General features: G+C 44.6%; 2 protein-coding genes across 8 annotated transcripts; one reads left to right on the plus strand and one right to left on the minus strand.

Annotated features, from left to right (window-relative positions):
* The first annotated feature begins 5,514 nt into the window (after positions 1 to 5,514).
* LOC125429632 (caskin-2-like) lies at positions 5,515 to 11,520 on the plus strand. Its single transcript, XM_048490911.1, has 3 exons — positions 5,515 to 7,703; positions 9,568 to 9,898; positions 10,222 to 11,520. Exons 1-3 carry the CDS (start codon positions 5,552 to 5,554, stop codon positions 10,316 to 10,318), a joined length of 2,580 nt encoding a protein of 859 aa, XP_048346868.1. The 5' UTR covers positions 5,515 to 5,551; the 3' UTR covers positions 10,319 to 11,520.
* A 6,179-nt stretch (positions 11,521 to 17,699) lies between these two features.
* TMEM94 (transmembrane protein 94) lies at positions 17,700 to 104,465 on the minus strand. 7 transcript variants are annotated; one of them, XM_048490839.1, is made up of 33 exons: positions 104,283 to 104,465; positions 99,986 to 100,228; positions 97,539 to 97,670; positions 68,765 to 68,884; positions 67,416 to 67,543; positions 65,424 to 65,560; positions 65,048 to 65,250; positions 59,211 to 59,362; positions 58,484 to 58,586; positions 57,294 to 57,380; positions 56,076 to 56,192; positions 54,503 to 54,559; positions 51,663 to 51,767; positions 50,649 to 50,813; positions 48,759 to 48,971; positions 47,216 to 47,537; positions 45,894 to 46,067; positions 42,416 to 42,518; positions 41,101 to 41,318; positions 38,646 to 38,827; positions 36,850 to 36,988; positions 35,098 to 35,213; positions 34,380 to 34,479; positions 34,133 to 34,241; positions 31,429 to 31,618; positions 30,094 to 30,171; positions 29,062 to 29,147; positions 26,967 to 27,048; positions 25,068 to 25,222; positions 23,880 to 23,974; positions 21,569 to 21,662; positions 20,686 to 20,856; positions 17,700 to 18,207 (listed from the first exon to the last, which is right to left on the minus strand). In XM_048490839.1, exons 3-33 carry the CDS (start codon positions 97,560 to 97,562, stop codon positions 18,135 to 18,137), a joined length of 4,098 nt encoding a protein of 1,365 aa, XP_048346796.1. In that variant the 5' UTR covers positions 97,563 to 97,670; positions 99,986 to 100,228; positions 104,283 to 104,465; the 3' UTR covers positions 17,700 to 18,134. The 7 variants fall into 7 exon arrangements, with proteins under 7 accessions (XP_048346796.1, XP_048346795.1, XP_048346793.1 ...); XM_048490838.1 differs by lacking the exon at positions 99,986 to 100,228; XM_048490836.1 differs by lacking the exons at positions 99,986 to 100,228; positions 104,283 to 104,465 and adding an exon at positions 75,445 to 75,535 and having other exon boundaries at positions 97,539 to 97,662.
* Positions 104,466 to 104,888: the final 423 nt, after the last annotated feature.

The following is a 104,888-nucleotide window of genomic DNA, read 5'->3' on the forward strand; positions in this document are numbered from 1 at the left end:
CCCCAGACCTCAGGACTAACCTTGCTGTGCACAGACCAATGCCTGACCCATCCCTCCAGATTCTTCCTCTGTCCAACACCTTCAGTATTGCCTTCTATGGCACCCTCTTCCAAGGGCATGAACCAGAGCCTTGCATTCCTTTCTTCATCTCTGCTGTTCAATCACTTCCATCTTCAGATTCCTATCACACCACTTCCATGTAACAACCAGGAGAAAACCTGTCCCTCGCTGCTGATGGCTACTGGGTCAGTCAGTGCCTTTGGCTGACTCCCTTTCAGGAATGCTCCCATTTATAGAGTACAGTGCTCAGAAAAGTGTAGCGCTAGGATATTTTGCTTACGCCTCTCAGTAACTTACCCGCTGCCAGGGAAAAGCCCACGGACCAGATGGTTGGCATTTTTGCTCCACAGACAGGGGATGGCAGGAGCCCAGAGGTTATGAATATAGCAATTGTATTCGTCTGACATTCCCTTCACCTTGCCCACCTCCTCTGAACTCTTTATTTTCTTCATAGCATGAAGTGTCTCCCTTAAGGAGGAGGAGCTCTTCTATATTTCTAAACCACACATGCAAGCTTTACTTAGCCTGTTTAGATCTCGGCTCCTTCATGATGAAACCAATGTAATTCTGTTTTCCCAAAATAATAATGGAGTGTTTCATTTGAGACTTCAGTGGCAAAAATAACAGGGAATCAATATAAGGAGTGAACATTTATGAGATGGGATCACAAGTTTTTGCTAGTTTTAACTAGGGCTGAGACAAATTGTTCCTTTTTTATATTTACACTGAAAGCCTATTCAAAGGGACATGGTATACAATCGTAATTTATAGCCCAGCTTTCTATTTACAACAGTCTTTTAAATGACTTTCCAGATGATGTTAGTACATCTTGCAGCATTTACAAAACAAACCACAAAAGGCCTGGGTGCACAGCTGGGAGAGAAGGAACAAACTGTTCATGCTTCCACAGTTGATTCAGCAGCCACTGAACTCTTCTTGGCTATCAATGCCTCTCATGCCATATCATGACATTCTAAGCACCAATCAGCTAACAAAAATGACCTGCCATTAGATATGCAGATGAAGAAAAAGCAGGTTATGGCACAACTACCCTCGTGTCAAAATAGGTCAGTGCCATGTCACACCACTTAATGGTAAATACACCTGAACAAACATCATGGCTGTGGCAAAAACAAAGGCCAAAAATAGGCCCACATTTTCAATGTCGGTGTAAGTGAATTTGAAAACAGCTTGGCTCTAATTTTAACATGTCCGCTTTACCGAGGTATCTAATGAAACCTGACAACGAGGATCTACTCTACAATATAATATGCGTCACAATAACAAACTATCCCTCATCCAAATGGCCTGCTTCCAGGAGACCAAAATGGGCACAAGGTTAAAATAGTGCCATAGCAGGCAAGACAAGGGATGGACTGAAAATACGATGTTCATTCATCACTCCTGTCCCCACTGATGAATTTCCAGTCTTAAATTCAGCTTGGCTAGAACAATTCCTCTTCTTATTTATCATATTTTATCCCCTCCTTCTTGGAAAGTACTTAGGATGACATCCATGCTTCCCCACTCCTCCATTTCAGCTTCTCAACAACCTGTGAGACAGAGTATGCACGCCATCAGAGAGTGACCCACTACTAAACCAACCTCGAATCTATTCCATAATCCACTGCTCCCTGCAAAGAATGAGGATAGGAACTTGTTGAACCCGCAATCCGAAACACAGTTACTAGGGAGTAATTCTTGGTGCATTACAATATCCTTTCACATACTCTTTCCCCAATAGTCTTACAAAAGAATGAAGCTCCAGATGTGCAAGTCCAACAAATAAGAATGGATAGATGAGACCAAAAGAAGAAGAAGAAGAGTTTGGATTTATACCCCACCTTTCTCTCCTGTAAGGAGACTCAAGGTGGCTTACAAAGTCCTTTCCCTTCTTCTCCCCACAACAGACACTTTGAGTAGGTGGGGCTGAGAGTGTTCCGAAGAACTGTGACAAGCCCAAGGTCACCCAGCAGGGATGTAGGAGTACAGAAACACATCTGGTTCACCAGATAAGCCTCTGCCACTCAGGTGCGGGAGTGGGGAATCAAACCCAGTTCTCCAGATTAGAATCCACCTGCTCTCAACCATTAACACCACACTGGCTCTCAAAAGAGCAAGAGCTGATAGAAATGGAGCAGATGTGGGTGACAAAATAGGAGAGATGGGAAGTAGGTGAAAGTTCATGTGGGAGCAAAATAACTGCTGGAAACTGAATAAGGCTGAGTTGGTTGTACAAATGCCTTCAAGTTGCAGTTGACGTATGGTGACACTGTAGGGTTTCCAAGGCAAGAGGCCTTCAGAAGTAGTTTGCTTTTGCCTTCATCTACATAGCGACTCCGGAATTCCTGGTGGCCTCCCAATCAAATAGATCCTACTCAGCTTCCCAGATCTGACAAGATTGGGCTAGCCTGGGCCATCCAGGTCAGGGCCGAATTAGATAAGATGACAGAAATCATTAAACAGAGACTCAGCATGTTGAAAGCTAAAAACAAACCCTTCATGTTCTTCTAGGCAGTCTATGCCTGATTCCTAGCTGCAAAGAGAAGCTAGTCATCACCAATAACACTCTATTTAGGAAGTTCTCAGCTGGACTAGAGTGACCTTTGGTCTGATCCACTCAGCAAGGGAACTTTATAACCACAGCCAGTGAAATAAGCAAGACAGATGAAGACACATCTGTACTTGGCTTATTTAGGAAGTCAGAACTCATTCAATGCCTCCAGCCCCTGCAGGCCATCTACATCATGGGCAAAGACAGCAGCCAGGTAGTCATTCCCCAAATCCTAGCAACAGAGATTGAGTTGAGGTGAAGAGCATCACAGAGTGATAAAGGAAGGCCAGAGGCCTCTGCAGGTTACGCCATCTGCATCAGATGCCTGACAGCCCTCCTCCTCATTGGCTATTATGAAGTTTCAGCAAGATTTTCCCAGGCTCACTATTGTGAATTTGGTGTGATTTGCATTCAGATTTTTTCCACTTCTTTGGCGCTCAGCTCCTGTCTTGCTCTGCTCCTGTCGCCCGGATGATTCTGCCAGAAATAAAGGAGGTATTGCATTGAAGGGAAGCCACACAACCCCCACAGGAAAAACAAGGAAGACCGAATGAGAGGTGGGCTCATTGACATATGCAAATGTAAGCTCAGGGGAAAAAAATCCGTGGTTTTCCTTGGGGCTAATCAAAATGTTTAGTAAATAGGTATATCAATGCAAAGCCGTTTTCAAGAAACTGATTGCAACGCATGCGTGACAAACTTAGCTGACATTGTCATCCTGGCAGAGCAGAAACTAGGGAGGTCTAAATGGAATCAGAATAATTAGGTCTCTTAAGGACTTTTTCATCTTCAAAGTGTCTGCATTCATTCATGCACCAGGGTCTCAACTGGGTAAAACTGGCATGTCCTTTCTCATTGGTTCTGCTTCCCAAGTGGCAAAGGAGACACTCCATTCCCTCCCTCCCCCCACGACACAACCAGCACAGCTAAGACAACAAGGTTTATTCCATGCCGTGGAACCTTATACTAAAAGTTAAGTATGCCTTATTTGCAGAAACAGTCATCTTGCACAAAAAACACCCTGATCCTAACAGTCACTTTGTCAGCAAATAAATGCATAGAGCAGGCTGAACGGATTGTGTGAAGGCAAGGGAAAAAGTTTTGTCCGCTTAATTTATGCTTGTTACACAGCATTCAAAAGCAAAGGAGCCCTGCCAAAGAAAAGGGAGGCTTCCAGGAGAAGGGACTTTGCTGGAGATCTATTTCTTGTGCAAGGAGCGCAGCTGCTGCAGCCTCTGTATTGAGCTTGGGACCATCAATGGGCAGTCAGGAAGGGACTCAGGAGTATGGATACAGTGGGCACTATTTCAGTTACTGTATTCTGCCGGGGAGGCTGCAGAACATACACACGACTTGCCACTTTTCTTCTTAGTCTCAGACATGCAGAAATTCCACAGGTGCAGGGTTTAGAGCAGGGGTAGGGAACCTGCGGCTCTCCAGATGTTCAGGAACTACAATTCCCATCAGCCTCTGTCAGCATGGCCAATTGGCCATGCTGGTAGGGGCTGATGGGAATTGTAGTTCCTGAACATCTGGAGAGCCGCAGGTTCCCTACCCCTGCCCAAGTCCTTTTAGGAGACTACATTGCAATTGCAGCACTTCCATATTAAGTCCTTTATTCTAGAGCACACGCCAAAGAGGCAATTGTTTTAGTATGCTATAACAATGCTCCTGGGCACCCAAAGGACTAACAAATATTTTGTGCCCTATGTTTTCAAGGACCAGATTCAACTAGCATTCCAACCGTGTTGTAGGAAATGTGAGTTCCTATACAAACTTCTCAGGGATTCGAGTGCGAAAGTATCAGATGTCCAGGAGAGGTCACCATTGCCCCTTATCCACACAGTGCACAGATGCAAGGGAGTGAAGTACACTTAGCTTGTGCAAGACAATATATCAGTCCCAAAGGTCTCACCAGCATCCAGCACAATCTGAGTGAGCCCTCAGGGCTTGTTCCATAGCTGTTTGTAACAGATGCAGGATCTGAATCAAATGGATGGATGCAGGAAGGATAAGCCGGAACTATGAGCGATGACTTGAAGAAAGGCAGATGCTTTTGTATGCATGGTCATTCCCACTAGTCATGGGGTACTGGGCACATTTTACATCAGTCTCTGCCAGGCTGCTGCAATACAAGCTCCTACCTCTCTTCCTGTTGGGTTGTGAATATAGAAAGTAGCATTCAGACCTGCCCATCAGAAGACCGTGTGCTCAATGTTCTTTGCCCAAGGGCAGATATGTTTTCTCATTAGCATTAAGATGCACAGACTGCAATTCTGTGCACATTTGAGTAAGCTCTATTGAGTTCAACAGGATTTATTTCAAAGTAGACCTGCTTAGGATTGCTTCCTTTTGTAGACATTGCCCTTTCAACTTTACAAGCTTCTTCATAAAAACCTACATTTCAATTCCATATCCTTGCAAACGTTGCTCTGGTTATAGAATTTAAGGTTCTGGATAATGAGGTATGAGCCTGTGCCTCCTAGTGGCCTGTTCTTTCATTCCCTGGCAGATTATTGCCTATATAGCAAAAACAGTTCAAGTTCCTTTAGTTTAGGGCATATGCAGTGGTGGGATTCAGCCAGTTCGCACCAGTTTGGTAGAACCAGTACCTAATTTTTTGTTGAGTTCGGAGAACCGGTTGTTAAAAGTGGTTTTTAGAGCCTCGGAGCAGGTAAATAGGCAGTGGGAGGGGCATGCGGCGGGGGTCGCATGGTGGGAGAGGGACCAGTTATTAAATTATTAGAATCCCACCACTGGGAATATGGGATAGCCTGGACTTAGGCTCCACCTCTGATGTACTGGTCTAAGGCTGAGACAGTGCCGTCCCCAGCTATAACAGAGAATTGAAGGTTATGGAACGTGAAACAGTTGTCCATTCATGTGAGTTTATTTTTTGCTTCTCTTTTGCCCCCTACAGGCCACCAAAAGAAGATCATGCTGGCGGTCAAGAAATTGACCGATCTCCGCAAGAGCATGAATCAGGTTGATGTCAACACTCTGAGGCGGAAGATCCCTGGCACTTTAGATATTGTTACCATTGAGTCTGTTGATAATGGGGAAGGCCACTCTCCCCACACCCCTAAGATGACCACTTTCCAGGACAGCGAGCTGAGCTATGAGCTCCAGACAGCCATGTCCAACAGCTGCCAGGAGACGCTGACAATCAAGAACACTCAGGGCATATCCCGGAGCCAAGAGAGCATTGGCGTGCGCTCCCGGGGGTCAGGGCACTCACAGGAGAACATGTTGTCCAAAAGTGCCACCTCAAGCCGTTCTCAGGAGAGCTTGGGCAGTGGCGAAAGCAGCAGTGGCAGCAGTGGTGGGTCCTCTTCCACCCAACCCCGCCTCATAGACAACTCCACTAACTCTCAGGGGCGACCCAACCCAGAAAGCTATGGGGCAGTTGTTCCACAGCTCAACTGCCCAGATGAAGTCAATAGCTATTCCAATGGTTGTGTGGGAAGTCCCTTGAGGGAGAGAAATCTGCCAGAGGGGATGGATCAGTACCAGAGACCCGGTGCTCTGAAAGGGGATTTCCCTCCCCATATGGTTCCAACAGAGCCACCAAATCCACTCTTAGCCACATCTCCCTGCACATCACCCCACGCAGCCAACAAGGTATCTGCCCCGTATGTCTTCATGTATCCCCATGTGTCAATGAAGACCCAGCAACCTCATTCACCTTCTGTTCTTGAGCAGGCAAAGAGTCCAGATCATGTCTGTGCTCAGAAGACCACCTTGCAATCAACAGCTCAGAAAGCTTTCTCCTATCTCCATTCCCACTGTGGTGGCACAGAGCCACCTCGTGTCCCTCCAAAACCCGATGCTTCCAGAGAGCCGCAGAATGGTGAGGGGTTGAAGCACAAGAAACGTTCACATAGCTTGAACCGCTATGCATTGAGCGATGGGGAACCTGAGGAAGAGGAACCACCCACTAGTTCGGTGAGCTCTTATGCTACCTTGAGCAGGCGATCCAGACGGAGCCAGGGGTCACGGCTGCATCCACCGTCAGATGCCAAGGTCTCACGCAGCCAGTCCTTCGCCATCCGTGCAAAAAGAAAAGGGCCTCCACCCCCTCCTCCTAAACGCCTCAGCTCTGTCTCTAGTGCACAGGCTGTTGACGGTGAGTGTGAACAAGGCTTAGAACCACAGAAAGGGTCGTCACCTTCCCAAGGCAGAGAAGATCATTTTCAGGATGCAGACTCTTCTTTAAGAAGTGCATCAGCCGTACTTGAGGGACCCACAGCTGAAGAGAGCCCAAGTAAATCTCTTCAGTCGCCAAACCCCATGGATTTTGATGAAGGGGTAGTAGGCCTACACAATTCCATTGAAGGCGACCCCAGCTGCCCTGAAGCTGCTATTGGCAGAAACCAGCTCTTTGACAGCACCATTTCCCGGAAACGAACGTTTAGCGAGCCTGCAGTCACAGTGACGGAAGCTTTGCAGCAGAACCATGAAGACGTCCAATCAGATAGCGAGGAGGAGGCCCGGGTGGGGAAAGACGGCCAAGCCAAGTCTCCCTGCTCTTCCCAAAACAGCTCCAGTGAGTGCATTCCCTTTGCAGAAGAAGGCAATCTGACCATCAAGCAGCGACCAAAGCCTGTTGGGCCGCTAAAGATGGATGCCACGATGCCAGATTCTGATTCCACCCAAGCTCAGTCTAGTGGGAAAGAACAAGGAGACCCAGCACAAGAGACCCCAGTACCGGAGTTCAACCTCACCGAATCGGACACAGTGAAACGCAGGCCCAGGTGCAAAGAGAGGGAATCGCTCCAGAACGTGCTGAAGGCTTTTGGGGTCGATGCCCCCAGTTCAGCCACAACCGCTCCAGCCCCACAGTATGCCCAGGCTCAGACAGTTAGCATCAGTGGACCATCCTTGCTTGTGACCGAACTGCAGTCCACCGCAGATGCTTTTGACAACAACAGCATGGAATTGCAGATTGCTGAAATAGAGAAAAGCATCCTTTCTCTGGAAAGGGGGATCAAAAAGCCCCCCGTCTCTTTGAAACCAACCAGCCCCGTGCCGCTGCAAGTGGAGAGACAGGGGAGATCGACCCACCTGAGAGCACCAGCCACGGGGACAGGTATGCAGTATTCAGTGATGTAACGTATCCTCTTGCCTGTTTGCCTCGGGAAGCCGGCCATTGGCGTGGAGTGGGTAGATATACAGAAACATGTGACCTCCAGGGCAGGGTTGCTGTCAGAGGGCTTTTTGTAAGAGACTGAAACATTTAAAGAAAGGCAGCATTCTCTCCACCCCCTGAAAGACACTTTAGTGACATTACAGCTAACTTTCTGCTGGGAGCACAGGCGTATCTTGGAAAAATGTAGCCCAGTGCAAAATCTGAGTTTTCCACATCCCACACCCCCACCCCGGTATGGGCGGCCGCCTCCCCAACCAATGTTTTTTTGCACCATGTCTTGATGTCAGTGTATGGATCTGGGGGGAAGAAAGGGGGGTTGATTTTCCATCCCCCATGTGACTAAATGGCCGCAACCCAGGGACATTTGACCCCATATGTCCCCCTAGGTGGTATGCCCCTGGCTGAGAGAAACAAGCAACCTAGTATTATTCCAGCTTCCTCTAGTTGCTCACTGAAAGATGGAAGAGGACTGGAGTTAAACCACATTATTCTTCCCAGTTGGGGAAAAGAGAGCTGAAGGCATTGGAAGGGGAAGGCGGGACCAATTTGGCAGGCAGTGAAGGAAAGCAGGGAGGGCTTTTGTGTCACCAAGGCTGCTCTAGTAACCATCTGCAAGGGGCCCAGAGAGACTCAACAGTTTTCATCCCTTTACAAGAGGTAAAGCAGAGAGCAGACGGCAGTGGTTGAACAATTGTTTTCCCTGCAGTGGATGAGCAGTAAGATCCACCCCATTCACAAAAGCTGGCAAATATCCTAGGCCAGTGGATTCACTGGAACATTTCTGCAGATGGAAGGGTTTTTGTTTGCAGTCCATGACTATTGGCTCCCGCTATCCTGCAGCAGCTCAAATACTCCCAAAGGACTGTTCTGGGGATGGGGGGGAGCTGCTGTCCCTTTGGGGACATTTGGGGCAGCAGTAGGAAGAAGACAGTCATTCTCCAGATGGAAATCCTTCCATCTACAGAAATACTTCCTTGGATCCAGGCACCTGGGGCTCCCAGCAAGAATAGGCCATTGAAGCCTTTATCAAGGTAGCTCTGACACTGTTTGCACAATGATTGCATGGAAGGGTTAACAAGGTGGCTCTCCAAGGTTTAATAACCTGCACCAGGGGATGTATTCATCATAACCATCACTAAGTCGCTGAGGAAGAGAGGAAGAATTGCAATCGGAGCTTAAAGGAGAAGGCCAAAATACACAGATTCAGGTGATGAGAGGTACAGGGAGTAAAGATATATTCAGGATTCACAATGAGTTGCATGTCATATGCAGTGCAAGGAAAGGCAAAATCGAGGCCAACAGGCTGTCCTCAGCCACTCGTGGCCCCTTGGTTAATTTTGCCAAAAGGACTGCAATCCTAGATTAGGATCTGTTATCCCAGTTGAGACTGTTGAATGTTCTCTTGATGCAGGAGGAAAAAGGGACCCATTTTGACCCTTCCCTCAAATGCTAAGCTGGGGGTCAGGGTACCCGTTTAGGAGATGAGTCACACAGAAGGGAAGGGAAACAGGCAAGATTTTTGTTCATTAATACATTGTTATCCTGACTTCTCTTTCACTGTACAACAGCAACATAAGGCAGTTTACAACACAAGTAAGAAAGCCCCTGATCACTTTTGCACCAGCGGAAAAGCTGAGAGGATCAAACCTAATGCAGACATCATGCTTGTGGGGTTGTGACGTTTCTGTGGGAGTGCAGAATAACTCTGAGAAAGCGATAGCAGAGAAGCCTGCAGTTGGATTGCATACTGGGCACGTGTGCTAGGTTGCTGTAGCTTCACCGCCTGTTGGTTTTTATTTTTCAGATGCCTCAGCCAAGCATACATCCATTGCCTCTACCAAGCTGGTATTTTCAGGGCCGAAAACTATTTACCAACAAGTCCTACAGAACTCCCGCAACACTGTTGCCCCCTGGGCAGCCACTGAAATGGTGTCAGAAGTGACAGGACCCTATCCTATGAAACTGGGGCTAGGTGGCAAGCCAGCCTTGAATTTTGGGGTGCCCCTTCCAACAAGGCCTTTGAATGCATCTCCAGACATGACTCAGGTTCATCAAAGACTGGAACAAACCAGCTCGTCCTTGGTGTCTACTCTTGAGGTCGCTGAAAAGAAGTTCACAGCAGAAGATGCAGACAGGTAAGTTTGAGCTTGGTGGGAAGGGGGAAGCAAGTAAGGGGTCTGTACCCTCAGCAAACCTCGTGTTTGTTCCCGGGGTCAAATATTCGAATACATAGGGACCCTGCTTTTACACATGTAATTCTGGATGCCTGGGGAGAAGCCATATTTCCAAATCCATGCCCACCATTTGTGTATTTGGACTATGTGTATACTATGACGTTCATGGTGGAGTAGAGACTACATGGTGGGAAGTAGTTCTCAGCTAAATATGGGAACCTGACTGGCACAGTCAGAGTCCCTGCAGCATAACTGACTGTGTTTCCTGCCTTTGCTCCTTCCAGACACTATGGCACAGCACACTCTACCAAGAACATCCTGGAAGACATCAGCAACATGTTTGATGATCTAGCCGAGCAGCTGGATGCCATGTTGGACTGAGGGAAAGCTCCTCGGCTGGGCTGCAGGTTCTTCCTGTCACCATGCTGACCAATGGACAGCTTTGAGCAGACGGCCCTGCGACGACTTCTGATCTCTGTTGCCTGCACTTTGCCATCTTGGTCCCTTCACAGCTCCCATGGTGGAAAGAGAGGAACAGTGTCTTGTCTAGGCCAAGTGCAGGCAATCACTGACAGTCTGGGACCCACGCCTCTGGGACAGGGCTGAAGCAAGATGGGTCAAGAGCACTTGCTGCATTCAAACTTCCTTTCATCCACAAGAACCCTTTCCAGGCCCGACAATTTCATTGCTCTGAACTGTCACAAAGGAGCTGACTGAAGGGCTGCTACATGGACTCGCTGCTAAGGAAAGGTTGATGCCAGAGAGCATTCATGGAGCCTTTGGCCTCTTCCCAGTGCAATACCCCAAACATCTTTGCTTCCCCTGTACAGCCCATTTCCGTTCGTCATTTACAGGTTGCCAATAATCTGTCACCTTGGGTGGTGACCACTGCAGGGGGACCAGGCACTCAATGTGGAGGACCCCGGCCCTCAGTTGCCAAAGTGGAGCGAGATTGGTAACCTGGCACTTCGCAGAGCAAGGCAATCCTTGCTGCTTATTTTCAGCACATCACTAGGAGAAGGACCGTGAAATCCGGGCAGATCGAAATCCTCCCCCGTAGCTCCCCCTTTTCCTCTCCTTTGAAAAGCAGCTGGCCAGTTTCAAAGCTTTCAGAGGAGCAAATGGGGCTCAGCATTTCAATAACAAGCTTTTCAAGGGGACTGAAAGCTGCTTTACCTTCTTTCCCAAATACCTTGGACTTGTTCATCACCTACGGAGTGAGAGGTCTTCCTCTCCCCCGCCCCCTTTATGTAGTATCTGGAAGGGAAATCGTGATTAGTGTCAGAGTGTATATAGCACCCTCTCGTGGCAAAGATCGTAAAGGGATGCCCTATCGTTCCAAATCACTCTCCATTGCAGCCATATAGATGAAAAGTGATATTTCCCCAGCTGCAATTGTTCTTCTTCATTATCCTTTGTCCTACAGAAAACCTATAAGACAGCAAAAAGAGACTCCACCTTTTCAGCAGTGGCGTAGTGGTTAAGAGCAGGTGTACTCTAATCTGGAGGAACCGGGTTTGATTCCCCGCTCTGCTGCTTGAGCTGTGGAAGCTTATCTGGAGAATTCAGATCAGCCTGTACACTCCAACACACGCCAGCTGGGTGACCTTGGGCTAGTCACAGCTCTTCGGAGCACTCTCAGCCCCACCTACCTCCCAGGGTGTTTGTTGTGAGGGGGGAAGGGCAAGGAGATTGTAAGCACAGGAGAGAAAGGGGGGGGGGGATATAAATCCAACTCTTCTTCATAAAGTGGGCACTGGCAGAGTTTGAGCAACAGACACAGCTGTCTCCGAAGATCTTTACTCTTCAGCAAGAGGCTGAGTAACCTTGTCCATAGTGAGCTAACACCCCCCCTTTACTGCTTTCAAAATGGGGTGCAGTGGACAGTCCCCGAGGCAGCTATATCACTAACCACTTTCTTCATGTTGTTCTGCATTGAAGAGGAAGCTCTTGTGCATCTGTTTGCCATATCTGTAAATAAGCCCAAATGGTGCCAAGCTGCCGTAACAGGACCAAGCAAGAGCAGGGGAAACAAAACTGCATTATTGCTTCTTGTGTGCCATGTGCTGGGAATGGAAGTGAAAATACAAAGGAACAATGTTTTAGAATGGAAAAGGAAAATGAGTGTGGCAGGGTGTAGCCCAGTCCTGGGCCAATAGTGGAGGCAGGCAAGGCAAGTCGAGCATTTACAATCAGAGCACCAGGATCCTGGTATCATTGGGTTTCTGCAGGATTTAAAAAACCAAAGCTTTCAGTGGATCATGGATTGGAGGTTGCCAAAACTGGCATTAGTCTGGGAAGAGACTAAATTCTGATGGGAAACAGTAAAAGCAATAAGGCCTGGTTGCGTTTTGGACTTACAGGAGTGCCTACTAACACAGCTTTGGGGCAGACCGTGTTGCTCTCTTTTTTTCACTCTCTTTGTATCCATAGCCTCAAGTGGATTTGTCATATTCTGGGCTGATCTAGCTAGAGCCAGGAAGATAATTTTTAAAACATCGCTGCAACCAGTGGCACTTTATAAAAAGGTTCAAAGAAGCCTTTTTTGAAAGAAAAAAAAGAGGTTTTGAATTTCATACTCCCTTCTTTGGGAGAAGTCCATTTATTTTCACTGTCAATAAAACTGTAAATTTTTTTTAAAAAAAGAAATGTATATATTTTTAAAGTGTGTTTTGTTATATATTTACTAACCAGAGTTCTGTTGTACTTTAGGGTCTGGGATGGAATCGTATTACTGTCTGCGCCACTTGGTTGCAGTAAAATGCAGTTCTTGTTATCACTAATGAGGGAAATCCAGACTATTTTTGTTGTTCCAGAGAATGCTTATTTTTTAAGAACTCTTTACGGTAAAAGATATTGTATGCTGTGTAAATTATGTATGGATGCAAAGGTGTATAACTAACCTTGATCGTGTCTGCAAACATCAGAGAGGCAAGTTTGAACCAACTGGCCCATTGGTTTTAATCATGAGTTCTTGTATTCCACTAACATCAATTGCAACTTAATGGTATTAAAGACTGGGGAGTATTTTCCCCTTTCTGATGCTCGCACTTGGCTTGCTTTAGCCTCCTTTTTTCCACCAATTCCAGTATAAGATGTGCATGTTTCTTAAATGAACACAGCTGTTAAGATCTGAAAAGTTGCTTTTTGGAAACCACTAAGAGTCTGTTTTCACTGTACAGGCTGTGTTTGGGTATGGCAACAGCAGTATAAAGTACATAAGCATCTAATCAAATGTGAAGTGTCTGCATGTATAAAAGCCGAGGTGGGAAACTGTCAGCCCGCACTTCTTGGTACATTTCAGTAATGCTTGATAACAACTGTGTGTGCACAATGAAATTCAGCCCTAACCATCCAGCCAAGCCATGTGAGGTAGTGCTATAACACCTCGTCATCACAAACAAGTTTGACAGTCCACATAGCTTATTTTATCCCCCCCCCCCACTTCCCACCCCCCATTAGTCTCACCATTCAGAAGGAAGAAAAAGCAAGAATCAGAAAGATATTTGCCAGGAGCTATTTTGCAGAAGAAAGGAAGCTGACCCACACTGCGATATTAGCCAATGTTGCAATGTTGGGAGGAGAGCAACAAATAATAAAGCAGCTACCAAGACAGAGCCAGTATAGTGACTATGAGGGTCCTCTTGGAAGTCCCGAGTTAAAAACTTTGTTTATACCAGCCCCACCCACGTTCTCTCAAGAAGCCAATTATGCAAACACTGCCTTATATGCATTTAGTGCAAGTGAGCTATGCAGTTACATCCATGTCCAAGGAGAAAACAAAGGGCCACACCAACTGGAGCAAGGAGACAAAGAATAACCCAAAAGGGTTATTAACATAATGTAATAAAATAGTCTTTCCACAGCACCAGTGTTTTCCCATCATCTCTTCACAGCCATGTCTATGCAGACTCCTTCCCAGAGACAGAGAGACCAAGACCCTTCAAAGTGTACAGTATCAAAGACAATTTGTTTATTGCCATTCTTATCTGTTGCTTTGTGTTACTTTTTATACAATTTACAAGTTTTAATACAAATCTATTTCTTTACATACATCCAAAAAGATTTTCTTTAAAATATAAAATATACACCATTTAAAAACAGTTTGATGGAGGAAATTCATTCCGAAAGGCGTGCCCATGCTATTCTGAAGCCCTGGCGAGACATGGGGGGGCGGGGGGGGGGGGCGGGGAGTGAGGCAATCAGAGACAACCATGAGAAGGGCTCCACTACTCATGTTTCAACTCCAACAGAGTACAATCAAGAGGGAGCAGGAAATGTGCACAATGTGCAGAGAGGAAAAAAACGCTTCTAGAGCAAGGCAATGGTCTGATGCAGTTGCTTTTCTCGTCAGTTGTTGCCTTTTAAATCACCCAAGAAAACTGCTTTGGCAAAGAGCCAGAGGCATTTAGGACTCTCAATTTAGTTCAGGAAGAGGAAAGGCAAGGGGTGGGTGCTAAAATGTAGCAACAAAAATAAACATCTTCCTCTCAAATTAGTTCAGCTTCCAAATAAGAAGTCCCCTACCCCTGCCCCGTTAAATCTGGCTGAAGATTCAAGGCCCAGATTGGGTGCAAATGAAGCACCCAGCCTTCAGATGTGTGTCCTGGACAATCGAACCTTCTACCATTGGGAGAGGACTGTAGCACATGCGAGAGTAGATGGGTGAACCAGAATCAACTCTCTGAAGCTCACTGCCTGAGAGGTCCCTCTATATTTCACTGTAAGATAGACCTTTAGCTTCATACTGGGAACAGCAACTTTACAAAAAGTGACAAGGGGACTGTTCTTAAACAATTTCCAAATGATAACTTGTTTAAAAATCAAAAGCTACTGCAGATTCCCAGCCAGTGTACACAACAAAACTTTGCAGAACTTCCCATGTGCTGTTGACTTGAAGGTACCTAATGCTGGAAGATTTTAAAAAACGAACGTCAGTTACCAAATATCCCCATTCTCCGTCCTTAACAAAATTCAGCACAACTCTACATGTTCCCCCTCATCTGGATTTTATCTGGAATTTAAAAGCCATTTGCACACTGAAAAGGTGTATGGCTCAGATTTAAGCACAGTTAAATAGAAATGTTGTATTTCTTGCTTGTTTAGAGTTTAGCATTTTTGGTAACTATGGGCCAGTGCTTTTAAGCATATTTAGCATCTGAGGTAAATAGGATTGTCTGGGCCAAAACTCCAGAAAGTGGAGCAAAACTCCCTGGGAGCTATGAATACTTGAAGCCAGCATACAGTATTGCAAAATATGCACATTATACTTTCCAAGTCAGACTGTGGGTCTGGCTGAGCAAGAGACTGTTCCTAGACAACGCAACGTGGAAAACAAATGTTGGCCAGCAGAGGTAGCTCTGGTTTTATCCTGCCAAAAAAGAACATCCAGTATTTATTCACCATGCCTGATATTTAGCAGGTGAGGCAGATAATGCATTTAGGAGGATGTGATTTCTCATCAATCCTGGGCAGACACCCCAACAACTGACTCTCTGTCTTTAGGGAACAAATCTTAGATTCTGACCAACCTGCCTTGAAAAGAGATGCTTCCAAAACAGCAGGTTACAATAACATTCAGCTGAGCAGCTTCACCTACTGGGCTTTATAAGTTCTAGGCCCAGTATAAGCTGTGAGCCCTAAGACAGGGGCCTCCAACCTGTGGCCAATTGGCAGAGCTGATGGGAATCATAAGTCCATGAACATCTGGAAGGTCATAGGTTGGAGGCCCCTGCCCTAAGAGCTCTTGCCCTGCAGAACTGAGGGAACACAGAGAAGTTTATACACAGATTAGGATGGACTATTTGCCCTGGCACTGATGGCATCCACTAGAGCTACAGAAGAGAAGCAGAAGAGCTATGACTGATCTTCTGTCCCTTGTAACTTTTACAAGCAGCTGGTAGGGGGGGAATCTGGATCAAACCCATGGCAACAAGACAAGTGTGGTAGATTTTACATCTCTCCACAGTACTTTTTTTTCTAGAAGGTGCTATTTGTTCCACCACCTTCATGGAGCCAATTTACACAAGGAAATGGGAATACATAATGGAGAGATCCCTCTCATCCAGGATTGTGTTCCCAAACTGAACTGAACCACCACCACCCTGCAAGTAATGGCTATTATCTACAGGAGTTTAGAGACTGGGAATGTAAGAATGGGAGGTGAACCAACGTCTTGATTAGTTTGCCCCCCTCCCATTTCCAGTCTGAACCAAGAGTTCAGACCATTACGTTTCATAACATGATGGAAACAAACCTGCAGAACCAGACTGCATTTGGCTTCGCTTGTACCTTGCATCTGAAAACCCCACAACTGCTGCGATCTTTTTAGCAAGTGGACTGGTAGCAATTCCAATCGCTGCTAGAATACCCCACCAGTGCCAACAGACACCAGGAAAGCCAAAAACAGACTCAGAACATTTCAGTTTCTCCAATGTCTCGCCATAAAGGCCCTCCTGATGAACTGGCTTTAGTGGCATTGGGGTCATAGGGCACCTGGGTTGGTGAGTCAAGGGATGAAACCTGCTGAGCAACCATTAAGGAGGATGCCAAAAAAGGGCGGGGGGAGAGAATGACAGCTTCCTAAAAGGCAACTTCATTGCAAGCAATCAGCGGAGGAAGGACAGGAAAGGATGCTGGCTAGCTAAAAGCATGCATACAAACACTCACAGTATGTTTTCAAATGCTGGCAACAGTTCACCTGATTGGAACAGTGGGAGAACCTGCTTGCTGAAGGAGGCACATCAGCTCAAGAAGCATGTTCAAGAAGCAACTCAAGACAAGATGACAGATGTCTGGCCGCATCTGCCATTCCCCATTCAAAGCTACCAGGAAAAGGGCAGTTTGTAAACACACTCCTTTTCCTACAGAAGTAAATCACAGCCAGTCCAGACACAGGTGCTGCTTGTGGAACAGCCTTCCAGGTTCATACAAGCCCATGAGTTCTCATCTCCTCCAATTCCCTAGGCTCTCACATGGTTTGACTCAGAGCATCACAATCACAATATAAAATGTTTGGCTTTCATCAGGGGAAATAAAAAAAAAAAAGACCCTGCAGTGTTTGGTGTCAAAAGACAGAAACCCAGTGCTGAATAACATTAAACTGCCTAACAGGACATGATCCAGGCTGAGAAGACCACACAATTTATTCTGTTCCATAAAGGATGCTCTCGCAGTGAGAGTGTTGAAGTTGCCCTTTTAACTCTGCATTATAGGCCTGTATCTTAGAGGAACTCTACAGGGCAGCCTGTCTGCACAACCAGTTTTCATCTCTTAGCAAATCTCCTCCAAACGCTTCTTCCAGGCATGTTGTAACCCCACTCATCTTCCGCCAGAGGGCAGCCTCATCATTGCGAAGAGGAATCTTTTGTGACTACCAGGGAGGGAACACAGACTGGAAAGCAGCTTCTTCTACTCTCCCCCCACCCCATATCCCCAGGAAAGGAGCCACACTTCCTAGAACCATCAGAGATATCATGTGCCAACATGATCCCAACAAAGAGGTCAGGGAAGGAAGGAAGGAAGGAAGGAAGGAAGGAAGGAAGGAAGGAAGGAAGGAAGGAAGGAAGGAAGGAAGGAAGGAAGGAAGGAAGGAAGGAAGGAAGGAAGGAAGGAAGGAAGGAAGGAAGGAAGGAAGGAAGGAAGGAAGGAAGGAAGGAAGGAAGGAAAGAAAGAAGGAAGGAAGGAAGGAAGGAAGGAAGAAGGAAGGAAGGAAGAAGGAAGGAAGGAAGGAAGAAGGAAGGAAGGAAGGAAGAAGGAAGGAAGGAAGGAAGGAAGGAAGGAAGGAAGGAAGGAAGGAAGGAAGGAAGGAAGGAAGGAAGGAAGGAAGGAAGGAAGGAAGGAAGGAAGGAAGGAAGGAAGGAAGGGGAAACAATGTAGAAGCCAGTACTGTTACCAAAAAAACCCATATCAAATAGGAATTCCTTGCATATAGCCATCTGGGATCCCAAAGAACGCCAAAGGAAGTGGTACTAAAATAAATAAAAGGAATAGCAGCTGGCCATCTATACTGATACTTTGCCCAGGACTCCTGCTACAGGTATCCATTTCCCAAGGGCTTATCTCTACTTATTCTGCACTTGCCAGAAGAGTTCAGATGTGAGGCTGTTCTCTCTCTCCCTCGGCAAAGTGTCAAGACGGTGTGGGAAAAGAACATGCATCCCACTGCCCCGCACACAGTGCCTCTGACTGGTGGGGTTTAGAATGGAGAATTCATGCCCAGCTTGGTTTCAAACTGCAGTTTCTGCCTCTTCTGGTAACGGACTCGAACCCTGGAGAGACAGGAAGGAAGGACCGTTAGGTAAAGGAAGAAGCAAGAGAAGGAGAAATTTATAGCAGCCTTGCTTGATCAGACCAAGATCTAGTCCAGGATCCTGTTTTCTGTAGGGGTCAACCTGAAATCCCATGTGATGGGATTTACATGGAGAAATATAAATAAAAATCGAAATATAAATAAACAAAATAATGGTTGACAGGGTTCCCTAAAACAAAAACGTTGCCAGTCCTCGTTGAGTGTATTCTGGGATGCAATCACAGTTCACACACATGGAGAGATGGCAAGGCATAATAATCCAGGCCGATGCCACAAGTGAACTGAACTCATGATTTTAAAGCATACCACAGAATCCTCGGCAACTCTCTGATGTTCCATAGCAGATACATTTATGGGGATTCTCTGAAGAAGGAAAGCGTAAAGAACTCTCTGCTAGTTCAACAGCGACTCCTCACAACCCCACTGCATACTGCAGAATTTGGCAAGACATTTGGCCTCCGGAATGCCTCAGCTTTAAAAACAGAAACCTTCCAGCCACTATGGCCATAGATGAATGTGTACAGATGAGATCTGCCTTGCGGGGAAGTGCCAGCTGCCACACGATGAAGCATCACTTTGTTGCAACCTTGGCTTTCTCCTAAGCTCTCATTTCCTGCCTCCTAAGAATGCCTCTTCCCCTTTTTCTCATCTACTACCCTAGTTTTTGCCAAAATATGTTTTACTCTTGTAAAACAAAAATTATACTTAACCTCTGGTTCAGATTATTGGGATAGCTTTTCACAAAGGAGAGGATTTGGGGCTCCTGGCACAACAGATTTGCACTTTGTATATTTTGGAACACAGTGCCCTGTGCTGGTTTGGCTATTGCTGACACTAAGATACCAGATATTTGCTTTGTTGTGGAAAACAACAGGGAACTGAAACTGTTGTCTCTACAAACTTGCACACAGGAGGACACTTTTAATAAGAGTCAGCTTTCCTGAATGCCTTTTTTGGTTTACTGAAAAGAAAAACCTCTCTCCTATTTTCCCATGGGATTCCATAACTCTGCAACCCTCGATACTTTCATCAATATTTGACACCTGCCAAAGCTGGGAGGAAGGGGAAAAATATGTCTTTGGCTGCAGGATAAGAAGCCTTTGTTTTGTCATGGGCCTGGCCTCCTCCTCAACATTTAGAAATGCCCTCGACACTTCTTCCACATTGCAAGTCTCCTTTGGAATAAATATATTCTAATTCTGAAGTATCAAAACCCATAGTTTAGACAAAATAAATCATATGGATTATTTTAATTTACAGAACCCTGGCTTGAATCATTTTGATGCAGAAATAAGGCAGCCATGTATCATATTTCCCCTACCTATGACTACTATGCTAAAGCCTGCCTAGGAAAGAGACCTGGATGTCCTGACCTGGATGGCTCAGGCTAATTTCATCAGCTCTTGGAAATTAACAGGGGTGAGTACTGGGATGGGAGACCACCAAGGCAGTCCAGGATTGCTACCCAAAAGCAGACACTGACAAACTACTTCTGTTCATCTCTTGCCTCGGAAACCCTACAGAGTCACCGTAAGTGGGCTACAACTTGACAGTATTTTTCCCCACCCCCAGGGAGGGGACATTGTATATCGATCCGCTACAACAGTTGAGAATGGTAGCTCCATGTCCAAGGCAAATTTGGACCAGCAAGTGCTGAGTACCAATAAGAAGGGGGATAGCTTCTGAATCTGTGACAATCCTGACTCTGCTTGATTGACCCAGCTATTGAGATCTTGCAGTGCCTGAACACCACCTGAAGTGCTTGTAAAGCAGTTTGTCTTGGGTGTATTTCCTTGTCTTTCACGTGATAGGCAAAAGGTGAAGGGAAGGCACCAAGGAAACTATTCAATTACACTCTGGTTCTTCCCATAAATATAAGTTGCTTGTTCAATTCAGTGGCTCAATAGGAGACAGATGGCCAGAGAGCCTGGTCTTTGATTATTTGAAATATTCTAATAAAAGACTCACAGAACAGGTGAGTCAGTCTTGAGCCCTGCTTGACCTGAAAAGCAAAGGTAGGCATCTATCCAAAAAAACCTCCGTCTCACATTTTTTATTCTATGTTCACTTTTTCACTTGAAAGAAACACTTATTAATGTGTTCTGTTAGCCTTTGGGTGGGTCCAAAAGGGCACCTCTTCTTCACAGTCATATTCTTCCCCTAGTAGTGTACATGATCTAACCATGAGTGCTCCAGCATGGGCCACTCAAACAGTACACAATGGGCCACTCACACAATACACAACACTCCAACTTGCAGACAGCAAAGGCTTGCTGCTCCAGAAGAAAGGCCAATATGGAACTCTCTTGCTCATAAAATATGATTTTACTTTCCTATAACTTGTGCTCATGAAGTAACTTCTATGCAGGCACACACTAGGAGTAATATAAAGTTATATCAAGGGCAAGCAAGACTTACTGCCCACTGATGTTCTTACCTGATTTCATGGAGTTTGACAGTCTCATTGATGATCACAACAAGAATGAGGGAGAGCAAACCCAGCAGCCAGGAGGCCATGGGGATGTCATCCATTTTGTAGGCCATAGGAGATTCAAGGTTGACCCAGAGATTCAGGTCCAGGAGGGTCTGGACAACCTGGCCCAGCAACCTGCCACACACAGAAAGCAAGACTTAGACTTGGGAATGGCTTGGCTTCTCACAGGAAGACATCCACAACTTCTGTTCCAGGACCCTTCCCTCACTGGTCATCCTCTTCCCATCAGAAACTAAAGACAAATTTGCCAGAGTGGGGATGGATGACCTAAGGCTGTAAGCTTGTGGGCACAAATGGGCAGAATCCCCAAGGTGACAACTTCCTGGTTGCAAAATCAAACACTTTACAGCTGAATATCAAAGTCAAAGAGATATATGGCAAGTTCTGAGGAAAAGAGGCATCTGAAGCCACAGGGAGACAGGTACAGAAGGCTAAAGAATGACTATAGACAGAAATAAGGACCCGCGTGGTGTAGTGGTCAACTCAGCCATCCATCCATTTCTTGGTCAGTAAATGAGTACCTAGCTCATAGCTAGGGAGTAAAGAATAGCCGGGGAAAGCAATGGCAGACTACCCCACAAGAACGGCTTGCCTATGAAATCACTGCTTGCAGTTGTACTCCAGGGTCAGACATGACTAAAGGGGAAACTTTACTTTATTTTTACTTTATAGACAGAAACGCCTGGAAGCAAAATGGGCAATGGGATAAAAAAAGAATGAAGGGAGAATGAAAAAAATCCTGTACCGTATGGAGAAAGGAAATGGGGTGGCAAGAATGAAGAGATGCAGCACCAGCTCTCCTGAAGAACCAGAAGGCCATACTCACACAACCACCACTGTTAGGGTCCACCAGATGTTCGTGAAAGGGCTTTTCTTCCACAGTGGCTTGGTCCGATGGACATGGGTGACAGATATAAACACTGTGAAGGAAAAATAATTACTGTGCTTTTGTCTGCAGTTCTCTATAAGGGGCTTTTTATGCCACTGTGTAGAGCAGGGGTAGGGAACCTGCGGCTCTCCAGATGTTCAGGAACTACAATTCCCATCAGCCCCTACCAGCATGGCCAATTGGTGTAGAGAGAATGGTGACTCTTGAATCTCAATGCCCAAAACAATAGATGTCAGTATTGTCGTACTGTCCCTTCTACTCAAAAGCCCAGAACTGCTTTACAAACCCAGGCACTGCCACTGGTGTTCAAGCCTAACAGCCTCTTGCAACACCACAGAAATCACAGCATTCAAATATTTGTGCTGTTTTCCACACACTTAACCTTGAAAACACTACTGAGACAAATCAGGTACCCTACTTTACTTTTCTTGTAGAATTCAGAGAACAGTGGCTCTAAAACGTTTTTCTCCTAGGATACTATCACCTGTGCAGTAGTAAACAATGTTCCAAAAGCAAAGCCACTTACTAATAACAGTTTACTTGCTATTTAAAAAGTGCTTGGATAGATCACTCTTCAAATCTATGCATTTTTGCCACCTGAGATATTTTTAATTAAGAAAACAGTGACTGGGGAAGCTGTTTTAAAAATGTTTTGGAAAGAAACAATTCTTCATGACAACCACAACACACACAAAAATTGTAGGACATTTTTACTGCTAGATACCTAGGAGATTTGGTTTGGGATGGAAATATACCGTCTATGCCAGGGGTAGGCAATTATTTTTTTTCATGGGGCCGCATAAGAAACAGAAAATATTGTGGAGGGCCGGGCCAAAAGGCAGGGGGGCGAGGCGCTTTTGAAAGCCCCGCAGAAGCCGGCAGCCAAGGCAACCAGCTTCTGCAGGGCTTTCAAAGACGCCTCGCTCCCCAGCACGGTAAGGGGGGCCAGTCAGGGTCATCCAGCGGGCCGGATGTGGCCCGCGGGCCATATAATGCCCAGGTCTGGTCTATGCAGTATGTGTCGCTCTTTCAGAGGACAGACTGAATATTAAACTGACAGGTTAGTTTGGTCTGTATCTCCCTGGAACAGGTCCATGATTAGTTTCTATTACTACACAGACAAACAATTAAAGGAGGCATGTTGTTTTACAGATGCCCTGAGGAATTAAATTTACAAGGCAATTAATAGTCATTAGTGTATTTAACTGCAGCGCTCTTGCACAAGACTCATGTATATTAATTGAACTGAAACAGGAGGACTTCCTAGCAAGTTCAGTTTACAGAACGTAGCCAGAATGTGACTGGAAGGGGCTATCGATAGCCACAAGGGCCCAATCTCACATAAAATCTGATCCACCAAGTGGCAGAAGATATGCAGGGGTAACACCTGAAGTCATAGAATCTCCTTTGTTGCAAAAGGGGACAGTGTAAGTGGCATAAGTCATCATGAAGGACTGGCGAAGAGAACACGGTAGTTTCCATGACTGGCATATTTTACAATGCCGGACAGGTAAAACAATATGCTGGACAGGTAAAATAATGCATCACATTGGTCATTCTCCCTTGTGGCAAGCTTTGCCTGTCAAAAATATCTGTGTTAAGGGTCAAGTTTCATTTGGTACTGGAGCTCCCTGAATGCATGGTGCTGCAGGAAACAACGGGATTTCCAGTCAGGGAAAAGCCAAGAATATCTCTCCCTGTGCACCGTGGCCTTGATCCATATGGGAAACACCTTGCGACTAATTTCAAAGCAGATTAGATGTTTGGAACATCAGTCATGAGCACACTGAGTATGGGGCAGGGGGCCAATCCTAACTATTTAAAAGTTTTATGTATATCAGTGTTTCAGTCTCCCACTCAAAGTCCCTCTCACCCCAAAGCTCCCAAAGGCACCTGGTGGGCCACTGCGAGTAGCAGAGAGCTGGACTAGATGGACTTTGGTCTGATCCAGCTGGCTTGTTCTTATGTTCTTATGTTCTTACCCCGTCCCTCTATATAACCAGTATCTCATTTTTAATCCCACCCTTCCACCAAGGAGTTCAGTGTGGTTCATTCCGCTCCATTTTATGCTCACAACAACCATGTGAGGAAGGTCAGGCAGAAAAAGAATTGGTTCAGTCTTAACCAGAAAGCTTCCCGGTTGACACTCTCCTGCGTCTAAGTCAAGCACTCAAACTGCTCTACCACACCATCTACTGTGAGGAGTTCTTGCCCAACAAATGAGAAATAAAGAACAGAAGTCACTTACCAGTATGTAAGACAATCATACCGGCAGTGAGTTTCTGCGACAGAAGAAGAATGTTGGAAAATGATCCAAACCAATCAGGAGCTCCTTCCTCATGACTGGGAGGGGAAAAAGCACAGGACATTCCACTGGGCTAGTTCAAAAAACACAGGATGATCCCTATCTGGACAGTGAATATAAAAGGAACTAGTGAGCTTTTAGCAAGCTTTTGAGGGCTTTAGAATTCTGGAAAAGGACTTTTTTGCGGTGGTGAAATGGAAGCTTATACATTTCACTACCATTTATTTATTTAGAAGCTTTAGATCCTGCCTTTCAGCTCCACCAGGGCCCCTGAGGTAGCTATAAATGAAACAGGCAACACTGTATAATCTCCACCACCCACCCCATGGGAATGGAGAGAGGTGGCTGTATGCCATTAGTGACTTCATCCAATAGATGCCCACAATAGCTACACAAAATTATTGCAGCAATTTTTTAAGGGTCTGTAGTCTTTATTGCTGAAGAAAGGTTCAGATTCTCCTAAAAGATTAGAAACCTTCAGGGACATCAACTAGACCTTTGTCAATCCCCCAGGGTGTGTTTTAATGGCAGCTACCAGGGGCAGAGTGAGGAGGAAGTGCGCCTGGTGCGCGCGTGCGCCACACACCCCTCCAGCCCCTGGAATGCCCCACCCCTGGAAAACCCCACCCTGCCCCCAGGATGCCTTCACAGGGGCGCCCGCCCAGTGTGTCGTGCATCCACCCACCCAGCCCCCTTGACGCTACGCCTCTGGCAGCTACTACCTATTTTTAACCGATTTATGAATTTTATTGCAAGCCACCTTGAATATTTATTTTTCCATGACTGGCGGTGGAGACTTCTACAGATACAATTGCCAAAAAGACAAATAAATTGGTTCTAAATCAAATCAAACCTGAACCTAGGAGATAAAGTGACTAAACTAAGGCTATAGTTCTTTGTTCACATTTTGAGAAGAGAAGAGTCGCTGGAAAAAACAACGATGCTCGGAAAAGTTGGAGGCAGCAGTATCTTTGTTTAAATTGTACATTTTATGCATGTTCACTATGCAAGTCATTTCCAAGTGTTGGAGAAAATGAGGGTAAAAATACTTAAATAATAAAATGTGAATGTTTATTTAAATCACAGCACTTAGGAACTCTGGCAAAGAAGTAGACCACGACTGTTTCCTACCTGTTCAGCATGACTGAGGTGCAGCTTGTGACATTGAAGGCAGAAGAGTTGAAGTTTGCACAGTAGTCTTGCAGCATGTAGCCAAAGCAAGCCAAGCAGGAACAGATGGTGAGGCTGAATTTCAGCAGAAAGCAGAATAGGAAGTAGTGCTGGGTCTAGGAACATTACCAAGAATATGACAGTTATTTATATAATTGGAGGGAACAACTTTGCCCCCATAGCACTTGCCCAGGGCCCCCACATGCAACTGTTCTAGCAAAGTTGGCTGCATACATACATGCAGCACTATCAGATAAAAGAAGTAGGCTCTTTCAGGCCTGACTCATAGGCCCAAACTAGAGGTCAAGAGACATGCAGCTCCTGCTGACTCACATCTCTAACCCCAAAGTCTCCAGGCTGTCCGTTTAGAATCTTCACATCAGTCCTGAGAGGGAACAGCTTCTGCCAGCATGGCTCACTTTCTATCATGGCATAAGCTATTTCACCTGGGAAAATGTCTGAGAGCAGCAAAGCCCTACCTCAGGATAGTCGTTTTTACCTCAGACATATCCTCTTACCCCAGACACATCCTCTATTTCACCTGGGAAAGTATCTGAGAGTAGCAAAGCCCTACCTCAGGACAGTCGTTTTTACCTCAGACACATCCTCTCTCCCAGACAGCTAGACCAGTTTAAGGGACAGTATGTATTTTCCCTCACCCAGAGCTTGCTCTGTTTTTTTAAGCCTCCAGAGAATGAAAGCAGTTCACAAAGCATCCAGACAAAGAAAGAAGGAAGGGAGCCCACTGGCCCACCTTTTGCTGTTATAGGTGCTACTACTGAACAGGAGAGATTCACAAAAGGCACTCCTTTTTTGTACAGCAATCAGGGAACAACAGCAGAGAAAACCTACTAGTCCCTTTCCAGTTACCCAGCACACTCTCCCAATAAGACTCTCACTTGAGACTTGCTGGCCACTCCAAGAACTGATAAACTTTTCCCACCTACCCTAGGGCCATACTGAGCAAGCCTGAATTCTAACGATTTGTTTAAAGAGAAAGAGAGATTATGCTGAAGCTCTTGATTCTGGGACAAGCCGAAATCTCATATATCTGGCAATACTGAATATCGGGAAAAAGACAACATGTGAAGTGTCAATCCAAATTAGACAGAATGGGGGCTGCCTAGCTGCCACTGACTCATGTCTCCAAGCTGCTTCATGAAGTAAAAAGTAGTAAAACATGATGCATCATTGTGCTCTGAGTGCTCCAACCTCCTTCAAGAGACCGTCTGTGAGATCAGCATGATGGCATCATGTCACCCTTCATCTTTTACTGTAAGTTGCCAGGGAGATGCAGGTCAGGACAGAAGTGAGTGGCATCCATGCACTGCCCTTATAATCTAATTTGGACCTCTGCTGCATGGCCAAAGAGTTCAATGTAAGGACAAATCACTATCTGCATAAATAATAGGGTTCTGACTTTTCTCAAACAGCACATCCTGAAGATCCCTCTACACAACAATTATAAACAAGCTCAGCTTGTCTGCTTGATGTGAAAGCAACCTGCTTTCCCTCCAACAGAGGAATGCAGTTCCCTCCAACAGAGGAATGCAGGAAAGTCCTACCTCAGTTCGCTGCAAAAATACCTACAGCTCCCCATTTTCTAGTCAAGAACTGAGCTGAGCTGTCTTACCACAAAGCAGGAGATGGCAGACCACAAAGGCTAAAGACTCAAAGTCAACAAGCTATGGGTTTGGCTGTTGAAGAAAATTCACATGAGCTATTGACTCTGTCCCATGGTATTATCATAATAACCAGTGCCCTGTTTTTGTAGCTGGCAAGAAAATGACTTGAACACACACGTGACACTATTTTCACATACACTCGTGCACATACACCAGAGCTAACCAGTCTGTTTACCTTTTTAGGAATGGAGGTCAGATTTTTCCCCGTCGCCACAGACATGATGGAACTGTGAGGGGGCTTGCCTAGGAGGGAAACACTTAAAAAAAATAAAGCTAAAGTTAGCTTACAAAGCAGTAATTCTGGAACATTATGATAAAGCTGACTGGATGCTTGAATTGATTCAGAAACTTCCTCAGCCCCACACCTGGGAGACAGACCTACTCATCACACAACTCCTCCCTGCGCTGCTCTACTTTGCCTCTCTCCACACTCACCAGGTTCAATTCCTGGCACCTCTGGTTTAGAAACAGAGAAAAGAATGAGGAAATAAGTGATGTGAAAGACCTTCCACCTGAGACTCTGGACAGCAGCTGCCAGTCAGAGTGGACAGAAAGCACTGACTTTGATAGACCAATGGGCTGACTCAATAAGACAGCTTCACATACTGATATGGGCAAGCAAGCTGAACACAGAAAGTACAGTTGGTTTGAGATAAAGCTGAATTGGGTCTAGGGTTACAGACTTTGAACTTCTTACCCTAGCAGCCCCATCCTTAACAGAGTTACACATTCCTAAACCCACTAGCTTTTAAGGGCTTAAAAGGGTCTACTTCTGCTTAGGATTGGATGGAAGAGGTCCATCTTATCTCCCTTATTTTTGGCCTCCAGGAGATCTACAGAAGTTGTTCTATTCTGAAGAGCATTTGTTGATAGTTGACTCTCTGACATGGTGTTAGTGTTGGTTTTTACTGTTTTTATGATTTTTCTAATGACTGGTTGTTGTTGCAGTTTTGCTAGTTGCTACATTGTGAGGATTTTTATATCGTTCTATTTTAATTTGAGAATTTACCTGTGAGCCATCTTCAAAGTTGCTTTAATAGAAAGGCAGAAAAAATGGTATCTGCAATAAATAGTCTTGTTTGCTAATTTGGCAGAAGCTTAAGCCTAGAATATTTCATCACCTTCCCTCAAGGTTTATCTCCAACCCACCCTTTATCCAGAAAGCTGCATTAAATTGTGAATATAGAGATGATAAGTGGAATGGTGCAAGTTCAGTTTTAATTAAGAAAATAATATATACTTTCAAAAAATCAAGTTTGAAATTCCATGAAGAGGAATATCTTGGAAACACAAGGTGATAATTAAAAGGACAACAAGGAACAAGTGAAGGGTGGTTTACAACTACTTGGAAGCATTAGGCCCCACGTTCCTACACCAATTCAAATAATCTGCTACCTCATGCCTCTCAGTTTCCTTCCTTTCAACATCTCAGTCCTTGCAAAGTTATGTAGAATATTGCACTTAAGCATTAAATAAAGTTGTCCTTCAGTTCAGTTTATGTTACTTTCATTTCCTGAATCTAATAGGATAGCACAAAGTAACACAGTAGAGTAATGATCTTGGTGCTCTCTTGCTTCCAGTCTAAAGCACCTCTTTCCCAAATCAAAGAACCAATCTTGGCTTTACTCCATTCTTGGCTTTACTTCATTCCAGCAGATGTTTCTGAGGAGCTTAGAGGAATTTCATTTGTACAGAAAGCATTTCATGGGAAATGCTTGCCTTCACCATATGATGTTTGGCTTAGAACCATCTAAACATTTTGTGAAACCTCCCAATATTTTGTCACTGGATCTAGCCCCCTAAGGCAGCCATTTTGTTGTGACTCGTGTTACCTATTGTCAACATTCCCAAGGTGTATACAGGCTCAAGGTAGAGATCCCTTTAGCAGACTCTTCAAAATTAAAAAAAAAATGTTGGCATCATGTGCTTCAGAATTTAGTACTATAATTCTCACAGGGAGAGCTGCTTGAAATAATTCTTCAGAACAGCAACTACACAGAGTCTGTTACGGGCACCTCTGCCTATATACTGGCTTTCTTGAATGGTGAATCTCAAGGGTAGAAAGTCTCCTCATGGTAGGGGGTAGAAAGTCTCCCAAGCATCATGGCCTCCACCCAAAGCTGCTCCCAACAAAAATGCCTCCAGCAGCCTCCCACATAGCAGCTATGACATGAAAACTGGGTCTTAAGTTTCCCTTGTGGAAAGCTCAAGCTCTATGCACAGCCTCTGAGTAGAACATGCTTAGAGAACACTGGAAGAAGCTTGCTCACCTTAGCAGCGGGTAGCAGAAGCAGGAGAGCCACAGGATGTCCGTGGTACTGAGAATGGGGGGCAATTGCACCAGGCAAGAGAGGAACTGAGCAAATACAGCAAAAGGCATGATTAGCAGCAGGACCGGAAGGCCAAGCAGTGCCCTGCCCATCTTATAGGGATAGACCGGCAGCTAAAGAACCAAGGGGCAAATTGACAGCTGCTGCTATGCTGAGAATATATTGTTTCAGCTGAACTAATGAATGTATGGTCTGAGGCCAGGGGGGAGAAAATACTTCAAAGTCAGTCATGTCTTCATCCTGTAGAAGGACTGCAGCCTCCAGCTTTTCCTTGTGATGGAGGACTGAGAGGCCCTGAAATAACCAGGTCATTGGACTAGGAGCAATTTGAGTACATAATCAAATTGGGACACAATGCAATCACTTCAGCTCATTTCTGACAGTGGCTTTTCCCGTGTTTTTGAAGAAACAGTCCAGCCCTCGAGAGTTGCACACATGATCAGGAGCTCTTCTTGAAAAGCAAGTGTGAGGGCAGCTTCTGCTAAAGGGGTGAGTGTATTAAATCTCCCAGGAGGTAGTGCTGGGCGAGTCTTCCAAGGGTCAGGGACAAGATGGTCACCTCCTGCATAGCTCCCTGCCCCCACCTTCACCTGCTACTGCCCTGGTGGTGAGTTGTGTTTTCTCTCTCTCCAGGCCCATTAAAAAAAAAAAAAAACTTGTGGGAAACCGTCAGGAATAAAAAGGAAAAGAAGGGAGAAAACCCACCAAACAAGCATGCTTTGCTTTTCATAACCAATTTATTCCAAAAAGCAGAAAATGGAGGCTGCACACTTGGAAGCGAATTCAAGATTTGCTGTCATTAATTTCTGATTCTAATTAGGATAGAAGCAACCTATCAGGACACAAAATGGTAACTAATACTGATGCATCGAGTTTAGGGCTGTCCTGGGGTGAGGGGGAGGGAGTGTCTTGTGCTGCCTTTCAAGCTAAGCTGCCCTTTCCACTTCTTGAAGCTATTCAAAAGCAACTCACCTGAATGATGACCAGAGCCAGCTGACACTGCAGGAGGAAGAGGAAGCACTTGCGGATGCCATAGGTTGCATGCCGAGCCTGGAAGGAAGGACACGGGATGGGGATGGGATGCTAAAGGACCGCCCACAGGAAGCCCTAGTGCCTACAGCATGCAGATGTTTCTGCAAGGACAGATGTATAACTAGGCAATCACATTCAGTTTGCTGAAGGCCAGCTGGTGCTTCACTGATCCAACTTAAAATATAAGAGTTTGTCAACTGTTGTACAAATGAGGAATCCACTCACGCCCCCAGCAAGCAGACAAGCTTCCTGAACCCCCGGAGGACTGTACTTCTAGCCTGTTAAAGGCCGAAGAGAGAAGAGCCCTTTTCATACCAAACATGATGTTGCCTTGATAAGGGTTCACTGCAGGACACTCAACAGCAGCTCTACTCAGGGAATGCCAATCAACTCACCAGGCAGAGGGGTATTGTAGGGTTTCCGGGTTGTACGACCATGTTCCCACAGTCATACAACCCAGAAACCCTACAACATCCCTACAACATCTCCTTAGGAGAAAATGCTACTGGAACATGGCCATATAACCTGGAAACCCTACAGCACCCCTGTGATTCCAGTCATGAAAGACTTCAACAATTCACCAGGCACAGTTGGAGCCCTGTTTAGGGAAGACAGCAGGGGATCAGGCTAGAAACTTCTCCCCAGCTTCTTAGCAAGGGAAGGGGAGTCCTTAATATAGACACGCTTGATTGACTGAGCACCCACAAAGAGGCCAGCAAACCCAGAAAACTTCATATAGCGGCAGAAGGACAAGTAGAGATGGCAAGACCTAGGAAGGGCCCAAGAGGCAGGCTGCTAGACTTGCCTCCAGACCTCTTTGAAAGATTACTATTTTGCACTTTCTCACGCTGTAACTGCATTTTCTCACGTTGTCACTGCAACAGTCTATTAGTTTCTGATTGTCTCACAACTCTCAGGACAGGAACAATAAATATATTAACACTTTTATGGTCTGGAAAAGAGAGAGCTGTTCCTGTTTCCCCTTCTGTCTCTCAGAATTAGCATCCAGAGCACTCTTATTGCTCTTGGGATAAGAGGTTTCAAAATGTTTGACACAAGATAGGCAAGCAGCCACTCCAAGCAGAAAGATCAGCAGGGATTCAGAGCTGGTGGCTGAAGAAACGGAATGAAGAGTTCCTACTCCCCTGGGTCCATTTCCACCTCTTACTGCCAGCTTTCATGCCAATGAACGGCTGTTCTCACTGCAAGCCAGCTAGCAGGCTCAGGTGGACCTCATCACCACTTCACAATCACCCCCACAGAAAGATGGCTCACCTGCTCTATGAGCCGAATGATCCCAATGGTTTCTTCAGGATAAATGGACAGGGAGCAGGACAAGCTGTTCAGCTGCCCGGACAGCTGAAGAGGTGTCAGTTCATCGGAAACACGGGTCATGTTTGTGCTGGTGGCATAACCGAACGTCTCCCAGGAGCAGCGGGAAGGATAAAGAGGATCCAGGGCTACGCTGCACAGACAACAGAACAAAGGCTAGAGGAAAGTCACTTGAATGGAGAGCAAGCTAGGACACAAAATACAAAGATCTGCTAAATACGCTTGAGGATTTTGTGATCAGCAGGTCAGGGCTGCTCCTCAGGATTCCTTCCCAACTGTCCACAGAAAGACAACCAGATCCATATTTTGCCCCCATACAGAATAACTTTTCCTTCCATCAGCAGCAAACAGAGATCCACCCTTTCAGAACTGACGTATTTTGCCCCTCCAAATGCAAACATAAGACTGCAGACCAGGCCTACCTCTCACTGACCCAAAGTTACACAAACTGGGACTTATTTGACCGTCCCTCTTCAATAGCTACAGCCAGAGAATCCCCAAACTGCTTTTAGAATTACCACCTCCTATATTTATAAAGCAAAAAACAGTTTGGAAATCAGAGTTTGAGATTTATCTATTTGGCAACAGTCCTGCTGCCAGATTTTTCTGTGGTCGTGCTGATTCCTTTAGAACGATTTGCCAGAGTGGGTGAAAAGATCACTTTGTTTCCTGTATTCAAGAAGGTAATGAAAAACAGTGCAACTTGGTAGAGAGCAAGTTGTTTTTTGGAGATCCAGTGGTACCATGTTATTTTTTTTTGTTCACCACCTTGAGTCTAAAGAGATAAGGCAAGATATACATTTTTAAAGCTTCCTCGTGATAACCAGATGCTGGATAGCACAAGACACAGAGGCAAGGAAAAGAAACTGGGAGTCCTGGCCCTCTGTGGGCACAATTCTTACAAAAGCCAGGTGGTGGTAGATGGGTGGTTGAACCAAAAGAGGGATAGAAAAGCCCCTCCATGTGTTGGGAAAGGCAAATGGGTGGCATATGCCAGGCAGAGACCTCGGATGGCCACTGGTACCCAGACACCTCAGAAGGCATGGTAGAACAGGCCCTTGTAGGAGACAGCAGACTGTGCCACTACAAAAACAGTAATGTAAGCTGACTGCTTCCAACTGTCTTCACTGCCTTTTATCTCAACCAATTCCTACAATTCCTACGATCCTCTGAAGGTGCCAGCCATAGATGCAGGCAAAATATCAGGAGAAAATGCTACTAGAACACGATCATAAAGCCCGGAAACCACACAACACCCTACAGTGTCAGACATGCTTTCCTCTTTACTCTTCTCAGCACTTTTCAGTATTCTAGTTTGCTAGAAGAAAAAGTGTTGAGATCGGAGTCATCAGTGAGGAATTTTCCATCAAATCTCTAACTAAGTCTGTCCACAGGTGCAGGTCATGCTAGGTAGGTCTCCCAGGAAAATAGTTAATTGGGAAGATCTGTTACAGCTGGAAGATTCCAGAAGGTCTATTCCATCTAGGTGGGAGGGGTCACTTGTTCTAGATCTGGAAGGTTCAGTCAAAACAGCCTTTGGATTGGTCAGTTGAGGTCATGAGGTTATGTTTTGCACAAAAGACTCATTGTTGTAGCAGCAGGTACCCTTCCCCTGTCATACCACCAGTTAAAAAGGAACTCTGCTTATACCTCAGGAAACATCTATGCTGAATAGGGTGTGTGAGTATGTAGAGAGCTAATTTCATTGCTTTATATTTATCCTGTCAATGCCAAGCTGTAATTCTGTTTGCTTTAAGTAACCTTTTTGAACCTCCTTAATAAAGCCTTGTTTTTATATCTGCTGATGTGAGTTTTCGGGCGAAACCCAGTGCTGCACGGTTGCATCACTGAGCCCCTTTTGCCATCATAAAAACCATAAATATTTCCACCCTAATTTGAGAGGAGGGGAGGGGTGCTCTGATGCCACCACAATGCTTTATTCCAGCCCCCAGCCGGCCACCCCACCCCCCACCCCCCCGCACACACAGCAAGTCCAAGGGCTGATTTGGATATTGAAAAAAGAGCTGTACTTCACACATCTCTTTTTGAAACACCCCTTTCTTCAAGCTTGTTAATCATGAAGTATGACATAGTGCTCTTTGCCTTAATGAAGTGGTTCTCAACCTTCCTAATGCCGCAACCCTTCAATACACCTCATGTTGTGGTGACCCCCAACCCAAACATTTATCCATATTACAGATGGAGAACACTGATACAGAGGCAACCCCTATGAAAGGGTCATTCGACCCCCAAAGGGGTCCCGACCCCCAAGTTGAGAACCACTGCCTTAATGTGATACATGCATCCAAGGGAAAACAGCAGCAATCCAGTGGCAGTGAAGATGCTGAGGTACAAGGAACTGAGGACCTTAGAATTCTGCCAACATTTGAATGCAGGGTATATAGGCAACAATTGTGAATGGATTTATTGTTAGATCTTTGGAGACGCTTTACAGAAATTTATGGGTAGATCTTTTGTCTTTACGTTATGTATACGTTTTCTCTTTTTCTTTTTCAAAATTCTATTCAATTGATGGATTTTGAAGTTTTTCCCCCCTTGTTCTTTTTTTGGTTCTTTTTGAAATTAAAAACAAAGACAGCCTGGAGTCATCTTCCTCACAGTCAGAGAAACAGAGCCTGCACCTTACCTGATGTCACTCTGAAGGAAGAGGCAGTTGTTGCGCAGGTTGGCTGAGCTGCCCAGGCAGCAGGTGACCTCCCCATATTCCTGCATGATCTTGATCATCTCACACATAGCTGAAGGAGACCAAGAGAAAGAGGACTTATCCAGGTTACTCTCTTTAGTTGTCCTTCAGGTTTTCTCCACCCAAAAGCCAAGTGTCTCTGTGCAGAAAAATCCTGAGACCCAACAAACAGTTCTGACCTCTTACTTACTTTCTGGGGTGCAATCTGTAAACAGAGGAACAAGCAAAGGCACGTTGTCGATGTTCTGCAGGTGGGGCCTCACCTGGTGGATTCCCCGTGGAAGTTTGGCCTGAAGTGAAAGAGGAATAATTAAACCAATAAAATGGACACAGATTAGGACCAAGATGGGCAGCAAGGCTGTGATGCTACAGACTGCAGCAGATAGAATGATCAGGGTGAACAGGAGTGTCTTGTCTTAGAAGATGAGTCTTGCTGGAATGTACTGCTTGGCAAGTAGCCACTGGCAGTGCATCTGAACAGATCCCATCTCACCCTTCTAGATGTCAGCTGAGGGCTTTCAGGGAGCTGCAGCAGACACTGGTACATCTTTGCTTTTCTCCTAACATGCTTGGTTTATTTTAATATGATTCAGTCATGAATTGAAATCTCCTATTTATTTATATATATATATATATCTGTCCATCTGTGATGACTCTGAAGAGCAACTTGTGAGAGCAAATGTCCTTTGGAGTGTAAAATGCTAGGATTCCACAATTTGTTCACAAATAAACTACACATTGTCAGGAGGTGTCCGTCCATCCCTCCAGCATTCTGAATACCAGCATTTTGATGCAAGCAGCATCCAGTTTGCATGCAAATTGCTAAAGCTGAAAAGTTGGTCACCAGGCAATACTTCCACTGCGTTGGTTCTCAACCAAACAGCTTCACGATGTAATGCTAGGCTCACCCTATTGCAGTCCTCCAAGAAGCTGGGGATGTCACTGTCTGTTGGCTGGAAGCTGACAAGATCCGAGTGTCCTTCCTCTTCCATCAGTAGAAGTCCCTCTGCGTCGTCTCGGGAGACTGGTGAAGGAAGGGGGGGAAACGCTGTGTGAAAAGCCAACATAAGGCCCGCCTACACAGCACTGTTCTAAGTCACAAAACATGCCAGTCCCAAAGCACTTGCACAGTATTCTCACGTGGCACTGCGGCAGCCTGCAAAGGTTTTATCTGTAGGCAGATTCTACTCAATTAGATCCTAAAATAAAGGTGTTTGATGACTCATTTATATAGAGTCAGAAAACATCAGACTTATTGAAATTTTCACATCTGTTCTGCCTCCTTTCTTCAGGCCCACAAAAGGCACATCAACACAGCAAGGTTTTAAGGTGACCCGCTCTTAGTAATGACAACACTCATGTGGCGAGGATGAGGATGAGTAGGAGGACAGCAAACTGGAAGAAGCCTGCACTTTTGCATACTTCTGATGATTGCCTCATTGTTACCTGTGACTTTAATGGCTGTAAGAACGCGGTTAAATATAACAGGTAAAGTTTCCCCATCTGCATACCTATATGTTGAGAAGAAGCTGCACCTGTTGGAACTCATCCTGTCATGAAAAAGCACAGCACCTGTGCCAGGTAATAAATGTGACAATCCCACATGCTCATAAACCAGTTGGGTATGCAGGTGGAGAAGTAGGTGGAGCAGTACAAATACAAACAGGCAAAAAGCTCCTTTGATAGTGAGATGAATCACAACTGCATTGCACAAGCCAGTATTGCCTCTTTGTTGTTATTGTGGCTAGTTTGAACTGGACTAGGACTAGGCCAGTCTGTGTGGTTCTTGGGGGCCAAAGGAAAATTGTCCAAGGCACAACATGAAGAGTAGCAAAAAAGCCCAGCTCTAGTAAGGCAGTGGCAAAGTTACCAGGGGGCGGGGGGTGCACCGCGCACCAGGCACACAGTTTTGGGTCACGTAGGGGGCGGAAAATTCCCCCCAGACCCCTCCCCCCGCAGCCCCCCACACATACATTACAAACCAAGCAGGCTGGAGAACAGGCTTCAAAGGCCCTGGTGGGAACTACATTTTCCAGGGTCTCCTGGGAAATGTAGTTCCCACCAGGGCCTTTGAATCCTGGAAGGGAACAGGCCTGTTCTCCAGCCTGCTCAATTTCTAAATTGTGTGTGTGTGTGGGGGGGGGGCAAATCATGAGGGAAGAGAGGTGTGCCACTGAAGGGCAAAAAAGCCAGAGTGCACACTGGGCGCACTCTGGCCCAGCTGCGCCTCTGTAGTAAGGTGTTTATTGCAAAGAAACTTCAAAAAGTTGCAACTAACCAAGTCTACTAACGGGATCTCACCTTCCTTTGGGACTTGCCTGGTGACCATACATGCTAGTCATGAAGGGAACTGTCCTCCTCATTGTAAATAATGATATACACATTATAGGCAGCCTGGTCATTCAATGTTCCCCAAACACCCCATTGAGACAATATCCATTAACTATACTCAAGTCAAAGCACAAATGTTAATTAACAGCTCTTCTGCTTCCACTTAAACAGAAACCTCGATAATCACCATACTGGTCTTGAATTGGTGTAGTGACAAATGGGATTGTTCATACAGGAAAGCAATTCCAAAAAGTATGCCTGCTCTAGCATCCTTCTTAATGTGCACAGACAGGCCCCTTGCCTGTTTCCCTCCAGGTCTGTCCTCTTACCTTGATGCAGGTCCTCATGCAAGGATCCTGCATGGCTCGGGCTGGAAGGAGGGACTTCCGAGCCAGGCACATCTCCATTGGGTGTTAGAGATATATGACAATTCCAGCCTGTCTCAAGGCCCATTTTTTCTGCAAACACCTGTGGGAAAGAGAAAACACAGGGCTTTACAGAGAGACCAAAATGTGGGGATATTTATCCAGATTCCTTTGCACAAGCAGATGCTACAAGCAAATCATTTACATTTCCCACCATTTTAATTAAAGGTGGACCTGCTCTGTGGGGAGTGGCGAGAATTTGCATGACATTCTAAGTTTCTTTTGGCTGCAATGCATGGATTTGTTCCTGTGGTGGTCAAACCAGAAATGGAGTAACATGGGGGACAGGGTCAAATAAACCATAGCAGAAACAAACAGAGTCACCCAAACAAATAATGAAAGTCATCACAAGGTCATCCCTCTAGTCCATGAGGTTTTCACAGCTGTGGGCTTCAGATTTCCAATTCTGCTTTGTAAATCTGAGTACCAGAATTTTAAAAATCTCTTTAATTTAAACTTCTTCAGGTTTCTGGACACTTTGGCTGTGAAGATGGAAAGCTTTCTAGAGAAAATATGTAACATTAATAGACTGGGACTTCATCACACATACAAATTTGGACGTCTTTGCTAGACTCTCTAATATAGCAATTGGGGGCAACACAATTACTAAGGCTTTGATCTCACAGTAAATTTCTGCTAACAGAAAGGATTTCCACCACTTCTCCCTTCCCACCATGCCACAGTGTTCCCTCTTCCCTTCCAGACACAGCATTTAGGACTGAAACAAAGAAGTTCTGTTCTGCTATTTCTGTATTTAAAATGCATTTATACTGCCTTTCTACCTGATCAGCATCCCCAAGCCAGTGAAAACATTAAAACACTGCAACAAATAAAAACAACATTTAAAATTATAAAGTCAGTCAATCAAAATACACAAACTTCCAACACCAGAAACAGAGAGGAGGGCCAATAATCGTTCCCGGGGGTATGCCAAACTGCCCTGAGCCAGTTTGAGCCAGGGAGGGCAGGATATCAAATTCAATAAATGAATAAATAAAACCACAAAAGTCTTCACCTGCAGGCAGAAGTCCACAATCAAGGAAGACAGATGAATCTCACTGGGGAGGAAGTTTCTGATATGGTAATGGACCTTTTTCCTTTCCTTTCATTTCCCTTTGATGCTTGTAACTGTAGCTAATTAAGAGCGACCCTGGCGCCTTCACAGCAGGAAGGGCAGCAGGTGGCTGAGAACTATCACTGCTCTGGCCTTGAGTTCCTCAACTCCCCAACATCTCTTTTTCCGCTGTGATATTCTCACATTCCATGGGAAACAGGAAGGGGGGATTTATGGCGGGAACTCTGACGGGATAAAGACAACTGTATTTTCGTAGTCTGGCAGAACTGGCCAGGTACTTGCTGTTATCAATAAAGCCAGGTACTTGCTGTTATCAATAAAGACTTCTGATCCAGAGTCCACTTATTGACTCCAGTCTCAAGACCTGACACCTCCACAAATGAGCAGAGTAAATTAAAACCAAGTTTGAAAAACAAAGTCCTGCAATATATAAAATAGTGAGCCAGCTCTCCTTTCTCAGACTGATGAGCCACCAGAATGAATTATGAATGCATATTCTAAAATACACATGAAACCAGTAATAATCCTGCAACTTGCATTATATCACAATTGGTCCAACAGTTCTACCCTTCGTTTGGAAGGGCAACATGCATAGAAAAGTAGCACAAACAAACCAACAGCCTACCTTGCTCTTGAGTTCATCTTCCAGGGAGAAGTAGACAAATCGAATGCAGGCATTCACTAGTCCCTCAATGAGGCGAACAACATCAGACCTGGCCTGATACTGAGATGAGACCATTCCCATGAAGATCTGACCACTCAGCGCCTGAATGCAGTCCTCCTTCTCCATCACTTCCCCGATCCCTTCTTTGAACGTGCAAACAACATGCAAATGTGTTGTGGAAGACACACAATGGATTTATAGACATGCAGGAATCAGGGCATAGTTGTAAGCAGACACACATACGGACACAAATTTAAGAAGGAACACCAGTGAGCCCACACATAAGACATACAGAGAGAGAGAAGAAGAAAAAAATAAAGGTGCTCATCAATTAATAAGAAAACAATGATAGAAAAAGCATGTTCCGCTTGACACATCAAGTTGCACAACATCAGGGCATTGGTTTATATATGTAGCAGAATGAAGCAGTCACTACCGTAAGTGATAGCTGGACTACACTACTTCAGAGTGCAAGCAGGAATCCTACTTGTGAACATTCTCTCACATTAATTAACTAGCTTTTCTGCTTGGAGGGAACATTAAAACTATGGCCCCCATCTACAGTCCAAAGTAGCACAGTCAATTCTGCTTTCAGACAGTCTGCTTCATGGGTAGATCATGCTTGAGATGGTGAACTTATCCAGAAAGCAACCAGGAGAGTCATGCATAGCTTATTATCTTCATTTTAAAGCAGGTGCTTTAGTGGATCCCTTCCCCAAAAAACTGTTCTAGCAAGAGCTTATATAAAAAGAAGAAAGAAATAAGTTGCGGGCTAGGAGGCATATTACTTATTTTACAGTGTTAGGAAAACTGGCAGTAGAATTCTCTCAGAAAGCCAAAATGTTTTAAACCTTATTTTTTGTAAGGTATGATAATTTGTAAAGTTCTGGATAACCTTCAGCTATGCCCATCATTTCTTGATTGGCATTAAAGATTAGCAGGAAATAAGACAGTTGGGGAGCCAAAAGATGGGAAATGAACTTGGGACACATGAAAAGGAGTCCTTCATGAGTGGTTCAAGGATACACAGGAAGTTTTCCTGGTTGGAACTAACAAACTGTGAAACTGGGTAAAAGATGATCTGAAGAAGCTGGATCAAATAAACCCTCTTTCTGACGACAGGGTATGTTGCCCTAATAATGGGATGATGCAACATGAATTTGGCCTGGCAGATGGCTACAAGGGTAAGACCATGAAGTTGAAGAAAGTACAGAATCCTGGAGAAATATGGAGACCAACAAATTGCCCTGTACAGCCATAGTACATATACTGGAGGATAGCAATAGAAACTCGGGAAAAGTGGTTGATTTCCTAAGTAGCATTACTTATTGAAATCTCAAAGTTGGGGATTTGGGGAGTTCCAGAACTTGGAAATAGGATTAATAACCTTGGACCAAATAATTCCAGATCCAGTCCTTGAAAACAGACTATGTGCAGATCTGTCACCAGAAGTACACATTTTGAATTGAAGGGAAATGTAAAATGTCTTGGAGATCATTAATTCATAAGGATGCCATAAGTGACTTAATGACATATAAAACACAAAGTATGTTAAACCACAGTAATCTCCTACAGAGCCACAAACTTCACATATGGATAGAAGTGGTCTAATTAAAGGCTCCAAAGGGACCAGGCATTAGAAGTCACAGTGGGTCTTGAACTCACAATGTGGCTGATTACGGACGGGGGAGCTTACTTCCTCTCTGCCCCATCACGTCAGGTGCGTGAAATGCTCTTGCTTTCCACAGGGAAAGCCAAGAGGTATGAATTTTGCTGCATGCCACTTCTGCTCTCTGCGTGCAGCAACTTCCTTATACGTTGGTACAAGGAAGTTGCCAGCACACAGTAATTGGCTACTGTGTAATCGGCCAAAGAGTGACATCAGAACTAGACCTAACTTGTGTGCCGCTAAATCTCATACAAAAGGAAAGACAGATACTCCAAAACAGCTAGGAAATCCACTTGCAGCAACAGATTACAAAATACATCCCAGAATAACACCTGACCTCTAAAACTTTTTTGGTCAGGTCTGCTTGCTGTGCCAGGCAACTTGGAGACCAACTCTTACTGGCTACATACTGTACTGCCCTTGGCTACACAGAGAGCAGGCCATACACCGGGCAAGTCACATCAAGCGCAGGAGACTCCTGTACTTGGACAGATGATCTCTCAGTTGCTGGAAACTCTAGAGTCTAACAGGAGTAACTTATTCCTATTGGAAGGAATATTCACCAGAGCATACAGATGAAATGGGTGTGAAAGAATATGCAAGTGTGTTCCAGATACCTATCTCTGGATTACTGCAACTTTGAATCAAGATGGGTTGGCCCCAGAATTTTTTTTTTAAATTGAACACTGTTCTAGATGTACAAAGGTGGTCTGCAGCACAGCACACAGGAGGTGACCAGGGACATACCATCAGAACTCCAGCTGTTCCTTCGGCTGCTCTGCTTGATGGGCGTAGTCCCCGGGAGCTCACAGGATGTGAAAATCGCATTCTGGCCAGGGACCTGAACTAGTTCTATGCACTTGCCATTGAGCTGCGAGGACAAGGCACAGTGCATGGGCTTGTAGGAGAAGGCAGAGCAATAGCCTGAGAGACAGGCACGCTGGTAGAAATCCAACACTTTCTTCCTGGGGAAGGGGTGAAAAAAGCAAATGGTGATCAGAGATGTCAGAGGTATACACAATACAGCCCCAAAATACAGAAAGAACTGACTGGCCTAGAGATACTGCCCCTAGATTCTATTCAGGGATAGAACCTGCTAAAGGAAAGCATTCGGTTCATTCCTGTTCAGATAGTTTGAAGTATCACTCCTTTGATACTAATGGTACAGGGATCTGCGAACTTCCTCTGCGAAAATCCTCTGGGGTTGCCATAAGTCAGCTATGACTTGAGAACATAAGAACATAAGAACAAGCCAGCTGGATCAGACCAGAGTCCATCTAGTCCAGCTCTCTGCTACTCGCAGTGGCCCACCAGGTGCCATTGGGAGCTCACGCTTTGTACTGCCAAACAGGGAGACCACATGCTGGCCCAAGAAAATCAGGTTTAACAAGTAAGATACTTTTTTCCCTTTTAAAACAAGAACTATACATAAGAACTTATCTTCTTTTGTACTAAAAAAATGTTTTGTAACAGTAAGAAATCCACTTCAGGTATTCAGGGGAGGGGTGACAAGAGAATGGCAAATTACTTGCTGTGGGTACTAAAAAGTGCCTACCAGTTACACAAAACAGACTTTTCTAATGCATGAATTCTTGGTTGTACCTCTAGGGTTATTTTTGAGGTTTTCAAAGTATTCCTTGAAGTATCATAAAAACCTGCAAAACCAGTTTTAGCTTAGACCGCAGGGCAATGCAAGAAGGGTGACACATATACTGGGGCAACAACAGTGTTACAATATTGCCTTCAAATCTCTGCAACCTAAAAGCCGATTCTACACATTGGATAAAACAGTGTTGTAGTTCTTCACTGCCTGACTTTCCCTGTCGAAGCAGGAAAGTGAGACAATAGCACCAAATCCAATGATGAGCAGATCCAGTCAAGATCTTCCACTGAAGGGAGCCTCTGCAAACAACATCCTCCTGCTGCTTTTATTCCTAAGCAGCTTTGAACTACCTTCAGAGAAACATGACCTGCCTGGGGGATGCGGCTCAAGCAGCAACTTTGCCAGTAATTCACTTTATGAATCCAGTGACTTATGCAGGTGAAAGGTAAGGTTGCCTACCTATCGGAGCCAGACAGTGGATAAATATCAGAGCCGTCCCAGAAGTCTGTGCAGGCCTCAAGTATGATGTCGGCTGTCCCATGGGAAAGCATCTGCTCAGTGCCTAGCAGAGAAAATTGAGCCCATGTCTTAAATGCTGGCTGAAAGATGCATTGATTTTACATATATCCAATGTTCTATATCGCCCACATGCACTGTAGTGTTCTATATCGCCCACATTTGACAAATCATGAAGAAGAAGAAGAAGAAGAAGAAGAAGAAGGAGGAGGAGGAGGAGGAGGAGGAGGAGGAGGAGGAGGAGGAGGAGGAGGAGAAGGAGAAGGAGAAGGAGAAGGAGAAGGAGAAGGAGAAGAAGAAGAAGAAGAGAGAGAGCACGCAGCCAACATCAGTCATTTATTTATCCTCTAAATTAGTATCATAAGAAGAAGAAGAGTTTGGATTTATATCCCCCCTTTCTCTCCTGTAAGGAGACTCAAAGGGGCTTACAAACTCCTTTCCCTCCCCCCACTCCCAACAACAAACACCTTGTGAGGTAAGTGGGGCTGAGATAGTTCCGTAGAGCTGTGACTAGCCCAAGGTCACCCAGCTGGCATGTGCTGGAGTGCACAAGCTAATCTAGTTCACCAAATAAGCCTCCACAGGTCAAGTGGCAGAGCAGGGAATCAAACCTGGTTCTCCAGATTAGAGTGCACCTGCTCTTAACCACTATACCACGCTGGCTCATAGAAGAACATCAACTGCCAGGAGTTGGGAGAGAGGCCAAAAGGGCCTCCAGGAAGAGCTTCCCAGCATTTTAGAAGAGAGAAATTACCATGGCCCATAGATTACTCAGAGTCTAACCACACGATACATAGCTTATGGGTCCATTGTGGGTCCTGTCAGTGAGACATTGTTTAAAAAAACAGTGAAATGACTGCTTTGGGAAGACAGGGAGTGGTTTAATGGTGACAGCCCAATCATTGAAAAGTAGGGTAGAAATGGGTGGGACAAAGAAAACCAATAAAAACATTACACTCTAGGAAAAATTCAGCTTAAAATTGTCTTCCGGGAAAAAAAGTAGTCTCAAGAGAGCAGGGGGGAAATGGTGGGAAAACAAAGGCAGAAAGAAATCAGGATACTCCAAAGATTTATGGGGCCAGAACCCACCCACCTCCCCAAAAAACCCCTCATGCAGAAAAGCCCCTGCATGGTAACAAAATCCAAATAGATTGGATGTCACAGTCCAAGGGACTTCCAACAAGGAGTCTACCTACATTTAATGCTGTAATCCTGGAATTTATAGGTGGTTCTGTAAATGCCTGAGAAAACCATCTCTGTGCCTGAATTGGAAGTTTTTGTCCCTAGTCTCTGAAGGCACTGGGGGATCAAGGGGAAAAGAGGAAAACAAGAGCATGGACCATTTCTTCCTCACAGGAGTGGAGGAGCTCAGTTCTGCTACCCAAGAACCAATTCATGCCTGCTAAAAGGCAGAAGGAAATATAACCATTAAGCCAACTGGGACATCTGATTATACTTTAAGACGTGGATTCAGCATTCTGGAATGGCTCTACCTCAAAGGCAGCAACTGGAACCATTCCCCCAATTCTAGGTTTAGGCTTCATCTGAGACTAGAGTCAGCCAGGCACAGAGAGAGGCAGCTCCTGGTTCAGGGATCTTCATAGTGGGCACCGTAAGAACATAAGAACATAAGAACATAAGAACAAGCCAGCTGGATCAGACCAGAGTCCATCTAGTCCAGCTTTCTGCTACTCGCAGTGGCCCACCAGGTGCCTTTGGGAGCTCACATGCAGGATGTGAACGCAATGGCCTTCTGCGGCTGTTGCTCCCAAGCACCTGGACTGTTAAGGTATTTGCAATCTCAGATCAAGAGGATCAAGATTGGTAGCCATGAATCGACTTCTCCTCCATAAATCTGTCCAAGCCCCTTTTAAAGCTATCCAGGTTAGTGGCCATCACCACCTCCTGTGGCAGCATATTCCAAACACCAATCACACGTTGCGTGAAGAAGTGTTTCCTTTTATTAGTCCTAATTCTTCCCCCCAGCATTTTCAATGTATGCCCCCTGGTTCTAGTATTGTGAGAAAGAGAGAAAATTTTCTCTCTGTCAACATTTTCTACCCCATGCATAATTTTATAGACTTCAGTCATATCCCCCCTCAGATGTCTTTTCTCCAAGCCAAAGAGTCCCAAACGCTGCAGCCTCTCCTCATAAGGAAGGTGCTCCAGTTTCTCAATCATCCTCGTTGCCCTTCTCTGCACTTTTTCTATCTCCTCAATATCCTTTTTTGAGATGTGGCGACCAGAACTGAACACAGTACTCCAAGTGCGGTCGGCACCCACGGCTTTATAAAAGGGCATGACAATCTTTGCAGTTTTATTCTCAATTCCTTTCCTAATTATCCCCAACATAGAGTTTGCCTTTTCACAGCTGCCATGCATTGAGTTGACATTCCCATGGAACTATCAACTAAGACGCCCCAAATCCCTTTCCTGGTCTGTGACTGATAGCACTGACCCCTGTAGCGTGTATGTGAAGTTTGGATTTTTTGCCCCTATGTGCATCACTTTACATTTTGCTACATTGAACTGCATTTGCCATTTCTTAGCCCACGCACCCTAATTTATCAAGGTCCATGGAGCTCTTCAGTAATCCTTTGCAGTTCTCACCACACTATATAATTTGGTATCATCTGCAAACTTGGCCACCCACGCTACCCACCCCTACTTCCAGGTCATTTATGAATAGGTTAAAGAGTACTGGTCCCAAAACGGATCCTTTGGAGACACCACTCCTTACATCTCTTCATTGTGAGAATTTCCCATTTACACCCACTCTTTGCTTCCTGTTTCTCAACCAGTTTTTAATCCATAGGAGGACTTCCCCTCTTATTCCTTCATTGCTGAGTTTTCTCAATAGTCTCTGGTGAGGAACTTTGTCAAAAGCCTTTTGGAAATCCAAGTAGACAATGTCCACTGGTTCCCCCTTATCCACATGCCTGTTTACACCCTCAAAGAACTCTAGTAAGTTTGTAAGACAGGATTTGCCTCTGCAAAAGCCATGCTGACTCTTTCTCAGCAGGTCTTGCTTTTCTACATGTTTAATAATTTTATCTTTAATGATAGATTCTACTAATTTGCCAGGAACAGATGTCAAACTGACTGGCCTGTAATTTCCCGGGTCCCCCCTAGATCCTTTCTTAAAGATTGGTGTGACATTGGCCATCTTCCAGTCTTCAGGGATGGAGCCTGATTTCAGGGATAAGTTGCATATTAAAGTTGCGTATTGACAGATAAGCAAATTGTTCCTCCTTTCCTTTTAGGACCTTTCCCCCAGCCCGTTTCTATTCATAGAACGCACCTCAAGATCTTTCATAAACATGGACGTGCCACAAACAAATGGCCACTGCTGAGGTCATACATGAGAATCACTCTTCTAATCACAAGCTAGTCAGAAGACAAGCCAGATTAGTAGCCTTACTGGTAGTGGTGTCTTTCACAAAAAGGCTGATCATGTGACTCAAAGGCGGTCTTCGCTTGGTGATGAATGAGAGTTTCCCAAGCATCATCTCTTTCACCATCTCATCAGAGGGCAAACGATAAAGAGCCAAGTAATTCTCCTGCTTGAAAAGCTCTTTGGCACCGGGTGTAAAGCCTATAAAATTAACATGGGAGGAGAAGGAAGGTTAGCTGGAAGGCTAGGAAAATAGATGCTGGCCTTTTTGTTTGTCCCCCATTCTGTCTTGCCGCACTTGACTCCACCCCACAACTCTGCAGGTGGTTAAGTCAATATTTCACACCCACGTTTCTGCAGTTTAACCATGTCACTGAGCTCCAGTTCACAATTCTGGCTAACTACATGCAGTTAGCCTCCAGAAGCATTTAGGATCACCATTAAGTCTCTAGCTGATAGGTGTCGTGGAGCTACCACAGTTTGCAGTTATGAAAATCCTTTCTTGAGTGGCCCTGCATATCTGGCAGAAGGGATGCTCCTCTAACCTGCAGGACAAGTCTAACAGTGGCCCCACACAATTTGTGAGGCCACAGCTCAGAGGTCACGGCCTTAGGATCAGACGCCATTGATCAATTAATTAATATGGGTTTATGATGTTGCTGCTTGTGATTTTAAGGGATTTTGATGTCTAAAGTTTATAATTTGTATTTAATATTTATTGTTGTACTGTTGTTGTTGTACACCGCCAAGAGCCCCTTGGGGATTGGGTGGCCTATGAAATATAATAAATAATAACAATAATAATAATGAACTTAAGGCATTGCTCTCAATTACAAAAGGAATAGATGCAATCTTGCCACATGATTATCTTTTTAAAAGCTCAGCAGAGAGCTGATACCGCCTACATCAATTTTCTCAGGCTCTTAGATGCAAAAAGAGCATGACAAATATGGGAGGAGCTGGCAGAGACAGCACTCATGCACACAGCATGTTTCCTACTCATCTTAGACTGTAAACACCACTCTATCCCCAGACCCAGCCAGCTTATGTTGATTCAGTGTGATAAAGTGTGGAAAGGCTACACTGATTGCCACTGCAAACCACATCTTGCCCACCCACCCTTCCATACAATGTTGATGCCACCAGGTGATGACTTCCAAAGACTTCAGCAAAGTGCTCATCTTGATAAGACATTGATCCCACCAACCCAAGAAAGACCTTTCAGATTTGTTAGCATTCAAGCAAGGGGAACTTTTCTGATGGTGCCTACGCAACTCAGCAAAAATCACACTGGAAACCCCCCCTTCCCCCCACACACACACTAATTCCCCCATCGGCATTCTCCTTACCTATCAGCCTGGCAAGCTCACAGAGCCCCCACGGCACGTGAACAGGCAACACAGCATTGTGTGTCTCCTGTAAGGCGATGTTACAGAGGTGGTCCGAGAAGCGGCACAGGCGCTCCGTCACACTTGCATTGCACAGGTTGAGCAGCACGTTCAAGCCCAGGGGCTTCAGGGAGGTTAAGTGCATCTGCCAGTTGGAGTCGTCAAACTGGATGCAGGAGGGATTCTGCTGGTCCTGAGACAGGCTGAGCATCTCCAGGTGGTAATCACACACAAAGTCTTCAGCCTCACACGCCAGTCCCTCGCTGTCACCTTCAAACTGATTCTACATTCGAAAGGGAGTCAGGTTAACTCTTACTGGAATGAAGGGAGAAACATCTCTGCAGCACAGCTCCTCAGTACAGTGCTAAACTTAAAGTGCCAGCAACTGTTCTCCTCAACAAGGGACAGGATTCATAAACGTAAGGAAGGTTAACATATGAAGGCCTCACACAGCCCTCAAAGTTCAGTGTAGACAACACAACAGTTAGCATTCTGAGGGAAAAAATCACCTTTCATTTTACAAACTATGTTGTAGCTTTCATGGTTCTAGAAAATGCAGACTCTTAACGGGTGAGTGCTACTGAAAGCATTCCGTGAGAAACTGCATGACCACAAAAGCAGTGTGACTTGCCCCTGCAATCCAGGGCCTGGGAACCACTATTACTTGTGAATAGAAACAATATGCAAAAATAGCTCTGGCCCTTTGGCCTTTACTTTTGAACAAGACACTCACACCAGCTTCATGTGCCCACATTTGTCCGAACTGCATTTTAGAAAATTGCAGAAGGCTAAAAGAAATCAAGAACCACAGCTAGGCAACCATCAGTTGGAAGCCACATTGTTCAAGTTAAGGAGCATGGCCACCATGCTATCTTCACTCTGCCTTGCGAAGTGAAAGATGTGCAGCAACCAGCCTCCAGCAGCAATCCACACTGTCCTAATTAAGGTCTCCACCCCCACCCCCAATGACCAGCAGTTCTCACCATGCGGTCATTGCCCAAAACAGCATCACAATTATCTTGCAGGAAAGTCCCAAAGCTAAAATTCCTGTCCTGGGGAGGAGGCAGTTCTGGACACCCCTCCTCCCACCAGCAGCAAGAGAGCTGCAGTCTCTCCTCCTGCTCGCCTTCACTATGTGGGGCCTGTTCATTCACAGACGTTCAGTTTACTCCCAGCCTCTACAGCTGCAATGCCACATTGCCAGCAATCTGCACCACTGGTTCCCAGAAAATGAAGCAAAAAGTTGGAGAATCTCTGCTCTGGACTCTGCAAATATAAAGCCCACCCTGTTGCCATGTGTAAACAAGTCCACAATGTTTTGGGATCAGCCAGCAATTGTGATTTCCTTAAGGCCACACATACTCCTTATGCTAGGAGTCCTTGATCTAAGACACAATACTTCTTTTCCCCTCCCACATTTTCAGTCCAAGTACAGAAAGACCCAGCTCTGATGCTGGGGGGGGGGGGGGGGGGGGGGGGGGGTTTTCCTCTTTGAAAACCATACCTGGACTGGCTCTTCCTCTCCTCCCTCAGTGTCCTTGCTGAAGCTCACGTTGGATCCTGAAGGGTGTTTGCTGCGGCCGGACGTTTTCTTGTGGATATGAGTATCGGATGATTTTGGGGTGTTACCAGTAGACCATTCAGTTCTGTCTTGCTCATTGGTGATACGAACTACGTCTGACAAAGGCCCTGAGAGCAGAGCATCCCTTTCGTGGGGCTGTAATATGATGCAAGACCGAGTGAGCAGCGTAACGTATACAAGCTGAACTAAAAAGAAATGACGTTGTTCAGTTTACAGTTTAGTTCTTCCCAGGATAAAAGGTTGTCCCTTATTCAATTCCCCCTTCCTGCACTAGAAAAGAAGGTATTAAAGCATAGGTGTTAAACTCATGGCCTTCCAGATGTTATGGACTACAGTTCCCATCATCCCCTGCCAGCAGGGAACTGTAGTCCATAACATCTGGAGGGCCGCGAGTTTGACACCTGTGTATTAAAGGGATTTCCTACCTGTCACTCTCTTCTCCACCCCCATCCTCCTGTCCCACCAGTTTCAAGAATTCTACAATGGCTTTAAAGTCCTTTCAGACTGTATCACACCACAGGTCTGGTTTTAATTAAAACCAGGGCTGTCTCCCCCACGACAGGAACAGCAAAGCTATTACCATTGATGGAAACATTGGATCCAGACTAAATTTTCCAACAGACTAAATTTTCCAACTTTCCTGCCTCCCCCCTCTCACTGGTCTGGGGTAGAGGACTCTGAGCAATGACATCGGAGCAGTGGGAAAAGAACTGGTAGAAATTGCCAGTCCTCCCCCACCAATCTTGATCTCAGTGTCACATAAAAATATAACAGACTTCTCATCTGCCAATCAGTAACACTTCTTTGGAAGGGCAGGGTGGTGTAGTGGTTAAGAGCAGGTGCACTCTAATCTGGAGAACTAGGTTTGATTCCCTGTTCTGATGCTTGAGCTGTGGAGGCTTATCTGATGAACCAGATTAGATCGTGCAACACATGCCAGCTGGGTGACCTTGGGCTAGTCACAGTTCTTCGGAGCTCTCTCAGCCCCACCTACCTCATAAGAACATAAGAGCGTAAGAACAAGCCAGCTGGATCAGACCAAAGTCCATCTAGTCCAGCTCTCTGCTACTCGCAGTGGCCCACCAGGTGCCTTGGGGAGCTCACATGTAGGATGTGAACGCAATGGCCTTCTGTGGGTGTTGCTCCTGATCACCTGGTCTGTTAAGGCATTTGCAATCTCAGATCAAGGAGGATCAAGATTGGTAGCCATAAATCGACTTCTCCTCCATAAATCTGTCCAAGCCCCTTTTAAAGCTATCCACCTCACAGGGTGTTTGTTATTGGGGGGGGGGGGGAGGAGACTGTAAGCCCCTTTGAGTCTCCTTATAGGAGAGAAAGGGGTGATATAAATCCAAACTCTTCTTCTCTTCTCCTTATTTTTATTTATTTTTGTCCTGTCTTTCTTGCATATGTTGAAGGAGGCTCTATGAAACCCACAATAAACCTATTGGTACCCCGAGAACAGGGCTGTCTGTACAGCCAAACCACATAAAGGATTACTTGGGGTGGCACACTGAGTGGATGCCAGCACAACACTTGACTTGCTCTCAGCCACCAGCAGTGCAGGATGGGTACCATCTCCCAAGGAATCAACCAACAGCACCAGTGGAGACACTGGATGCACTCTGTTTGGGCCAACAAAACGCCCTGAACCAACCATGCACCAGACTCTCTATTATTGCACACCCCTGCTGAAGAATCTGGAGTATCTGTTAGCACTACTGGTTTAGTTTTTCCTTGCAGGAGAAATGGGGGGGGGTTCAGTTCAGAAGGTCTTGGGCAAAGCATCCTTTGTGGCTCAAAGACTCTTACCTCTTCTTCCATTTCTGGATGGCAAAAGGAACGCGTGGAGATCTCATCTGTCAGGTCTTCATGGCTGCTATGAGGAGGCTCCACCTTGCCACTAAAGAACAAAACCGTCTCTGGACTGGGATTAGGCCAGGACAGAATTCCTTGCTTATCCACACAGCAAAGCACCTAAAATGGGCCCAAGATATCCCACAACACCCCAGAGATATACAATAAACTATTGACCAGACTGTGATCTAAATCACTGAGGCAGATAAACATCAGGCATGACATCTCAGATTGCAGGCATAAGAGGAAGCAGGCCCCTTCCGAGCAGCCTTGGTCTTTGCAGGTCTATTACTACTGAACAGAGCTCAGCTCTGCAATATCCTTGGTCCTAATGGCAGAGTAATGTGAAGGTGCCATCACAGAAATGTTAAGATGGATACTTAAGTGACGTTAACAACTAAACAGTAGTCTATGGCCTTTAGTTACTTCGTAATGAATCACTGTCTGACCCTCTCAATTTAGTCTTCTTGATACTACAAAGACTATATATCCCTGCCCTTTCAAAGTTTGCAATGGAAGTTATGCTTGAGGTTAGGGCATTCTGCAAAGAACAGGCAGAAGGCCAGACCCTATAATAGGTCAAAGGCACTGTAGCTCAAGAAGGTAGAGAAGTCATCTACTTAAAATTTACATTTGTTCATTTTCAGAGAACTTCAGACTTACCACATGTTTCTAGATATGGGGAAAAACTATAGTCAACTGCTTGAATCCAGGCAGCTACTTAGCTGGACTACAGCTTAACATTGTCATAGCCATGGTGGGAACCTGACCTACTTTATTCTAGGATCAGGTCAGTTTGAACACATTACCCAAAAGCCACCATACCAGCTTATGTGTCCTCACGAGACTTAGAAGAATTTTTTTCACAACAAAGCAAACAAGAACACTGAATTAATAGCCCGGCAAAGGATATCTTATCAAGGAAATCAGGGTATCAGTTATTAGATCTCTGCTTGCAATCATACTTACTGTGACAGATCCCAAGCTGTGAAGCAAGCTAGAGGTGAAGGTGAGTGTCGGAGATTTGCCCTTTAGAACACTCACAAAGTGGCTCCAGATACACCGTATCATTTCCTGCCATGAAAAACAGAAAGCCACAAGACTTTGAAAACTACACATGCACTTAGTGAGGCGTAAGAGACATGAATGAGTTCAGATTGATTTAACTTTGAACCATGATCCACTTCAAGAAAGCTAGGACCACATATAAAGGTATGGCCAGGAGTCTGAAAACAAAAGACAAAACAACTCCCACCTGCTAGATGCAAACAAACGATGTGTGTAACAGACATCCCTCTGTGATACACCTCTGAAGATGCCAGCCACAGATGCAGGCGAAACGTTAGGAACAAGATCCACCAGACCACGGCCACACAGCCCGGAAAACCCACCAGAACCAATATGGAAGACTGTTGGTCATTGCTACTTTTTTTGCAGGGAAAAAGTTCACATGGGATGATATTTGGTTTATATGGCGTGTTTTAAGGCTTTATCACGGGTTTAATTTTTGTATGGCAGCCCATTCAAGGAACACTGCTATGGGATTAGATTAAAATCTAACAAATTAATTTTGATGAACCTTATGTCAAGTTGAATCCTTTTAGACCTGGATTTAAAAGAAAATACAAACAGCTGATAAGACAATCTCAACCAATGATGCTCCCTTTGTTAAAGATATTACACGTAGGCAGGAAATGCACCACAAATGATTTGCCAGCACTGGCTTAATAAACTGGTTATGCAACTGAAGAGACCTTCGTAGACCTTCTGACCCCTACATTACTTCATGAAGGAGGAATCCCAGGACAAGAACAGTTCTTAATTGACACGTTCTATTCTGAAGGTGCTCATGTACCCTTAAGCTCTCGTACAAATAATTTAATTTTACAAGGGATCTAGTGCAAACCCAGAACTGTTGCATTGGTAACGCAAGGACTGTGGACAAAAGGCCACCTATAGGGTGTATTTTACTGTTTTATTGTATTTTATTATTGTTGTTTTATTGTATTTTATTATTGTTTTATTGTATTTTATTACAGAAACCTGTAAGGTGTATTTTATTATAGGCATGATTTTTATGGTGATTTTTTGGTACGTTATTGTATTGCATTGGGTTCTGTTGTTATTGGATTATTGTGCCATATTGGATTTTACTGTATTTTCTAAATCGTCTTGAATATGAACTACAGAAAGGCGGGGCATAAATACTTTTAATGAATAAATAAAACTAGCTAGGTTCAAAGGGTCATTCTCTTTTTATTTAGCAATATGATTTGTAGCAGAAACAAGAAAAAAACCTGAAAGTTTGGCTTCTCAGTTCGCTTTACGGAAAACAAGGATTTGTGTGCAGTAGCTGAGTAATCCAAAGCTACCGGTAATATAGTAGAATGTATCTCTACCTTTAAGTATGGTTTCTCAGCTGCAGCAGCCACACTGCTAAATTAATTAAATTTAAATTTATTTAGTTTATCACCTTTTTATCTTACCTTCTTTAGAGAAAGGGAGTGAATTAGGAGCTGAACAGAGACAGCAGCTCAAATGGCTAGTAGTTGCCTCTCTGTCATAAAAGAATTTGGCATACTCTTGTAAGGAAAGAACATTACAACATTTTCAGACAGATACCTGCGTTTCAAGTGCTGAAAAAAAACCTTCACTTAGCTCAGTGTTTCTCAACCTTCCTAATGCCACGACCCTTTAATACAGTTCCTCATGTCGTGGTGACCCCCAACCCTAACATTTATCCATTTTACAGATGGAGAACACTGATGCAGAGAGTCTTAGGTAACCCCTGTGAAAGGGTCGTTCGACCCCCAAAGGGGTCCCAACCCCCAGGTTGAGAACCACTGACTTAGCTGAAGACACAAAATATAGGCTGCAATCCTAAAAACACTTTCTCATGAGTAAGCCCTATTGAATAAATTGAACTCGCTTCTGAGCAGACCTGCTCAAAATTGTCCTTATGGGGTGTATCCAAGTAATGTTTTTGGTGGGTAATGAGAGCTTTTAAAATTGTCTTCTTAACGAAGCTTCAGCACCTCAGAAGAGCTGGCAGAAACGGGTGGGAAAGGGAAGTAACCTTATATCCTCCTTTGACAGACTTCTGAAAACACTCAGAAATCCACTCCCTGCAGTTGGGTTCTACAAAACACACAAACAAGGACTCTGTGCTTTCATTTATCAAAGTTATTCAGTTTTATCATTCCATCCTGATTATTTTTTTTAGAAGATAAATATGAAATTCCACTTTAATTCCCTGGATACTTACCAGTATCTCTTTGCCAGTCGTATCTATTTCTATTTTCTATTTACATTCATTGCCAGCCCTTTTACGCCAGACTTAAGGCATGTTACAATAAAACATGCAACATTAAAATCATGACAGTAGAAACAAAATAAAACCCCATTCTAAAAAGACCACATAACCCCATTTTAAAAACCCAGGCACAATATAAAATTTCCCACCCCTACCCTCACAAAAGGGAGGGGTGTAAGGACGTCTACCTCAACAGATCACCACTGAATAAAGTTTGAATCAGCTTTAAAAATCATGAGGTTAAATCGCATGACCCTTTTGTTCCCAGTTCAAGCAACCCAAAGGAACCAGATCTTTGTGAGCATCAAGTAAGAGCGTGTGGGAAAGCTGTGCAACCACAAGCGGAGCAGAACAGAATAGCAAAACGAAAGCACCAACAATAGCAAATAAGCATATGCGGGCAAGCAGATTACAAAGAGAGAGGAGCGGAGAACCTCACAATGTTGTGCAACACCACAAGAACAGGAGATTGCAAGACTGGTTAATAAAATAGTACCTGGGAAGATACCATCTCTGTGTAGCTGCTGAGCGTATCCTCTGAGAACTTAGCCAGCTGCAGCAAGAGAACAGATTGGTTACTCTCAAGATGCTCAGAAACAATGCACAAGGAACATCCCTCTCAAAACACAGCTCACCAATGGGAGACAGAAAAGAAAGGACCTAAAAACACCTCCAGAATGCTGCCTTGGCTGCGTTTTAACAAGTCACACATTCACGCAGAAGTGATACAACCTCATGTCTTACGCAGACAGAAGCAGTGAAGAAAACCTGAGGTTCACCTTGGGACTGTTCTTAGATGTAGAAGACAACAGCGGCCAAGCATTTTACCTCAACGGAACAGGATATTTAAAAATGGACAGAGAAGAAAAGCAGGAAGCCCTAAAAAAGGAGGTGGCTCAGAGGAAGGTTTGAAAAGGGAAGGAAGATGAGGGTCAAATGAAAAGAAAGGTGAGATCATGCAGAGGTGGGGCACAGATGGCTCAAATCTGGTCCAAAGGTGAAGGAAAGGCTTGGAAAGGACCAGAGGATACAAGTATCTCATTTCAAGATGCTGGAGAAGGCAGTGATCATACCTGCTACATTCCAAATGGAACGGGAGAAAAGGGAACAGGAGAGAATGCTATTCTAGCTCAAGGCAGAACTCAACCAAGACGCAAATAAGCATGTTGGGTAGCAAGGGCAAAGATGCAAAATCACATCAGAGGTGCAACCGCAGAGAAAAAGCTGGCACTATTTTGTGGGCTGCAGGGTAGAAAAATCTAAAAATGAAAAACCAATTGGGAATATGAGATTGGGTGACAGGGAAGTATTGGCAACAAATGCAGAGGGAAAAGGAAGAGAAGGAAATCAAGCTTCATATGTTCACAGCAAGCAAGCGGGGTGGGGAGAGACAGCAAACATCAGGAGAGACTGAAGGAGCAACTGGAGAGGGTAAGAGTCAATTTACGCAAAGGTAACACACACTCCTAATATTTCTGGGCCCCACAGCATCTGACAGTGTAAAAGGCGGTATCTATACAGATTTCAGACCCTAGTCAATCTTTGCAGAACAACCAAATGTAGAGTCAAATTCCACTGCTACCTGAGACAATAAGGTATTTGGGCTTTCCCGCTAGTCTCAAAGCTTTCAGAGGAAATCTTCACAGCAATCAGGGGTTTTTCAATTAGAACCTCTTATCTCCTCATTTTGCCCATTCACACTGTTTTCATCCTATTTACTTATTCCTCACTCCCCTGTGCTGCACCAGTATTTTCATTTGTGTGCTCCGATCATTCACAGAGAAGAAGAGTTGGTTTTTAACACCACACTTTTACTGAAAGAAGTCTCAAAGCAGCTGACAAATTCCTTTCCCTCCCCACAACTTAAACTTTGTGAGGTAGGCGGGACAGAGAGAGTTCCAAGAGAACTGTGACTAGCCCTAGGTCACCCAGCAGGATGAATGTGGAGTGGGGAATCTAATGTGGCTCTCCAGATTAGAGTCCGCCACTCATGGACCAGGGAATCATAGCCTTGCGCTGCCCATCCTTTCCTCTTCCTTTCCAAGTGTACCCTATTGCTAAGTACTTACCAGGCAAGTAGGTGAGGTCTTGCTCATCTGGGCCAAGACTCTGGCTTCACCAAAAGCAGTAGCAAAAACCCACAGGACTGGAAAAAGCAGTGGTAGGATGGGCAATACACCATTGATCTGTAAAAAGGATTCCAATTCACTAATCAGTGCAAGGACAATGCATAGCAGGAGATTTTGCTTTACCTTCAGGTTGACTGAAATAGAAATGGACTCGTTTACTCACAAAATGTTGCTGTTTAGTTTTCAGGGATGAGACCAGTTACTCAAAGTAATTAAGCACACATACATAGCAAACAAAAAAATCAAGCATAATGAATATGGCTAAAAACAGGAAAGATAAGAAGAGTTCGGATTCATACCCTGCCTCTCTCTCCTGTAAGGAGTCTCAAAGTGGCTTACAACCTCCTTCCCTTTCTCTTCCCACAACAGACACCTTGTGAGGCAGGTGGGGCCAAGAAAGTTCAGAGAGAACTGTGACTAGCCCAAAGTGACCCAGCAAGCTTCAAGTGGAAGAGCGGGGAAACAAATCCAGTTCACCAGATTAGAGTCCGCTGCTCACGTGGAGGAATAGGGAATCAAACCCAGTTCTCCAGATTACAGTCCACTACTCTTAACCACTACACCAGTAAGGGTGCAGAGGCCCAGCCCTTCTCCACACACTGATATATGTGTACATAAATGGCTAATCCTTATAACCTTTTCTGAAAGTCAGCAAACTGGAACCAAAAGCAGGCAAGGAGGAGCACCATGGGCAAAATGCTGCGATGCTTTCACAAAAGGAGAATATCTGGACCATCAGCAATTGTATTCTGGCTGCCGGCCCCATCCTTGTCCGCCGGGCGCACCAACTGCCCGCGGCCGGCAGGGCTGCACCGCGGGCTTCCCCTCTCGCCTGCCCTGTTGGAGCGGGGCGGGTGCTTTCCCGGGGGCCGGCAAGGCCGAGCCGCTGGCCTCATCCTTGCCAGCCCTGCAGGCAGCAGGGCGGACGCATCCATGCGGTTCTCAGAATGAGCGGAGTAAAAGGTAAAAAAACCCCGATATATACAGTGTTATCTTTATTTTAAATGTCAAAAATTATTTGTGGCTCCAAGTGTTTTCATTTCCCATGGAAAACAGGTCCAAATGGCTCTTTGAGTGTTAAAGGTTCCCTACCCCTGCTATAGAGGAATTAACTTTAGTTGTGGCAAAACAGAGGAAGAAGGAAAAGGTTTCCCTTACCTGCAGTTGAAGAAGCATGTACTGCCACGAGACAACTCCAGGAGCCTTGAAAACAGTGCGCATGGCGTTGGTGGCCAAGAAGCCAACCTGTAATTGAAGCAGAGGAGATTGCATTAAAAGGTAATCTCAACCCAACGGCTATCCCTTGAAAGATTAAAGCACCGGTCCCCATGATCGGCTGCACAAGTTGTTTTTAAATTTTGTTTTGGAAGCACCACAGCACAAGAATCTTCACTGTAAGTAAGCTGGGTGCTCATTTAAAAAAGTGTACTGTTAAGCAGAGCATCTGCCTGAATTATTGAAGGGTTGCTGTTAGAGTTATACATAATCTCATTCCTTGACATTTTGTGCTTGCCGCCACAACCATTCTGCAACTGTACCCACCACCACCACAATCCTGTGTTGGAATTCCAAAGGGATCCTTGGATTAAAGACCTGCCATTAGGTTATCAATATATTACAGTCTCATTAACCCAAACCAACATATGGACCACTGCCCAACATTTCTCAGGATTGATCATGTCTCAAGTCTTCAGAATTGGAGCAAGTTAAAATCTAAACCTCTTCTCCTATAATGATGCAAGCTGAGGACGCACAAGAACACACAACCTTCGTGGGCATTAATTCCTAAAACTGCAGTTTACTGCAGTGACAATGAAGAGACAGTCCTGAGCCTGGGGATGCAATCCTCACCATGACCACGTTAGAGAAAACTGTGTGCAGTTCTTTTCTGCACACAAAATAAACTTCTCCACTTATTGTACAATAAAGTTAGCAAGCTCTGAAGCCCTTCACTCTTCTACTCCAAACTGAACAAGTGCCAACACTTGTAAGCACAGGCGTATCTAGGGAAAATGTATCCCAGTGCAAAACCTGAGTTTTCCGCCCCCACTCCCCGTATGGGCAGCTGCCCTCCCCCACCACGACAAAACAACATCTTTTGCACTAGGTCTTGGAGTCAGCATATGGACCGGGGGGGGGGAGGAGGAGGAGTGTGGGGGGGAATTTTCCAACCTCGCCCCCCACAAGACTAAATGGCCACAGACCAGGGACATTTGACTCCATATGTCCCCCTGGGCGGTATGCCCCTGCTTTTAAGAAGTCAGAGATCAATTGTGATGTTCCTGGCACCTGACTAGGGACATGACTGGTCACAAGTAGCAGCCCATCCACAGAACTTAAGAACTTACCAGCACAAAAGGAACAGCATACTTGAGCATCACTGACTGTACCGTGAACCTCTCATTATCCAGAGCAGTCACAGAACGGGACAAAGCCGTGTCCAAACACAACCTGGAACCAGCAACAATTGTTTAGATCTCCTTTTTAGAGGATCTTCCTTAATCAGAATAGGTCTCTTCTCGTCCCCTAAACACAGGTGTCCTATCCTGATTTGTTCTGCTTGTGATAGTATGGAGAGGTTTAAGAATCACAAAATAGGTTTCATTTTACCTCCTGAGAAAATTATCAATTGACCAAGATCCAAAACATATTTCGCACACTTGGGAGGACTAACCGTTCTCTTACTCACCTGTCCACTTATCCAAAAGGCCTTACATTAGTAACCCAATTAAAATGGGAGGATGAAGAAATTGTTTTAAAACAAAGATTTGCCAAGGATCTTACATTGTTTCAGATATTTTCTACTCTGGGTATTGCACTTCCCAGTTTTATGCATGTGATGTATGGGGGTGGAAAATCACTACCTCATTATACCATGCAGCAGGAATAGCACGCTCCATTCTAATAGTCTGCAAGCAGCAGACAACTAAGAGCATGTGGCAGACATTTTATGGCTATAAGGCATTCCCTCGAGTCAAGCTGACTGTGCAGTTATCAGTTTCCTTACACATTCTGCTACAAATCTATTGCAAATTTTGACAAAATGCTGGCACAAGGAAGCAAGAGTGAGCTTACCTGACATTGTCAATCACAGGAGTCTTTGTGACACGAAACAGTCGATGCAGCTGGGGATTATGAGGTCCCTTCTTCACCTCTCCACCTGGGGATGGTGGAGGAGAAAAAGGGGGGAACAGATCCCCTGGCTCAAGAACTATGTGCTCATCATCCTGTTGGAAAAATAGGAGGTAGTGTTACCATTGTAAATACTTCCCATTTATTCAAACTTCCTTTAGATAATGATAGGTCATATTTGATTCACTTAGAGGAAACAGTTACTAGCATAACTTAATTTAGAGAAGAATTTCATTGCATCAGGACGTTTTGGAAATTTCACCAGGGGGGGTTAATGGCATTGCAGTCTACAGTTATGCCTACACTGCAGGTTTAAAACCAGCTTAGCCATCAGAATTCACTCTCTAAAAGAACCCAGGGAAAATCATAGTTCTTTGAGGTTCTAGCATATCTATATCAGTCATATTCAGCTGAACAAATAGCACCAAGTTAACCTGCCTGTTCTGGGACAATTCTAGTGGGCCACAGCTTACTCAGTTGGTACACTTGGTCAGTATATATAAGCATATGAACAGAAGGAGGGGGTAGTATTAATTCCTAAGTAGACGGGAAGACCGAGAATTCCAAGTCACAGATGTGTTGCATGAGACTGAAGAGCACAGATGACTCTTAACCAGCTCTTGTGTACAACAGTCCAGAGTGTGTAGACCACTCCCATTTGCAGATGAACTAGCAAACCAAGACAAATAAAGGGACAATCCTTTTCTGTAATATGTTGGTCTCTCCAAGGACCTAAGTACATGTTATAATTTGGGTCTGGCCAACAATGAGGTCTGGGAGTTCTATTCTAGGAAATCAATTTTCAAATGCATGGAGGTCCAATTTGGATCAGAGATCGCCCCCCACCCCCACCCCCAATGCTGAACAAAGGAGGGCAGAGGAGTTATTACAAAAGGTGGATACAAAACCTAGCATTCCAAGACACAGATGTGTTATATTACACTGCAGATGAAAACAAGAACGAGTCAGAAGAGTAAATTACAGCTGCCCTCTTCCCTAGCAGAACTAACTAATTACTAGGAACTACCCAAAGATATAAACCCAGAGTCCACGGAAACAAACCCTGATGCCAGCTCCCATATCAATTCAAGTGACACTATCTCAGGACCAGCCATACTATTAAGAACTCATTCACTTATACATCTGCTAATAAAATAATACTGTTATGCACCAGCAATGCCCTACTGTCATTTAAATTGATCAAGCTGCAACTGCATAGATGGACACAGAAGACAGAGACAGAATGTTTCATACTTCCCTGGATATTTACCAACATCCGTTGCCATTCTTCAATAACAACATTCAAAGGCCACTCTAACCAGTGAGTTGGAATTCATATACGGACCTGAAAATGCCAATGGGGTTCAACTACATATTATACTTTTCCCGGGTGTGGTTGACAGATATTGCTTGAGAGCTCTGTGCTGTGAACTAAGTTCTCAGGCGGACAGGACCTGATTTGGACTGAGACTATTCTCCATGCCTGCTGCAATCCCAATTGAGCTCCCAAGTCCCTAGAAACAGAGTTTCAAGTACAGGTGGTGACACAGGACCTCCTAACCTCTTGACCAGACTTGGGGATGGAGCTAGGATAAGTATGTAGTTAGGCCCTAGCAGAGGTTCTCTCACTACAGAAAACAACTGTCCCTTTATTCATCTTATTTGTGATTCTACATACAGAAGGGAGTAGTCCACCCACACTCTGATTAGATTGTTTACTCTTTTAACTAGCTCATGTGCTCTCCAATCACATGTAAAACACCTGCGACTTGGAAGACTAGGTCTTCCAGTCTCCTCAGTAATTAACACCACCTCCTCCTTGGTTTTGTTCCTTCCTCCATATTACCAGTCACGTGCCAACTGTGGAGGGACAATAAAATTCCAACAAAACAAGACTGGATCTTGAAAGTCACAGAGTATGCAGAGATGGCAAGGCTGATCAGGCGGTTATGAGAGACAAGAATACGAACAATTTTGTTAAAAACTGGAAATCCTTTGGGGACTACTTACTGAAAACATATACAATAGAGAAACAATGGCAGGATTTGAGACTTAAATGAAAACAGCGTATTGGATTAAGACAACTTCATAAGAAGGACTAAAAGGAGATATTAATTTTAAGCATGGAATTATGAACAGAAAATTGGTATAATATGTTTATCAGTGATATACCACTTCAAAGAATAAGGTGGATAAAAATTACAAACAGAAATGTAAAACAGAAATGTACAAACAGAAATGTAAAAAAGTGGATGGTTAATTTGCCCTTTGTGGTGGACTTGTAGAAAAGTTTTAAAATTTTGGAAAGAAATTCATGTAGAAAATCAGAAAATTTTAAAAATCAAATTTGCAATGGATGCCAAGACTATGTTAATAGACTAACAGTGAAATCTAGGTCTGGTGGGCAGGGACGGTGCCACTCCAAAGGACTTTACTGCAGCGCAGGAAGCCCAAAAACTAAAAAAGAAACTGCCAAAATCCTCCATAAGGGAAAGCAGGAATGTGGACCTATGCCACAAAAAACATGGCCTATCTCTGAGGCCGGCTCTACTGGTGCAAGGAGGATGGACAAGCAGTGGAAGCTGACTATGCTCTACCCTGTGGCCACGGCACCGCAGCTTTTTGCACCAGCAGACCTGAAGGCAAGCAGTAGCTTCCTGGTCGGGCACCACAAAGTCACGTGGTGCTCACCCATCAGGGAAAGTCACCGCTTCACTTCTGGATTAGGCTGCCCTTGCAAAAAACACTCCAAAAATCTTAGAAGAGCTGTTTTGATACTTGATGATGGCAATCAGAGTAGTATTTGCAACAAAAGGGAACACAGAAGAATGTCCATGATAAGAGAATAGGTAAAATAAACTAGTGGAACATACAGCAATGACAAAATTAGCAAATTTTCGCCACTTATTCATAGTCAAAGAATTTCAAGATAAATGAAAGTGTATTAAAATGGTGAAATATGAAATATATTGAAGAAATGATACATATAAACCATCAACAACCTTTATATTATATTATACATTTTATTGAAAAGGAGCTTAAATTGAAATAGATTTATCACTCTTTGAAACATGATAACATGCTAATACAACTTTTATTTTGTAAGAACAATTCTAGAAACTGTAACCATTCATCAGGGTTTTTTGCTTCTTTTTGATTATTAAAATTTACAGCAATAATAGCCACTATAGGATTTGTTGATTTGTATACAATATAATACATATACTTTTGTTTCTTCTCTTAGTCTTGAGAACTAATTATAACCATGATTTTTTCTTTTTTTGTTCTGTACATTCTTGTCTGTTAAAAAAATTAAAAATCTTTCTCAACACCATTATTCTCGCACAGCTCACACTTTGGTCAGTTCTGTTGGGGGATGCTCATTAAAAACACACACACACAGCGAAAATCTGCCACCAACAAGATCATCTTTAACAGCTTACATCTTCAGAGTGCATACCCAGGTGATGGAGTGTGAAGCGCTGATCCACAACATCCAAATCTTCCAAAGCCATCTCAGTTTGGTCAGGAGATGACAGAACAAAATTACTCTCCTCTTATGTGTACTCTTCCAAGTGCACAAAGTATCCATCTTACAACTAAGAAGATGTTCTTGTCTTAAAAGGACAATGTATTTTAAATTGCAAATGCCAAAATCATTCCCTAAGATACGCAGAGCTGTATAGGCATGGTGGCGATGAAGAGCTTTGTGAGAATATTGATGTTGAAAAAGGTGAAGAGGAGGAAAACGACTTTTGGGATGATCATGATGACTTGTAAAACCTTTAAGCAGGTTTTCATTGTAAATAAATACTATAGTTTTAATAAATGTATCATTCTATAGTATTTATTTAAAATGAAATAAAATGGGCTCTAGATAGGGGGAAGAGTGTGGGCAGGGGATTCAGGGGCTGGTGGCAGGTTTTCCTGCCCACCCGCCTTCTCCCGTTCTCCACCACCACCACCACTTCTGCTGTCCCCTGCAACACACTCCAAGGTTGTTTTGGCTGGGCTCTGTCATCTGGCTGACTGTCACGCCACTTCCTTCCCTTGGTGTCTCAGCACTGTCACGCCACTTCCTCCCCTTGGTGTCTCAGCTGCCTCGGAGCTCCCTTGGGGAGGCCAAGCTGATGCCTGCCCATCTGCTTGCTCCACGGCTTGTCCTGGCCTCCACCACTGCTCTCCCACTGCTCAATACTGCTGCAGCCCGTAGGATCTCGAAGTTGGCTGCTGGGGCAGGGGTGAGAGTCCAGAGATTAGTACCCCAGATAGAAAGGCCCAGGTTGATTTCTGAGACTGGGGGAGGGTAGCTGGGGGAATGGGGAAGAGGATGGCAGGCCTGTCAGGAGGGCCTAACTTGGTCTGTGTGGGGTGGAGAGGTAGGATGGGGGAACAGGGAGACTTCTGCCGGGCCAGCAGGAAGGGCAGCTTGCCGCCAATGCCCTACCTGGCCTGGCGTGTTCCTCAGTTGTGGGGAAGGCAGGCGGGGGATTGGTTGGAATGTGAGGGACGCATTCCAATCAACGGACATCACTAACGCATGTTCCAAACCTTAGTGAATTATATGTTAGGATAAACCTAAAAAAAGGATTTGTAATAGCATTAATAGCATGACAGCCTATATCTCCTAAACAGTAAATACTGAAATGTGGTTAATAACCCTTTTTGTTCCTTTTATGTTGAACCAAAAAGGTCCTTAGTAAAATTTTCATAGAACCACTATGAAATGAGATATAGCCTGGAATGCAAATGTCCATGGGGCAGCCGTCTTGAATTTATGACATCACAGAGGGAATAAGCAACAAATTCAGGCAAAACACTTGGTAATACATGATAGAACACTATATTAGCAATGTATCCACTGTAGTCATTCATTCCCTTCACTCAAAATCCCACGGACTAGGTGATTGTGATGTATGTCCCTACGCTAGAACTGGGATCCATTAGTCTGGGAATAGCCCATGGTGCAACATTTTAAAAGATAAGCAGGTCCATATCTGATTCATCTCTTCGATAACAGACCTGAGTTTCATGTTAACAGCAGAATAGAAATGTAATAAATAAGCTTTCCCACCCAATACTTCTAGTGCCCATATTTATGCAAGGGGGATAAAAAATAACAATCATTTTCACTCAGTGCAAAACGGTCTATGACAGTGATGGTGAACCTTTTTGAGGCCGAGTGCCCAAATCGCAACCCAAAGCCCACTTATTTATCGCAAAGTGCCAACGCGGCAATTTAACCTGAATGCTGAGGTTTTAGTTGAGAAAAAAGGGTTGGCTCCGAGGCGTGTGTTACTCGGGAGTAAGCTTGGTGGTAGTCGGTGGCTTTGCTTTGAAGCAACTCTTCCAACGGGTGAATCACGACCCTAGGGGGGTTTACTCAGAAGAAAGCCCCATTGCCGAGCTTACTCCCAGATAAAGGATCGCGCTTTAGTTCTTCGCATGAAAATCAGTGGGGTTTAACAGCGCTTGACAGGGTTACCTACACTCTTTCCCCAAAATTAGGTCTTAGGTTTAATGCTAATAATCGAGCCCAGCGGCCCAGGCCAGCCTAGATGTGTGTGTGGGGGGGGGACTCTGTTTGCGTGTGCCCACAGAGAGGGTTCTGAGTGCCACCTCTGGCACCCGTGCCATAGGTTCGCCACCACTGGTCTATGATATACAAGGCTGGGTTTTTTCTGTACATCTTCTTGTCTCTAAGTAGCACTCTGAATCCCAAGTCAGCCCCCACATTTTATAACCCCACCATCTACCTACATTACATAAAGATGAGTTACCTTTATCCCTCTGAGAGAAGTGAAAGACTCCTGCCCTGGCCTCAGGGCAACAACATCGCCCTCTACCAACAAGCTGACAGGAAGGTTGACAAGATGGCCGTCCCTGTAGGCCCAATGGAGTGACCAGGATGGGGCAAAAGGCATGTGAAGGTCAGGGTACACAGAGTTTGCCCACTTCAGCTCTATGCCATCATTCAAGGCATCTGAAAAACAGATTTAGCAAGATGTGAATGGCAACCCCAGAAACAGGTCTTCAGTGACAGCTGCTATCCCACTGTGGCAGAATCAGATCTCATTGCCCCTAGTTCTTGTAGACAAGATGGACACACACAGATGCGGGGGATCATAAAGGGGACTGAGGAGGCAGAAGCCTCACCAGTTATTCTGTTGATTATGTCCCGGAGCCTGCTTTCAACTTCCCGGCGCTTCAGTCTTTCTTGTCGTCCAATCAGGAAGAGATCGAGCAGCAGGAGAAGGAAGAGTGCCAAGGCATTGACAATTTCAGAACCTTCACTGTTCAAAAGCAAACCATACAAAATTAGAGGCAGAAGAACAAAAGAATTAAACACACACTTCTGGAGATCTATTGGTGCTTTGACTGCCTCGGTGGATTCATGCTATGACGGAGTCAGTAAGGCGGCAGCCTCCGCCTTTAGGGCAGAAGCAAGGAACCACCTTGGCCAATCTTTATAACTGCATCATTTCAAATCATGCATTCATAGTGGCAAGAGAAGTGTGACTACAGTGGAAACAGGCCTGTCCCCAGCTCTCCTGGGTCCCTGGAAGTTTGAAAAGCCTGAAGGAAGGCTTAGTAAGCCTTATCAATGGTAATTATGATGGCAGCTTGAGTGCAAAAGGTCCACGGACACAAGCAGCCTACAGATATGTGAATATGTCTAATTGTTCTTTTTGTTTCACTGGAAAATCACCCCCTAGAATATGAATCCTGCTAATGAAAGGAACTTTGCCACCTTCTAGAACACTGTTCCACCCATCATCTGAGCAAGCCTGTTAATGACAGGCTATTAATTGACAAGTTGGAACGGGTCCAGAGGAGGGCAACCAAAATGATAAAAGGTCTGGTGAAGAGAAGGTTAAGAGGTGACATGATAGCCATGTTTAGATATTTGAAGGGATGTCATGAGGTGCAAGGGTGAGGGAGCAAGCTTGTTTTCTGCTGCTCCAGAGACTAGGACCAGGAGTAATGGGTTCAAGGTGAAGGAAAAGAGATTCCACCTAAACTTCAGGAAAAACTTCCTGACAGTAAGGGCTGTTATGCTTACCATAACACCTCGGAGTGTGGTGGAATCTCCTTCCTTGGAGGTTTTTAAACAGAGGCTGGATGGCCATCTGTCAGGAGTGCTTTGATTGTGTGTTCCTGCATTGCAGGGGGTTGGACTTGATGGCCCTTGGGGTCTCTTCCAACTCTATGATTCTATGACAGGAAGTTCTGGAAGCTACATGAGTCAGAAGTGACCTGATGGAACTTAGCACCCCCTACAACACTAATTTTTCCCACAGAGGATTATGTGATAAGAGCAGTGGAACAGGATGATAGACGGTAGGCTGATTCTCATTAGCATATTATCCTTCCAGGAAGTGATTGTAACAGCAAAAGTAACAAAATGCTCTCAAAGTACTATGGGACAGCCCATGGCTTCTTGTGAGAGCTGTGACAACCAAGGGAATTATTTTCTGTTTTGTTTCTGCTAAAGGTAGGTTAGAAGGCAAAACAACAATATGGATAAGGGTTCAAAAATTATTAAGAAACTTCAAATTTCAAATCTCTGGCTGGGCAAAGTGGTAGAATTTCATCTGTTATCTAAATAAACCTATATCAACTTGCTTGAGGGGTGTAACTTTTGGAGTTAATACAGACTTAAGTAATTTGCTCATCAACTGTTGCTTGAAATTCCAGCACAAACCTACTGAGGGTATGCAAAATATATACTCAGATGTGTCTAAAACTGCAGATCCCCTCCATCCCCTGGCTTATGATATAATTCCAGTGGCATCATTCCTCGCAGAAGGGCTGCTGTCGGTAGACATGTCACTGTGTGGTATGGAATTCCTCTGGCAAAACTTCCCATAATATTTGCTGCTCCAACAGGAGAAGCCAAATCTCTTGCTAAGCTGCTATTTAAAGGCACATGAGCACACTACTAGGACAGGCACTGGCAGCCCTCCCTGTGTGTGCTTGATTCAGATGGTTGACCCAGATATAGAAGGTGGATGAACACATTCCCTGCAAGAAGGGGATTGGAATCCAAGGCCCAGACATGAAGGCTAGCAAAGAGGGACAGAATGCAAGATCTCAGTGAGACTTGTTAGCCATACCCCACTCTGACCTTGCCAATGGGCAACTTACCTTCCCTCTGGCTGGCTGCCATAACAGCATAAAAGCAACAGGACTGTTAGCAACATGAGGGATGCCCCTGGCCAATGGAAACAGGAGCAACGGTTTCCATGGTACAGAAAGCTGGCCTTCCATACCTCCTACGAAAGAGTAAGAAGGGACAAGAAAAGAGACCAAATCAACACACCTGAACATTGGAATTTTTGAAGCTCACCAAAAAAATTAAAAAACAGGGAAGTCAATGATAGAAATTAACCTGTCCTGGTGAACACTGGAAAATGGAGCACAGCTAAGGAACAAATCAGCTACAATTGCACCAGGGCTGACTGAGTTGGCCTCTGCACACAAGGAAGGACTGTCACTAGGTGGTGGCTACTGGAACCCTTACCTGCCTTATGATATTTATTTATTATCAATTTTATACACCGTCCCTCCCCCGAAGGGCTCTGGGCGGTGCACAGCATAAATTAAAACAACACTAATGGAGCATATAAACAAACATAATCACACATATTATAGGCTCCACTAAACATAACATTAAAAACCCCATGAAAACCCCATGTACCATACAAAAAACTCCATGTACCATACAAAAATATTGGTGTCCAGCTTTAAAATCTTCATAAAAACCCTCCCAGAAAAGGAAAGGGAGCGGGGACCCCATAGATGTTAAGGGGCCCAGGAGGTAAAGGAGAACAGAAGGAAAACAAAAGGAGGGGGCACACATCAGCGCCACCCCCCAAAGCCCGGTGGAACAACTCGGTCTTACAGGCCCTGCGGTACTCACCAAGATCCTGCAGGGCCCGGACAGCTGGTGGTAGAGTGTTCCACCAGGCAGGGGCCAGGGCCTTTATGGAGGCCAGCCACATCATCGAGGGGCTGGGGACCACCAACAAATTGGCCTCTGCCGAACGCAGAGGCTGTGCAGGGACATATGGGGTAAGACGGTCCCAAAGATAGGAATATGACTCCAACTCTGGGTGCCTAGGATTGTGGTGGACTGCCAAAAGCAAGCCCATTTATTCCACAGAAAAGATGGGGTGGTAGAGAGAGCACATGTTTGTAGCAGGGCATGTTGCAAGATGGAAGTGCTCAGCCAATATCCTTTCCCCCATCCAAGGTACTGCTGCCAGCCCATCTCAACTTCAGGAATACTGGAGACCCCGAACACCCACACTAGCAGTAGACAGGCATCTAAGTGCCATATTCTATTTTACAGCAGGGGAAACAGTCTGTTTTCCCCATTGGTATACAACACTGTACCTCTGTTCAAAACTTACGTCATTTACTTCCAAAGCAACAGTTCTTAAAGCAAATCACAAGATTGTGACAGAATACTTCAAAATAATGGCCACACTTACCTTCCATGAAACCACCTTCTTTCTCTCCTTCTGATGCCCCTCCAGCAATGCAGAAAGCTGGTCCCTCAGGATAGTCAGAGCCTTTGTTGTAGTGAGACCCAGATTTACAGTCATCTCATTCTAGACAAGAAGAAACAGCAAATACAGTCTTTCACTGAGGCACTGACTAACAAGTGCACAGTTAACCTGCAGGTGCACTAGGCACAGACTTGGCCTCAGCAGGAACTGATTAACCCAATGCCCAGCACAATCACTTTTCTTGCAGTAAGAACAAGATACAATGCTATCACATGCTCAGGCCTCTCTTCTCCTCTTTGAGGTATTCTTGTTTATTCTTCAGGTGAAAGAAAACTGCCTGTTTTTCCTCCCACATCTTTCCAAACTCTCTCATCCTCTCACTACTGAGGGCACCACAAATAGAAAAAAAATTATTAAGAACAGTCTCATCTTGGGGATGTACCTGCCTCTCTCCAGGTAGATCTCCAAGCCCTTTTCTTTCAAGTGCCCTCCTGCATATAGGACTTCACCTCTGAAAATCTCTCATTCATGTTTCATATGCTCGTCTGACTGTTTTAGAAAAAGCAAAAATCACCTCACCTTTGGAAGCACCTCAGTACAGTCTGTAACTGACAGTTCTAGCACAGACGAAAAATTGTCCTGGTTTGTCTAGCTAGCAGATCCAACCTTCTCTCCCTCACTTGTCAGGCAGTCGTATTAGAATTATTTTAAATATTTAAGGCCCAAGATAGCTGACTGGTACTAGTTGAAAAATCAGTCTCACAAATGCCATATAATAGTTTATTTATTTCATTTATACTCCCCTCGTCTTCCCAATGGAGACTCGAAGTGGCTTACATCGCACTGCTCTCCTTGTACATGGAGACATGAGGAGAAACCTATTAGTTCTTCCTACAACTAGGTAACCCCATTTGTGCACCTTTTCTTGCACTCAGGGAAGCAAGGTTAAACTAAAGTCATCCCATAGGGGTCTACTGCAGCACAAATGAACTCCAACGGCACCTTCAAAACTGACATTTATTCCAGCATGAGCTTTCATGAGTCAGAGCATTTGAAGAAGTACAGTCTGACGCACAAAAAGCTCATGCTGCAATAAATGTTCATAGTCGTCATGGTAAAGTAAAACAGCGTGCACCTTTTCTTTCTCTACCACAACACAGCTTGGTCCCTTTTGTAATGCAAGCAAAGTGTAATCCTACCCTGTAGTAAAGGGTTTGTACCTGCTCTCTAATACAACCTTTCCAGCCCAGCAGGTTGGTTCCACCTCTCATGCCCTTATCCATGCTTATTCTCGTCTACTTAAAGGGCACAGTCCATCAGGAAGCTCTCCTGTGCAAACCCCACAGAGAAGGGCATGCTTGTGCTCTTGTACAGATCCTACTCATTTCAGTGCAGATTAGGCAGACGAATTCCCCAGTGGACCATGCATGTCCACATTTATTAGTGGGATGGAAGATGACATTTGGATGCTGTGGACCAGTAACCAGAATATCTTGGGTGGATCCTGCCTGTATAGGTGGATTAAGCACTACTCACACCCTTAAGGATACACAACGTGATCCCAAAGAGAATTTCAGAGGATAATGAGGGCAGTGCTGTTGCTGCCAGTCATCACCCTTCCTCTTCAGGCTGTTCCAGGGAAGCTTCCCGAGTCAGAGATGGGTCATAAACGCTTGCTGAGGGTTATGATTGCCATACAGTCAGCCCTTGGGCCCCCATACTGCTTAAGGGTGGTCTTGATAAACCAATCTGTTTAGGACCATCTCCTTTGTCTCTTTTTCTGGATCTTGTAAGCATAGCAAGATGCACAAATGCTTCTCCAGCAAAACAAACATCTAATACAAGCAAATTTTCATGAAGCATGGGCAGCTCATGAGGACTGCATCTCTGACATCACTCTATCTCAGTGTGGCTGGTTTTAGAGGAGGAGGAGGAGGAGAAGAAGAAGAAGGAGAAGGAGAAGGAGGAGTTTGGATTTATATCCCCCCTTTCTCTCCTGCAGGAGACTCAAAGGGGCTTACGATCTCCTTGCCCTTCCCCCCTCACAACAAACACCCTGTGAGGTAGGTGGGGCTGAGAGAGCTCCGAAGAGCTGTGACTAGCCCAGGGTCATTTAGATGGCGTGTGTTGGGAGTGTACAGGCTAATCTGAATTCCCCAGATAGGCCTTCACAGTTCAGGAGGCAGAGCAGGGAATCAAACCCGGTTCCTCCAGATTAGAGTATACCTGCTCTTAACTTCTACGCCACTGTTAGACATAAACCACATCCTTATTAACTGATGGATGAGGACCATATTACAAAAGATATCAACTGTACTATCACCATCGCCAAAGAAAAAGGAAAATACAAGCAATGCTTTCAACAGCAAGTACTAATGTAACCCTGGGATGGCAGGCATCTTTGCAGAGTTAACAGAAACTTTGGCCAAGGATGGAATTGCTTTCGTTGGAGGCTGACAAAGAAAAATTAGACAGCTACCTATCAGCAATATATTAGGAAGACTTCCTGACAGGACAGGGATTTGGACTACATGATAGACCAACCAGATCCAATCAGATAATTCTAGCTTCAGCAGATTATACTGGGTTTCATTACTCCTAGCTATACAGAAAGTCCTGTCATGCACCAGGAACCCCAAGAACTTCAGACCAGGATTTGCCCATTAAGACAGATTCCATGCCAGTGGATAGTGGAGAACTAGAACTGCCTCCCATTTTCCACGGCTAAATCCTTCTACAGATCCACCCCACCAGCTCAAACAGCCTTTCCTGCCTTTGCTTTGCAATACTTGTAGAACACGTTCAGCAAACTGTCTAAAACATTTTGTCTGTGGAATACAGATCATTTTACATTTTACTTTTGTTTTACTTGCACAGGACCATAGAACACCTTCTTCACAAATAATGTGGGAAGTGGGGTGCTGTGTGGTTTCCGGGCTGTATGGCCGTGTTCTAGCAGCATTCTCTCCTGATGTTTCGCCTGCATCTGTGGCTGGCATCTTCAGAGGATCCAGCTGGCATCTTCAGAGATGCCGGTGAAACATCAGGAGAGAATGCTGCTAGAACATGGCCATACAGCCCGGAAACCCCACAGCACCCCAGTGATTCCGGCCGTGAAAGCCTTCGACAATACAATGTGGGAAGTGTCTCAGGAACATCAGCCTTGGACTTCCTCATGCCACACTTATTGGGCCACAAAAGTTAATTGTAGGGCTTGCCTGGATGACCCAGCCTAGCTTGATCTTGTGAGATCTTGGAAGCTAAGAAGGGTCAGCCCTGGTTAGTATTTGGATGGCAGATTACCACAGAAGTCCAGAGTCGCTATGCAAAGGCAGGCAATGGCAAACTACATAAGAACGTAAGAATCCCCTATACCCATACCTAAGTATGCAAACCATATAACATCTGAAACATTTAATGGTGAAGTATTATTAATTTACAAGCTGCCTTTCTCATTGAGACTCCAGGCAGATTACAAAACATGAAAAACAACTCAGTTCGATGTCCTATTGCATTGTTTATTGGAGGTCTTTAATCTCCAATAAACAATGCAATAGGACATGGAAAGCAGAATTGGAAAATAAAGTAACAAAGAACTTGCTAAGGCAATTAAAACATCTGAGGAACAACATAACATGATGATGAAAGGGAGTTAGTTTCTACATCCTGTTAGGGTCTCTGGTTAGAGTAATTTGCAGAGGTTATCAATCTCTTGCAGCCATGTCCAAAGGGGAAGGTAAACAGCACTCTCCATTTAATTCTCATTCTCTCTGGCATTGGAGATAAACCCTTTGGTACAGAATGCTTGAACACACGCAAGTTCCTTTAATTCCAGGGAGAAAGCTAGGGGTACCAATCAGCAGGAGGTACATACTTTCCACTCTCAATCAACTTTTGAAGTCTGTAAAGCATATTTTTAGGTAAGATAGCAAGGACGCCCTTCTGCCAGATAGCCCCAGTGGGCAAACATTAATTACGTCTGAACAATAACACTCAAGGCTGCTTTGGGTGTTGCTCTCCACCTTTTCCAGTGATATCATTCCCTGCCTCAGATATATGTCTGGACAGCCTTAATGTTCGCATGCACTTTGACAGCTTTCTCCTGTTCCTACTTTTAGATGAAAATAGGGAAGCATAACATCTAAAGTAGCCCCAATATGAGAGAGCTACTCTCTCCCACTGAAAGTAGAATTGTGAATTCATTCACTGCCACTTCCTCCCCCTCCAACCCTCCCTCCCCCACAACATCAAGCTCGGCTCAGTGGGGCAGAGGCGGCCAAGCCAGGTCTGGCACCAGCCTTCCCAAGCCCCTTCCAACCCTCCCCTTACCCCAAACACCAAGCTGAGCACAGTAGGGCAATGGCAGCCAAAGTGGGCCCGGCTCCAGCCCTCTCAAGCCCCCTCTAATGCTCCCTCCGTCCCAATCACCAAGGGACTATTTTCTACTATGGAAGCATGTTACTCTCTCATAAGCATAAGCATAAGCATTTTATTGTCATTGTGCACGCACAACGAAATTTACAGCAGCAGTCCTCGATGCACACAATTTCAGACTCATACATCATCCTCACTTTCCCCTTCCTCCACCCATCCCTACACAGCCCCAAATACATCAATATGAAGCAGCGGAGTTTAGCATAGCCACAGAAGTTTAGCATAGTTTAGCATAGCGGAGTTTAGCATAGCGGAGTTTAGCATAGCCACAGCCTCTCTTTTCCGTTGAAGCACTACTGACCGCGCTTAGATCTTTCCATGCAAAAGGGCACAGTATGCAATTCTTATTCTCGTGGAGTGATTCCTACACTAAACCACTAAACCACAAGGGCTCCACACCGCTTTTTATCTTCTTTGCAGACACTGTTTATTATGCCACCTTTCAGTGGAATGGAAGTCAGTCCCCCAATACATCAATATCCCTTGTCCCTACCCTCACCCCGACCCTGTTACACACACACAGAGGGAGAGAGAGAGAGAGAGAGAGAGAGAGAGAGAGAGAGAGAGAGAGAGAGAGAGAGAGAGAGAGAGAGAGAGAGAGAGAGAGAGAAGCAAAGCAGAAGGGGTTAGAACTGAAAATCTAAGTGACTAGACAGCTCAGGATTGGTTCCAACACGCATTCAAAAGGTTAGGAAGGAGAATGCTGAGTAAGACAGTGCGACTGTATTCACAGCACTGGTGCCTACTGCACAGTCTGTGTTTATTTTCCAACATGGTAAGCAATTGTGCGTTCCACAGCACCAGCATTTACCTACTCTACTGAACAGCATTTCAAGATTTAAATGGATCTACACTCCATTACTAATAGAGTACTAAAGGGATGGCAAGAGCTAAGCCGCAACGGTGTCCTGTAGAAGACAAGTGAAGCAAATCCAGCCTGCTGTGTTGAGTGTGCAGAATATCATCCCACCGTAACCAGACACTGGCTTATATTCTCATTACATCTCAGCATCAATATAGACAGTTCCTGGTGGTGAAGGTGCTGGTAGGATAGTTTTATTTGAGAAACGTCTATGGTGCATACGCAACTCCTGCCCCTGACCAGTTTGCACACAATGGAAGCACTTTGTAACACCCCACCTTGTGCAAAATTGGAAGTGGGTTTGCCCAAGCAGCACAACCTCCTAGGTTGGCACACAATTTTGGTGCAAGCTCTGTTGGATGGCACAACATAGAAACAGAGAGTGGCTGACCATGGAAGAAGACTTGAAATCCTGAGGAAAGGACTGGAAACCTCGCCCTCAAAAATCTGGGAACACCAATGCTCCAGAACAGAAACTAAGGATGCTTCCACACAGTCACCATTGCTTGGTTTGGTCTCACTGCAATAATGAATCCTCTGAAAGGAGCGATTCCCACCACACACCCACTTGCCTCTGAGGCTTTTTGCCAGTTTTTTTCTAAGGCAATTGTTTGTATGTTGCTATAGTGTTTACTTAAAAGGTAAAGGTAGTGCCCTGTGCAAACCTCAGGCTATTACTGACTTATGGTGTGACATCACACCACGAAATTTATATATCTACTATTGATAACTGAAAAAACCAGCAACAGTAAAAAGCCCATAAAGTGAGGGGAAATAGTGCCGAATGTGGCACCAGATGTGAGCGGGAAGGAGCAGAACTCTCCAATTTTCACTGCCACTCTTTCCCCAAACCCACACTGGATGTGATCTTTTGGAAAGACTGGACTGAAGCAGGTTTGGGAACCTGCAGGGTGGGGCAGGGGGAAATCCAGGATGATCAGACGACAATGCTGGACAGAAGCCCCCAAAACAACCACTGCAATTTGGGAGGCAAGCTAGACCATGTGGGAGAAGGAAGGGTTTTAGTGACAAAGTCAAAAAATGAATACTGAAAATGAAAGGTCATGAAGAGGAAACAGACAGGCAGCAATAACCACTGGGTTCATTAAAACAGCAGTTCTAGTAGAGGTAGCCATGTTTGCTGAAGCAAAAACAAGGAGTCTAATCACATCCAAAGACTAATACTTTTATTGTGGCATTAGCTTTTTTGGTCAAGAGACCATTTCATCAGATGCAAGAAGTATAACTTTGGGTCACAGTGGATCTAGATATGTGTCTACGCATACAGGGCAAAAACTGTGAAGAATTGGCTTAAAATGCCATGAATTGCTAGAAGTATCATCTGTGACATTTTTATGAAACATACCTCTTGCATTTCATGGCCTTTTACCCCATAATTCATATCCTCTTCCACAGGTGCGTATATCTGTATTCTGAACTTTCCATCTCTTCCTAGCCTGCAACAGATTATGATGCAAACAATTTATTGTTCAGTAAGAAGTCACAAGATTCTTTTCTATTTTATTTTAGTAAAAGTAATTCTGTTTCATATAGTCTACCAAGAGTTAATTACCTCTGCACATACACGTACACACACAAACCCACTGTGGCTAAACTAGCAGTCATATGATTTTGGTTTTGTCTTCCACTATCCCACGGTCCCATTTCTGTATGGTCTCTATATATTTGCTTTTCCTCTTTCCGTAGCTATGATGAAAATGTTATGAGTGTAGAATTAACAGTATGATACCAATGCACATCCCTCCTGTGTTGTCCAGACTGCCAGTTATGATCCTACTTACATACCTTGTTCTCTGTGCCCCCTGCCTACATATGTGAGGGGGGTGACAATCAGTAACGGGACTTTTTCAGTGGTGCCCCACACATCTGAAAATGCATTCTCCCACCCCACCCCCCTTGGCTTGCCTGACACCTACAGTCCTTTTTGGTGGTGGTGGCGATGTTTATTTGTTTAATTTATTATACTGTCCACCCTCAAAGGGTTCTGGGCGGTGTACAATAAAACATTTTTAAAAGTATAAAAACAATTAAAACAGCATAATATAAAAACAGAGGCAACACAATTCAAGAATCTAATGTTGGACGACAACCCATAAAAAACCCTCTGGGAGAGGACCAGGCGCGATAAATTGCAGGACACAGAGATGGTATACGTGGGTAGGTGGGTGGGTGTACTAAACGGCAGCAAAAACAAGCAATCTTGGCACAATATTGCAAAGAGGGCAGAAACTGACTTCAGAGACAGGCAGGAAAACTTTTGGGTGTCAAAGATTCTCCAGAAAAGCAGTCTTACTGGTGCACAGATGGTTCTAAAAAATAAAAAAATTGTATTGCCCTGCTGGGTAAACGAGGGGTCAAGGTGTTGGAAAAATTTCAATAGTCTCTCAGTAATACAGAGACATGTGAATTGGTTCAATGAAGCTGATAAGCTTTTATAGCAATAGTAGAAGGACTGTGTGCTGTAATCAGCCAATTTGTTATGGAACTAGTGTCCAAAGAGCAATTTTTGTACAGTTGTCCAAGCAAGCAGTTAACTTTGCAAATACATACTGGTAATTGATTACATTTTGCCACCACCCAAAACACCAGACCAAGCACAGCTTTTTACCCAGACTTTTAATTGACAGGTTCCATCTTTTTTCTTGCCTAAGGACTGTTTTGCAAATATAACTTCAAGCTACTACATGTCATTTTATGCAGCTTTCAATGTCTTATTGCAATCTTTATCATTCCTATGTTGTTGTTCTCATAGATTTTATTTTATTGTCTTTACTTTGTGAGCCAACCCCAGCAGGTCACCACAGAGATAGGATAAGTGTTCTAAATAGATAAATGAACAAAATAAAGTTGATCGAATTTGATGAAATAAACGGGCCAGAGGATATGTCACCAGGGAGGACATACATCTTAAAACAGACAAAGAGGAACAGTCCACAGACTAGCTGCACTCCAGTATGGCAAAGCAGCTGGATTAGCTCCTAACAGAAATCAGCAGATGAAATTAACAAAGTATTTATCTAATTAGGTGCACAGATGGAATGGCAAAAAAATCCACTTTTTTTCTACATGCTGCAGAGGATAGGCTAAAGGGTTTCAAGGAAGAAAAACTGACTGAGATTTCTACAGAAGCTTGTGCCAGTTTAATGAAGTTCAGAGTCATACAAGGAGGAGGGGCAGCAGTAATTGACCATAGGTTTAGGAGAGATAGAAGAAAATACTTTGTACGCGTGGGTGACTTACAGCAGTGCTTCCCAACCTGTGAGTCGGGACCCAAACTGGGTTGCAAAGTCACTGAAAGTGGGTCACAGGCAGTGGTGGCATTCAGCAGGTTCGCACCACTTCAGCAAGACCGGTTGTTAAAATGGTGCTTGTAAACAATCAGTTGTTAAATTGTTTGAATCTCACCACCAGAACCAGTTATTAAATTATTTGAATCCCACCACTGGTCACAGGCCTGCCCTCCCTAATAGCTGTCACTACCCTTTTCGTTGCTCTCTTTTGTATTTTGGAAACAAATACGTGACTCTGGAAACAGTATCTTCAATGACATATCAGCTGACATTTTTCTTCACTGCATATGCATGTTGATCAAGTAAAACATATCCTGATGGTTACTAGATGGAGTTTCTTAGAATCCAGAGTGGGAGGAAGTAATGGAGAAGGATAGGGTGGTCAAGGCTGGAATGTAACCTCCGTATGCAGAGACTATGTATATCGGAATGCCACTTGCTTGGGGTTAGCTATTATAGAAAATGGAATGCTGAACTAGATGGGAACCAAGGTCATAGTTTACCTAGGATGCTATAAATCCTTGGGCCAGCCCTACATGGGTCAACATACCAAGTAAATTTGGACTTATGAGTCACCGTTCCAAAAAAAAGGTTGGGAACCGGTGGCAGAACTCACCGTCAAAACATATCTGGTTTTAAAGAAGTATTACACAAATTCACAGAGGACAGCTTTTTCAGCAGCTATTAGAACAGCTAAAGGGAACTTCCAAATTCAGAGGCATTCTGCGCCTACACCTTGCACCTATTTAGCATGCCCTCTTGAGAGGTCCTAGATGGCCAATGATACTAACTGAACGATGAGACTAGATAGCTCTTTGATCAGATCGAACAGAGCTCTTTGAAGATTCCTAGGAATTCTGAGTAAAAAAAATCCCACAAAGTGAAGAATAAACAGTGAAAGATTCAGGCTGCAATATTATTATGCCTTTTCCTTTTCTGGACAGCTACAGAAATCATGCCCACGAACTGGCAGTCTGGATACCTCCTAACAAAACCTTCAGCCCACATGTGTTCTGTGTAGGCCATATGGCTGCCAAGGACCAGTACAAATTCTGCTGTCTATCAGTGGTCTTTCCAGGCTGAGCATATGGATCCCTCAGAGTAAAAGGTTCCTATCCTTTCATGGGGACACTGTTTTGTGCAACAATGTCCAAAAGTAGAATGCTGCCATCTGGGCAAAACCTTGATTAAAAAGGATGGAAGAGACAGACTGGCTTTCTTCCATCAGATTCAACAAGACACAAAAGAAGCACTGGAATGCAGGTCAAAGAAGACAATTCACGTCCTAAAGCAACTACTTGGGACTGCATTTTCAGAGGCATTCAGATCCTATTTCAATGTACAAAAGCAAATAGGTAGTATAGCCCTGCTAGGACTCAATGCAGATGAAAAACTGCATACTTTAAAGTTCTGCAGGGAAACCTGGAATGTTGCAGAAAGAAGGCCAGGCTACAGCCTCCTCCTCAAAATACTGTATCTTTTCATAAGGCTTGGCAAACAGTAGCATTTGGACACGCAGCTTCTCACCTGCATTCTAAAATGGTGTAGTCCCAGGAGGAATACACCAATAACTTTTTGGCATTCGGAAATGGTGATCAGATTCAGCTGCTATTATTCAGATGGCTGTAGAATCAGACCCTCATATTATAAAAGCCTTTGCAGATACGAAACATGCATTTGAAAGGAAACCCTGGGTCAACATAAGCATAATCTCAGTTCAGTGTTCTCTGTTTTGTTGTGTATAAATCCCTCCCTACACACATACCAGAATGTGATGTTAGCATCAATGTTAACTAGAGATAGTATTTAACCATTTTTAGCCAAGCAATTTCAAACCTTTGTTATAAGCAAACCTTGGTTAGCAGTAAACACGGTCAACATTAGTGTCAATTATTGTTAATAACAACAGCAATAGCAGTAAATAAAGTGCCATCAAGCCGCAATAGCTTCATGATAGCCTCTCGCAGGATTTTCAAGGCAGGAGATGAACTGGGGTGGTTTGTCATTGCCTTCCACTGCACAGAAACCAGCCACGGTTAATGTTGAATTGGTAGATTTATGTGGAAGACAAATGAGACTGGAGAAAAGGAGCAGGCTATTCTGCAACCTGATCCTAGGTTAAAAGGTCAGGAATGTTGTATTATGATCACTGATATTAACTTTGCTGAAGGGAACGTCATTAAAATCAATTCTTTTGCGGGAAATTCTGCAGCTTCCTTCTTCCTTCACATTTTTCCGCCAACAAAGTCACTGAAGTCAGATGTAATTTGACACTGCACCAGTCTGTCCCATCATGAAGGACTATAATTTTTTTTTAAGTTTTGGTCATCTGACCTGGCAAGATGAAAAACAGAGTGCATTTGACCAGCTTCTTTGTATTCCTCTACTGCAGAACAGAAGCAATAATTAGTATTGTTAGCGTGTGCTCTTATTAGAACTGTTACAGAGATGAGGCCCCTCTGAGACATAATGGATATACCAGTGGGAGTCACTTTGACATCTACACATCTACAGTAGGAGTTATGTAACAGTTATAGGAGGGAAGCAAAACAATCAGACTAGTACCATAGTAGCAAATAAGTATCACATTCATTCCCACATGACACCTCTTAGGAATATCACCACATGTTACAAACGAACATGAAGAGAGGGCTTGCCTTGGCCAGTGAAAACACAAATCAAATTCCGAAGGCTTTCACAGCTGGATTCAACTGGTCCTGGTGGGTTTTCGGGCACGGCCACACAGCCCGGAAAACCCACCAGAACCAAATCAAATTCCAATGCACCAGACTGAGAATTAGTTTGTTCTGTCCCAGCATCAGCAGTCCCAGGCACCAGTATCACATCTTCAAGCATCTGGGATTTTCCTTCCTTTTCGCTGGGAATAGGAATATTGAAATTTTTGCCCATCGTCAGCATGGCCAGTATGCAGTTTCTGGTGCTGTGTCAAACATGTCAGGGATTGCAGGTTTGTGCAACTTATTTAAGAGCAAAAAAACAAGTAAGGCCAAGAGGCAAGTGAGTTTGCCCCCACCCTGTGTGCTGGTCTAGGCAGCTGACCGTAGGGGTCAGGTTATGGCAAGAGGTTGGCCTGTTCTGCGAGGGCTCACAAACAGGAACAAAGTAGTGAATTGAGAAGCCGAGTCGGGACAGAGCCCAGGTCAGGACCAAGATACCAGAAAAGGAAGCCAAGGGTCCATTATGCAAAGTTTAAGTCCAAGAGTCAGAGCCCAGAGGAAGCAGCAAGGTGAGTGTCAGATAGGCAGCAGCCAAGTTGCATGGTTGTGTTGACCGTCTGTCTCCCAATAACCCATTTATAGGTCCTCACAGTTCTCCTCCTGCGAAGACTCAATCCACTGTGGCATGCAAGCAACTGCACGCTGTGTTTTTGGCCTGCATCTCCCTCCAGTGAACCTGCCTGTGAGTCTCAACAGTTTCAAGTGATCCTGGTGAACTCATTCCCTGTGCCTCTCCAACTGATTCTGACTGGAGGCAGGTAGAGGAACTTCTGCAAACACTTCAGGCTCTGAGCTCTGGCCATGCTGAGCTCTGGCTAGCCTGCTTTTCTATTCCACCATGCTCTGATTGGCCTGAGCTCTCAACCAGTTGAAGCTCTGCCTGAATTAAGCTCTCCAGACCCTGCTCTTCTGATGATGATTCCTCATGGTATTGGGGCTGATGCACGACAACTTTTAACCTTATTCCTGGAGTTCTGTCAAACTGCTTTCACGTTTCACTAATTCTCTGGAGAGAAGTAGCACATCATGCAGCGTATCATCACAGACCATCTGTGCCAAACTTAAGTTGCCATCAAGTCAATAATCTCTTTTCATAGTCAAAGGAAAACAAGGTTCACTGCCCACTGACAAGGAGTACATATCATTCCCAGTAATCTGTTATAAAAGGGGCCTGGGCCTGGCAGTTTTGCAGTCCACTAGAACCAGAGGCAGGTCCACATGGCCACCCCAGACAGCAGCCTTGGAAACTATGAGAAAGAAGAGTAACCCTGCTCCCAAGTCTTTTCTCCCTGCATTCTCCATTCTGTGCCTGCATACTCAAAGTTGTACATATAAGCCACATCCAATCTTGGCATCCAATGGGGATGGGCATGCCCCCTTATTATCTTGACAATTTCTAAGAAACATACCTACTATTTTAATGTATTGTATTTGTCGAAGGCTTTCACGGCCAGAATCACTGGGTGTTGTGTGGTTTCCAGGCTGTATGGCCGTGTTCTAGTGGCATTTTCTCCTGATGTTTCGCCTGCAAAATGCTATTAGAAAACGCTACAAGAACACGGCCATGCAGCCCGGAAACCACACAACAACCCATACTATTGTAAGTTTTTTGCAAAAAAAAAGTTATATAGGCAAGGCTGTAAATGACACTGAGCCACATTACAGAGTATATACATTTAACATGCAGAGCAGAAATACCATAAAGAACAGCCTACAACTGTTCAAGCAATTTATGACCCACCTTATCACCAGCAGCCACAGAGAACTCACTTGGGCATAAGTAGCCCACCTGGGGCACACCTACCTACCTCTTCAATGCCATGCTGCGCCTGCTTCACTTGTTCAGCAAACTAAAGACAAAGCCACACCAAGGCAGGAAACAGAGAGTGATACAGCATGCATTAGTACCTACTATGGATTTGACTTGTAGTGAACTTGCCAGAACAGCTGGCCACCAATCAACTTGGGAAATGTAGGAGAGTCTATATGTTATCTCGTGCCCTATGGACCATATCTGCAGAACTTGGCAAGGAACAAGCTACAAAGATTCAGGAGCAAGCTGTAAAGGTAAACTGAGGGTCCCTGTTCTGTCAGGCAACAAAGTTCCATCTACTAAGAGATATGTGACTCTGGAAGTTCTGATGCACATAACGGTTTAAGTCTCTGGGTTCATTAGAATCCAAGAGACTTCACATGTGGTGATGATCACAACTTAACAATGACAGCAGGGTCTACAAATATACGCAAGGCTTGACTGAGCCACCACAACTGGCCTGTATGCTCCAGGATAAGTACAAACTGTTTCAAACATTGGACCGAAAGCAGAAAGCTGGATGCCAAGAGTCTGAAGAAGCCTTTTGTTGCCAACAATGTAAACCTCATCCTTTGCTAATTCACTCACTCTCTTTTCTTCATCGCCAGAGCATTAAGAGACAAAACAGCTCCTACAGCCAACATCACGCTGTGCAGCATCTCAGTTTATTCTTCTGGCCCTCCTTGCTCTGCAGATCACCCAGGAGCCAGATCTCTATGGATCTAACCCATGTGCCACTGGGATTGGTGTTTGGATTATGTTTACAAGATACATTACATAAGGTAACCTCCAAGCATATATTTTCCCCATTTCATGGAGAAAATGTGGGCACATTCAGTAATTACAGACACGCATACACAAACACACACAGAATTCTACCCAAAACTGCATGTAATCTCAGATTTATTTACGTGCAAGGATGGATAATTGCCACATTTGCTTCCTCTGAACATATATGGCAGTCCTCCAGAACTAGGATACTTGGCATACACAATCATTACTTATTTATACCATGCCCCCCACCCCAGCACACAAGTATATCTATGGGAGGGGGCACTTGGTGGTGCAGTGCTCAGTCACTTTAAAAAAACAGATAACAAAAAAGAATTTACTAAGGCAAAGCATGACTGATCCATCTACTGCACTCGAATGCAAAATCCTCCATTTACACAGAAAAACCCCACCAAAGAGGAAAAAGGAAGAAAGCCTCATCCCTCCCATGAACCGGCTGTCATTCAATGCAGTCTCACCTGCACAACCTTAGAAGCCCTTTGTGCATCAATAGCTGAAGAAAAAATGCAGGAAAAAGGGGGAAAGCCATCTTGAATTCAAACGTCAGGAAAACAGAAGAAAGTGCAAAAGATAAACTTACTTTGCCACTTTTGGTGGTCTGGGACATCCACAAATCTGTCTGTTTAATAAGCATCTGGGCTAATATTGCTGCACCACTTGGAACCTTGAACAGCAACTTCCAGGGGATGCTGCCCAGAGAGACGCAGAGAGCAAGAGAGAGAGAGAGAGTGTGAGCAGAGCGCAACGCTGCAGAGAAAGAGAGAGAGAGAGACAGGGAGAGAGAGACAGGAACAGCAGAGTGAAGCACTGAGCCACTGATTAATTCAGCCTGTTGCCAGTCACACTGCTGCATGCTGGCTGTGGGGTGAGAACGAGAGGGATGAGAAATGACAGAGAAGGAAGCTCTTCCCAATCACGTACCACAGGTTCACAAGGAGGCAGCCGGAGCTAGACATTCTACAAAATACCTGCATGGAAGGCAGGCGGTGTACAATCAAGCAAGGAGTGATGCTAACAGAGAACAGCCTTACACATTCACAAAAGACACCAGGTGCCAGAAGAAATGTATGAATTGGTAAGGAAAAACGAGAACTGGCCACTAAAAGAGAGAGAAGACACCTGGATTTTGGAGGAGGGAAATGAATTGAGCAATTAAGAATACCTGCAAAGGGCTTGGATGCCAAGCTGCATCTTTCCAAAACTAATGGTTTCAATAATTCAAGGAAAATACAAGAGGTCTTCAATTTGCTGAGCTAAGGTGGCAATTTCCCCTTTCTCCTGCGCCAACCTCTTGCTCCCAGCAGGACTTCCCAGCAATAATCCGGATGGAGGAGAACAGCAAAGCTCCCTCCAAACATCAAATATTCATAGGATTCCAGGAGCAGACTCCTGCAGAAGATGTCCTGCAGATTATTTTTAGCAGTCTATTGTGTCTGGGGATTGCCACTTGCTGAGATTCCAAAAGGAAGCAAGGGAGGAAAGGGGGAGGGGTGCACAGGTGGCAAAAGATATCAGGAACCACTTCCATTCCTCATCTCAAGGCTAGCTCTGTCTGATCAGGCGACACAGATGGGCATCTGCGTAAAATACTCTTACTATCCCCTCTGCTTTGAGGCCTTTGCTGATATTACAATCCAAGTGAAAGATGACCAAAACCTTGTCCAAAAATAAAAGCAAAAGGTTCAGATAAAACAATTTTGTCTTTGATTTAAAGACCACATAGGTGTCTCCCCTGCCCCTGCAAACAACAAGAAGAAGAGTTTGGATTTATACCCCGCCTTTCTCAAGTGTAAAGGGTCTCAAAGCAGTTTACAAACTCCTTCCCTTCCTCTCCCCACAACGGACACTTTGTGAGGTAGGTGGGGCTGAGAGAGTTCACGGAGAACCTAGTCCACCCAGCAGGCTTCATATGCAGAAGAGGAAAAATGGTTCACCAGATTAAAGTCTGCCGCCCATGTGGAGGAGCGGGGAATCAAACCCCATTCTGCAGATTAGAGTCCACCTGCTCTTAACCACTACACCATGTTTGCTTTCCCTGCAAACAAGGACTAAACTGCGTTAGGAGTCCCTGCAAAGGACGCTGCTTTTCTACAAGATTCTTAAGAAGGTATCTTGCCATACTGTCTTGGGGAAAAGACACATCGCTGCTCAAGTATGTGCCTTCCATGACTTTGTTCAGGCAGTTGCTTTCAATGTTCAGTTTGCTTTGGGCGGGGGGGGGGGGGGGATAGAATAAAAACCTAGAACACAGCCAGCAAAGAAAGGCATCCACAGTCAGCCTCTCCAACACTTCAGTTAGCCTGGCCACCTTCTAAGGCCTGAAACAGCATTCTCATCATGGATCCCCTTTCTCTTCATTGCACGCTTCACCTCCAAGCGCTTTCAAGCCTAGCTGCTGCATTTGACAAGTCCTGTCCCCCAAACCAGTGGGCCCTCTAAGCATACCTAGAAGGTTTAATCTAAAGTGAAACACACACCAGCAGGAACTTGACAACGAGAAAATGTATTTGGGTACATACATGAACTCACACCTCTCACCTCATTCAAATTCGAAAGTATCGGAATCCACAGATTAGACAAAATTAATCATATGGATTATTTTAATTTATAGAACTCTGATTAGGATCATTTTGATGTAAAAATAATAACTATATATCATGTCTCCCCTACATATAACTACTACTGTGTTTCCCCAAAAATAAGACAGGGTGTTATATTAATTTTTGTTCTGAAAGATGTGTTAGGGCTTATTTTCAGAGGATGTCTTATTTTTTGCACACCAGAGGCGTAGCACGCAGAGGATGGGGGGCTTCTAGGGCGCAGCAGGGAAACAGAGTCCAGGGCAAAATGGCACCAAGGCCTGTCTACCACACCACCCATGAGGCCACACACCCTGCCAGGCCAGGCACAAGTGCCTCAGACACCCAGGATACACACAAGCCTGATGGCCCTGTGTGGAGGGATGGTCCTGCCTTTGGGCTATCTTTTCAGTTATGGCGAACATTTTTAAAATTATGATTTTTAACTGTAATGTAGATTTAACATGTTGTTGCTGCCCTGAGCCATTCTGGGATGGGCAGGATATAACAAAAAATGAATAAAAAATTTTTTTAACAGCATACCCATGAGCTTTTGCTAAATATGCAAACCCTAACCCAAAGGCAGGACCATGCCTGCTAAAAGATGACCTTTTTTAACACAGAGAGCCAGCAGGCCTGTGTATAGCCTCGATGTCTGAGGCACTCATGCTGGGCCTGGCAGGGGGGCATGGTCTTGCAGTGGGGTCACCACCACCCCCCGCGGTGACCTACAATGGTGGTGCCCAGGGCTCTGTAACTAGGGATTCTTTTTGGAGTAGGGCTTATATTTCAAGCATCCTCCAACAATACTGAAAAATCATGCTAGGGCTTATTTTCGGGGTAGGGCTTATTTTCAGGGAAACATGGTATGCTGAATATTATCATCCTTTTAAAGTCTGCCTAAGAAGAAGACCTGGATGCTCTGATTTGGATAGCCCAAGCTAGCTTGTTCTCATCAGATCCTGTGAAGTCAAACAGGGTCAGTTCTGGTTAGTACTTGAATTGGGGACCAGGGTTGAAGAAAACCAGGGTTGCTATGCAGAGGAGTAGGAGGAAAAAGAAGAAGAAGATGATAATGATTTTGCATTTATATCCCACCTTTGTCTCCTGTAAAGAGATTCAAGGTGGCCTACAAGCTCCTTTCCCTTTCTCTCCCCACAACAGACACCTTGTGAGGTAGGTGGGATTGAGAGGGCTCCGAAGAACTGTGACTAGCCCAAGGTCACCCAGCAGGAATGTCGGAGTGAGGAAACACATCTGGTTCACCAGATAAGCCTCCACCACTCAGGTGGAGGAGCGGGGAATTAAAACCAGTTCTCCAGATTAGAATCCACCTGTCTTAACCATTACACCACACTGGCAAACCACTTCTGTAACGCTCTTGCCTTTAAAACCCTAGATAATCATCATATCTAACTAGCACTTTCCACCACTATGCACTCACACATTAGTTGAACTGCACCATTAGCTCATTCAGATCACTTTGTTGCCTAGAGCAACAGTTGTTTCCCACCAAAAGCAAACCAAATCGACACAACAAGATAGCCTATGGGAGCCAGGAGTCAACTTGAGCTTTCAAAATCCACCACATTCCACTTGTCAAGTCCTTTCATAGATTATCTCCTAATCTGTTCTTCTATTATAAATCTGTCCCAGCACATGACACGTTTGAGACCTTTCCCACTAAACAAAAAGCACCAATGCCTGCTAGGTCCTTTTAAAGCAAGTTAGATGAGACATAATCTTTTTCCATTTCATACCTATGCTCCAAGAAGCATTCAGCCCTGTTTAAACATACTCAGCATTACACAGCCTTTGATTATAAACAAACATAACTTATAGTAGTTAAACAGATGAGAAGGCTGGAAATACATATGACAAAGCTAGTCTAGATACGCAACTTCAGCAAACCACAGGTGACCCTGCTAAGGTTGGGCAGTATTGAAATAAGGACTACTTAAGACATTTTGGGGATATTTTTGTCCTGATTTGAAGTCCATAAAGCAGCATACAGAGAAATCTTAGTGAGAGTTACCCAGTTCACAGGGTCTTCACAAGAAGTCATACAAGTAGTGGGGTGCTATGTGGTTTCCGGGCTGTATGGCCCAGACACCACACAGCACCCCAGTGATTCCGGCTGTAAAAGTCTTCAACAATACAAAGTCATACAAGTACTTTATTATACCAAAGTTCACTATCCTTGAAATGCTTGTGATGAAATCTAGAGACACTACTGTTACCGCCAGGAAAATAAACAAAATATTTTCCTGAGTTAGGTTGCCTAGCTACACTGGTTCCATGCCCGGACACGGAGACTTGTGTGGTTCAGAAGAAGAAGAAGAAGAGTTTGGATTTATATCCCCCCTTTCTCTCCTGTAGGAGACTCAAAGGGGCTTACAATCTTCTTGCCCTTCCCCCCTCACAACAAACACCCTGTGAGGTAGGTGGGGCTGAGAGAGCTCCGGAAAACTGTGACTAGCCCAAGGTCACTCAGCTGGCGTGTGTGGGAGTGCATAGGCTAATCTGAATTCCCCATATAAGCCTCCACAACTCAAGCGGCAGAGCTGGGAATCAAACCCGGTTCCTCCAGATCAGAGTGCACCTGCTCTTAGCCACTACGCCACTGCTGCTCCCAAAGGCTCACAAAGAACGCTTATGTATGCTTGTGCCAATGATATATGGTTTCCCTCTTGTTTATGCTATTCTAGAATGTAATAAAAGCTCCTTTAGAGTTGAATATAGGATTTTCTGACTGTTTAAGATTTTAGTTTGATTAGGTTCTCCAGTTAAATGTAAGGTTTTGTTACTGTTAGGTTTAGGAAAGTCTTGCCTATAAGTATATGTAAAGTCTTGCCTATAAGTATATGTGTTTATCCCTTTAACATTTCCCTACTGTTTAAGTTTAGAAAATGTTATTTTTGAAATTTGTGTCTGATGGCCAAAGCAGGGGCCTGAAAGGTTTGATATTAAGGGACAAGGAAGCTGGCTCTGGAATGCAGCTTAGGCCAACACCCCGCCGACTCCTTAATGAGGACAAAGACCCTCCTTGGACTTGCAAATCAAATCTGTTGCCAGCACCCAAAGGTCCCCAGCCGTTGGAAGACGTGCAGGGACCACCATTGGACAGTTTGAACTTTTCTTTGTTACAGCGATGTGAGGCGGGAGCCTCAGGGTATTACGAAAGGAAATAGCTGGGTGAGGCAGCAAGTCCACCTGGATTTTGTGAATGGACCTTATCTGGTCTCCATTAAGCACCATTGCGAGATTTCGCGGGAAGACGGCTGACAGCGGGATTCGCTAATCCCATTCAAAAGTGTTACTGTATCTTGCTTTTGAGTTGTTTGTTTTCCTATTGGTGTTTTGGTGAGGGACTTGCCCCCTCACCTCCCACTTCCCTGCCCCTTTGCCCCTTTGAAGTTTGGGAATAAAAGTTCTTGTACTGCGTTGCAAGAGCACGATTCTCCTGCCCGAGCTGTGACCATCACTTCCAAATAAAATCCTTTGCTTTGAAGAACGCCAGCTTCCTGCGCCTCATTAAGTTGCTGAGCTGAAATCACTTATTGTTACCCAAGAAGCAGCGGTAGCACTACTGCATTTGTATCTTGGGGCATTAAGCATATCATCGTGGCCTACAAAGGTTAACAGCTGTAGTGTCACAAGTGATGTGATCTGGGAAAATATATTAGCAGTTGGAGCAACTCTGCTGTCAATAATGCTGTGTAGAATTGCTAATAACCTGTCCAAGGGAAATACCTTTGGTTCAAGAAGGTGAAGGTTGGGCAGCAGTAAAAGGGATAATGTTCCCGCATGAGGAGAAAAGGTATCTTGTAGAGCAGCCATAACAATTAAGCTAGTTTGTACCATTCTTTGCAAGATCAAGCAAGTAAGCACACCGAGCAAGGAAGTACTGAGTTGATGATGTGCCACCACAAGAACGAGCACGCTATGGGGCATAAACTGCAAATCCGTAACATGGAAGAAGCACCCTACCTATAAGGCATGAACCCATTGACAGAAGATGCATAAAATCTCAATTTCATTCCTGGCATCTCACGTTAAAGGCTCTTGGAGAGCAAGGCTATAAAATACCTCTCTCTGAGATGCAGAGATTCTGTTAGTTCAGAGGTGTCCAACTCTGGTGCTTTCAGATGCAGGGGCTGATGGGAATTGTAGTCCATGCACATCTGATGCACCAGAGTTGGACACCCTTGTGTCAGTTCCATTTAAGAACACGAAGGTAGTTGGGATAAATGCTGTCTTCCTTTAAGACAGGTTCTTACGCAAGCAAGGAGAAAAGCAGAAGTAAGGCAAAAGAAAACAATCAGATATGCAGTCAAAAATCTCACCCACCATTATTTAAATACTTGAAGTTTGTGCAAATAAACTCCAAGGATAAAGTTCACACACACAGAGACACACAGAATGAGAGAGAGGGGTTTATAGTACTGGTTGTAAAAGAGAACCCAGCAGGGATGGAAGGAGAGGGGAAGTAAAGAGAGCCTGCATCTTTCTCCAGGGCATTGTGTTTCCTAGACAACTACTTTTTAACTGCACAAAGGCACAAAGTGTATTGCAGGGCACAGACTCTTTCCCCCCCCCCCCCCCCGCCTTTCCTCTTTCCTGAACACAATTCCTGTTAAGTAATTAGATAATTAAAACTCAGCTACTTTTTGTCACTGGGGTTTCACCAAGAAAAAGAGGAAAAAAATAATGAGCTGGGACTGGGATGCTTTCATATTCCAGTCAAGAACACATACAAAATCCAGCAAGTGGACCTTTTATAGCAATGCTACCAAACAGCATCTTTTTATTTAAGTTTTAAATCATGAATGAGCACACGATGGCACCTCAGACGGTGAAGTCACAGGAAATTCTTTGAAACGAATATTTTGCTTACCAAAACGAAATGGTCCTGTTTTTTTGAAATCACAAGCAAAGCTATTTCAGTTCGCACACACACTCTTGCTTTCTCTGCAAGTTGTTTAAACCAAGTTTCTGCTTCACTTTTCCAATACAGATCTTGGCTCAGTACCAACTGAATTACTTCAGCTGAAAGATGAAACAAGAGTTTGGGGCTCCTTACACAGTTCCAGGCAAATATTATACAGGACACTCGTGCCTGCAACACAAATGTATATTTCCCCTTGCGGGTGGGTGTATACTAAAAAGTGCACTCTAAAGGGAAAGATGCAGGTCCAAAAGAAAAATCAGGATGGTGTTTCTCAAAAGGGGCAGCTGCCCCCCAAAAAACTATTGATTAAAATAAGAGATTATGCCTAAAGAGCCATTCCACAGGGTTGCTGTGTTAATCCGCTGCCACAGAAACAGGAGGAAATCTTGCGGCAACAAAAAACTGTGGCATAAACTGTCATGGACACATTTTTCATTAAATGCCAGAAGATTTTTAGATTCACTTCTGTTCACACTATGCAAATCACAGAAATCAAGATGCGAGCTCTAATGAAGGACAGGCCCCATGCTGCTCAGGATCTGTTCACAAGAATCTGCTCCTGGTACATGAGAGAATAACAGCAAATTCAGGAAATGCTCCTGAATGATGTCCAAGTGAAAGTACCATTACATTGCCTGGGTATGAGTGAAAAATAGCCAATTAAGACCAAAACAGTAGTGAAAAAGAAATGTGCAAAACCAGTTCCAATTGGTCAAGACTGAGAGGAAGAGAACTGCATGACAGAGAAATAAAATGGAAAAGTAGGAAGAAGAAGAAAAGCTGGATTTATATCCCCCCTTCCTCTCCTGCAAGGAGACTCAAAGGGGCTTACAAACTCCTTTCCCTTCCCCCCTCACAACAAGCACCCTGTGAAGTAGGTCGGGCTGAGAAAGCTCAGAAGAGCTATGACTAGCCCAAGGTCACCCAGCTGGCGTGTGTTGGAGAGTACAGGCTAATCTGAATTCCCCAGATAAGCCTCAACAGCTCACATGGCAGGGCAGGGAATCAAACCCGGTTCCTTCAGATTAGAGTACACCTGCTCTTAACCACTATGCTACTGCTGCAGATGCAGCTCACAAGGTTCTACGTTAGGCTATCGATAGCATGGCAGGAATACTTAGCAAGGTATCACGTGCAAGCAGGTAGAGCCAGCAGATCATGTGACCGAGCAGGCCTATTGCCAACAAGGTTTCATTGAGGGCCCTCCAGAAACTTGAAAACCATAGGGGGAATGTTAACCTCTAAATACACTAGCTGCTGGCAGTATGATATCATCCACCCTCCAGATGGGGCCTTCAAACACCTTACATTCAGGTTTATTTAGTTATTTATAGCATACTTTTCTCCCCAGTGGGGATCCAAAAGAGTTTACAACACTGTTTTCCCTTCTTCCATTGTGTCTTAACAACCCTGAGTTAGGTTAGACTGAGACTATTAAAGTGGCCCAAGATCACACAATGAATTTCAAAGCATAGTGGGGAATTTGAACCTGGGTCTCCCAAATTCTATTCTGACACCCTAATCAACCCCCCTCCCCCCGGCTGAGCACCTTTCTTCAGCTCCGGTATTGCCTTTATTAGTCATCTGTCCTATCCAAAAAAAGTAGTTTTGAAATTTTAAAAATATGGATAATCCAGCATAACCACATCAGATGCAAGAAACAAATGCTAAAAGGGAACGAATCGGCTCTCCTGTAGTAGAAACAAGAACATCAGCAATTAAATGTTCTTCCATACCCCCCCCCTCCCCAATTCCTTCATTTAAAAAAATAGATGTTAGGCAGCTGAGTTCTAACCCAGCCTTCCTCCTAGCACACCAGCTTCAATGCGGGGGGGGGGGGGGTATTAGTTTTATGCTGCTTACAATAGCACAACCCAGGCCAATATTTACTGCCTCAGCAACAAGGTCTCAAGCGATGCTTCGTGGCCTAATGTAAAACTCAAAGGGCTGGGGATGGCTACCAATCTTGTTCCTCCTTGATATCAGATTGCAAATGCCTTAGCGGACCAGGTGCTCAGGAGCAGCAGCAGCAGAAAGCCATTGCTTTCACATCCTGCACGTGAGCACCCAAAGGCACCTGGTGGGCCACTGCGAGTAGCAGAGTGCTGGACTAGATGGACTCTGGTCTGATCCAGCAGGCTAGTTCTTATGTGAACTTGCCTTGAAGATGAGAATGTATCATTCAAAATCATTCAAAATGCTGCATGAAAAATAATTGCCATGTAAAGAGTGAAGAAGTCCCAAACTGCAGACACTGTTTCATGGAAATCAGAAAATACAGGTAACACCATATGCTCTTAGGTGCTAAACAGAATAGGGTTGACAACTGGCCTGGAGAAACACATCCCATCCCTTTAATGGAAGCTTAATGGAACATGCTCAGCTGATTTTTTTAAACTCCATACTATACAAAGCTTCAGTTGACCATCGTCACACATTAAGCCTCTATTAAGCAGCCAGGATATTTTTTCTCAAGGCTTGCGGACAATCATAAAACAGATACTTATCCCATGTGGTGGGTCTAGAACAGGGGTAGGGAACCTGCGGCTCTCCAGATGTTCAGGAACTACAATTCCCATCAGCCTCTGTCAGCATGGCCAATTGGCCATGCTGGTAGGGGCTGATGGGAATTGTAGTTCCTGAACATCTGGAGAGCCGCAGGTTCCCTACCCCTGGTCTAGAATCTAAAATAGCATAAAATTAGTTTCTACGTTTCAGTTGGTTCAAAAGAACATCACCATCATCAGAGGTCACTCAAACATTCCTTCAAGCAGTAACTGCCTCCTGTCTAAAACCAACCGGTTGCAAAAATGGACCATTAGTTCATCTTGTTACTGTGACTGGAATCTGCCCTCCAAAGCTGTCTGAATAGGATGACAGAAGAATGAATGGTGCATCTGTCCACTGTCTAGACACTTCTGGGATTGTATCATCGCTCACACTCTCAAAGCAAAGCTCACATAACAATGGCCAATTACGCACTCACATCTTATTCCACCCTCTGTCAGCAGTAAATTCGCCACCCTTTCTCGTGGGGCAAGTAGGGCGTATTGCGAACTCTTGTCCCCACCTCTTCAGCTTTTTTTCTGGCTCAATGCTTCACATTGCCGATATAGATCTCGGCTCAGTTGCAAATCACGTTCTCCTTGCCAATCATGTTCTCCTGCCCCAGGTTTGAGCTGTCGCCATACCGTGTTGCCTGAGGTGTTTCCACATCTACAAAATTAGCATGGGGAATTAGCATGGGGAAGTTGTATTGCGCCTGTGCAGATTAGTGTCCCATAGCACACTCCCCCCTTATACAACCTCTAATGCTCTTTACCAAAAGCCTGCTCGGGGATGGGGGGGGGGGGGCAATCAAAAACTCATTGAACATATTTCAAAGGAACATAATAGTAATATATTGTCGAAGGCTTTCGCGGCCGGACTCAACTGGTTGTTGTGGGCTTTCCAGGCTGTGTGGCTGTGGTCTGGTAGATCTTGTTCCTAATGTTTCTGGACACAGTGTGTAACAGACTTATCTCTGTGATACACCTCTGAAGATGCCAGCCACAAGTGCAGGCGAAATGTTAGGAACAAGATCTACCAGACCACGGCCACACAGCCTGGAAAGTCCACAACAATCAATAACATTAATATATTGATACAGGGGAAAACAATGTCTGTGGTATGGATGAAGAAGGCAGCAAAAGCACTTCCCCCGGATGCCATGATAATCGAGCTTTTTTCTGCTGGGAAACTGGACTGATCACAAAAAAGCTTAAGGAAACCCAGCAAAGATTTGAGCTGTTCGTCCAGCAGACTGGGGGAGCCCCACAAATGTGCCAGGGATGGTGAAAATTCCCAATCAAAGTAGATTTCACATGGTAAATATTCATGGGTTGATTACGTGTAAGGTGTTTGTTGTATGGTGGGGGCAAATGTCCATCACAGCAAGATTTACTGTACAGAGGTATTTCCTCGAGATCTGCTTTCACTTTTCATTCTATCTGCAGCAAGCAAGTCCACTTCTAGCATGATTTTAAGCTTTGCTTTGCTGTCAAAGCAAGGGGATTTATCAGTGAGCATAGCTTTGCCCTGGACATCTTCTCTCTGCCCATGGCCAGCCTTCCCACTCCCTCGCATTCCCTGCACACCTTCCCCCTCGCCACCCCCATCCTGCCAGCTCCTTCCTGCTTCTCTAAAGTACACATACTGAGAGATCAAGAGAACAATCTTTCAATATAACATAACAACAGAGAGGGTTTTTTCAAGGAACAATACAAGTAGGTATCTTTTTGGCTCCACCCCACCTGCCCCGCTCTGCTTCCGCCCTCCCCAATGGCTGGGAGGGCTTTTAAACCTTCATTTCAGGCAAGACTCTGTTTTAAAACAAGTCTCTTCTCTTCTCTTGCCACGGCAGCAGAGATTGAAAGAGGGTGTGCATGTGTGCACGTGTGTGGAGAGGAAGGGGTATGGATAGATGCCTTTAAGGCTGTTGATGACCAAAGTAAAGAGAACCAAGAGAGGACCAGTGGCTTCTTTGAGACCTGCAAGCAGCTGCAAGGCACTGGGCAAAGAGCCCACTACGAGCCCACTGCGCAGAGAGCAGGTTCAATGTGAGAATTCCATGTGTAAATATGTAGTATTTATGCAGCGATCCACTGATGGTTGCTAGTTGAACAAAGGATTTCAAGTCAGGATTGGTGGGATTCTCCCCCTAAGTAAGCACTGGCATGGCGGACAACAAATACTCCAGGGCTGGCAGAAGCCAGCATGAATCCCCAAATCATCAGACAAACGGAGATCTTGAGGTTGCAGTTCACAAACATTTGGCACATTTTTCACGTCATCAATACATCAATGCAAAATGAAAGAAACATAATAAGAAAACCATACTATAAACAGTATCTGCAGCACTATAGGTGTAGATATAAACGTGAAAGCATGACACCTACATGTCTTCAGAAGGCTCCACATCCAGCAAACAATGTTTCAATGTTCATTATTTCAGAGTTCATTTCATGATGTTGAAAGGTTAGAGCTGGCCACATCAAGGGCCTCTGTCACATCACTTGACTGGAAGACAAGTTTAGCAAGCAGGACCTTGTTGCATTTCCCAGCATGCCCAAGATTGCTTCTTAGCCATGCATATATTCTGCACTGCTGAATTTTAATAAGAATCAGCATAATTCTCAGTTAATTGCTATTTGTGGCTTAAGACAGTCATGCATGCAAGATGTGTCCACAAGCTGTGGTTTGTAGAAAACTCATAGCAAAAATGAATTGTAAACTGTAATTTACATGTGCATACAAGTTTGCAATATTTTAGGGCTTATGGTTTATAATTCTCACATGCCTGCAAGCGCAAAATAAGATGGATTTGAGCTCCATCGGGCGTGGGGGGCTGAATTTGGCAGCAGAAGCGGAATGGGCTTCCACTGGCAGAAATGCCTTCCTTGGGACACTTACCTCGGCAGACTGGCAAAACCATTGGTGTGTGGCCCTGCGGGCCTCTCCCGGTGATGGGACGCAGTGCAGAACACTGTGCCAGTGTCCCAGCACCCCTGCCAGCTCCGCTAGCACAGCAACTGGCTTCATCCCAGCCATTCGCTGATGTACATCTGTGCTGGCCAATCAGAACTTACACAACCACCCCACAGAGGCTTCTTGGCAACAGGGAGGTTTTTTGACTTCCCCATGACACCAGGAAGCCTCTTTGGGAGGGGGAGCAGCCAGGCGCAGCCATGGCACCGTTGCCAGGTCGTGGATGGGGCTGTTTATCTATGCTAAGAGTCTGCAATCAGGATTCAGCCAAATAGAGGAAGTGTTCTCTTTTATAGCACCGCCTCTGTTGGAAGCAAAGTCAATTGTTCACAGTGTGATTTATTCCCAGCTGAGGATATGCAAGTTTTTAGCCTTTATCCACTCACATACTTGTGAAGAATTCACACAGGTCCAGTTCCAAACAAATATTTTAATTTATCCTGGTAGCTTCAGTGCTAGGTGACCACCCTCACAAATGCCACAGAATTTGAGGACCAGTGCAGATGGTTCTACGGAATTTTTATGCTTCCCTTTCTCCTTTTTTATCCTTATTTCACTTAAATAGTCAATATTAAATATAAAAGATAGCACTGGCCTTCATTTAGGATTACCAAGTCAGCATTTCAAGAAGATATGTAAGAACAACATTTCCTGAAGTGACTGAAATACTTCTACAGAAAGCTAAGACTAACTCGTTCTGCTAACACCTTGATAAAAAGGATAGTTAATCTGAAAATGTCAACCTGTCTCTTTAGTTTTTAGGATTTCTCCCATAAAATTTAAATACAATCCTATAATGGCAGATGCATGGATTAGCATAAGCTGTTATACTTTATTCTGTAGAAAACATTCTGTTCAAGGCTAGCCCAGCCAGACAAGACAAAATAATAAACCACCTGGAGGGCTCAGTGTCCAGTGATCTCTTATCTGTGCAAATCTCTTGATAAGAGTTCTATCACCTACAATTTGGTAGAGGCACGCAGAGGAAGCGTATAGGCTGGCTGAACACTGAAGGCATAACAGAGTTAAAGAGAGCCAAAGAGCTCCAGAGAGCGGCACAGTCTTGCGCCAGCAGAGGGATCAGGTACATCAGCAGCCACCCATCCCACAGCCCCACCGGCGCAGAAACCAGAAGCCTGGGCTGCAGCAGGGCTGTGCTGACATCCTGCTCGGATGACAGCGCGGGAAGGGGAGGGTAGGCCAGGGTACTCCTGGGGGCAAAGCTAACTTTAGTTGGCTCCCTCCCAGGATTGAGGTGGCATAAGTTCTGTTAGCCCTATGGGGTTTACCAGCAACCAGGGGGTGGGTGGGTTTGAGTCTTTCCCCAGCTTCCCACGCTGCCAGTAAGCTCCTTTGCAGGTAGCGGGCTGGAGTCACATTGGCACCACGTCCAGCCACCTCTGGGTTTGGATGGGGCTGCCCATTGTAAAGGGAAAGAAATTAAAAAATGACAGAAATTAAAAGTTAACTTGAAAAAAACAATACTCTGGCTCATACTAGATAATTTTATCTGCTATTGTTATGACACTCACCCAAGAGATGCACAAAAAAATTAATTTGCTTAGGACAAAAGGGGTTGGGCAGATCTGATTCTGCTTGAGGAAGATCTTACTGATGATCAAGAGCTTGCCAGTGAAAACTGATCTGATGAAAGAGCCCCCCCTTTAGTGCCCCTCAAGCTGACATCAAGCAAAAATAAACAAAATTTGAGCACTCCAAGGGCTACAAAAGATATGACTAGGAAACCTACCTGATGCTTTTCCTTTGGGTCCATGACTGCTCAATGAACACAGCATAACCAGAAGACCATAAGTGCAGCTCCAGTGCAGGTCCTCTTCAAGGTAATCAATAAAGCAGAGTTATTACAGTTTAGCAACACCATCTGTGAAAAACAAAAAAGGACATGAATCAGGAGTCAGTGATTTGGATATACTAAAGGAGATGCAAAGTCGCACCCATGGACAGAAATCCCTTCAGCCCATGGAAATTACCAGTGGATCCAAACCATTACTCTCCTGGAAACCCTTTAGGAAAAGCATAGTAGAAATTATGGTCAGAAACAGATCCAGGCAGATGAAAAAGCAAACAATTACTCCAATTTTATTTACTATTTTTGCAGTTCATCCAACCCATTCTTAAGTTGTGCTCATTAGTTTAACTGCTGAAAAAGCCTGTGCCACTGGCAGAATTAATTCCCTATACGTCAGAAAACAGTTAATACATGGTCCTTAATGCAGATCCCTGACACGTCTAGGAGAAGTGCCAAGTGTAGCCCTTAAGCTAGAAGTCAGATTTCATCAGGTACTGAAAAGATGGCAGGTTGAAATACCAGCCAGGAAGCGTGTGACAGAGCTAGCTGTCACTGATGGCCATTTGTCTTGATATTTTTATCTCTAACCAGGTCCATGCCCAGATAATCTCTAATGGAGCCTGTAGTAATGACTCTTCCATTTTCTGAAACAACACATCAAATCCCCTTTGACAATGTGGCTGCCCTTCAGGGCCAAAAGCATGCCTGACCCATCACTGAGCAAGCTAGGGGATCTAAAGAAGGGAGCCAGAGCATTAGTGAACAATATAATAATACTGCTAAGATAAACAGAGCCTAGCCTGCAACATACTCCTCCTACCAATTTCCCCCAACTAGCTTAAAAATACACATAAACAAACCCTTGGATGCAAACTCTAATCATTGCCAGTAGTTGAACTGTAGCTGCTAGACGTCAGAGCCTGACTCAGCTCATTTTGCTAGACACTAAAATCAAAGCACGGTGATGTCAGGGAGTCATGCCAATATTAGCATGCACGGCTTCCAGTTATGGTAGACATGGGGCACTGGCAGATTGGCACTATCTGACTGAAATACATTGACAGTGTCATTTATAGGCTTCGGGTGTAATTGCTGTGCTTCCAGCTCTTTGGAGATCAGCCTTCTTTGGAATTTCTTTGTTCTGCTCAGGAAGCACAGGAAGTTGACTAGATATACCAGTGCTACACTGGTGTCAGCAGCCTAGGAATGCCAGGCACTAAGCAAATGGATGTAGGAAAGGACTTCCATACACAGGAAAAGACCCCTTCTCTGGCCCCAATTATATAGCACATTTAACAGGTGATCCCAAAGGGGACTAACAGCAGAACCATGAAAACTCAATTCTAAAGTGCCACGAAACTGTGGTGCCAGGAGAAGAGGGGCTACAGCCTTCTCTCCCACTCCATACACACACTGCTTTCTTGACCCAAAATAGCCCCGGGAGGTATTTTTTGCCCCTTGGAGAGACTGAAGAAGCATTTGTCCACGTGCAGTCCCCATGGGACAAACAATGCCACTCCCCGAGAAATTTCAAGAAAACAGCAAATTTCAGGAAAACAGCAAAGGAGGAGGTTTGGAGGACCTTTTTCTGCCATGCTGTGCCATGGCCCTGATCCAAACTTGGCCCCTGCACCACTACACTTAGGAATGGCTTCACACAGGAAGATCACAGCTGCCACATGGCTAGAAGTTCCTGAAGCAATCATTGGTTAAATCAGGGGTAGGGAACCTGCGGCTTGAGAGCCGCATGCGGCTCTTCTGCCCTTGCACTGTGGCTCCACGAGCTGAGCCGCCAGCCCCATCCTTGTCCGCCCTGCAGGTAGCAGGGCGGGCGCACCAACTGCCCACGGTTGGCTGGGCCGTGCCGTGGGCTTCCCTTCTCACCCGCCCCATTGGAGCAAGGCGGGTGTTTTCCTGGTGGCCGGCGAGGCCGAGCCGCCCGCTTCATCCTTGCCCGCCCTGCAGGTATAGCATGGCAGGTGGCGCGGCGCATCTATCTTGCTTCTCAGAATGAGTGGAGTAAAAGGTAAAAAAAACCCCTCTATATATAGTGTTATCTTTATTTTAAATGTCAAAAATTATTTGCGGCTCCAAGTGTTTTCTTTTCCCGTGGAAAACGGGTCCAAATGGCTCTTTGAGTGTTAAAGGTTCCCTACCCCTGGGTTAAATGCAGAGTGCTATTTGGGCCTTTGGTTGCTATCACTGCCCCTTCTACATAAACAAATGTGCTCAGGATAACTAATTGGAAGTGAACAAAGTAGTTTTCCTGAGACATAATTTTTGGCACAAAACACACAATTCTGACCACAGTCACCCAAGGCTATCCCCCAGTCATTCCCTCGCAGTTTCAGCCGCATGTTGTCATTCTGGCACCCTTCAGAATTCACCTTCAGTCTGATCCCTGCCCCCAGCTTCTATTCGCTGACCCTTGCAGATGAGAACAGGATGGAAAAGATTCTCACGGGCTTCGCTTGGGCTGTCAGCCCAGCTAGGGAATGCAATGAATAAGATCAGAGGGTGTTACTGGAGCACAGCAGATGAAAAGAGGTCTGTGGTGTAAAGGCAAGTTCTTTAGCTTTAGAACCAGAATCTCTGAGCAATTCCATGTTTTGCTTTTAACTGGAGAATATCTATAGGAAAAACAAAAGATGGAATATATTAGGGGGAGGGGAGAAAATAATGCAGTGATACTAGGACTCTTCTCTGAACCTAGCTGCCTCGGAAGCTCACACTTTTAACAAAAGTAGCACTTTAGTGCTCCCCCCCCCCCACACACACACACAGCATTTGTTCTGGAACTGTAATAATTCATTAACTTTTATAATGCCCATTCTTGACCAAACGATACCATTCAAACGTCATTCTAATAGGCCTCTTCCTATTCTTAGACACATGGTTTGTGTTTCTTTTTGTGATTTTGAATGGAACGGCAGTGCTGGTGATGTCGCTGTTGACACCCTGCCATTTCTTGGATGCCCTGCCGTTACGTAACCCTGCAGTGCAGTCCCCTCCCCATATACAGCAGAGCTTTGCCATCAACTCCCTGACAAACATTGTAATATTTTTTTATTGTGATTGAGGAGTTAGGGGACAAAATGGAGTGTGGTTGTTGTTTTTAAACTAACTTCGTCATGTGGTCCACGACCCCATTCATTTAAACAGTAGGATTTGCCTTTTAAGTTGTTCAGGTTGTTGATCTTTTTATTTGGTCTTTTTATTATTTGCAATAAAGTGACTGTACACATACAACAAACTAAAAACAGCAGAGCTGAAAACAGTGACCACCTTCTACAAAGTCCTACAGCTGGACAAGAGCAATATCCCTGCCACTGTCCCTCCTTTCTTGTATCACTAGCTTCTTGGGCTTGGCTGTGGGCTTCTAACCTCAGCAAAACACTAATGACTCAGGTGACTTTCTGGACAAACCGGCCGTCAACAGCACAAACAGACCAGCTCATCCCCTTCTAGGCATAGTGGTCAGGCACACCTCCTTTAACCCCTCAGAAAGGGTGGATCCTTGACAGAGAGATATAAATATATGCATGCAAATATATGTATGCATAAGCAGAGGTGTCTGCAAGCAAACCAGTGCCCCTGATGGAGATTTAACACAATTTTGCTTTTTAGCTTTTGAACACAATTTAACAATTTTGCTTTTTTGCTTTTGAACACAATTTTGCTTTTTAGCAGGGATGGCTCAGTTCTGTTCCACTTGATCCTACCCTATCTAATAGAGAAGGTTAAGAGGCAAGACAGCTGTGAAGGACAGGAACATGGGCTGCACAGCAGTGGGACATTCTGTCTCTAGCAGTAAACTGAAACATGATCTTGAATGCAAAACATGCCTTCTGTCCATTAACATTTGAGCCATAGAACCAGAAACTGTACCTCTAACAGCTAAGTCAGTGAACCCCAATACAAGACTGGCCAGCTCCTGGCAAAAGTCCATTTCTACACAGTCCTTAAGTTACCCAGCAGCAGCCGGTTAAATAAGAAACTGAGACCGCGTAATGAACCTTTAGTGCCTCCCTACCCCCTGATTGTTTGTTTTGTTCTCATATGGTGACTTTTTTACTCCCATGTCCACCTACATCCTAGTGTTAAGTGGTCATAATCTAGAAGAGGAAGAGCTTGGGTTTAGAACCCCCTTTCTCTCCTGTAAGAAGACGCAAAGAGGTTTACAAACTCCTTTCCCTTCCTCTCCCCACAACAGACACCTTGTGAGGTAGGTGGGGCTGAGAGAGTTCCAAAGAACTGTGACTAGCCCAAGGTCACCCAGCAGGAATGTGTAGGTGCGGGGAAACAAATCTGGTTCACCAGTTAAGATTCCACTGCTGATGTGGTGGAGTGGGGAATCAAACTCGGTTCTCCAGATTAGAGTGCACCTGCTCTTAACCACTGTACCACACTGGATCTCTAGACTGGGTTGAAATATATGGGAGAGATTTGTCCATCTGTCATGCTGCTAAAATGTCTAGAAGAGATACATGGTTAAGATACATGCTAAAACAGAATATTTGTACTAAATCAGGGACAACCTGAGGTTGAACCCGCAGCTCAAGGTGCTAACTAAATTTTAATCAAATTAAAGTATTTCTTTATTACTGCAAGAATATTAGTTGCACCCAGTAGAAAAAGTGCAGACTTTTAAATGTAAGATGTTGGATAAACAAGGTGCAGGAAATGCCAAAATTATCAACACTTAATTAAATAGGCTAAGGGACTGGTGAGTAAACCAAACATATTCTTCTTTCTGCTGGAAACCTCAATGTGATTTGAGAAGGGAAAAGTTACATTTGTCATCAATGTATATAATTGTACAATGTTTTTATAATGGATACAATTATAGTTGATAACCGTATGGAAACATAGATGATGAAATAGCTAGGAATTTAACAAGCACTCTCTTAAACACTTACTACTATATTATTATTAGGTTTTTCATATTATACCAATATAAATTATTTTTATGTAGACTACTGAACACAAGGTATGGTGTAAATGTTGACACATTTTGTAAGTTTATTTTTTTAAATTAAGGACAGTAAGAAAAAAGAATATGTGCTCCACAACTGTGAAGACTTTTCTTGCTTTCTTAGGGAACCTGATGGTCCAAGAAGGGGAGGTAATTTTTACAGCAAAATATTGTCCTGTAAAACAGTGCTCTGGGGCCAGAATAGAAGAGCCCCCAAGAACACACAAGTTCATATCTGCTGCACCAAATCATGCTGCAAATATATACACGTGCACAGTGAATGAAAGAACATCCCAAAACAAGCAGAAAATAGACTTGCTGAAGTGAACAAGAAACAGAGGCATGGAAAAATGGATAGGCCACAGGAAACTCACAATGTATCCTATGTAGAATAACTCCAGTCTTAAATAAGAAACTCTGCATAGAATCACACCATCATAGTCAGCACATACAAGACAAACAAAAGCCTGGGGAAACAGGGAAGATGGGGACTTCGTTCCCACATTTTTGCTATTTTCCCCCTCTGAAGGAATGGGGGCAGGGAATGAAAAAACTTATTAAAGATTTTATCTTTTAAATAATCAGTGAAATACTTTGTAAAGCAATATTTTAAAATATTATTCTATCTGCTCAAATTACTAATTGCTAATAGCTAGGAGGGAGAATGTAATCTTTCTTTTTTTGTTGTTTCTTTTGCCATCAAGCCATAGCTGACTTGCGTCGACCCCACAGGGTTTGTAAGGCAAGAGACATTCAGAGATGATTTGCCTCTGCATAGTGACCCCAGATTTCTACCACCTTCGAAGCTACCAGCGATTTCATATTTTATTTACTTCATTTATACCCCACCTTTCCTTCCATTGGGGATCCAAAGCAGCTTATATCATCCTCTTCTCCATTTTGTCCACACAAGAATCCTGTGAGGTAAGATAGGCTAAGAGTGTGTGACTGGCCTTAGTTCACCAAGCAAGCTGCCATGGCAGGGAGGGGATTTCAACAGATTCCCTGTTTCGCTCTTGCTGTAATGAGCTATGAAGAGTTTAGTACCTAAAGACTTAGGTTTCTCAGGTTTCTACAGGTAAGAAAGGTGTTAGTAAGTAGGCAAAGCCAGCTACACCAGACTACCACAAGATGAAATGCTAGAATGGTCTGATTTGCACTGATACTACAATAGGACATGGTGTCACATTATAAACAACAGCATGGAACAAGCAACACCATGCCAGTAATAGCTACCCAGTCTGGGAAGGGAGGCAGAGGTGCTGTGCTTTTCAAGATTTGCAAGCGTTTGCAGCAGCAACAGACTACGTAGTGCAGAAACTTCTGATTGCATGCTACTCCTGCCCAGATCGCCACTTCATTCACGCACCGCCATATGTAGGGACATGTCCAGCAGTACAAATCTAACTTCCAGCTTACATGTTTTGCCTCGGGTAGGAGAAATGCATGGAGAAGGGACTCAAAGCAAACGAATCAGTCCGCATCCTGTCTGCTCCTGCGAACAACTTTTCAGCTCTACAATACTTCTTCTATTACCTTCACATCTCGAGAAACCTCTTACACCTGGGGTAGAAAAACGCTGGAATATATAAAACTGAAGCTAATCGAGGCAGAGAGCGAAACACAGTTTTTGAGAACAGGGCAACCAATGCAGTGAAGTCATACACTCTTGTTTCCACCTTCCCTATAGAGCTAAGTAGGTTACTTACCAGACTGAAACTACAACCTTCCTCCTTCCGTCTCAGAGGGATACGAATAAATCCTGAGGCCTATCCTCGCCAACTCGAGGACGCCCCCAGGCTACCCTTCACTCCATCTCCCCAAGCGCCTCTAGAATCACCATCCTTGCTACTGGCAAAAAAACCCCCCTCGCTTTAATCCGGACTCCTGAATGTGTAGCTTCGGATGCTGTTAAGCAAAATTCATTGCGATTGGCTGAATTCTCCGCAGATTGTAGTGTTGTGAACTGTGATAGGGTGGAAGAGGGGACCGAGTGACGCTACACTTCCGTCCCGTTTCCCCCCCCCCCCGCCCCCCAATCTCTGGACACCAAATAATCCAAACTCTACGGGTTTATTAAGGGATTGCAATAGGAACTATTTGTGGATCAGGATCACTGAAGCCAATGGCACGGATTGCTTTTTCGCCAGTTAGGGTTGCCATTTCCAGGTTGGGAAATTTCCGGAGCATGGAGGGTAGAGCCTGCGGAGGGTTTGGAGTTCAGCAGGATAAAGTGCGATAGAGTCCGTTTTCTCCAGGGAAACTGATCTCTGCCTCTGCGGATTAATTGTATTTCTGGAAGAGCTTTAAAGTGG

Source organism: Sphaerodactylus townsendi, linkage group LG03 (assembly GCF_021028975.2).
Source record: "Sphaerodactylus townsendi isolate TG3544 linkage group LG03, MPM_Stown_v2.3, whole genome shotgun sequence".
NCBI classification, from domain to species: domain Eukaryota; kingdom Metazoa; phylum Chordata; class Lepidosauria; order Squamata; family Sphaerodactylidae; genus Sphaerodactylus; species Sphaerodactylus townsendi.

Coding starts and splice junctions, on each gene's coding strand:
- LOC125429632 (XM_048490911.1), top strand. CDS start 5,552: ATGCTGGCGGTCAAGAAATTGACCGATCTCCGCAAGAGCATGAATCAG. Junction 7,704..9,567: donor AGCACCAGCCACGGGGACAG/GTATGCAGTATT, acceptor TTTATTTTTCAG/ATGCCTCAGCCAAGCATACA. Junction 9,899..10,221: donor ACAGCAGAAGATGCAGACAG/GTAAGTTTGAGC, acceptor TGCTCCTTCCAG/ACACTATGGCACAGCACACT.
- TMEM94 (XM_048490834.1), bottom strand. CDS start 83,366: ATGCTTATTAAACAGACAGATTTGTGGATGTCCCAGACCACCAAAAGT. Junction 65,251..65,423: donor CATAATCAACAGAATAACTG/GTGAGGCTTCTG, acceptor TCTGTTTTTCAG/ATGCCTTGAATGATGGCATA. Junction 23,975..25,067: donor ACCTCAGTCATGCTGAACAG/GTAGGAAACAGT, acceptor TTCCCCTCCCAG/TCATGAGGAAGGAGCTCCTG.